The sequence below is a fragment of the Gadus macrocephalus genome, chromosome 22, assembly GCF_031168955.1.
Source record: "Gadus macrocephalus chromosome 22, ASM3116895v1".
NCBI classification, from domain to species: domain Eukaryota; kingdom Metazoa; phylum Chordata; class Actinopteri; order Gadiformes; family Gadidae; genus Gadus; species Gadus macrocephalus.
Window position 1 is genome coordinate 5,331,863 of NC_082403.1, and position 124,716 is coordinate 5,456,578.

Below are 124,716 nucleotides of genomic sequence, written 5' to 3' on the forward strand. Positions count from 1 at the left end.
TTTTTATTTGTGATTGACCATTATGTTAACATACATGTCCGGCAACTTTATGGGCACTTTGTCGTCCACAAAGCCAAGTCGTCTTGACATTTGTATGGATGAGCATCTTCTGGTGTTATTTAGCCGATTTTGTATCTCTCTTTTAATAATTACATAAAATGTCATGCTGGGAATAAACCATGCGGTTCGTTTGGTAAATAATTCTCCTCTCGGTACACCACTTAGTGAGGCAGTGAGTGACGGCAGGGATATGATGAGTACACAGTGTTCTCTGACATGCTTTGTTTAGTATTAGTTCTAATATTAAGTGCTTTTCATTGGTCTCGCGTGGGGAATTTCTCACATGGTTGGTTCCAGATGGGCTTGCAATACAAACAAGGACATTAACAAAAACGCTTAAGAATAAAAGCTTTTTTTTTTACAAAATTGGACTATTTAGTTTTTTCAACATGTATTTTATGAGATCATTGATAATTTTGACACTGAATTTAAACTTAAAATTTTTGACCTGAGGCAGACTTTGCTTTCGTCTTTGAAATGATACAACAAACCATGCATTTTAGATAGTAATATTACAGACCAATAAGACCTGGTTAATGATTGTAGCTGTATGCATGGTTTGAATCACGAGTGAATTGTCAACATCTGTTTTGACATGACATGCAATTGCAGTTATTAATAGTTGCTCTGTTAATGTATGCTTGGCTGCACAAGTGAGCCATCTTTATTTACCACAGGCGATGAAGGTCATCAATCTCCTCAATGTAGGCCTATAAATAAGCACGTTCATGTTGTGAATGCATAATAAAAAAAAGATAAACACCAGTCACGCAGATATGTAGACCTTTAATCAAAGATTTTGTATAAATTATAGGAAAAATCTACTTTAAATCATTACTTTACTTTAAAGATAATTCAAAATAAAAAAAGACAAACAATCCAATTATCAACAGAGATAATTGCTCTCTTTCTCCTTCACCTTTGTGGCTGCGTGTGTAATTACCGCGATAAAATGATTGCGGCGTACCCTGCCGCTGATCAGGCACGGTGCGCGACGCAGAGGCGCGGAGCTTATTGCTTGGCACGAGACCGCCGGTGCCGCCAGCCTGCTGGCCTCATCACGGTAATGATCAGAGGGGCATCAGGGGGGGACTACGTTGCGTGAGGCGGTAATGATGGATGAGTTAAGCGATATTGAGACATATGGTAGCGCTCTAGCGCACTGGCAGGAAGGGAATGACTGGCAGTGTGCAAAGAGAGCGGCTGCGTTTGAAGTGCGAGGGAAACAATGCGCGTGTGTTCCATGGAGTTCCTGCACGCAGCGCGCGACCGACTAGACAGAGAGATAAGAAGGGAAGGGTTTCCATAGCGGACAGCAGGGGCCGAATGGAGGTTGGGGTGTGTGTGTGTGTGTGTGTGGGGGGGGGGGGGGGGGGGGGGGGGATCGGCCCCCACAGCAACTCGCCTGGCTGTGGCTAGCTGCCCATCTCTTCGCTAATGATCTGCCCCTTTGAGGTTTTGGATGAAGGTTACTTCAAGACTTTGGAATGTAAATGAACTCACAGCCGGGTTTTGTTAAGACAGTATATTGTCGATTATATAGCAAATAAAAAATATGTTCATTTGTGGAGATTATTCTTTCAACCACAAAACAGCTTCAGAAAGTAGCAAAAATTGAAATGCACATTGAGGGCACCTCCCTTAACATGTGTAAACAGTTTGGTGTCAATATCTCAATCGATGACGTCACAGTATCAATTAAAGTTAATTGCTCTTACGCGTAATGCACCACTTCGCCAGCAGGCGGCAGAGAATCACACACGAACGGCATCTACTATTAAACCGGTATGTATGTGTCTCTGTCTCTGTCTGTGTTTGTGTGTGTTTGCGTGTCTGTCTGTGTGTCTGTCGGTAAGTCTGAGTGTGCGTGCAACATTGTTGAACAACAAAGACAGAAGCCTAGTTGCGTCTAGGAGTAATTACTACACCCGTGAGTCGCTTGCAAAGGGCGGCTGCTGGGATGGGCTGTGTCTGTGGGCTTTGAAGACCTTGTGCCATTTATTCCTCCTTACTTTGACATGACATTCTAATGCACTGCTACTTTATAAATACTTGGGCTCTGTGTGGCGATCCCTTCCCAGGAAGCCATGGCTCCTACCAGACAGTGAAAGTATTTCCTTTGGCTTGTTCGTCCAGACTGTGTACAGAGAGGAGGCCAACTATTTGGCCTGTTTCCCCCCAAAAACTTTTGTACTTATTTTGTTATTCTCTCATTATTCCAGAGACTAGTGACTTCCGTGGGATGTGATTCCAGATGAATCGCATGAATTTGGTATTTTGGGATTTGATATAACTGTATTTTTGGTAAATATATAGTGTGGCGGTGAAAACCACAATCACAGATGATATGAATGTGTGACTGTCCACTTCCATGTTTCTTGGCTCAGAAAGGCTAGACTACTATTTTAATCCATATATTAATCTATATTTTATCTCATCTCATCTCGTCTTCATATCGCTTTGAAATGCCAGGAGAACACACGCACACAACTCGACACAACCAGAAAATACCCTCATATAACCCTCACAGCATGTGACAATATCAACACTGTTATATTTCCCAGCATTTTGACACACACAGACCCATCAAGAAAGAGCGGGAAATTGTGAGGGAGACAAAAAGCAGAGGAGGACCCACTTTGAGAAAAGGGGTCGAATTTCACATTGTCACATTTGTGACAAGAGAGGTTATTTTTCTTCTGTGGCGCCTACCAGCGTGTTTGTATAATGGCTGCGGCAAGTGGGCACGTCTGAAGACAGTTGCATAACAAGGAGCCTGGCTGTGATGGGAAATCCTGGCAAAGGACAAACATCCCAGTCACTATAGCCAGATGGGACGTGACCTCATGGAAATGTACTGAATAACGCCAGATGGACAGTGACAGTGACAGAGTTCTCTTTGGCCTCAGATCCAACCTTCAATGACATTGAGGACAAACGCCGTCATGCATAGAGAACTCATCATGGGATCTTCTTGTTGGCCACACTCGAGTCATCTCGGGGTGAGTCGAGAGTTGTAGTAAGGTCGAATCCTAAATAAACTTCAATATTACATTATCCTAGGCTAATTAAACCGCTATTTTCCAAAGTCTCGCATGAAAAAACGCTGTGGCAGTTTAAAACCCTACAATGCCATCCCATAATGACCATAATTCCATGATTAATTACCAATGACCAAAACACCGTTACTACCTTTAACATTTCTACGCTCATATATCTCAGAAATGGAGGCCGTTGTTACGGTGACGTCACGATGGACAAGCCCTATACCCTTACTTTATAACTTACGAAAGCATCATTAACATTTGAACAAACATACCCTCTTTTAAATCAGTCCATTTTTGTGTCTTCTAAATGGCAGAAAACATAGTTTGTTGAATACAATGAACGGACAATCATGTCATGTAATGGCTATAGTGAAACAGTTCACTTATCAACGCATGCGCAACCCCAATACCCAAATGACACACACCGGCTCATACGCACACGCACACACACCGGCTCATACGCACACGCACACACACCGGCTCATACGCACATGCGCACACACACCGGCTCATACGCACACGCACACACACCGGCTCATACGCACACGCACACACACCGGCTCATACGCACACGCACACGCACACACACACACACACACACACACAGACACAGACACAGACACAGACACAGACACAGACACAGACACAGACACAGACACAGACACAGACACACAGACACAGACACAGACACAGACACACACACAGACACACACACACACACACACACACACACACACACACACACACACACACACAGGTACACGTGCAACATCCTCAGGTTGTATATTTGTGTTCTTTGCTTATTATCTGTCTGTGTGTGTTTGTGCTTGTGTGTACGTGTGTGTCTCAGGTAAAAAGAACTAATATTTGAGGAAATCGAGCCATACTCATTGCCGTACAGTCATACTGTACACCTATAGTTGATGCTGCAACATTGTTCGGACAATACACCAATGCTACCTATTTTGGTAAATTACAGTACAGTAATTGCACTGATAAGTCAAATGAAAAACACTTCAGTAAGAAAAAGTTTAGACTGTCTTTCGGGAGATTTAATGATGAAATCAATGCAAGTACAAGTACAAAAAGGTAACAAAGCAAATATATATTTTTTACTGTAATAGACTAAAATGTTCAGCTGAATTGACTGCATAAAAAGCTTTTCGTAGGCCAACAAAAATAAAAATATAAATGAGGTGATACAGATCTACATGTAAATCAGTATGTATCCCACCTCCAATCCTGATCAGGTCAAAGGACCATATCTACAACACAGTAGAGCTCACGAGTCCTCTTTTATGCTCTGACACATGATTGAAGTGTTTTGCCAGTTGAGTTTGAACAGGTGAGAAGTGAGTTAGACTTATTGGTAATTAGTTGTTTTGTTTAGAAGGCCGGTGTGATCCAGGTGAACCAAGTGTGCTAAATGATGAGATTTGTGCTCAGAGTTTAGCAAAAATGTGAAAACAGTGGAATTGTGCTTAGAGTTTAGCAGTCTGGAGTCTTGTATTTGATAAATGAGCTTCAAGTTTTCAGAATTGTGTGCATAGTTCAATTTTTTATGTGTATAGAAACAAGAAAAACTGTAAAACGCCATGGTTCAAAATCAAGGTGTCTGATTGAGTGGTTATTTCCCCCGTGGTCTGTAAGGCCCCATGTTAGAGTCTACCATCGAAACACAAGATCTGTATGAAAGCGGCCTGCCCTAATGCAACATCGCCCATCCCAAAGCAATTTCCTTTTCCACTCATTCCTCTCTTCATTGGAGAGGATAAGGGTTTGAAAGCCACTTAGAGGGAGCAAGAAAAGCCACCGGTCATCGCCTTCAAAACCCACAAGATTTGGGCTCCGCTGTGATATTCCGGTCGGGGTGTTTAAAAACAGACAAACCCGAACAGAAATCTTTATCTCTAATGGAGCAAGTGGTGGGTGTTCAGAAGAGGTCAATTGGTTATTTTGTGATGGAGGCGAACCCGGGTGAACCCAGATGGCCATTAGTGGAATATTCAGGAGCGGCTCAGGTCAAAGCCAGAGTGGGGGAGGGATGTGGAGAAACTGGACTTGGGCGACTTCATTGGTGAGATATATAAAGAGAGAGTGTCTAACACTATGCTGTATGTGTGTGTGAGAGAGAGGGAAAGAGATAAAGAGAGTGTCTAACACTATGCTGTATGTGTGTGTGAGTGAGGGAAAGAGATAAAGAGATAGAGTCTAACACTATGCTGTATGTGTGTGTGTGTGTGTGAGAGAGAGGGAAAGAGATAAAGAGATAGAGTGTCTAACACTATGCTGTATGTGTGTGTGAGAGAGAGGGAAAGAGATAAAGAGATAGAGTGTCTAACACTATGCTGTATGTGTGTGTGTGTGTGAGAGAGAGGGAAAGAGATAAAGAGATAGCGTCTAACACTATGCTGTATGTGTGTGTGTGTGTGTGTGTGAGAGAGAGGGACAGAGATAAAGAGATAGAGTGTCTAACACTATGCTGTATGTGTGTGTGAGGGAGAAACAGAGAGATGAAGAGGGAGGGAGAGATAAAAATATTGAGTCAAACACTATTGTATGTGAGTGAGAGAGAGAGGGAGAGATAAAGAGATAGAGTGCCTAGCGCTATTCTGTGTGTGTGTGTGTGTGTGTGTGTGTGTGTGTGTGTGTGTGTGTGTGTGTGTGTGTGTGTGTGTGTGTGTGTGTGTGTATGTGTGAAAGAGAGAGACAACAACTAATTACCAATAAGTCTAACTCACTTCTCACCTGTTCAAACTCAACTGGCAAAACACTTCAATCATGTGTCAGAGCATAAAAGAGGACTCGTGAGCTCTACTGTGTTGTAGATATGGTCCTTTGGCCTGATTCGGATTGGAGGTGGGATACATACTGATTTACATGTGGATCTGTTTCACCATATTTATCTTCTTATTTTTTGTTGGCCTACGAAAAGCTTTTCATGCAGTCAGTTTAGCTGAACATTTTACTGTACTACAGAAAGAAAAAAAATATTTGCTGCGTTACCTTTTTGTACTTGTACTTACACTGACTTCATCATCACATCCCCCGAAAGACAGTCGAAACATTTTCTTGCTGTAGTGTTTTTCATTTTACTTATCAGTGCAATTACTGAAATGTGGAGTGCGGTAAATGACGAGACAAGAGACGGAGACGAGTCGAGTCGCCCCAACTCTCCACTTCAATTAAACAAGTGTTACTCCAGCATGAGTTCAAAACGTAACTGCCGTAAACCGGAACTGTTATCCCAAAACCCTTTTCCTTAAAAGGTACAGTCCCTTGGTGAATGTCTCATCATTGTAGTTGTGGGTCACCACAGTACTGTAATTTACCAAAATAGGTAACGTTGGTGTAATGTCAGAACAATGTTGCAGCATCAACTATAGGTGTACAGTGTGACTCTGGGAAGCTTGGATTGTGAGTTTAGCCCATTGGAGCTCATTGGATAGACAAATATGAATAGTATCCTGTTCTGATACGATTGTGTCAATCAGTGGCGGACTCAGTGGAGGACTCAGGGGAGGGGGGGCAGGACCGCCCCCCCTCGTGGCTCAATGGTTGAAAAAGCGCGCTAAAGTGCCCTTCAAGAGTGTCGAAAACGAGAGAACATGCCATATTGGCTGCCCTTTACACGTGAACAAAAATGAATGAGTGCCCTGGGTTGCCCCTGATGATGATGATGTGCCCTCTGGAGCAAGAATATGGGAAACCGAAAAAAACATGTTGTGGTTAGCTATTGAGGTGCAGACGTTCCTCTCTTTGGTAGCTGACGAACGGGGAATGCGAGGCGTTGCTTTCATGTGGCGTCGCCATGACAAACAGCTACATCGAGTGGTACTTAAATCTCCACTGGATAACGAAGCAAAAAGCGGATTAAGAGTATGTCAGTACCCATAGTGGAAAAGCGCAATTAGATGCCAAGTTAGAAAAACTTAATATTTTCAGTTTGCATAATCCGATTAAAATGTATCTACATTTTTTGAGCGTTCAAGATCATTCAAGTGTAGGTCATTTCATGCAAGAGAGACGATAATGATCAGCTATCACCTCAACATGAAGGAAAACTTCCTTAAATGTTTCCGTAGCTGGCTGTCAGCGGTCAAAGACTGTATGGTAGCGGCACATTGAATTTTCTCCAGTCTCATTTTTACTTAAATGTTAGTAAAGATGAAAGCAGTAAGGCGTCCTCCTTTCTTTGGCTAAAATGTGAAAGTGCACAATGATGTGAACTCATTTTGGTGTTTATAAAGTCTCTAGAATAAGTGTCTTTGAAGCAGATTTTTTTCTGGGGGAGGACCCCCAGACCCCCAGTTTAAATTATGAGCCCAACTATTCTTTTAAGTGCTACATGGAGATGTAACAAGTGCCCCGAATGGGACCTTCAAGGCAGCGCTTGCTAAGGTTAGGGGATAGGACCTTCCAGGCAGCGCTGCTTTTAAGGCTCCGTTGGGGGAACAAAACACCATCAAGTTAGAAAAGCCACTGTGTCCGCTGGTGGGGCCCCATGTTGTCCAGAATGTGCCCTTTTTATTTTTTCGCCCCTGCCCTTCAAACAGTCTGAGTCCACCACTGGTGTCAATTCAATATTTTGATGATATATTCACAGTATTGTATTACAATATGGCAACAGTATCTATACTATATGTACCTACCACCTAATTGCAACTTTAAAAAAGAAAGCTATTTCTAAACAATTGTATACATTGGAATATTCAACATGGCCTCATAAAGCCAAAGCATGTGTAAATAGTATATTGATGGAAGTGTTTTGAATTGATCACACCAGTGTTTAATTGATGCTCTCTAAGAGATATTAATTTGATAGCTGTGTTCACTGTTTGTTGGAAAAAAACAGTTTTGAGTAGAATTGTTGTAGTTGTGACAAAATGATTAACTCTTGTTGTTTAGAGTTTTGAGAAATTGATCTATAGTTTCAGAAAACGTGTTTAAAGGATTGAGAAAAACAATATTTTTGAATGTGACCAAAAAATATGGCACTTGTACACAGGTGCAGAAGTGGTTACCGAACAATGTAACAATGTGTCTCGAAGGTAGTTAAGCCACGCCCACACCTTAGCCCCTGTCAAGTCATATATGCCCATAGGGTCTTCCCTGCAAGGTGTGTCTCGTCCCCCTATCAGATGCACTCTGCCACTCCGGTGTGATCCCCTATGCCCCAAATCCCAAGACTGTGCATTACGTAGGCCTAATGCTTTTACAGAGCATCAACTTGCTTTTATCTCTACAGCTCAAGATTACAAAAAAGCACCCGCTCCTCTGAATTATGTATACTAACAGAACGCTTTTTTCCCAAGCTGCAAAGCTGCCTGTTTTACCAAAGAATATTTTGATAGATACATTGTTGAAAAAAAGAGCAGCTTACATCGCAAACACAAACAACGGCCAGAATTGCAATGCACACAGCAGCACCTTGACGATGACAACGCACGAGTGGCAGGAGACGGCATTACGGGAACATGTCCTGACAAGCCCCGGGGAAGGCCTGCTACAAACCGCAGGCAGGAGGAGCGGGGCGGCGGGAGTCTTGACAGGACGAGAAGGGGCAGAATCTTGCAGGTTTCAACGAGCGTTAGTTCCTGGCAGGGGTAAACACGGGGCTCTCTCAGCATGTATCATCATGTGTCAGGTGAATCAGAGCCCTCTCACGAGGGTCCCCCTGACAGGCGCTGCACTATGAAGAGGTTCTAGCTCCACCGTGGGTTTTCTCTCGTGTTCGTTGCAGACACAGGCGACACAGTAGCCTGGCACCGCCCACTTCAGTATTAGTGAAATGATGTAGGCCTACGATGGTCTGGTAGGACCAGGCTCGCGACACAGGTGCAGCGAGCACAAAATCAAAATGTTGCCCGCTAGGATTCTTTGTTGACCTGCAGTTTTTTAAAAGATTTATTTTCGCATTTGTATGCTTTATTATAGAGTGAGATGGAGAGAAATGTATGAGAGATAGAGGGAAGGACATAGAGCAAAGCACCACGGGCAGGTTTCGAAACCGGCTCTTATGAGCCTAGATTAGAGCCGGTTCAAAGAGCCGGCTCTTTTAAGTGAGCAATGGGAGTCGGCTTCTTCTTTTTTTTTCTCCTTATATTAAGTTTGCCTACTAGGCAGAATGATGTGAAGATCTCCAAGCTACGGGTGCTCCGTGCATGTTATGCGTGTGTGGAGTGACTGACTGTCACGTGCATGCATTCAACCAATAAAGTGTGGATGGACAAGGATCATACCATAAAGCGAGCAGCAAGGGGCGGGGAAGCGCGTTGGGCTCATATGCAATAAAAACAATCAGCAATTTATTGATAATGTAGTTTTTACTTTTGAATCCTAATAGGAAGTCTTCAATAATTTAAGTGATATATAGGCCTGCAAATACGGATCATAAGTTGAAACGGGCTGCATTCGGCTGAATGATAAAAGGTATAAATGGTCATTTGAAGAGCCGTTTGGAAGCCGAAAGAGCCGACGAGTGAGCTGATCCGAATGATCCGGCTCCCTAAAAAGAGCCAAATTTCCCATCACTAGCCTATATGGTACGCTCCACCCAGTGAGCCACCAGGGCGCCCCGATGTGCAGTTTTTGACATCCTGAATGTCATCACATCACATTGACATCAAGTGTCCCGTGATCACCTAGATGACCTGAACACTGGAGCAGGTGTTCAAGATACAGGGACAGGGGGCAGAATGAGGGACTTAAAGATGACGCGGACACACAGGGAGCCAGCGGAGTGAGACGTGGATGGGAGTGGGACCTGCTCACTGAGCTTTGGTCAAACAACACCAAAACAGGACTTTCATCCAGTGCCTTTTTGTCAGCAGCGACCGCTGACAACACAGCCAGTAGAGCAGTCACCAGCATCCAAGGATGAGAGTTCCCCCCTGACAGAGGTGTGCTGGCCCCCCGGCATACTGGGACAGATTCCGGTGGTGCCGTTCAAGCATCCGCCACGACTTGGCCGGTTCTGCTCTGCCTCTTTACCGGCCCCCTTGGTGTGCCGAGCATTCGGGGTGTGCGCCGGAGATTGTGCTGCATGCGTCCGTGTTCCGGTGTTGTGTCGAGATCGGTTTCCCCGTCGAGATGTGTTTCCCCTAGTCCCCGCCCCCGTCCGAAATTACCCGAAGAGCGAAGGCGTACACAAAAAGCTCGCCCACGAGCTGCTGTGCTCGTACCACAGAGGCACTTTGGAGAGAGCTAAGGTTCAAAACTGACTTTCTTTAGCGAGTTTTATCTGAAGATGTTGTATTGTAGATTTCTATCAATAAAAAATATTATTTTTGTGAGAGACTTTTCATTTTGAATGTTATGGACTTTTGGAAGGAAGTGTGCTCATTCATAATACTGTCAGATACTGTTCCCCCTCTGTTCCATAGGAAAGGAGGCTCACACATCTTTGAAATTCATACTGCTGACTTATTTCCCCACAACAGATAAGTGCTGTGATTTTCAGGCTGATATCACTAAATTTGACCATTTAGAACAGGGGGAACGCATCCTGACAGCTTGGAATATTACTGTCAGATACCGTTCCCCCTCTGTTCCATAGGAAAGGAATCCCGAAGAGCGCGCTTCCTTCGCTCTTCGGGTAATTTCGGACGGGGGCGGGGGGGGCGGTTTCCCCGTCGGCACATCTCGACGGGGAAACCGATCTCGACACAACACCGGCAATGGGCTCACTGGACAGTCACAACCCAATCAGTTAGTGCGCGAACACATTAAAGTATAAGTAGCGCGCAGCAGTGAGAGGACGGAAGCCATGTACCCAAAGGGAAAGTGGGGCAGAAAAACTGGAGGAATCATGCAGTAGAGGCACAGGCCCCAAACCATAACCATTTTTACTGACTGTCGCATATACTGAAGAGCAGTCCGTCCTCGGGTGATTTGATTTGGACACCCCCCCACCCCCCCCCCCTCCCCGATGCCCTTGCCAGCCCTGTTCAACATAAGCCACTTATAATAATAATTTGCACTTTGTGGAACCAAAAGCCGTTTAGCATTAGTATTATGGAGTACCACCGCACGGCACCCTCAACTCTGAATATTAATTTTGATGATACTATTAGTAATATCCCGTCCCTGCTTAGATAATGGGAATATGTTGTGTATTAGAATGTGCCCCTGTCGAGTCTGACTTTTGTGTTTGTGTTTTTTTTTTTTTTTGCCACGTGAATATGAAACATGAGGCTGTTCTGCATCGAATCGTAAAATGTAGAGCATAAATGTGTCGTGCTGCTGTTTTACAAGGACTATAATGTATTGTGGCATCCCGCCCCGTAAGCCTCGGCCCGGACCAGCCCGAGGGTTGGTCCTGGACGGCGTGTACCGCCGTCACCCACCAGACGGCGACCGAGAGCAGCCCTTTCGCCTCCCCAATCAGTGTGATTGGGGGACACCTGGCCGAAAGCCAGGGAGACTCTTTAAAAGGAGCAGGTGGACTGACGGCACGGCACGGGAGAGCAAGGAAGAAGGTAGCGCTCTGGTCCGAGAGAGCCTAGAGGCCCACGGAGGCCCTAGAGACCGCGTCTCCTTCGTTGTATTTAAGTTGATTGTTAAATAAATGCCTTTAATGGCTTATCCCGCACACAAACGTGTCGTTTATCCGTGGAACCCGGCCCAATCGAGTACCGGGTTGCCACAGTATCACTACAAGCAAATCACCTTTCTGTTTCGGTTCCATCCACACACTTCCTGCTCCTTGGACCTCAACTGTTTGGGCTGTGAATCAGTGAGCCTTGAGTTGCAGTAGTTATCTAACCCCAAAGGTAAACACGAGTAAAAACACATTGCATATGCGAAGGAGGCACGTTCCTTGTGATAGCTTGCGTTGACATATCTTGTGTTGACTTTTTTCTAACTGTGAGACTTCATGAAGAGCAGTATTAAGAAGCTTACACCCTTTTGCTATGGCCTGTTCATCCTATGAATTGCCCAAATTACATAACTACTTATCTTCGATATAAGAGGCTTGAACATCTCATCTCATCATCATCTCATTTTCGACCGCTTATCCGGGGTCGGGTCGCGGGGGGAGCAGCTCAAGCAGGGGGCCCCAGACTTCCCTTTCCCGGGCCACATTGACCAGCTCTGACGGGGGGATCCCGAGGCGTTCCCAGGCCAGTGTTGAGATATAATCTCTCCACCTAGTCCTGGGTCTTCCCCGAGGTCTCCTCCCCACTGGACGTGCCTGAAACACCTCCCAAGGAAGGCGCCCAGTGGGCATCCTTACCAGATGCCCGAACCACCTCAGCTGACTCCTTTCTAAGTAAAGGAGCAGCGGCTCTAATCCGAGTTCCTCACGGATGGCTGAGCTTCTCACCCTATCCCTAAGGGAGACGCCAGCCACCCTTCTGAGAAAACTCATCTTGGCCGCTTGTACCCGCGATCTCGTCCTTTCGGTCATCACCCAGCCCTCATGACCATAGGTGAGGATAGGAACGAAGATCGACCGGTAGATCGAGAGCTTTGCCTTGCGGCTCAGCTCTCTTTTCGTTACAACGGTGCGGTAAAGCGAACGCAATACCGCCCCCGCTGCTCCGATTCTCCGGCCAATCTCACGCTCCATAGTACCCTCACTCGCGAACAAGACCCCGAGGTACTTGAACTCCTTCACTTGGGCTAAGGACTCATTTCCTACCCGGAGTAAGCAATCCACCGGTTTCCTGCTACGAGTCATGGCCTCAGATTTAGCGGTGCTGATCCTCATCCCAGCCGATTCACACTCGGCCGCCAGCCGATCCAGTGAGTGCTGAAGGTCACAGGCCGATGATCCAATGAGGACCACATCATCTGCAAAAAGCAGTGACGAGATCCTCAGACCACCGAACTGCAACCCCTCCCCACCACGACTACGCCTCGATATCCTGTCCATGTATATCACAAACAGGATTGGTGACAAGGCGCAGCCCTGGCGGAGACCAGCACCCACTGAGAACGAAACTGACTGGCTGCCGAGAACACGAACACAGCTCTCGCTTTGGGAGTACAAAGATTGGATGGCCCTGAGGATAGACCCCCTTACCCCATACTCCCGCAGCACCTCCCACAGTTTCTCCCGGGGGACCCGGTCATACGCCTTCTCCAGATCCACAAAACACACGTAGACCGGATGAGCATACTCCCAGGCCCCCTCCAGGATCCTTGCGAGAGTGAAGAGCTGGTCCGTAGTTCCACGTCCGGGGCGAAAACCGCATTGTTCCTCTTCAATCTGAGGTTCGACGATCGGCCGAACCCTCCTTTCCAGCACCTTGGAGTAGACTTTACCAGGGAGGCTGAGAAGTGTGATACCCCGGTAATTGGCACACACTCTCTGGTCCCCCTTTTTGAACAGGGGAACCACGGTTTTGAACACGGTTTTGAACCACGGTTTTGAACACGGTTTGCCACTCCTTTGGCACTGTACCCGACTCCCACGCGATGTTGAATAGGCGTGTCAACCATGACAGCCCCTCAACACCCAGAGCCTTTAGCATTTCTGGCTGGATCTCATCAATCCCTGGGGCTTTGCCACTGCGGAGATGTTTGACTACCTCAGTGACCTCCACCAGGGAAATTGACGACGAAACACCATCAACCTCGAGCTCTGCCTCCAACATAGAGGGCGTGTTATTCGGATTCAGGAGTTCCTCAAAGTGTTCCTTCCAACGTCCGACGACCTCCTCAGTTGAGGTCAACAGAGTCCCATCCTTACTGTACACAGCTTGGATGGTTCCCCGTTTCCCCCTCCTGAGGTGCCGGATAGTCTTCCAGAAACACTTTGGTGCCGACCGAAAGTCCTTCTCCATGGCCTCTCCGAACTTCTCCCACACCCGCTGCTTAGCCTCCGACACGGCAGCCGCTGCAGCCCTTCGAGCCTGTCGGTACCCTGCAACCGAGTCAGGAGTCCTCCAGGATATCATATCCCGGAAGGCCTCCTTCTTCAGTCGGACGGCTTCCCTGACCACCGTAGTCCACCACGGTGTCCGAGGGTTACCGCCCCTTGAGGAGCCTAAGACCCTGAGGCCACAGCTAGCCACCGCAGCTTCAGCAATGGAGGCTTTGAACACCGCCCACTCCGGCTCAATGCCCCCAACCTCCACAGGAATGCCAGAAAAGCTCCGCCGGAGGTGTGAGTTGAAGATACCTAGGACGGGGGCCTCCTCCAGACGTTCCCAGTTCACCCGCACTACTCGTTTGGGCTTACCAGGTCTATCCGGAAATTTCCCCCATTCCCTGATCCAACTCACAACCAGATGGTGGTCGGTTGACAGTTCCGCCCCTCTCTTTACCCGAGTGTCCAAAACATGCGGCCTCAGATCAGATGACACGATCACGAAATCGATCATCGATCTTCGGCCTAGGGTACTCTGGTACCAGGTACACTTATGAGCACCCTTATGTTCGAACATGGTGTTTGTTATGGATAATCCATGACTAGCACAGAAGTCCAATAACAAACGACCGCTCGGGTTTAGATCAGGGAGGCCGTTCCTCCCCACCACGCCTCTCCAGGTGTCTCCATCGTTGCCCACGTGGGCGTTGAAGTCTCCCAGCAGAACTACGGAGTCCCCTACTGGAGCCCCATACAGGACTCCATTCAGGATCTCCAAGAAGGCCGAGTACTCTGAGCTGCTGTTTGGTGCATACGCACAAACAACAGTCAGAGTTTTCCCCCCTACAACCCTTAGGCGCAGGGAGGCGACCCTCTCGTCTACCGGGGTAAACTCCAACACCGCGGCGCTCAGCCGGGGATTTATGAGTATCCCCACACCCGCCCGGCGCCTCACGCCCTTGGCAACTCCGGAGAAGAATAGAGTCCAACCCTTATCCAGGAGTACGGTACCAGAGCTGAGACTGTGCGTGGAGGTAAGCCCCACCAGATCTAACTGATAGCGCTCCACCTCCCTCACAAGCTCCGGTTCCTTTCCCCACAGCGAGGTGACGTTCCACGTCCCCAGAGCCAGCTTCTGCCGCCCGGGTCTGGTCCGTCGAGACCCCTGACCTTCGCTGCCACCCATGTGGCTGCGCACCCGACCCCAACGGGTCTTCCCACAGGTGGTGGGCCCATGGGATGAAGAGAGGGGGGGTGCCACGTAGTTTGTTCGGGCTGTGCCCGACCGGGCTCCGTGGCAAACCCGGCCACCAGGCGCTCGCCATCGAGCCCTCCGTCTGGGCCTGGCTCCAGACGGGGGCCCCGGGCTTCCTCCGGGCCGGGTCACATCTCCTCTTTTTCCGTTATTCATTGGAGTTTTATGAACCATTCTTAGTCTGGCCCCTCACCTGAGACCACTCTGCCTTGAGAGACCCTACCAGGAGCACAAGGCTCCAGACAACACAGCTCTCAGGTTCACAGGGACACGCAAACCTCTCCACCACGATAAGGTGACGGTTCCAATTACATAACTACTTATCTTCGATATAAGAGGCTTGAACATTATTCAGTTAAATTCATTTATGTGCCTTTATCTATGTTTCTTTAGTACAATAGCTGCCAAATAGCACTCAACTTGTCACCTTGGGTGTACTGTGTTCATTGTTTGTCTATGGCATGGCGGTTGAGAGTTGTTTATCAACGCCTGATCTCGTGCTGTAAGGTCAAACGTAAACAATTCAGGACCGAAGAACAGGTTGAACGGTTGGAATGTGACAACACCAACAGAACATGTTGGTCAATGGCCCGGAGACATGAAAATATCTCGGAGATGTCTCTCTCTCCCTCTCTCTCTCTCTCTCTCTCTCTCTCTGGACTGTAGGTAATTCATACAATACATGTTGCTGAAGCACAACAATAAAATAATGTATGACAGTTTTTCTCAATCGTTTAAACACGTTTTCTGAAACTATAGCTCAATTTCTCAAAACTCTAAACACAAACCTGAGAAGAGTTAATCAGTTTGTCAAAACTAATTCTTCTCAAAACAGATTTTTTCCACCAAACAGTAAACACAGCTCTAAATTAAATGTATTATTATTATTAATGGGCTAAACTCACAATCCCAGCTTCCCAGAGTCATACTATACACCTATAGTTGATGGTGCAACATTGTTCTGACAATACACCAATGTTACCTATTTTGGTAAATTACAGTACAGTAATTGCACTGATAAGTAAAATGAAAAACACTACAGCAAGAAAATGTTTAGACTGTCTTTCGGGGGATGTAATGATGGAATCAATGCAAGTACAAGTACAAAAAGGTAAAGCATTTTTTTTGCTGTAGTACAGTAAAATGTTCAACTCAACTGACTAAAAGCTTTTCGTAGGCCAACTAAAATTAAAATAAGAATATAAATGAAGTGAAACAGATCTACATGTAAATCAGTATGTATCCCACCTCCAATACCGATCAGACCAAAGGACCATATCCATAAGTGTTTTGCCAGTTGAGTTTGAACAGGTTAGAAGTGAGTTAGACTTATTGGTAATTAGTTGTTGCGTTTTGAAGGCCAGTGTGATCCAGGTGAACCAAGTGTACTAAATGATGAGATTTTTGCTTAGAGTTTCGCGAAAATGTGTTTTTGCTAAAAAACACATTTAAAGTTTTCAGAATTGTGGGCATAGTTAAATTTTTCATGTGTATACAATCGAGAAAAACAGTAGAGTAAAGTAGGTAAGTAAGATGTGGGTACAAAGTGTATGATGCCCACAAGACACATTGTGATATCTAACTGGAATGGTGCACACACACACACACACACACACACACACACACACACACACACACACACACACACACACACACACACACACACACACACACACACACAGCTGACCCAGGGGTTAAGGTTACTGTAGCAGGTTCAATGAGCGAATGGAAGGTTTGCTTGGAAGCACACTCAAGTCTTTTATTGGCTTCAGTCGAGAGATTATAAATCTGCTACCGTGGTCACAGGGAACGTTTACAGAGCCTTTCTCGTAACGTAGTTCAGGGCTCCAGTGCTCTGTCTCTGCTCCCGATCCCTTCCCACTACAAGATAAAGCAGGCACGTAAATACACACTCCCTGATTGGTCTGATTGCGAGCACCCAGCCGATCCGGTGTGCTCCCAACCTGCCCATACCCCCCCCTGCAGGCCAGACGCCGTATGTCCCCCCCACAGTTACCTCATCTGTCCAAACGTGTGAAACGTTTCCTCTTGACTAACGTTAAGAAAAAAAAACGGAAGATGGGCCCATACCAGAGCACCATCACAATAACGGGACATCCCTGGGCTGTGGTCGAATATACTGTCAACCAAGCAACAGGGAACGCATTAGGTAGGCAGATCAATACAGCTAATTGGCCTTCCAAATCCACACACACACACACACACACACACACACACACACACACACACACACACACACACACACACACACACACACACACACACACACACACACACACACACACACACACACACACACACACACACGGATCTGGAATCGCCTCAGGTAAGGTAATTGGCAAGTTTGCATTGTTATTTTGCTTTCTACTCCAGCGTTTGGGTCGCGAGTGCTATATAAATAAAGTTGCCTTGCCCTGCGATGGAAGGTCCGGGGTGAAGTCTGACAATATAAAGTCATGAAATGAACATGCAAGCAAAAGTTCATTTTTTTCTGCTGACTTAAAAAAGGCGGTGTGACACTTAAGACGAAACTGAGAGCGAAGTATAAAATGTCGTAGAGTGATAGCGCGCAGTGTGGTTTATCTGTAAAGTCTGCCCTGAAGCCAGTGAGCGACGAAGGCTGTGGTTGGAAATCAATCATCCTTGTGTGTGTGGAAATATGTGTGTGTGTGTGTGTGTGTGTGTGTGTGTGTGTGTGTGTGTGTGTGTGTGTGTGTGTGTGTGTGTGTGTGTGTGTGTGTGTGTGTGTGTGTGTGTGTGTGTGTTTGGCTGCGTTCATGTGCTTGTGTGAGCATGTGAGTTTTTAAGTGAGTGTGTCTAGTGTTCTGTATAGTGTGTTAGGGTCACTTTCTCAGCCTTCTATCTTCTTCCCTCACTCTCTGCTTCCATCATAGTCATTATGTCTCCGGTTAATTGCTAATCTTCCCCCTGGGAGCTGAGTAGGCATGTCGTTTAGAAACCGGAAACGGTTGTTCTTTAAGGCTTGGTGAACTATATCTACATATATATATATATACATATATATATATATATATATATATATATATATATATATATAAAGATTAGATACAACTTTATTAATCTCCTGTAGGAGAAATGTGTCAAATATTGTTATCTATACTGTATATATCTATATATGTATCTTTTTAAAATAATGCTTCATTTCATTAGTTCATTATTAACCCTAGTTCATCATTATTTACTACTATACATATATAAGTTTAGGAAGTCTGATGAAGACTTCATCAGTAGGAGATTAGCCCGAGAGAGGCCTAAAGGGATTCTGGTGAGATTTGGGGGCGAAAGGTCTCTTGGCTGAGATTCAAACGCGTGGGCCAACGCATCTGTCCTGCCCCTCATATTCATGCTCAAGTTCACCGAACCCGATGATAATGCTCTGGCATGAAGAACTTCGTACTACAGTACGACTTGGCGGGCAATACGAGGTCATGAAACACTATGCTGGCCTTTGGAACCACACACACACACACACACACACACACACACACACACACACACACACACACACACACACACACACACACACACACACACACACACACACACACACACACACACACACACACACACACACACACACGCTCCAGCGGCCCAAAATCCATTAAATTATTATTATTATTATTTTTCCTGATGTATATTATATATATATATATTTATATATATATATATATATATATATATATATATATATATATATACACAGTAATATACATCAGGACAAATGGCAAATGCTGATCACGATACCCCAGTGTGATACGGGTTTACATAACTATTTGGACAATCTTTGGAGGAAACAGCTTATCTCTGGCTCACATCCACGTACAGTCAGTTCAAAATAGATTAGCAGGAATTACCACGTTGTCCATTATACCACTGAATTACGCAAGGGAATATGGGATGTGGAACCTTTAGCCCCCGTTTGGGCCGGGGCAGGAAACGAGGTAGGAGGCTAGTTCCGAAGTTAAAAAAAATCTCAGCAGCATTTTGTATGTGTGCCCCTAGTTTTGATGGGATTAGTTTAGCACTTTCTCGCTAATTGTTTGAGAAAAATGGAAATAGTCTCTATTTCGTTGAATATCCAAAGCCCTCTATTAACATGCCGCCCCGTTTTGGTGCTTGTCCATTTCGCGTCAGCATTATCGAGTTCCGGCCGCAGACGAAATTCAAAAAATCTCTTTAAACTCCTTTTCAAAAGAGGTTTATTCATAAACAAAAAGCCTTTGAAGTACATCAGCCAAAGCAGGGCTAAATGACGCCAAGTGTGGATTACTTGAATTGTAGCACTGCTGTTCAGCTGCCAAAAACAGCTTTGTGTTTGTATTGCAAATTTAATTCACAGTGTGAGAGAATCCTCTTGTTCTATTATTATACTGACAGCCCTTAACACCAGCCCAGGCTGCTAGCATCATCCAGTGATGAAAACTAGAAATACATTTTAGAAACTGACCTCTTGGCATTGTGGAAAACAAACACTGCAGAAACCTGAAGTTACTAACAAGGGTTTGGAAAACCACTACCCCCACTCACGTTGTTACAAATGACAATTAATTTAGATGTTAATTAAGTGTCATTCTTAGTGTGGCCTCCAATTAGCAAACCGTTTGAGGGCTTAAGTTGCTAACGTTTAAAATTGAATTGATTGACCAGATAAGCAGGATAACCTCATTGACAGAGGAAGGGGAGAAAAAGATTATTTGACAACGGCAGCCTTTGCACTGCTATGTAGACAGAAGGATCTCACACGGAACCTTTACCCCGCAGTCTCATGATCGATGCATGTTAGCTCACTTTCACTTTATCACCTCTTTCTTGCTCTAATCTCTCCCTCCCTCTATATCGCTCTACCTCCATCTCTTCCTCGAATTCTCTCTCTCTCACTCCAAGTCTTTCTCTCTCTCTCACTCCAAGTTTCTCTCTCCCTCAAAGTCTCTCTCTCTCTCTCCCTACAAGTCTCTCTCTCTAACTCTCTCAAAGACTCTCTATCTCTCACCAAGGCTCTCTCTCTCTCTCTCTCTCTCTCTCTCTCTCTCTGCTAGGTCCCTTTCACTTCAGTCTCTGCCTCCCTCTATCGCTTTACCTCTGTCTCTCTCCCTCCCTCTAGGAAAGGAGAGATCGAGATGAGGTGTTGTCTCTTCTACACTAGAAGGGACAAGGGCTGAACGTTAACTACAACCTTGATCCTCCGAAACCCCAAAATCCCAGAATGAACGGTCAACTGAACGAGCTGCACTTTATATAACTGTTTAATTGTATACATTTAATCTAAATCCATTCATCACAAAGCAACCTTTTCATTTTAAAACAAATATTTTTTTAGATAGCTAGAAATTAATGTATTGTATTGCCTCTGTATTAAATCACTCAAACTCTTACTATTTGAATAAGCAGCCTTATAAAGGGTCAAGCCGCGTCCTGCTACGCGGTCCAATACCTCCATCTAGTGGCTACTTGACGCCAGTGGTTTTCTCCTGACACACCAGTCTACAATCACCAATCACCATTCCCTACTTCAGCCGGGGATCTCCTATCAGCCGGCGCCAGTTCGTCGTTACGTCTACCCAGTTAGTATCGGTCCTACCAGCATTCTTGAACATCTGTTTCGTAGCCTGTCCCCTTGGTAACCATCTCTCCTGTTCTCTAGTGGTGCCGAGATGATGCCTCATGAAACGTCAAAGCCTCGCAGCCAGATGGACCATCAAAGTGGTTCGACCTCGAAGCTTCAAATGAGTACGCTAGGGACACCTAGTGGTGAATGAAATTATGATGAAAGAAAGAGTTTCCTGTGATGATGTGATGTTTGCTTCGTACAACATCAAAACGTTTAAGAATTAAAGTCATTTCAGTGATACGTTTGAGTGTGCCGTTCATAAATATCTCCCGAGCTCATGGGAGAGAACAAATCATTTGACAAAGATTTTAAGTCATCCCGGGCAAAATAGATTTTCTTATAACTACAGTAGCCTACTAATAATTGTAATAATAGAACTGCATGATGACTGAGAATGAGTGTGATTAATTACATAGCCATAAAAGTGATCTTGGAACTGGGTAGGGTCTTCTTTTTGTAAAAATGAACCCATATCACGGAACAGCCCGAGATGAAGCCTCGAACGTCACACGCTACGTCATTTCGCCTATGTGAATCCTACTCGATACGGAGCTTCGCTGGGGGAGGAGCCGAGGTACTCGACACACGCCCCGATGCCTCGACGCAAACCATAACATCACTACTGTTCTCTAGTTCTCCCCCTGCCACCGAACCCCTGCCTGCCTGACTACCCGCCTGTCATCGAGCCCTTGCCTGTCTGACTGCCTGCCTGTTACCGGATCCCTGCCTGCCTGATTACTCGCCTGCCTACCAATAAATCACGTTCCCTTTACCCCGTCTCTGCCTCCCTGTGTTCAGCACTTGGGTCCCCACGTCCTGTTCCGTAACATAAAGAAGGCAGTACGGAACCATGTAATAGTATTGTATCAAAAATCAATTATAAAATATGCGAAAGAATGACTAACGCTTTGCCTTCTATAAAAAGGTATTACAAGGCTTTAGAGAACAGTGCGCTATTGTATGCTTAACATGTAAAGTTATAATTACATTATTTAAAAATGATAGGTTGCGATCTAAAGTGGGCCGGTCTGAGGCATGAAACTCCAGGGCTGAAAATGAGTCCCACTCCGGCCCTGCCTTCCATTGTGAATATGACAGTAAACGATCTTGTACCTTGTATCTGTTTGTGATTTGATGACAGCTGTCAGCTCCTTCCAGAGGAAACTGGAAGTGTTCAAGGAAGATCTTCAAGGAGAAGAACACTTCTCAAACGTCCAGGAACAGATTCAGGGAGAGAGGGATGTTTCTCCTCAGGTTGACTTCATGGACAAGCTGATTAGAAACTTCAAAAAACGCTTTGACAGCTTCAGCCTGGGACCGCAGCTCCTCCTGCTCATTCAGAATCCATTCCTCATCACAGATGTGCGAGGATTTTCAAAGGAGGTGACACAGACCTTCACGTGGGCACATGCTGGATCTCTCCGGATGGAACTGATTGATCTGCAAGCAAATGGTGCATTAAGAGAGCCTTTTGGTGCGACTGACCATGCAACTTTCTGGCTACAGACAGTGCCTGAGACTGTTTTCCCTGGTCTAACGAAAGTAGCACTGTACACCTTGACCATGTTTGACTCCACGTACAGCTGTGAGACAGCTATAGACACTGTCTCACAGCTGTCTATAGCTGTGAGCACCTACATATGTGCATGAGAATGGCACTGACTCCATTCCAGCCAAGGTTCAAGTCACTGGCAGGGCGGGCAAAAGCCCATTTCTCTCACTAACAATATGTGAGATGGAGAAGTGGGAGAGAGTGGGAAAGATGGTCATTAAACCTGTTTTATAATGTTCAAATTTGTTAAAAAATCAAAGAATTTTGTGAAAAAAACAGACTTTTAAGTTGTATTTTGTGTTAAAATTTGTGATACAGGCCTACTGTTATTCATGATTAGGCTGCTTATTTATTTTAGTTTATGTTTAATGTGTCTGGATTGAAAATGTGCAATAAATATTGTTGACATTTTATTGAAATGTACTACTTTGTTTATTACATACATACAATAACTACATATACCCCTGAATCATAGCACAAGTTAGACATTTCAATGGTTCGGACCTTTGCTGGGCGGAAATTTGAGTCACTGGACCTCTTTGAATTCTAATTGGGTACCCCTGCTATACGCAAACTAAGTGGCCGCTTAGGGTCCCCGACCGCCAGTGGGCCCCCACGTGCGCTGTATTTAAAAAAAATATATATAATATATATTTATTTATTTTTATACACATAGCAATTTACAAAATAAGAAAGGAAACATTATAGACATACAGTTCATATTAGTATAAGAAAACAGGTTTGTCTGTCAGCCCCAGGATTGTCACAGGTGAACAAGTTATCGGAGGAATCTATTGAATCCTTCCTGGAAGATTCATTAAGATGTGCACTGTATTGCAAAACACAAAGCTAATTAGAAGGAATATCCCAAAACTTCCCAGTGGTACTGAGCTGTGTGCCGTTGCTGTATTATCAGTATTTTGGTCTGCCTTTAAAATAATTAAATAAATGTTATGGTCATATCATGATATATTTTTTCTTTTCACAATGACTTTCAGTTGGGCCTCGGATGTGTTGGTAATGGAGGTTTGAACATGGGTGCAGCCTTACATCGTCTACAAACTGAAGCAGATCAGACTCACAAACAAAGTGACGCTATTGCTCTCTTCACTCCTTCCATTCCGGTTGCAGGGAGAGTAAATATAGATGATACTCAAAAACCTTACGTGCAGATGTGTGTGAATATGTAAAAGATTGCATACCTTGCCATTGTTTATTCAATTCAGAAGAATGTGGTGTCCCTTTTTCGCTGTGAACTGAAACTCCCCCTAACTTCTCCCCTAGTTCTGACTGCTCCTATCATTTGTTACAAGTTGGAAGAGGCTGTTAACAGGCTCGAGGCCAGACGGATCAGCAGACAGAAACAGTATATTTATCATAAAAAAAAAAGATATAGTATCAGTCGCGATTTTCGTGACGCCGCAAAGTTCTCGTGAACGACACCTCATGACGCTCTTATGATTCTACTTCCGTTCGGAATTGGGGCCAGATTTTGATAATAGAGTTGCCCAGTTGGCGACGTTTGGTTTACTAGTGACGCACATGAACATAGCTGAACATGAAAGATTTACTCAATATAAAAGAATCAACCATCATATCACATACTTTACCATTGATTGACGTTGTTACCGTCTGTTGGCATCGACTTTGCTCAGTTTTAAACGTTTTAAACGTGTACTGGTAAACCAGCTCTAGATAAGCCTTCCATACAGTGGCAATACAATGTTATTCTCATAAACAAAAGCAAAAGGTTAGTAGGTGATAGGCTACAAGGAAATAAAGGCGTTCGAACTTGAAACTGATCCTACTAAGTTCTGTTTAGTTCCGACTTGTTTTTATCGAATAAAGAAATCCTGCTGTGAAAAACTTTTAGATTCCGAACGCAGTGCACATGAACAGTCGCTGTCAGGAAAACGCGTAAGCGTGATCAGTCATCACTGATCACTGATACATTTTACTTCTCATTAACATGGTTGCTTTGGGCAACATACATCTTCAGGATTAGAAATTGAATTTCAAATATAGTCAGACAATTTAACTGAAGGGAAGATCTTACAATTTAAATTGTGAACAAACAACCTGAGGTTACAAAAATATACCAAATCAAGCTCCTTCGGTTTGTCAACTGGGGGGCCAAACCGTAGTGGCTAGGGTGTCGATAGATACTGGGTTCGATCTCCAAAGTCCTGAGACTACCTGTAGGCATCCTTTAGCAAGGTGCTTAACGCCTACCTGCTCCTCAATCACATGAATCTGAATCAACTACTCCCCCCCCCCTTCTTTGTTTTCCATTAGCTCTTCTTCTTGTCAGGGCACACATGAGACAGGATGAGATCCACCATGTTCTTGATGATGGGCGGGGGCGGGTGAATGTTGTGGGGGCTATGATGGGCTAAGGTCATCTCCCAGGCATCCACAAACACAACACCCAGGCCCTTGAACATGGCCCTGAGAACCTTGTCGATCTGCAGCGAGAACCAGTCGCTGCTGTGCTTGCTCGTCGTCTGGTCCATGGCCACAAAGTTAGCGGAGCGGATTATCACGAGGGTTCCGGGGCCCCGGTCCAGGAGCCGTACTAGCGCCTGGCGGATGTGCCGCATGCGGTGTGTGTAGACCTCAATAGGGAAGGATGTGAAGTGGGCCCAGATGCTGAAGACCACCACGGTGTCGGGGCCTCCGGCCAGGCCGTCCAGCTCATTGGCGACGTAGCGTAGCTCGCTCGTGCTGACAGGGAGGATTCTGATGGGTGGACCGTGACAGCGGTAGTTCATCAGGATGTTGTTTTTAAAGTCTACCGCCATCAAGGGGCCAACTTTCTTTGAACGGTGCAGGTTGAAATCTGATTTGAAGGAGAGAACGAAAGAACGCGCCCATTGGAAATTAACAATGAGTCATGAATAAGAGTCAGAGCATCGTGCGAACAGAGATAATGTGTCAGTGCTCACCGGGTATGAATGCGCTGAGGTACTCAAACCACTGCCTCATCGTGGAGTCTCCGTACATATGGATCACCTTGCCAGTAAGGCACTGCGTGATGGACGAAGCGTTGTTAAACTGGCGAACAGAAGTTCCACAGAGGGGCCTCCAAGTGCCTTGGTAGTAATAGCCAGAAGGGGTGTACTTGTCCGGCTCTGCTTTGATGGTGCTGCTTTCTAACTCTGTTTCATCTGGGATAAGAGTATTACAAGACATTTCAAAAGAAGAAATAAATAAAGCTGGGCACCACCACCACATAAGCAACCTCCTCCATTAACTGTAGCAGTTTCTGTGTACCTATCTTCTGAGGAAGCACGTTGATACGATCAGGTCCTGACGCATGGATGACAACTTTGATGTTTAGACGGCTGCGAGCAATAAAATAAACAAGGATAAAACAAATTTTCCAAAGCTATAAATGAAATGAGCGAGAAAAGAATCGTGCAGTGCCAGACCTCTGAAATAGCAGCGCTTCTTGGTTGGTGTAGAGGGGCTTCTCGTAGCCCCCCATGGCGTGGTTGACCCTGGTGTCACAGCTCAGCAGCTTAGGCTTCAAGCAGTACCAGGGCTCCCCTGTGTGGAGGTTGGTGTAGTTGCACAGGGGCTGCTGCGGGTAGTTGAGTGGCAGGCACGGGATGCACGTGGTGGTCTCGGACAGCTCGCCCGAGCGGAACAGACTCTTGAAGAAGACCCGGTTGGGCCGCTCCTCGCGGAGCCGCTGCAGCACGGCCACAGCCTCGCTGGAGTGCACCATGGTGATCTGCACCTGGGCCGAGCCCCCCCACAGCAGGGGGAACAGTGCCGAGTAGGAGCCGTTGAGGTGATCCACTACCTTACCCGCCACCCCAGCCTGCAGCTCCAGGGAGTGGAGCCGGGCCACCAGGAAGTCCCCGCCGTGGCGCTTGGGACTGCCCTGGAAGTCGTGCATCTGGACCAGGGCCTCCAGCTGGTCCCCAACATGCCACTCCTTCTGGCCCTTCGAGGGCAGGATGGTGAGCAGGCTGTGCACAGGGTCGCTGGTCTGGTGGAGAGGCACGGGGGCGGGGCGGGCGGGGAGCTTGGGCCAGGCGATGGCTTTGAGGAGGTAGCGATCCTCCAGGGCTTCATCGGGGGTGGGCTTCAGGCCCAGGTGGCTGTAGAAGGTGTGGGTTTGGTATGAAGGGAGGGGTCGCTTCTGGCAAAAGGCTGTGTTACTGCAGTTCTGGTGCTGCAAAAATATTGACGAGAAGAGATGTTTGGTTTAATGTGAGGCTGACCGCGGCATTGAGTCGTAGTCTTGAAAACTTAGACAGACTTTATATAATCGCCAACTTTCATAGGTGCGGACACGCGACAAATCTGTGTATCTGCCGTGCGTAAGGGCCGGGATTATATCATTGTAGTTGGTGCCTGCTCGCAAAGTTTACACACGCCGGAAAAAATATATATGCTGATCATCCCCGTCATTCCTAATCTCTCCACTGTGGTAGCTTGTGATTGGTGAGATTGATGGCGGGTACTTGTGGCGGTGTGGAGGTGTGATATACCCCCCAAAACTCTATAGAGTTAGTGAGTTCCTTCAATAGTGCAATATAAATGTATAGACGTACTATCATTAAGGTATAATTCAAGTTTCTTCAGGAAAACTGAGCAGAAAGTAGTAACAAACAATATAATTAAGGATAATAAATACTACAATTTCACCTATGCTCACCGTTTCACTAGGGAATTTTACAATGTTTTATTAAACGAAATGTTCCTTTATCACAAACACACAATGACCGATGCAACACTAACCTCCAGAGTGAAAATGTTGCGCAGCAGGAAGATGAGACCAGAGAGTGCGAGGATGAGGAAGATGAGGGTGCATTTGGACCGACACATGATGATCCCCTTCAGCCTGCCATGGTTAGCTACCTCTTCATTTTCCGTTGTAAACATCCTGGCAGGAATAGTATTGGGTTTTTTCAACACTTAAACAATAGAGAGGAGAGACAATTAAAAACATGTACATTTAACAGATTAGAAGAATATGTGTCTGTGTCTTTCTGTCGGTCGGTCGGTCGGTCGGTCGGTCCGTCCGTCGGTCCGTCCGTCCGTCCGTGTGTGTTAGAGCTGCAGGATATATCGGCTATGTACGATATATCGATATAATTTCCAAGGGGATACAAGATTTGACAATATCGTTTATATCGATATGCGTTAAAATGGTCAGTTTCCCCCTCAAGCGTCTACAGCACTTGCCTTGGAGACTGTGAGCGCGACCCCTCCCCCTCCCACTCTGTCTTTCCGAACGTGTAAAAGTGGAAGCACGACAAATCTGTTCCACCATTTACAGCAGCGGCACAAAGTGCAGTATGTGGAATGCGTAAAACTCCGTGGCTGTGCTGCTGCATCACCGGCCGCGAGTTTCTTTTGCCCCGAAACCAGGGCCGGCGCTCGGCAAATGTGTTGGGGGCGCCCTCTGGTGACGCTCTTAATTAATTAAAATATACGAAACAAGCGAAATGAAACCAAACATGTTCCCAAATGGAACGGAGAAGGGAGGGGGCGGGGGATTAAAGTTACGGCGCACTGAAACCCTCACCGTAGTACGCAGGACAATGCGACGAAGCCAATGCTCTTAATGGTAGCTAATGTGTGTAACCTACAGCTTTACATTGTTTTGCATAGGTGATTATTTTGTGAGGAAGGTGAAAAACGTCCCGTGTGAGGAAGGTGAAAAACATGTTCATTCAATTCTGTTGAAAATAACGATACAAAATCACATGTTGCAGTCATACTGACCTATGTTTTAATAAAAGTGCTTGCAACATCTCACATGTGGCTTTTGACTTACAAAAAAAACATCTAACCCACTCTATAGAAAATATCGAGATATATATCGTATATCGCCATTCAGCCAAAAAATATCGGGATATCATATTTTGCCCATATCGTGCAGCCCTAGTGTGTGTGTGTGTGTGTGTGTGTGTTTGTGTGGGGAGGGGGGGGGGGGGGGGTAAGATTCATCACACGTGATAGTCAATCGCGCCAACAACAACACAATTGCTACCAGTTAATTTGATGTCCTTGATTAGTCTGCTATTAGGCAGTTTGGGAATAACAAAAAGTTATAAAGTAAAAGCTATCGATCCAAATACAGTGTAACTATTCTGTATGTCTAATGATGTATTTGTAGACTTCTTATACCCTCCCTCTTCCTGTAAGAAGATTGCTTAGACCTAGGCTACATACATGCTTCATTAACTGACTGAAGATTCCGAAAATAAAATTCACATTTGTCACTAGACAAAAAATATCACTAGTTCATACCTATATGTACCTGCCATTTCTACAGTACAACTTCTACAACCAAACTACAACATGGGGGAAACTGATTGATCACCTTTTAACGAAGGCTTCTTTCATGAAATCTCCGACAGTGAACAGCTTGTCGAGCCTTACTATCTCTGAGCTGCCACAAAACTAGCAGCAAGTAGTTGAATTTTGAGATTTTATCCACTTCTTGAAAGCATATTTGCTCTGATCAGATTTCCGCAGCAACTGCTCTTCTTTGTTCATGTCCTGCTGGGTAGGCCTCTCAGCAAATGCTGTTTGTTTGTTCTGGAAATGTCCTTTGACCGTTGGCAGTAAAAGCAAACAGAATTAAACAACATTCTTTCGGGACTTATCTTTTGTTTGCTTCAGGGGCTTAGACATCTTTTCAGAAGTGAGGGGGACAAATTGGTCTATTGAGTGATTTATCACGCCTCGTGCCCACTGCCTCCGTCCGTTGACTGATCCCCATTGACTTTGAATGGGGACAAAAAGTTGAAAAATGTTCAACTTTTTCGGCAGCGACGGATCCGTCATCCAATCAGATCCGTCAGCCAAGCCTTCCGACGTCCTTTGACTGACGGTGCAGTGAGCATGAGGCGTCAGCCTCTCGCCTTCAGTTGCACCTCCATAGTGGCTACATAACCACAAACAGCACAGCACCAGGGGACCGACTTTAGTTCTTAAAGATGATGTAGGCTTAGGGCTGGGCGATTTGGCCTAAAAAGAAAATCTCAATTTTTTTCTAACTAATGGACAATTTACGATTTAAACCTTGATTTTTTTTTTCTGTTTTTCTCTAAACAAATTAAAAAGACCAAGGCAAAATTTAAATACATATTTTCTTTATTAACACAATAAAAATAAATGAGATTACCAAGTAATCTAGGCCTATGTGAACCAATCAGTTGTTCGAGGATAAAAAATAAAATCAGCACCACTTGGCTGTCATTATTGTGCAAAGATTTTTTTATATCAAACTGAAAAAAAAGGATCTTGTAGGCCATCCCTGAAAAACTTGTAAAATGCGATCGACTTTCTACAAACCTTACACGGAACAGTTTGTTCTATGTCTGACTGCTTGTACCCGAACCATTTCCATACAACTGAAGTAGCACCCTTTTTATGAATGAGTTCTTCATCTGTGTTCGTGGACATTTTTATGGTAGGGGAGATCCGGGTCGATTGAAACACGGGACGATTGAAACACAGCGATTTCCTCGAAAACCACGGAAGGCTTTCACGTCAAATTACGTTCAGCACGCAAGACTGACCAACCCCACGAAATTTCGTGTAATGACGTCCCACCGTTCAAATGTTATCCCCCAAACCTGTTTTCGAGAAAAAATAAAAAAAATAGAAAATCGCGATTTTTCGGTTCAGCCATTTCACAAACCGTAGCAAAGTAAAAATGCAAATTAATCGTTTAAACTGAAAAAATCGCCCAGCCCTATGTAGGCTACTATCAAATCTAAAGTTAAAATCTAAAGCTGCCAAACTCTGGTTGAGTTGACACAGAATGACCCTCGAGCATCTACAGGGTAAGTAACCAGATAATAAGTGCCAAATGACAACACTGAACACGAAAAGTTCTTTAAAACAACTCCTGTTTCAAATTATCAGCACCAAAATGGAATGGAATGGACAGGGTAATAAGCCACATAATTGAATTGAATGGCAAGAAGTGACAAGTGAAAGTGACAACAATAAACATATCGACACGAAGATGTAGCTATTTTACATTTGCCGTCGTCAATTATGACAACACAGATGTGCAAAATTAATCAAGACTAAGACAAATGGTATGACCTATACCTGCTTCCTTTAAAACACAAATAGTGCAGTAGTCAAATAATATCAGCAAATAAATAATAAACAAAAAGTCTCTTTGAATATAAACTAAACTAATCTTAGAGTCACTCTTATCCTATAGACATTTCCTTAGCCAGTTATAATTTCTCCTGCAATGATATAGATAATAAATGTTCAAAGCAAAACTTATAAATAGTATTAAGAATAGTAGTGGTGACGTAGCTGTGGAAATTAATCACAAAGTCACTTTTATCCTATAGATAATTTCTCCTCACCTGCTGTGAATACCCTCCCTGTTCATTCCTGCTGCTGCTGGACTCTGGTCCACTGTCTCCTCCCTGACCCTGCTCTTTCTATTGTATGAAGATTAAAAAATATGTGCAAAACAACCGTGAGCACAAGTTCTGTGCAGAAATGCAAGAGTGAATTAAACAACATTCTTTCGGGACTTATCTTTTGTTTGCTTCAGGGGCTTTGCCATCTTTTCAGAAGTGAGGGGGACAAATTGGTCTATTGAGTGATTTATCACGCCTCGTGCCCACTGCCTCCGTCCGTTGACTGATCCCCATTGACTTTGAATGGAGACAAAAAGTTGAAAAATGTTCAACTTTTTCGGCAGCGACGGATCCGTCATCCAATCAGATCGCGTATGCAAATGTGTGCAATGTCTCGGGCTCTGACGACCCCGGAAAGCTCCCCCATCCGTCAGCCAAGCCTTCCGACGTCCTTTGACTGACGGTGCAGTGGGCATGAGGCGTCAGCCTCTCGCCTTCAGTTGCACCTCCTTAGTGGCTACATAACCACAAACAGCACAGCACCAGGGGACCGACTTTAGTTCTTTAAAATGATGTAGGCTACTATCAAATCTAAAGTTAAAATCTAAAGCTGCCAAACTCTGGTTGAGTTGACACAGAATGACCCTCGAGCATCTACAGGGTAAGTAACCAGATAATAAGTGCCAAATGACAACACTGAACACGAAAAGTTCTTTAAAACACCATTCCTGTTTCAAATTATCAGCACCAAAATGGAATGGAAGGGACAGGGTAATAAGCCACATAATTTAATTTAATGGCAAGAAGTGACAAGTGAAAGTGACAACAATAAACATATCGACATGAAGATGTAGCTATTTTACATTTGCCGTCATCAATTATGACAACACAGATGTGCAAAATTAATCAAGACTAAGACAAATGGTATGACCTATACCTGCTTCCTTTAAAACACAAATAGTGCAGTAGTCAAATAATATCAGCAAATAAATAATAAACAAAAAGTCTCTTTGAATATAAACTAAACTAATCTTAGGCCCTTTCCCATTCCTTTGCTCTGTCTCAACCCTACATCTCAACCCTAACCCTCATTGCTCAATCTCATTGCTACCCCTCATTGCTACCCCTTAACGGTCCCCTACCAAATGGGACAACCCTACCCTGTGACGTCATCATGGCCTCCCCATGCCCCCTAGCAGATAACCAGACCCCTGGTAATGTTACAAGAGACAGACTGGCTGCCATTGTCTCGGGCAACGAGCAAGACCCATTGTAAAGATGTTTAACCTGAAATGGTATTTATATTTTGTAATTGGCCCGGCCTGCCAGACTGGCCACACTCACACTGGCAGATTTGAGCACGGATAGGTGCTAAAACAGCCACGGCCACGGCCAGAAGGCCTAGTGTGAGTGCCCCCTTAGATAATAATCGGTTAAGAACAAGAACACTTTAGAAGAAACCCTTTATTTAAATAAGAAACACTGAACCACACATCTAAAAATACACACAAACACACACCTAAAAATACACACACACACACACACACACACACACACACACACACACACACACACACACACACACACACACACACACACACACACACACACACACACACACACACACACACACACACACTCTCTCTCTCTCTCAGCTTTTGAGAGAATGGTGGAGAATCACATCTTCTCCACCATTTCGCCAACTTTGCCTCGCTCTCCTCATGCCTCGCCTGCCCCCTGGCACTCTCCTCTTGGAAGGGGTGTCTGGGGTGGTGGAAGAGGTGCCTGGGGTGGAGGAGCATGAGGGAGAGGTGGGGGGGGCTGGTGGCAGTGGACTCAACGAAGTCCTGAAAGAAAACGAATAAGAAGGAATTAGGAATTATATGCCAGAACTGGTTGATATGGCCATATGTTATGTACAATATATAATAGCTATGTACACAATATAGTACTGCCAAAAAATACATTGATTAACCATGTAATATTACTAATATAATATAATATCTTAGTATAATAATACTTATAGAATATTACTAATATAATATATATATGAGTAGGTATATATTACTTATAGATTATTAATAATTAATAACTAATAATATTACTAATATTACTTTCTATATTAGCTAAGAGTTTATTGTTTACTGTTTACTGTTTTTTGTTTACTTTTTATAGTTAGTTAGTTAAGAGTTTATTGTTTATCTTATCTTATATTATAATTATTGTTTACTGTTAACTTTTTATTTTACTTTTTATAGTTATCTTAGAGTGTATTGTTTATCTTATATTGTATATAATTTAATATTGTGTTGCGTTTCTTTCTGTAAACTACTGGACAATCAATTTCCTTGAGGGAGTCATCCCAAAAGGATCAATAAAGCCTAATCTAATCTAATCTAATCTAATTTAATCTAATATAATATAATATAATATATTAGTATAGTAAAGCTTATTTTTAACCTGGAGTCACTAGAACATGGAAGATCTGGATATCATACGACATGATATCCAGCCCGGTCCCGGTCTGCAGCCCCGGCGAAGGCCGGGCTGCAGAGCTCTTGATCGGGCATGCATCCCGGCCGAGAACCGGGGTCGGGCGGCCTGCGCAAGTCGGCCGGGGACTTTCGCGATCTTCCGCGAAAATCGGCCACAGACTTCCGAGAGTCCGCGGCCGGGCTTCGAAGCTCGCGGCCGGGCTGCAGAGTATAATTAATAAAATAATTACTAGTTAATTACAGAGAAAGTACTTACATTTGTGTTTTTCCAATCCTGTCGCATCTTTTTGTCCTCCATCTTGTCTAGGATATTTCTTGATTTTCCGTTTTCTCGCAAGGTATTGTGGGAGCAAGTCACAACTGAAGCGCTTTGAGGGTGCCCATCGAAAATCTCAATTTTGAGGGGATGTTAGCCCTCCCTCCTACCCCTTAAACTACAGTTAAACAGTAATGGGACATTGCTCCACGGTGCGTGCACGCGCAACAGCGAGGGCTAGGGCTGAGATTTTCTTTGGAGCAAAGGAATGAGATTCAACCTTAGAGTCACTCTTATCCTATAGACATTTCCTTAGCCAGTTATAATTTCTCCTGCAATGATATAGATAATAAATGTTCAAAGCAAAACGTATAAATAGTATTAAGAATAGTAGTGGTGACGTAGCTGTGGAAATTAATCGCAAAGTCACTTTTATCCTATAGATAATTTCTCCTCACCTGCTGTGCAGTGGCGGACTCAGACTGTTTGAAGGGCAGGGGCGGAAAAAAATAAAAAGGGCACATTCTGGACAACATGGGGCCCGACCAGCGGTAACAGTGGCTTTTCTAACTTGATGGTGTTTTGTTCCCCCAACGGAGCCTTAAAGGCAGCGCTGCCTGGAAGGTCCTATCCCCTAACCTTAGCAAGCGCTGCCTGGAAGGTCCTATCCCCTAACCTTAGCAAGCGCTGCCTTGAAGGTCCCATTCGGGGCACTTGTTACATCTCCATGTAGCACTTAAAAGAATTGTTGGGCTCATAATTTAAATAGGGGGTCTGGGGGTCCTCCCCCAGAAAAAAATGTGCTTCAAAGACACTGTTTCCCCTTATTCTAGTGACTTAATAAACACCAAAATGAGTTGTTCACATCATTGTGCACTTTCACATTTTAGCCAAAGAAAGGAGGATGCCTTACTGCTTTCATCTTTACTAACATTTAAGTAAAAATTTGACTGGAGAAAATTCAATGTGCCGCTACCATACAGTCTTTGACCGCTGACATCCAGCTATGGAAACATTTAAGGAAGTTTTCCTTCATGTTGAGGGGATAGCTGACCATTATCGTCTCTCTTGCTTGAAATGACCTACACGTGAATGATCTTGAACGCTCAAAAAATGTATATACATTTTAAACGGATTATGCAAACTGAAAATATTAAGTTTTTCTAACTTGGCATCTAATTGTGCTTTTCCACTATGGGTACTGACATACTCTTAATCCGCTTTTTGCTTCGTTATCCATTGGGGATTTAAGTACCACTCGATGTAGCTGTTTGTCATGGCGACGCCACATGAAAGCAACGCCTCTGATTCCCCGTTCGTCAGCTACCAAAGAGAGGAACGTCTGCACCTTAATAGCTAACCACAACATGTTTTTTTCGGTTTGCCATATTCTTGCTCCAGAAGGCACATCATCATCATCAGGGGCAACCTATAGGGCACTCATTAATTTTTGTTCACGTGTAAAGGGCAGCCAATAAGGCACTTTCTCTCATCACCATAGAGGGCACTTAAGCACACTTTTTCAACCATGGGGGCACCAGATGGGCAGAAGGGCACTAGAAGGGCACCAGACGGGCGGAAGAGCACTAGAAGGGCACTATATGGACCAGACGAGTAGAAGGGCACTATCAGGGCACTAGAAGGGCACTGGAAGGGCACTGGAAGGGCACTAGAAGGACCAGACGGGCAGAAGGCCACTATCAGGGTACTAGAAGGGCACCAGAAGGGCACTAGAAGGACCAGACGGGCAGAAGGGCACTATCAGGGTACCAGAAGGGCACCAGACGGGCAGAAGGGGACTATCAGGGCACTAGAAGGACCAGACGGGCAGAAGGGGACTATCAGGGCACTAGACGGGCAGAAGGGCACTATCAGGGTACTAAAGGGGGCACTAAAAGGGCACCACAAAGGCACGTCATTGAATTTTCCTCTCGTTTTCGACACTCTTGAAGGGCACTTTAGCGCGCTTTTTCAACCATTGAGCCACGAGGGGGGGCGGTCGCCTGCTGCTGCTGGACTCTGGTCCACTGTCTCCTCCCTGACCCTGCTCTTTCTATTGTATGAAGATTAAAAAATATGTGCAAAACAACCGTGAGCACAAGTTCTGTGCAGAAATGCGAGGAGTGGGTTTATTCTTAGGTGGTAGAGTAGCCAAGTAGGAGAATTGTTACTTTAAAATAATATAAGTAAAAAAGTATTTTGCAGTAAAACAACAATTTATCCAAAAAGTTACTCAAGTAAATGTAACAGAGTAATTGTCACTAGTTACTATCACCTCTGCACCTAGCAAGCGATTTAACATAGGTAACCGTTAACAATTGTTAACTACCTTAACTTGATGCATTGACATCTATCAGTTGGTCATGATTTAGTTTAGGGCTGCAACAACGAATCGATAAAATCGATTTGTGTTATCCCAGTTAGGTTTTTTTAATTTTTTTATTATTTATTATTACTTTTAATAGTTCCGGGACGTTGGAGCAATAACATGGTGTTTTTACACTTCAGTCGGAACTGTGAATTTGAAGCAATGTTCAGTTTTTGAATAAAGATGCAGCAATTTCAAATGTTTCTTTTTTTCACAGATTCATCGATTATTCGAAAAAATAATCGACAGATTAATCGATTATTAAAATAATCGTTAGTTGCAGCTAGTGTTGCTTTCGTCAACGAAAATTATGACTAAATATCGTCGTCAACGACCCTTTATCACGTGAGGAAAACGAGACGAGACGCAACGTAAATGCCGGTCATGTGACAATAACTATAATTAAATACATAATGCAATATTGTTGACGAATAAAAACGAGACTAAATCTCATCATCTCATTTTCGTCCGCTTATCCGGGGTCGGGTCGCGGGGGGAGCAGCTCAAGCAGGGGGCCCCAGACTTCCCTTTCCCGGGCCACATTGACCAGCTCTGACGGGGGGATCCCGAGGCGTTCCCAGGCCAGTGTTGAGATATAATCTCTCCACCTAGTCCTGGGTCTTCCCCGAGGTCTCCAACCCACTGGACGTGCCTGAAACACCTCCCAAGGAAGGCCTCCTTACCAGATGCCCGAACCACCTCAGCTGACTCCTTTCTAAGTAAAGGAGCAGCGGCTCTAATCCGAGTTCCTCACGGATGGCTGAGCTTCTCACCCTATCCCTAAGGGAGACGCCAGCCACCCTTCTGAGAAAACTCATCTCGGCCGCTTGTACCCACGATCTCGTCCTTTCGGTCATCACCCAGCCCTCATGACCATAGGTGAGGATAGGAACGAAGATCGACCGGTATATCGAGAGCTTTGCCTTGCGGCTCAGCTCTCTTTTCGTTAAAACGGTGTGGTAAAGCGAACGCAATACCGCCCCCGCTGCTCCGATTCTCACGCTCCATAGTATTAGTAAATTAAATGTAAATTAATTTTAAATGTACTTATTAAGAAACATGCATGTAAACTAAAGTCCTTGACCAACTGCAGTTGTTACAAATGAACTAAAAGAGCCATCTTTGACTGTCTTAACTTAGAAAAGTACTCCTACTTTTTAGCTGTTTTTTTAAGACAGTCAAAGATGGCTCTTGTAGTTAATTCGTGCATTAGAGTATAACAACAAAGGGAGAGACGTCGGAGAACCCAACGCAGTCTATTCATAATATTGTAATGACCACGGAAGAGGCAGTGAATGAAGTATTGAATAGACAGAGATTTATTAGATAGGCCTACCTAATAAACCGTTGGAACACACAAGACCGGAAACATAGCAACGCCGGTAAACAAACCCCGAGAAGCCCAATCCCTATGAGAGCTCCCCGCGCTACGGCCATCCGGAGACGCACAAAGTTTTTGTCCGTGATATTATATATACAAATATTATATTACATACTATTATATTATATATAGAGCTCCGGGAGTCGCAAACGGCAACATTCACTTTCTCCTCCATGCTGCAGTTCACCCCGGACTGAACTGCACTGAGTTTGACGGTTGAACGCTGATTGGCTGTTACGTTACACATGTGACTCAGTGGCCACGCTGTTGAACGCATGTTAACGCTGTTAACCATTGCAACGCCGGTAAACAAACGCCGGTAAACAAACCCCTCGAAGAGAGCTCCCAGCCCTACGGCCATCCGGAGGCTCACACAGCTTTTGGCCATGATATTATATATACAATTATATTATATTAATTCGCCCGATTCGCGTCTCTACCTGACGCGTGAACGCACAGTAAAACCGAAAAAAACGTGTCTTTGGCGATCCCGAGATCGCGTTGTCTGAAATCGTGATTTCGATCAGAAAACGATAAATCATTCAGCCCTACCCCGAGGTACTTGAACTCCTTCACTTGGGCTAAGGACTCATTTCCTACCCGGAGTAAGCAATCCATCGGTTTCCTGCTAAGAGTCATGGCCTCAGGTTTAGCGGTGCTGATCCTCATCCCAGCCGCTTCACACTCGGCCGCCAGCCGATCCAGTGAGTGCTGAAGGTCACAGGCCGATGATCCAATGAGGACCACATCATCTGCAAAAAGCAGTGACGAGATCCTCAGACCACCGAACTGCAACCCCTCCCCACCACGACTACGCCTCGATATCCTGTCCATGTATATCACAAACAGGATTGGTGACAAGGCGCAGCCCTGGCGGAGACCAGCACCCACTGAGAACGAAACTGACTGGCTGCCGAGGACGCGAACACAGCTCTCGCTTTGGGAGTACAGAGATTGGATGGCCCTGAGGATAGACCCCCTTACCCCATACTCCCGCAGCACCTCCCACAGTTTCTCCCGGGGGACCCGGTCATACGCCTTCTCCAGATCCACAAAACACATGTAGACCGGATGGGCATACTCCCAGGCCCCCTCCAGGATCCTTGCGAGAGTGAAGAGCTGGTCCGTAGTTCCACGTCCGGGGCGAAAACCGCATTGTTCCTCTTCAATCTGAGGTTCGACGATCGGCCGAACCCTCCTTTCCACTACCTTGGAGTAGACTTTACCAGGGAGGCTGAGAAGTGTGATACCCCGGTAATTGGCACACACTTTCTGGTCCCCCTTTTTGAACAGGGGAACCACCACCCCGGTTTGCCACTCCTTTGGCACTGTACCCGACTCCCACGCGATGTTGAATAGGCGTGTCAACCATGACAGCCCCTCAACACCCAGAGCCTTTAGCATTTCTGGCTGGATCTCATCAATCCCTGGGGCTTTGCCACTGCGGAGATGTTTGACTACCTCAGTAACCTCCACCAGGGAAATTGACGACGAAACACCATCAACCTCGAGCTCTGCCTCCAACATAGAGGGCGTGTTATTCGGATTCAGGAGTTCCTCAAAGTGTTCCTTCCAACGTCCGACGACCTCCTCAGTTGAGGTCAACAGAGTCCCATCCTTACTGTACACAGCTTGGATGGTTCCCCGTTTCCCCCTCCTGAGGTGCCGGATAGTCTTCCAGAAACACTTTGGTGCCGACCGAAAGTCCTTCTCCATGGCCTCTCCGAACTTCTCCCACACCCGCTGCTTAGCCTCCGACACGGCAGCAGCTGCAGCCCTTCGGGCCTGTCGGTACCCTGCAACCGAGTCAGGAGTCCTCCAGGATATCATATCCCGGAAGGCCTCCTTCTTCAATCGGACGGCTTCCCTGACCACCGGTGTCCACCACGGTGTCCGAGGGTTACCGCCCCTTGAGGAGCCTAAGACCCTGAGGCCACAGCTAGCCACCGCAGCTTCAGCAATGGAGGCTTTGAACACCGCCCACTCCGGCTCAATGCCCCCAACCTCCACAGGAATGCCAGAAAAACTCAGCCGGAGGTGTGAGTTGAAGATACCTAGGACGGGGGCCTCCTCCAGACGTTCCCAGTTCACCCGCACTACTCGTTTGGGCTTACCAGGTCTATCCGGAAATTTCCCCCATTCCCTGATCCAACTCACAACCAGATGGTGGTCGGTTGACAGTAGGGATGGGCATTTGAAGAAATTTTCTTGATCGAGCATCGCTAGAGTTATCGATCAATTATCGATTAATCATTAACTTTTTTCTATGTTTTTTTTCTAATGTTTTTATCAATGAAATCTTTATTCCAACAATAATGTATGGGCCAAAATTAATACAATACAGTTAACTTGAAGACCTACAACTGTTTAACAGTTTTAAAATAATAAATACAGGCATTATAGGTTATAGGCCTATGTATGCGGCGCTCGTAAAGTCCGAACAATGCGCCTACAGGCGCTCTTAAAGGTTTGGAAACGATTCAACAAGACTAAATCTGTAGCCTATTCCAATTACAATAAGTAGCGAACTTATCGGACAACAATAATCAAACAAAGGCAGTGGGCATTAAACTGTATAACTGTTATGAAAAAAAAGGGGGGGGAAAGGCCGACATATAATGCCTGCAGCCGGCGCGCGGAAAAGGCTCGCAACAAAAAGATGAGCCACCCATTTACAAACAATTGCATGAACTAGTCTATCTAAAAGCAATACCTTATTGAACATATATAAGGCTGGACTTGTTGCTAAAATATCACAGTTTTGGCAAAATGTAACGACTCCAAGAGGCACCAAGCGGAGCGAGAGTCAACACATTAAGAAAGAAAAGAGCGACTCACATACGGTGGTGACTGTCGTCCATAGCATACAGTAACTCCAGCCTACATATTTTTGTTTAGGAATATAAGCATGTTAACATGCTCGGGGGTCAGACGCGAACGCAGCCTTGTAACTGTCAGTCCAGCAGCAGAAAACACCCGCTCTGACGGGACCGAAGTTGCGGGGATGCAGAGGTATTGTCGTGCTAACTTTGACAGCCTGGGGAACCTTCTTCCATTCACTTTCCACCAGTCGGCAGGGTTATATTCAATTAAATGCTTCAAGACTCACAGTATGCAACACAACGTCCTTTTAATCGATAACAATATAAATTGATCGACGCATTTCTTAACGATCAATTATCGAGCATCGATTAATTATGCCCATCCCTAGTTGACAGTTCCGCCCCTCTCTTTACCCGAGTGTCCAAAACATGCGGCCTCAGATCAGATGACACGATCACAAAATCGATCATTGATCTTCGGCCTAGGGTACTCTGGTACCAGGTACACTTATGAGTAGGGCTGGGTATCACGGCCAAGTTCCTGAATCGATTCGATTTCGATTCTGAAGGCTTTAAATCGATTAATCACGATTCGATTCGATTCAATCCGAATCGGTTCCATCTGCTCCTAGATTGAATGATAATTTTCTTAAGTTGTAAGGAAATATTCTTTATAAGCTATCATCGTTAATTCATCACTAAAATCATTAATTGTGACTAAAATCTTGTAGTTGTGACTGTTAATTAACATCCTTAGCAAGATTTTACATTCTATTCAACGTGATGGCCTGCCTAATTCAATATATTAATGAAATGATCTCCATGCAACACACTGCAAAAGACATGTTTTTATTTTGTAGGCTACATTAATGACAATCCAGGCAACTATAAACAAAACTACCTCCATCTTCCTAAAAGATATAAATATAACCATTGTAAAGATTATACCATTTAAGATAAAATATTGAAGTATTATAAAACTCCTTAAATTCACATTTTTTCAACACATTTAAAAAAATAAAAAAAAATAAAAAAAATCGATCTCATGCCCTGTGAATCGATTGCGTGAAATTTAAACGAAATCGATCCAAAATCGATTAAATCGATTTTTTTACCCAGGCCTACTTATGAGCACCCTTATGTTCGAACATGGTGTTTGTTATGGATAATCCATGACTAGCACAGAAGTCCAATAACAAACGACCGCTCGGGTTTAGATCAGGGAGGCCGTTCCTCCCCACCACGCCTCTCCAGGTGTCTCCATCGTTGCCCACGTGGGCGTTGAAGTCACCCAGCAGAACTACGGAGTCCCCTACTGGAGCCCCATACAGGACTCCATTCAGGGTCCCCAAGAAGGCTGAGTACTCTGAGCTGCTGTTTGGTGCATACGCACAAACAGTCAGAGTTTTCCCCCCTAAAACCCTTAGGCGCAGGGAGGCGACCCTCTCGTCTACCGGGGTAAACTCCGTCACCGCGGCGCTCAGCCGGGGATTTATGAGTATCCCCACACCCGCCCGGCGCCTCACGCCCTCGGCAACTGGGTGATGACCGAAGAATAGAGTCCAACCCTTATCCAGGAGTACGGTACCAGAGCTGAGACTGTGTGTGGAGGTAAGCCCCACCAGATCTAACTGATAGCGCTCCACCTCCCTCACAAGCTCCGGTTCCTTTCCCCACAGCGAGGTGACGTTCCACGTCCCCAGAGCCACATTCTGCCGCCCGGGTCTGGTCCGTCGAGACCCCTGACCTTCGCTGCCACCCATGTGGCTGCGCACCCGACCCCAACGGGTCTTCCCACAGGTGGTGGGCCCATGGGATGAAGACAGGGGGGGTGCCACGTAATTTGTTCGGGCTGTGCCCGACTGGGCTCCGTGGCAAACTCGGCCACCAGGCGCTCGCCATCGAGCCCTCCGTCTGGGCCTGGCTCCAGACGGGGGCCCCGGGCTTCCTCCGGGCCGGGTCACATCTCCTCTTCTTCCGTTATTCATTGAGGATTTTTGAACCATTCTTAGTCTGGCCCCTCACCTGAGACCACTCTGCCATGAGAGACCCTACCAGGAGCACAAGGCTCCAGACAACACAGCCCTCAGGTTCACAGGGACACGCAAACCTCTCCACCACGATAAGGTGACGGTTCCAGGAGAACGAGACTAAATGTGTTTTACAAAATAATACTCTGCGAAAATGTCTCTTCATTTTCGTTGACCAAAACTAGTCGAGAATTTTTTTTTATTTTATTTATTTCTGGGGCTGTATCAGGTTACGTTACTTCCTGAATCCCCGCTCGTCGCGGCAGTATTTAGATTCACAAGACGCAGCTGTGGTGGTAGCGTTAATGAAAACGTAAGGCCCTGTCCACACTAATCCGGGTAAAAATAAAAACGTACAACTTGTAACTGAAGATACATAGTACATTGCACAGAGAAATCATCATTTCCATTTCCCCTGCCATTTTCTTTTAGATGAGCGCAAGCTTGTGGCAGCGTCATGGCAGTGTCATGGCAACCGAACGCCATCGTATCTGAAAGCCTCCGTCTACCCTGACCACACTACAACGCGAACCCAGCGTTTTCATATTTATCCACCTCAGCGATCGTTTTTGAAAAGTATCGTTCTCAGTGTCGGAATTCGCCGTTCTAATGTGGACGGAACATGTTTGGTTGGTAAAATAAATACGTTGTAAATTCATATCAGAGTGTCTTCCATGTCTGGAATGGATGTATTCTTGAGTCTATAAGGTAACACTAATATAATAATAAGATTATCTTGTTTAAATTGTGAAATGGGTTTGGCAAAAATAAAATGTTGGTTTTGTCAATACTACTAGGTAGCCTACTTATACTATATTGACTGTGTTAAATAGAATTGCATTACAAAAAAGTGACTAATACAATCTGCTTTGACTAAAACTAGACTAAAATAGTCAAGGATATTTCTGACTAAAATAAGACAAAAATGCTCCGACTTTTAGTCGACTGTAACTTGACTAGACTGAAAAGAGTATGAACGTATACTCTTTTCTTGAGACAAAGACTAGACTAAAACTAAAATTAAAACAGGCCGCCAAAAACAACATTAGTTGCAGCCCTAATTTAGTTAAACAACATGCAACAGCATTACTCAACTTTGAAAAACCAACCGTGTTCGGCATGTTCGGCTGCTGGTTTGCTGAACATGCTTGAAACAGATCTGAATCAACGTCTCTGTGATTGAAATCGCAACACGACAGCGGTGTTTGCCGCCTGGCTCCACCTGCTCATGGTGCGTTCAAAGGCGGCTCGGAAAAACGTGTTTCCACGTGTTAAAAATGAATTGAATGGTTGTAATGGCTGTAAAAAGTGTGGGGGACGGAGGGCACAGATACGGGAAGTGCGGGGGACATGTCCCCCGTGTACCCCGCGTCCGCCACGCCCATGGTTTGCTTTATCTATAGTTAGCTTACTGGGGGTCATAATCTCAAGCTTAGCCACCTGCAGGTATTTTGGTGGACAAAAATATTAAACCAACTTTTTTATTTTAGTGTAACGTTTAGTGTAACCAAAATAATATATTTTTAAAATAAAAAATAGCCATTATTTATTTATATATTTTTTCAAAGCAACTGCAGACTTTTACAAATTAGCTTTTGTCGTTTAGGTTGGAGGGCAGGCTGGGTTGGTCTTGGGGTTGCAATAGGCCAGGGTTGATTCACAATGTAGAGTCAGTGTTTGCCGTCTAGTAGGGGTGTAACGGTACATGTATTTGTATTGAACCGTTTCGGTACGGGTTGCTCGGTTCGGTACGGAGGCGTACCGAACGAGTTTCCAATACGGACATATTAAGTAGAGGACCGCATGTGTGGAACATGCTGCAGCCGCAAATGCAGTTGCGCACACCGTAGCTGTGTTCGAAATCGTTCCCTATCCACTCACTCACTATTCCCTATATAGTGTGCACTATTTAGGGAACGAACAAACGAGAATTCGGACACTACGCTTAACATTTCTAAACGTCATTTGCGTCAGTAAATGCGCCGGGTATTTGTGTGACGCAGACAGATGCGCCCACATCATGTAAACAAACCGGGCACTCACGACGAAAGCTGGAGGTTGTATTGAAGTTGAATGTTACATTTCCTTGTTTAATTAATTTTGAATGTTAAATATTCAATGTTAAATCCCAAATAAATCCGGAAAAACACGACTGCATTGCGTTGTGGTATACGGGAGTAACATGTAGGGTACATCGTGTGTACACTCAAATTTTGGGTTAGGGTTAGTTTCAAGCAACAACTTGAAACTGTTTAATGTTGCAATTGTTCAATTTTTCACTTGGAGAAAATATATTTTTTAAAGAAACAGTCTGAGCCAATGTTATTTATTTTTATTTCTACATTTCAGAATCTTGTATTTATATTTATGAGCAGAATTCTAGCTTTGTATTGTCTAATGTTCCTATTGAAAATGAACCGAACCGTGACCTCAAAACTGAGGTACGTACCGAACCGAGATTTTTGTGTACCGTTACACCCCTACTGTCTAGTGATACTGGTCAGTGGCGCAAAAAGTGGGTATGCACTATATGCGGCGCATAGGGGCGCCGCGCCAGAGGGGGCGCCAAAGCGATGGAATATCGCGATGATCAATAACAGAGGGACGTCACTGATAAGGCGCCCCCCCCGCTCCTTCGCCACCATCCCCCCCTCCTCCAGTGGGCGCCGTGTGGGGAGGAAAGATAAAGGAACTTGTTTGTGGTTATTTTGTTTTACTTCAATCTCTATGCAAGTCTTTGTTGTATGTCAATAGAACCAGTAAAAACGGAGTTATAAAGTTGATACTTTATAACTCCGTTAATAATCCAAAAATTAATAAATTAATAATCCAAAAAAATAAATAAAGATTATTATCGTATCTGAATCGAGACTGAATCGTTCTACACAGTATTGCGATGCATCAAAGAATCGATTATTTTTCCCACCCTTATTGGTTACTGTACTCCAACAGTTCTAACAGAGTCTATTGTTTTGCATGTAAGCTTTTTGGTGAAGCTAGGTGAGTTGCTGACACGCGCCTTGTGGTTGGGTATAATAACTGGCAGTGTCTTTCAAAGATACTGAAGCACCATGAAACAAGTGGTTACCACATAAATGCTTATCTGATGTGGAAAGAATTGGCATCCCGCTTATGCCTAGGTAAAACTATTGATAGCGAATTGCAGAGAGCCTGTTGACTAGAGTGATCGACTGCATACTCTTCCTTGCAGAAAGAAACCTGCCACTGAGGGGGACAAAATGCACAGTTAGGACATCCTAGAAATGGAAATTTTCTGGGTATCCTTGATCTCTTATAGCACGGTATGATGTTACACTGGCACAGAATCTTAGAAAGGCTGCCTCTAAAAAAAACACCGGATATCTGTCCTGGTGCACTCAAAATGAATTTTTTAATTCGATATCAGAGTGTGTTTTAGGTCAAATTTGTGATCAAAGGGGGGGGGGGGGGGGGGGCGCCTGCTATGTAGGAAATGCAAAAAAATGCAAAAAGGGCACAAGGCTGCTGTTGACAAACAGAGAGGAAAAAAACGAACAGAGAAGAGCCAGTTCAACGTCAGAAGATTAGTCCAGGGGCAGGCAAACCAGTCCAAACAGCAGGTCAATCCAAAAACAGACAGGCAGGCAGGCTGTAAACAGGGGGGAGAGAACTGACAGGGCGAGATAAGAACAAACGTAAGACATAAGATGAGTAGTTACCACACAACGAGGAACCGGTGAGCAGGAAGAAAGGCGGGAAACTGACAAAGGCAGGTGAGAGGCTGGTCAGATGCATAACAAAAAAATAAACATATGTTGGACCATAACATAAAATAACCAGCAGGGGGCCAGAGAGTCAATGATCCCAAAACAGAGGTGCTGGCAGCTACTGTGTCTGTTGTAGCGGCTCGTAGTGGCTGTAATTCTGTGTACTTTGCACTTTAATAAATAAGACATGCTGCGTTTTCAGTTTTATAACTGATTGTCTTATTTTGTTTCCAAGTTACGGATGGAGTCTGGAGATGATGTCGGGTACCTATTGTTTACTGTTTACATCTTCGATTATCCAGTTCAGGCTGTTGCAGCTAGCTCAGGGGAGAGACTTTATGACACTAGGGGGTCAAATCTGAGACATGCACAATAAAAAAAAATTGCCTTTTGTTTTTTCTTTTCCCTTTATCGTACCGAACTTGTACAGAACCGTGATGTCCGAACCGAGGTATGAGCTGAACCGTGACTTCAGTGTACCGTTAGACCCCTAGTCGATACCATCACCCACATCATCACACTATACAACTCAAGGGACTCGAGGGCTGTATCTCGAGTGTGTGTATCTTTGTGCGTGGTGTGTTGCACAATAAATGCATATTTTGCAACAAAAAAAAAGTATAAGAGCACATATGTCATACTTTTCTTTCTCAAATGTTTTTTCTTGCATTTAATCCTCCCAGTGACAGGAGAAACGCGTAGGTAGGTAGATACCAAAGCTAATGCATGAACTATAGGTTATTTTATACTTTGCTTGGATTCCGTTTGGGCCTCATGATGGCTGAGTGAGGTCAGGTTCATGTTTCATTGAGTAGGCGAGTGAGTGAGTTCAGATTGTTGAATGAATTTGTTAACATTAATTTAGACTGCAATACGTTATCTCAATAGTTATGCTGTCATCGCCTTTCCAATAGAAGAAGAGGCGAGGAGAATAGACATGTTTCTGCCATAATCAGGGCAAAGTTGACCAAGAATCTTCTACTTGATGCTGGGGAATGTAGGCCTACGCCGTTTTTAAAATAGTTCAGGTTAAATAATTTGAATTCGACCATGAATTTAGTCATCCCTGTAACGTTTGCTTCTCTTTTATTTGTACTATACATTTTTCCTTCATGTACAATATTTAGCGAGACCAACATCATATTATAGCATCTGGCCACAAGATTGCGCCATCGGCTCATATTAACCATACTCCCTATCGGAGCGCAACCACTTTTTAGATCCTGAAATAAGATCAGCTAGAAAGTTTAACTCCTGAAATACCCAAATAGCACACGCCCATTGATCTTAGATTATAGATTATTCACAAATCTGCTTAAAACCTTCCACAAGTGGATCTCTGTGACGAAGAGGTCTTTGCAAACTGTTGGAGCTACCCATGTATGAAAGACATGAGACCAGAACCAGAAACAAATGATAAGCGCCGCTGTCACGTTAAAATTGTACCGGGGGCGAAAATTGTACCGGCCTACGTCATCGTTTGTTTACATCCTGACAACCTGCCCGGCAACAGACGACGCGATGCAGAAAACATGTTTCCAAACGACGAAATAACATAATACAGATAGCGGATCGCTATCTGTATTATGATAGATAGCGATAACACTTCTTTTTACTTTATATTTGTATTGTATTTAATTGTTTAATCGAAACAATAAAAAAATTTGCCCGCAAAACAGGCGATCGCGTCAAATGACGCGTCAAATCACGTAGGAAGGTTCTTGAACATTCTGACTATGAAACCTGCTTAAAACACTCAGTTTACTAGCTAAATTCGATTAAACAATTCAATACAATACAAATATAAAGTGTTATCTAGCGATCCGTTATCTGTATTATGTTTCAAGAACCCTCCTACGTCATTTGACGCGATCGCCCGTTTTGCGGGCAAAACATTTGTCATTTGACGCGATCGCCCGTTTCGCGGGCACATTTTTTTATTGTTTCGATTAAACAATTAAATACAATACAAATATAAAGTAAAAACAAGTGTTATCGCTATCTATCATAATACAGATAGCGATCCGCTATCTGTATTATGTTATTTCGTCGTTTGGAAACATGTTTTCTGCATCGCGTCGTCTGTTGCCGGGCAGGTTTTTAATTTAATACAAATAAAGTAATGCTCGAAGAAGTGACAACGGTGTGTGTGTGTGTGTGTGTGTGTGTGTGTGTGTGTGTGTGTGTGTGTGTGTGTGTGTGTGTGTCTTTTCAGATTGCTTTTGAAAGAAAGGACGAGACGCAATCGGAAGGCCTTTTCACCCTTAGCTGAACCTATTGGTCGTGTGTAACAACAGAAACCTTCCACTAGAGGGAGCTCCAAATAAACCCTGATTAAACAAACAACCAAAGGGATAACGGAAGCGATTTTTTCCCAAATCGAATCCACTTTTGTTTAATCCCGGTCTGGGGGTTTATATACAATATGCAACTCTGCAAAGACATACCTGGCAAAAAAATCAAAGCAGAATATTATATTCTGGTCATAAATATATATGATAACAATGATTTATTGCTCCGGCTGAGCTGATTTTATTTAGGCTAGTGCTTTGCTACACCCACTAATTCCAAGTATTGTAGTATTTAAATAGGCTAATTATAATACCACAAATAGGCCCACAACTCAGTGAGTTGTTAGTTCCTCGCGCGATGTTGGGGAAAAATGTAGGCCTACCTCAAAGTTAACAGGACAAGCGAAAGTCAGAACCACATTTCAGTTGGTTAAGCTAGCTAGAAATGCGCGCCTTAAAACACTAGGGATTACTAGATTTATGGATAGGCCTACAGCTACGAAACAAATGGTGTTTTGTGAACCACATCATAACCCTTTTCCAAACAGATATCTTCTCAAGAGGAGTCTATTGCTAGCATAACGGAGGGGACCAGTCAATAGCGACATAAGGCTTGAAAGGCTTATTGAAAGGCTTATTTAAAGGCTTGAAAGAAGATGTGCATTAGAAGCTTTGGAAGTTACAATTAAGAAAGAAAAACAAATGCAATATCCCAAACTATGATTAACCAGCCATGAAGCAATTTTAAGGGGGCACGTTTACAATGCTGCCTCGTGTAGTTTTCATTTTCTAGGGGTGCCAAAAATAAAAAGGAGCTCATGGAATCGGAACTTCAGAAACGTATTGCCTATCACACAGTTAACTTTGACAGGTGAGACAAACTAACTGTGATGGAGAAACTGTGAGATTACCCTTGACCCAACCCACTTGCAGCAGAGAGAGAGAGAGAGAGACCTGGGAACAGACAATTTAACATTGTCTGTCGTGCACACACATGATTCCATTGCTCCACCTGTTAACACACCTGGATTCACATGAAGAATGCAGTGTTTTGATACAAGGCATGCATCTGGTAGTCATCGGTAGGGATGACGATTCAGCTGGAGTGCTCCTCAGATGGCAGTTATGTTATCCATGAGTCTCTCTTGGCACTCCTTCCTCAGAGACACTCTCGGGAAACAGAACCATAGCAGCAGTATTAGTTTTTAGAGTGGTTGCCGTGGTGACGTACTGGGCTTAGATCCCAGCAAGTGGGTGGTTTGGTTCTACATAAAAACACAACATGCTACTACTACTACTACACTGCCCTCCATTGGATTTAGCTACCTCAACACGGAGTCCCCTTGATTTCCCTCAAGGATGTCTTAACTATGAGGCCAGATGATTATTCCCATTTGAACTCACGGACATTACTGTGAGGCGGGACAAAGGCGGGCGCCTTGATCCTGTGATGCAGGTAGTAAACTGTTTAATGTGATAAAGAGAAGCGCCCCAAGGCTTGAGTTGCCTGGCAACCACTTCCCACATTCAGTGTGAGGTTAGCCTTCATGTCATTTCAGTTTGAAATGATAAAGTCTAAGTTCTCTATCTAGACATGGAAAGGCACTGGACAGAGAGGGAGGAACAGAAAGAGAGAACATTAAAACCAAGTGGAGAAGAGGTGTGTGACGTTTGAGGTAATAGTTAAGGAATAAGCAAAGGGTAAATACAACTTGTTCATCCATCTCTTGAATTTTCTTGTGAATTACAGTTGTATAGTCCTTAATCAGAGTTACACTCTCAACAGGCTTCACAGGCCACATTGTCTGGCACTAAACCAAACAATATAGCCTCCCAAAGGGCAAGGATAAAACCCCTTAAGTATTGAGGAAGAAACCCAGAGAAGGAAGGAAGAAGGATGGCTCTTCTAGGAGTGGGTGCCATAAAGTACATAGGCCTACATAGTGATACTAGCATCAACAACTATTGTACTCGCTTTTCAACAACTACTCTGTTTTACAAGGTGATAGACTGAACTGGTACCATTCCAACTATTAGACAGTTTGGTTTGGTTTGCATTGACGACCAACTATAATATATAGCGAATATAATAGCCACTATTATGACACAACCTGCCAACCACTGCCTGTGATTAAATTTCAAAAAGAGGACGCCGCCATCTGAATAGCCAAACAGCTGTGCTACGTCTGTGTTGCTCTTTTACTATGTCCCAAAGTTAGCCATTTTGTTTCGCACAGAGAACACTTGGGTTCCCTCAAATTGCGGGTATGGAATGTCTGAGGCGTAGTAATTATGTTTATCGTGTTCATCGCTTCCGACACCACACACACACACACACACACACACACACACACACACACACACACACACACACACACACACACACACACACACACACACACACACACACACACACACACACACACACACACAGTGGAGCTGCTGCGCAATTATCCAGCACGGGCATGAAGGACTGAAGGGAACACACACCCGACCATTTAGTACAGGAGCCAGTAGCTTGAAGATGTCAAGGTTTGCCATCTGGGGAGGAGTAGGCGGACATGGCACCTGGCTGGGGCTGATTCAGGGAGGCGATGATTGTGGTGATGAAGATTAGGATGATTATGGAGATTAGGATAGTGATGCCGCTGATGATGAAGATGATGATGGTGATGGGGATGGTGATGATGGTGATGATGTCATTGCTAATGTTTGTTTGTTTTGTTACTGTTTTATTATTGTTGATATCAAAAATATCAGTGGCAGCTACAAGGAATATGACTCACATCATTTCCTTTTGTTAACTAGGCCGCTCCTGATAGAATCCATCTTGCCAGGCTTTAAGTTATGCGTTTGAGCCCAAACCACCAGTGTTTCGGACCAATCAGTGTCCTGTGAGGAACAACATGATTTGAATGATACCTGAAAGACAGAGGGTTCATCAAATCACCTGCCAAGTATTTTTTGAAAGTGCCTTCCCCTATCCAAACAGTTCCTGAGGATACTGACCAGATGGTTCTGTCATAAGCATCCGGTTCGTTTCTTAGCAAAACCTCATTTCAAATGAATTCAGAGTAAATATGGGAAGAGTTTAAATCAATACCTGCCACAGGGGGTCAATTCAACCCAACAAAGCAGTAATATAAAAGAGGAATATAGTGGTAATGCATTGAGATGACTTGAACCTGAACCTGAAATATGCAGCTAAAGAAAAGACAGTCAGTGTCATGATTCTGTTTGATTCAGTGAGTAAAATCGGTGGGATACAATCACACCTACTCTGCATGGGTCCTCACTGATTGTTAGTTTCCACGGCAACCGCGTCACTGTTAGTTTTAATAACGTTGCACCTGTTTCTACTATTGGAGCAGTCTATAGGATTTAGTTATTGAGCACTCATCTTCAAATAAGACGTATTATGTTGAAAGTGGTTCCCAACCTTTTTTGTCCGTGACCCCATTTCTAGTTTGTGAAATGTTTGTGATTCCAACATTAACCTTTTGTGAAACTGCTTCAACAAAAATAGTCTTTACCCAATCAACATCACCCCACTCTTCTACACACTTGGTGATTGGTAGTAGTTTGTTCGTTGCTATTTATCTTTATGCAGTGACTTTGTATATATAGGACGTCTTCGTCGATGCGTATTTTTAAAAGATAAATGGTTGCTATTGGATCATCAAATATCCATAGGGCCTAAAAAAAAATTTTGTTTGGTTCCGGTTTCCGACCGACCCTGTCAATTTATGTGCGACCCAAATTATTTTATGAGCTTTAAAAAAATAATAATAATAATATATATTTTTTTTTTATGCAAACTATAATCACGTTTTGGTACAGCACCTCTTCATTCTGTACAAGGATGAGCGAATTTTCTCGTTTTTAAATGAAAACAACCTACCTATCATTCGCTGCCGCTGGAAAAAATAAAATAAAAAAATAAAATAAATTCCCTACCTACCCATGACCTCAACTGACAACCAACAGGAACCAAACTTTTTTTTTTTTTAGGCCTAGCTTATGTCAGCCATCTCCTAGGACCCAATATGCATATCAGGGGACCCCAAGTTTGAACCCGACCCAAAGGTTGGGAACCAATGGTGTACCACTAATGGGACGTCCACTCCCAGCCGGAAGGTACTTGGTTTGAGCGCTTATGTCAGGAAGATGTTCATCGAGCAAGTTGTAATGACCTGTATCTTGATTCCATCTAAGTTTCCTCAAGGCTAAACAGTGAACAGTAATAGAAATGTAGGCTGTCCCTGCTCTCAACAACCTCGTTCAGATGATGAGCTACGACTGTGCTCTATAAAAACATGTCACTCTCCGGACTAATCAGGGATTTTATTATCAGAAAATGTCAACGCGGAATAATAATGATTGAAGAGTCAAAATTTGTTTTTAAGGGAGGGGGAGAAAAACAGAAAGGAGGGAAAAGAGATGGAGGGGCAGAATGGTTTAGTGCAGTTTCACTTTAGCTAAGTGCAAACCCCGCTCTCTGACTTTCACTCTCGCAGACGTCAATAATCCATATTCAATCCAGTAGTATTCTAAGGGGGCAATTGGATTCCTTCACTTATTTCTCCTTTAATTTTGTTTCACATTTGGCATTAAGCTTTGGCCCCCATTAGTCTCCTGAAGGCCGCTGAACAGAGAGTGTGGTTTGCTTTATATTTGTTGTCCAAATGGACCCCAACTAAGTAAATAGAATCATATTGTGCATATTTTGCATCTGTCCCGACACATTAATTGTAGTAAGTGTTGCATCCGGCAAGTAAGAGTTGGTATGTTGGTATATATATATATACAGTGTATATACAAATAAATATACTGTATATATATGTAATCCTAAACCCGAGTCTGTCAACAACTGAATCTGTTAGTGTGATCATACAAAGACCTAATTTCTCACAATCAAGCCCTTTTTCTGCGCCACTATAGTTACACTAAATGTATGACCTCATCAATACTTATTTTCCTTGGCCTCAATGGACCAATTACACACTCAGAGTGCAGGCACCCAGGGTCACAAACCTATGCCCTCACGTGGCACAATTAATGTTCCCAAATGTTCTTGAACTCTTTCCTCTGTCTCCTGCTAGCAAATTAGCAATTATGAATTGGCGGGAGGGGGTGTCTCTAGGGAAATTAACTCTGCTCCTCCCTGATAACTGTCAGACGCAGCAGAGGTGATTCATATCCCTGTGTGCACATTGGAGTAGTAGTAGTACACCTCTGCTGTATCAACCACAATGATCCGCTATCCATTTACACATTGTAGGCGGTGGTGGTTAGTGAGGTCCCCCCCTTTCTTTTGAGTGTTATTCTGTTTTGATATGCTCTGTAAGGTGACCTTGGGTGTCTTGAAAGGCGCCTCTAAATAAAATGTATTATTATTATTATTATTATTCCCATCAGGGCGAATGCGATCACCGCCAGTGTGATTGCACACCAAAAGCGCCACTCAACACGATGCGCTGAAACGAAAGCAATGCGGTGAATCGCACAATACATCCAAATGTGTGTTGCATGTGAAGCTAGCCGGACTAGCGGTAGCATGCGTCATGGTTCAAGGAACCTGCCGGGGGTCCCATGGCTAATTAGCCATTCATGTCCTGTCTGGCTATGGGAGGATGCTGGTGATGAGGAGCAACGGCTGGCTAGCATTAGCATGAGAGGCTGCTCCCAGGAGCTATCGATAGCCAATGGCCAACGTTGGACAGGTCCGAAAGTAGATAAAGAGAGGGAGGGGGGCTGGATTTGGAAGCGAGACACTGTGTCACCTTCTCTACTGTGTTTGAGGAGATTACGGTACAAAGCAGTGAACACCTATACGCAACGCTAGCATGGTCCTTTTGTCCAGTCACATGAAAGTCACACGAAAAGTTGTACCATAATCACGATAATCCTATTTTATTAGCTTTTCCTATTTTGCAACCATGGTTGTTCTATTTCATTCCTACTGACCGGTCATTCGGAATTCATAGAACCGTAGTTACATATGTAACCATCGTTTTTTATGACGGAAAGACCATACTCAAAAACGTTAAAAAAACAACTTGAATTTGCCTCGATTTTTGCCGTGAAGAATTCCCCAAACATGGATGTCTTCTGTCTATCCACAGTTTGGAGGGTCACACCAACGGGAAAGTGCAACAGTTGGAAATGGGTTTTCAGCACAATTAATACTCATTTTCTTTCTGGCTTGAGGATCCCACCTGTGGGTTCACCCTTAAACCCAGCGGTTGTCCTGTAGAGCCCTACAGCACCTCTCAGAGTGGTCTTCAGCCTTAGCTCATCCAGGTACAAGTCCCCACTGTGTGGTCGTACCGGCTACAGCTGATTGCTAATGCTATTGATGCTCTGTTATTATGTTCCTTAGCCATGCATCACGCTAAGTGCTGTATGTCATCAGAGACAAGGGTGGACACTGAGTGTTTGTGTGTGTGTGTGTGTGTGTGTGTGTGTGTGTGTGTGTGTGTGTGTGTGTGTGTGTGTGTGTGTGTGTGTGTGTGTGTGTGTGTGTGTGTGTGTGGGGGGGGGGGGGGGGGGGGGATAGGTGCCCGATAGGTGTTTGAGAGTGTGTGCGCGTTTCATCATCATAAGAGAAGGAGTGCTGGTTTGGTGAAGGGTGTGTGTGTGTGTATTTTTGAGAGTGTGTGTCCGTGTGTGTGTGTTCGTTTGCACATGCATCTGCGCACAAAGACGTGGAACCTACACTGAAGTAGCTGATAAATGTGGTACGGAATAAATAAACCAATAATAAATAAAATAAATAGACCAACACAATTTGCAGACTCGAATGCCGCAGATGTCAGCCCGTGATAACTGTGAGAACACATTCGATCACAGACTTTCATCACATTACAGGATGACAGGAACATTTTATCCTCCTCTTCCTCTGCCTCCTCTTTCTTTTATCCTCCGCCTTTTGGTCCCCCGGACACGTGCTCCCTCAATCACCATCATTCATCTCACACCAGTCCTTTTCACCCCCCCCCCCCCCTTCTCTCTCTCTCTCTCTCTCTCTCCCTCCCGCTCATCCTGTCATAACCCCGCCACCACACACGCAGACGCACACACCCCGGCTCGATCAGCTGCTGCCAGTCGCTCGAGCTCCTCTCCCCCCCCCAGTCCCCCGCTTCCCTCGCGCTCTCATCCTGCACCCCGTCTCTCTCTCTCTCTCTCGCTCGCTCGCTCGCTCGCTCTCGCTCGCGCGCGCGCGCGGCAACAACAGGCGGGAAAACCACTTCATTCCTCGCAGCATCAAAGGCTAACCCCGCATCGCTAAAGCTAACGCTCCTACGTGTTTGAATCGGCGACGGCGTGCGTGCGTGCGTGCGTGCGTGCGTGCGTGCGTGGCTCCTCCCCCCCACCCCCCCCCCCCCCGTGTTGCGGTTGTTGTCGTCGTTGGGTGCCTGCATGAGTGAAAGAGGTGTGAGCATGTGTGCCGACTTGAAAGGAAGAGTGAGGATGCGTGGTGGGCAGATGTAGTGAGTGTGTTGTTGTCGTGAGAGTCGTGTTGTACTTGCAGCGTTTCTCTGTGGACGACGGCCGGACCGGCTCGATCAGCCTGCTGCCGGGATGTCTTCTTCTGGGGGTTCAACGGACGGGAGCCAGAGAAACTCTCGTGAGTCCACATTTTTGTTTCTAGCATTTTTATTTTTTAGATGTTATTGTTCATTTTTTTGTTGCTGGATCGATGAAACTAATCCATATAAACCCTGGCCATATAGGATCGATACGGTTCATTATTTTGATTTGGGCATGCGTCGGGGGTTGATGTGTCACGGTTTATTTGAGATTCTATGATGATGTTGATAGCTTCGTCATGTGACACAATGCTGTAAAAACAATAGGCCTGCATCATGTATCAGGTATTAGACATGGGGCCTGACGAGGTGGAAATATCGTGCATGAGTTTGTTTAAACTTATGGTTATCTAGTTTGTGTCTAACCGTAAAATACATCCTGTTTGAAACTCGGTCGTGTTTGTGTGGGTATGTGTGTGTGTGTATGGGGCTGATGGTGGCGGTGGGAGAGGGGGGGGGGGGGGGGGGTGGAGGCACACAGTGGGAGTTGGAGTTCACAACAACAAGGTTATGTGGTGAGTTATTGTGTGTGGGTGCAAGCGAGGAAGGATGTTTTTGCAAGTTTTACACTGTGTACTGTTGTGCAACACACACACACACACACACACACACAGACCATGCACATGTGTGCGCACACAAGCACACCATGCACGTGTGTACGCATGCACACCCACACACCACCCACACACACACACACACACACACACACACACACACTCGAGATACAACTGTCCAGCCCCTGGAGATGTATAGTGTGACGACGTGGGTGATGGACTGTCATGACTCACTATGACGCTGGCAGCTCAGTGGAGAATACAGAGTTCCCACACGCAGGGCCGTGCACGTACACACACGCAGGGCCGTGCACGTACACACGCAGGGCCGTGCACGTACACACGCAAGCATAACACACCAACAAATACCCGTTTCATTTTTCTTTCAACTTCATATTGCTCTCTCTCTCTGTGTGTGTGTGTGTGTGTGTGTGTGTGTGTGTGTGTGTGTGTGTGTGTGTGTGTGTGTGTGTGTGTGTGTGTGTGTGTGTGTGTGTGTGTGTGTGTGTGTGTGTGTGTGTGTGTGTGTGTTCTATTTACGAAACATGATCTAGACTAGATTTTATTGCTTTCATTATTACCGCACACCATCCTCTCTCCTACCTCCATTCATACTCTCTTCTCTCCCTCCCTCCCTCCCTCCCTCCCTCCCTCCCCTATTTCCCTATTTATTTATTTTTAGCCAATCCCTCCATTTTTTATCATATGAGGAAAGTAATGGTACTTTCCCTACTTTCACACCACACACGCACGCACAAACGCACACACAAACGCACACACACACAAACACAGGGGGTGCTAGGTGCAGCATTATTTGTTAGTGTTACAACACATTAGCGTCTTGGTAAACGCAGTGCCACAACGAGGCCCCGGCGGCTACAATCGCTGATCCTCCAACCGTGACGTTACGTAACCCGTGCCACGACCAGAACAGCCCACAAAGGCCCGGCAAGGGGCCAATGTTTGTCTGGCAACAGCAACAGCTGTAAACAAACAGTGAGTGGATTAAAGCACATGAATGCAGAATGAATGGCGGAAGGAATACAAATGGGCTGTCGCAGAAGCGTATTCACCATCCCATTATTATGTGTTTTCAAATAACCGTTGTCTTTTTGAAAGACATTTCCTAAATAAATGGAAGCTATTATCGAATGCAAAGGGTCCAAAATCTCTCTCTCTCTCTCTCTCTCTCTCGCTCAAGCTCTGGATGTGTCCTCTATGAACTGAGGGGAAACAGCAGGCCCCTGACAGAGAGACGGGTGCACTTTCATGTCTTTACTCCACAACCTCTACTCTACAAACCTACACCTCTCTCTTTCACCCTCTCTCCTTTCTCCCACTCCTCCCCTAATCACTGCTCTCCTTTCCTCCCTCGTCTTCACCTCCCTCCTCTGGACCCTCTATCTTTATTCTCTTCTCTACCCAAATCTCTCTCCTCTCCGTTGAAGCCTCTTCTCTCATCTCCTCCACATCTCTCTCATCTCCTCCACATCTCTCTCCCCTACGTCGTCTCTCTTCTCCTCTCCTCCCTCTCCACTACTCTCCTCCCCTCTCCGTCCCTCCCCTTCTCTGACTTGCCATGAAACTTTAATTGCATGTAAATCAACCCACAGCATATGCGATCAGCCCTTTGTGCCGCTTTAATGACTTTCCTCTGGCCTGCACGAGTACGCTCCGCTCAGCGGGCGCCGGTACCGTCAGCGTCAGACAAACGTTAATCATCCCACATTGAAGCTCATGAATATCGCGTGGCTGCATGGCGGAGAAATTAAATACCAACTTTGACTCTGTCTCCAGCTTCCGTCCGATTTGTGTGACTTGAAAAACGGCGTCTTTGCGACGGTTTAGCGCCTTGCTGTATTCGTACTTTGGTTTTCGTTTTAAATTTCCAGAGAAAATGACTTTTTGTAAGATCCTGTACATTGTGGTTAAATGTGTATGTGTACATTTTTTTAGCCTTGTTGTAGCTGTATGTCTATTCTGTTTGAGTTCATTGAGAGTGAATTAACAAACAGTCAAAATCTCTGTCAGTTTAGAAACACTTAAATCTGACGACCAAAGAAAGCAACTTCCCGCATCCCAAGGTAATAACATCGGGATTGTTATCGGAATGAACTGATCGCGATGTTCCACAACAAAGCCAAAGCGTCTCTCTATTTGCCAAGCGCTGTGTTTAGTCCAGAAACCCTCTGTCATTGCTCCCCGGGAGCCTCCTGTACGCTGCGTGTCTTGTGGAAGCCGCACTCGTCTCTGTGGGCCTCTGTGCCCAACCTCACCGTCTCCACCACCGAGAAACAAGTGCGTTAATTAGTCAAATCAAAGGCTTGTAAACGCTATCTCCCCTGCATGTAAACAGTAGGGTGCTTACAGAGGAGGGCCCACAAAGCAAGACAGGGTTGCCTCCCCTTTGAAGCCATTCTTGGGATTAATTGCCTCCAATGGGGGCTTTTAATCAACAGATAAAAGGCCGGGGTCAAGACAAGGTCACGGCTTGATCTCTATAGGAACCAGCAGGGTTTTTTATTACTATTAAAGGCTGTATGGCAGATGTGGTCTTCCTTACGGGCTTGGACATAAAAAAAAGCAATCGGATGTGGACCTCCAGGGAATAGATGTGGGTTTTGTTCTGCTGAAGATATGTAGCATCCGGGGTTATAGGCGTATCATTTCTATGGGAGCGCACAAGAGAAGTCATTTTTGCGCACAAAAAAATGCATATGGCCATGCACACCGCTTAGTAACACACGGCATTGTAACAATAAGTATCGACGATAGCAGAAGAGCGGTTGATTTCGAACTCTGTGTTTCTCTTAATCGCTCTCGGGGTCTCGACACATGTGTTTGGCCGGGCTCCGTCCGTCTTAAGACAGGCTCATTATCGGCCCGGTTTTAAGGTGTGCGATACCTGGTTCCCCTCTGCATCGTCCCTGTTTTCATTACATCCCATAATGCACCAGGTGTCAGGTCACAGATGGCTGCAAGCTACATGGGCCCAGCCACACACTATGAATCATGGTCACGACCAGGGAAGAGGAGGAGGCGAAGAGGAGGAGGCGAAGAAGAGGAGGAGGAAGGAGGGGCAGGTGTTGAGTAAGGAAGGATCTAGAAAGAAAGGAAAGAGTTATTCTGTGCAAGGCATAGCGAGATCCACAGCGATGCTTGCTGAGTAGTGATGGAGGCAGAGAGGGGAGGGAGTCTGCGCCATGATCAAGAGAGAGAGAGGGACAGAGATGGAGAGACACGGATCGTGAGGAGGAAAGAAAAATATTTGGAAATGGATGATGAAGGGAAAGAAATAACGACTGGGGGGCAGGCATGCGCGAGGGAGCAAGGGGGGGAGGGGGGAGACTAGACATTGAATCAGAGTTGGAGAGAGAGACAGAGGGAGAGACGGTGTGAGCGAGGGAGAGAGCCAATAAGCCGATAGCCCTCAAGTGAGAGAGAGAGCCATAGAGATAGACTCAGAAACCAGATGCTGTAATCTAGATCTCAGGGGGTTATGGTGACAGCAGTATTAGAGTCTGGGGATGGTAGCGGGCCTGAATGACATCTAATAAAATCTTAAGTTATCTGTTGCTATTCCTCTTAACCATTTAAAAAAAATACTCAAACACCTCAGAATTGACAGTTGTGCTTTCACTAACAAACCTTTCAGTGTTTTTATGCGTCATCTGTCTTGCTTGGTCTTACCTGTAGTTTGATATTTCATTTTTTGTCTTTCGTCAAATTTTGTGCAATGTCTACGTGCTTGGTTTCTAAGTTTCGTCATGTTTTTTTGTGCAATATCTATAAGTCTGTATGTCAGGGCTCCCCTGAAAAAGAGGCTTACGGTCTCAATGGGACTCACCTGGTTGAATAAAGGTTCAATATTATTTTTTTGAATAATCTATGGGAACAGAGTAACCGAGCAGGGGCAGAGATTCACCTGATTCCAGCCAAATTAACCTCACTGCGAGTATGGATGGTTCTATTAACTTGAGCACGTGACAAACTTTTGTGAAACTGAAACAGTGAAACAGTCGTTTCCCTGTTTGCTAAGCAACAAGAATATGTCTGTGCCATATTTTAAGTAAAACTTCCCTGGATCTGTCAACAAACTGATTATTCATCAATGAGAAAAAGGGACAATTAAGAGGCACGTCCTACTGGGTTGAGGCCTTTTCATATACAACCAGTATGGCTGTCATGATGTGTCAGACGTTTCGCTGCTATGATTTGCTCTAGCTCTGTCCAATGGCGTCCAGAGGCATTTTGGTCGGCCCTCGGACATTGTAAATGGACAGAGGTTCTAGACTAATACGCATTTGTGAGATGGTTTGTTGATGTCAGGCTTTGAATACACAGGTTTCTGAGGGCATTTCTTTGCATTTCTTAGCATTTTAAATGGTGAGTTTATAACAGCACAAAATGTTAAAGTTACATATGTAGTCAAGTTGGCTAACCCACTTTTAACAGTTCCCTCGCACAATAAGCCTACTCCTGTCTCTCAATGAACCAATGTATTGCATCATTGTGCAGTCTAATCACTTTCCTCTCTAATCTGAGGTAGGCACTTAAGAGGCTCTGTCTTCCTGTAATCCAGAATAAATTCAAAGAAACATCATTCAGGAGCGTACTTTAAATCAATACAGTATTGTGGTTCAGTGGCTTCAACCTTGGCAGTATTTCGTGGCATGCTGTCATTGATTTCCCCACACGAAGATAAACCCCAGCTTCACTGAACTACATTCTACCATCTCCACTGCGGAGAGATGGTAGTTGTTGCTGAATGCAGCGCCAGCCGATTAAACAATTAACGCTACGAGTTCTGCTAGCTAGTGTTCTGGGATCACTTGTGCAGAATGCTGTTTTGATTCTCTTCCAGAGCGGGCTGCATGCGACCCTCTGTACTGCAACATGGTTCCAATCATTCGCTGTAGCTCCAACGATAGTAGAGGCTGGTTGTGTGTAAATCAGTCTGACGTGTGCATATACGCAGAGGGGCGAAAGGAGGCAGATGAGGATAACCAACAGTGAGTGTTGTCTGGATAGTACACACGGCCCCATGGCAGTTGGTTTGTTTCAGGGGGGTTTGCTTCGGGTCGAGTAGAGACGTAGGAGTGGGATTTATGTTGACGGATGACGCACTCAAATGCACCTACTCACGTAAACAAAATGGCACGTGTGCACACGTACGCACACTCGCGCATACGAACGAATGCTCCAGACTCAGATGGGACTCGCTCGCACACGAGGAAAACAACACAACGTAGAAATGTAGAACACAGACACGGATGCATAATGCAAGGCAGACACGAGCTGCATGTCTGGACCGGTTACATAAGTGCGTGATCACTGTTAGTCAGCAGCATTATCAAAGGGGAATGAAAACTACCGATTTTTTGGGGAAAAACATAATGAAGAATTTATCAGGCTGGTCTGGGCTCATAGGTTTTAAGATTGTCTTCTGCTCCTTGTATCCTCTCTTCCTCTCTCTCCAACCCTTTCAGTACCCCTCCCTCAGTGGATGGGGAAGATAGGAAGGAATAGAGACAAGCAATGGCAGAGCGAAAACTGTGCCAGGGAGTTGTTCTAATTAGGTTTGCGGCCCTTCACACAGTGTTTACACAATCTGTGTGCGTGTGCGTGTGTGTGTGTGTGTGTGTGTGTGTTTGTGTGATGGAGGCGAATACAAGATAAGCTATGACGGATAACTTGTTTGTGCGTGTATACATATGCATGATTGTATGCATGCAGGCAAATGTTACAATGTGTGTTTAAGTGACAGGTTTATTTGTTTGGAATGTGTGTGTGTGTAAGCCAGGGGGTTATTCTGTGTAATCTTTGGAGTGTGTGCGTGTGCTTGTGTTTAATTAAGGGAGTATTACGTGTAATCTTTGGAATGTGTGTGTGTGTGGGTGTGTGTTTAATTAAGGGATGCGTTGTGTGCAACGTCGGAATGTGCGTGTGACGTGTGTGCATAAGCAATTGGTTATTTCTGTGTAATGTCTTCAGTGTGTGTGTGTGTTAGTGATGGGTCATATTCTAATACACTACTACATCACTGTCCACACTTTTCCTGTCTCCGTTCCAAATCACTGTCCACTCCCTCCCCAACACACTGGTGGCTGCCTCCTATAAACATTGACACTGCTGTAGCCCAGTACACCGCCCAGCCCCCTTATAGCTCGCTCTAAGTGCGTATAGGCTAACCATTGCTCTCTGTGTTGTAGAGCTGTAGCGATGCGTCAAAAATTCGTCGACGCCAAATTTCTCCGTCGACGATTTTCGACGGAGAAATGGACGAAAGTCACAATAAAAGAAAATGTCCGCGCACGAAATCATCAAAGGTATGGAAATACTTCAAGTTAAGTCCTAAACGGAAAGGTGTTGTGATTTGCACTCTTTGCCAAATGGAGTTGGCATATCACAAGAGCACGACAGCAATGTTGGAGCATCTCAAACGAGAAAGTATCTCGTGCGCATGAGAAAGTATCTCGTGCGCACGAGAAAGTGTGTGTGTGTGTGTGTGTGTGTGTGTGTGTGTGTGTGTGTGTGTGTGTGTGTGTGTGTGTGTGTGTGTGTGTGTGTGTGTGTGTGTGTGTGTGTGTGTGTGTGTGTGTGTGTGTGTGTGTGTGTGTGTCGTCAGCGAGTAGGTGGACGAGCGAGGAGAGCGAGCGATAGCGTGCGTGTCAGTCTAGTGAAGTCATGAACGAGTCCGGTTGTGTGAAAGAATAAAATACCCAGCCTGTCAAGAATCGGTGGCCGCTTCATTCCATCATATTCCGACCTATAAGCAGACTCACTGTCGGTCAAAGTGAAGGGTCATGCCCCCGAGAGCGCATCGGACCTGGAGGGAACGTATCACCTGTGCTCCTCGGTCTGGGAGCCGACAGCAGGAAAGATGTAACTCGTAGTTGGAGGCGGATCGCGCAAGAGAGTATGCGCACAAACATTTTTTTCATGTCCCTTTACGGGTTCCGTATTAAATAAAGTATATTATTAAGATTTTTTTGGTATTTATTTGAGATAGGCCTACATTATGGTTTTTATTAATCGAGCAACAGAAAAAAAAAAAAAAAAACGTCCAATTGGTCATTAGATTAGTCGACTAATCGATAAAATAATCGCCCGATTAATCGTTTGATAAATAATCGTTTACCCCCAGCCTTACTGTGTTGTTTATCTTTCCTCTCTCTTTGTTCCGTCAACCATATTTGTGTCAGGATACGGTAAATAATTACATTACATTTCATCCTCCCTAATTGAAAGGCTTCTTGAAGGGTTCAGATATAATTGGCCAAGGGCAATGGAAGGAGTATTAAGTTGATACAGCATTAGGTTTTATTATAATAATATTTATTTATAACGCAGTTTACACCAACTCAATGACCTCAAAGTGCTATAATGCACATTAAAAGATAAAAACATAATACTAACTAGATTAAAAAGAAAAATAATAGAGAAAAAGTAATCATTTAAAATAGCAGTCAAGCCAAAGGCTTTTCTAAAAAGATGGGTTTTAGTACCTTTTTAAAATAATCCACATGGTCAGGGAGAGCATTCCACAGACTGGGTGCAGCTGAGCAGAAGGCGCCATCGCCCATAATTCAGAGCCTTGTTCTCGGAAGCTGGAGGAGGCTGTGGCCTGTCCAGAGCGGAGATGGCGTGAGGAGGAATGGGGGGTGGTGAGTTCTTTGAGGTATAGGGGGGCAGTGCAATGGAGGCACTAGTGGGACAGGAGGGAGATCTTGAATTAGATCCTGTCATTGTGGCCATGTGGGGCAGTGCTCAGCGGCTGGGCCACCACAATAGTTCAATCTATGAAAACAATCTCGGAAACGGTGGCCCCTTCAGGAAGCCTGCTTGAAAACAGGACATGTGCTCAATGTTTCTATTCACAGTGTTTCCCCCGGAAACAAAACGAAACGATTTTTTTTATTTTTTTTTATGCAGCATCAATGCTAAGCAACCACCGCTGGTATGAAGTGTCCCAGCTAACGCTTACCATTGCTATATATCAAGCATTAATGCTAACCATTGCTATAATGACGCAATGCCAACCAGTGTGCGACGGTGGCAACAGCGCTGATAGTGTTTGCAGAATGTGTTTTTTGTCTCGTTTTTGTCTATGTGCCATATTCAACCGCCCGTTTTAAAGTCAGTTCCGGGGGAGAAGGAACCGAGGAGAAAGAAGCTCCCTGGGGAGAAAGAGGAGCACCAAGACAAAGAGACCCCCCCCCACCCAGCCCCCGACCCCCCACGGACCACACAGCTCCCGTGTGATTCACCCATTTTTGAAAATGGAGATGGTGCTCTTAACGAACCAGAGATGCATATTTCCTGGAACCGTTTTCCTGTCTGTGCCTTTGTCTCCACCAAGTACTGTTAACACCCACAGGGATGGGGGCGGGGGGGCGGGGGGGGTTGATAAAGAACCAGAGATACCTGCCTGTGTCCCCTCCACGTTCTGTTACACTCTCAGGGCGGTGGGGGGGGGGGGGGGGGTCAGGTCAGGGCCGGTCTGTGGGCTGGCGCCTGATCGTGAATCATGGGGAGAGGCATGAGATGGGGAGAATAGAGGAAAGCCTGAGAGAGGGGGGAAATTACAGCTGAGTGGTGCGTGGAGGTAAGGTGTGGTGTCATGCAGAGTTTAGGCCTGCGAAGACAGGCATGTCTCGCTGAGCGCTCCGGGTGTGGCAGTCAGTGTCCTTTGGGGAGGGAACGCACGACAATGGAAGTCCCCGTTGAGTTTCCAGTCGGAAGCAACCCGATTCGAATGTCTTAGTGTTAGTTTGTGCGACTGTCCGTGCCTCTGTGGTGGTTTGTGTTTCTCTCGCTCTAACCATTTCCTCTCCTCTCACGATCAAACCGGTTTCCATCTCTCCCTCCCTCCCTCCCTCCCTCCCTCCCTCCCTCCCTCCCTCCCTATGATCAGGTAACTGATTCTGTATAAAACAGGGGTCTCAAACTCGCGGCCCGGGGGCCAATTGAGGCCCGCAGGATGATATTTTGTGGCCCCCTACTTGACATTAAAGTTTACGCACACTATTTTATCACTTGTGATAGGGTAACCAGATGTCCCGGTTTTGCCGGGACAGTCCCAATTTTGAGTTGCGTGTCCCGACAAAAGCCAAAGGATGCTAATATGTCCCGGTTTCCACCAACCACTATGAAATGTCCCCTGTTGTCAGCGATTACATAGCCAACGTGATCTTATTATAGACCGATCATTAACTTAGATTGGGTCAGTTGTGCTCTTTTTTTCCATGCAATATTTGATGCAGCCCAGCCTGACCCAGGCTCTACCTTCGGCGGCACCCAGGTAAGGTACGTTTGAGACCCCTGGTATAGAATCAGCTAACTGATCATTGTTGAAATGCGGTTGGGCTTAAATCGTCCGTCCGAGTGTGAACATGAGGACCGGCGAGGACGTGGACGACCTTGTCATGGGCATGGCCTCGCAGATCTCAGAGAGGACCGACAATGTGGTCGTGGAAGACCTGAGAGGTTCATGATCATACACTTTACGTGTTTACCCAGCCAACCTCTAACATGGGACAGCACCAGCACTAACACCTGTGTCTCATCTCTATCTCACAACTCTAATTGCCTTAAAAGGAATGGACACAAAAGATGAATCAGCAGCAGACTGCAGATTTGAACCAGATTTCCAGGTATCTGTTCAGTCTATTTGTGTGTGTGTGACATCATCCAGACCATGAATGAAGCCTCACAGAAGGGGGCAGGTCTCGGGGTGTCCATCCTACATCCACTTCAATATGGTAAACGGCAGAGTAAGCTTGAATGATTGACCCATGGGAGCATGTCAGACTGGTCATCCGTCATGCACTGGCTGAGAGGATTCAAACAGGCACCAATACACGTATGCAACCATATGCTGCCATAGAATATTTATGCCCAGGAAGAAGCAGCACAGTCGTGGTTGTGGAAGAGAGGAATCCAGATAGTCTACTTTGCAGTATTGCAAGGGTACTTATAATAATTAGAATAAAAATTCAAAAACGAGCTAGCTATCATTTTCTTTTCACCCTGAGCAAGTTTCAATTCTGAAAGCTTCTAGACTTCTGTTTTGTGAACAGCCCCACTCGCGCTGCTGACAACTGTGTTGGGACGGCGGGAAAAACTTGTTGCTGAGCGCATTTTCATACTTTCTGTGTAGTCGCTGGGATGGTATGTTTTCAGATGTTGAAATAAATTAGTTGTGTTTCCCAATCGTGCTGGCAACGACCGTTTACAGACGGTCTTATCCTGTGCTTCATCAGTTTTGAGATAGCCAAACCACTTCCAAATAATGGACGTCTTGTAACCTTTTTTATCGATTACTTCACCCTCCATTCCACTCATTTTTATTCTGTCGCAAAACGCTCCTCTCCTCTCGTCTTTCCTTACCGCGGTGCTGGAACGGAAGCTCAAACACGCACCAGGAAATGGGTGTGTACTTAGACATTAACCGCAAAACTGCGATCTGACTATTGTGTTTATTTCTGCTGTGTGATTGGCTGTTAGGTAAATCCATATCAGAACTGTTTTTATTTATTTATTTGTAAAAAAAATTAATATATATCGAGCATTTATGTGTAATGCTTATCGTCGTAATCGAGTTTCATCGCGATTAATAATAGTGATCGAGTTATCGCCCGGCCCTAACTTGACCCAACCAGTGCAATATGTACACATTGTGTATATCAGCATGTATTTTGTATATGTCCATATTCATATACATAGAAGGTGGAAGTTGTGAATCGATTCAGAACCATAGAAGATAAGATTTGTGATTCTTATGTGAATCGATTTTCTTCTCTTCCGGCCCCTAGCACACACACATGTACACACACAAACACACAAAACAAATATTCCGGCACCACCGGAAAAAGGAAAGGAATAAAACCGTCACCCGCCTTTAATTACTGGATAAATACCACTTCCTTCAAGGCAGGCAATTAACCTGCTGCCCAACCCTGGTTATCTCCCTTCAACCCCCTCACAATTCCTCCCACCCTCATTCGTCCATCTCTATTAGCGCTTTACGTGGCTCAGGGTGAGGTAGGCATCTATAATAGTCTCCTCAGGCAAGGTGGAGGTGTTTGAGGGGTAGTGGATCATCTTACATCTCTCTCCGTGGTGGGGTTTTATGTGTGTGTGCCGCAGACTCTTGTCAAGGTAATGAAGTCATGAGTTGAATTACTTAGCGGTTCCGGCGGAGCTGATTTACTCTGCTGTGCCTGGCGTAGGTTCTCAGTCAGGCGTATTTTATCTCCCTGAAAATTAAAAATGTTGTTATTCTTCCCGACATATTCAATGACTCCATTCCCGATTGGCAAATGAGGCCGGGTGGGAAACGTACATTTTCATTTGCTAAAGAATCTGTTTTGTTATTTGGGAATGTAGTTGATTACCAAATCATTCGCCAATTCGTTAATCTTATTTGTATTACGATTGGTCTTTACCGAGAGCAGTGTTGTGTAGTTAAGAAGTTTATATATTCTGGCCTCAGCTATGCATCCAGTCTACATTTTGTAGTCGTCTACCTACAGTAGGTGTGTTCTGTAGGCTCTGTTTCAATTACCTTTCTTAGCTGTGTGTGTGTGTGTGTGTGTGTGTGTGTGCTAGTCAATGTGTATGTGTGTTCACTTCAGCAACGTGTGTGTGTGTGTGTGTGTGTGTGTGTGTGTGTGTGTGTGTGTGTGTGTGTGTGTGTGTGTGTGTGTGTGTGTGTGTGTTAAATCTGTTGTATGTCAGCATGATTACATGTCTGCACCACGACCCGGTATTAAAGGCCAGAGGGAAATATGCAGCATCAGCGAACATCAAGCAGCAAGCAGGAAAACATACACTTAAAGAGCCATTGCCTCTAACGCTAGTAGGATCACCTCTGGCATACGCTGCCCTCCATATATTTAAAGTCAAAGCTCTTTCACTTGACATGTTTTGATATTTAAGATAACATTAAGTCATGATGAAAATATACCAGCACCTTCTTCTGTGTGTTTGTCTGGCTTGCTGTCTGTGTGAACGAGTGTGCATTAAGGAAATAATAATAACTGATCTCAGAGATCTTGTCCAGTAAAAACTAAAAGAATAGTACTGGCTCATGTAATTCGACTGTGGGTGTGTGCGTGCGTGCAGCCGTGTGTGTGCTTGAACGAGTGTGCATTTATGTAAATGACAAATTCTGGGTCAAGGACCCAATGAAAACGAAACAAATAGTCCTGTCTCAAGTAAAGTGCGTGTGTGTGTGCGTGTGTGCGCGCGCGTGTTTTGTGATCCCATTGAGACTAATGGAGCCTTTGCTGACCCGGTACCAAGCAGGGGGTCGATCCGGTTCCGAGTGTTACAACAATCCACCTAACTGAGGGGTTTCATTAAGAGCTGATGTTCCTTCAAGGTCTCACACTTGACCTCCCCGACCCCCCTGTGGTCTTATATCAACCGTGTTGTCCTTTTCAAAATAAAGGTAGGCGCTACTATCACATACGGCGAGATCTTGAAAACCATTACCCACAGGTGGTATCATAGTAGCTTAATCTGTAACCCATTGGTCGGTTTGGAAAGGGTAATGCATTGTAAAATATACAACTGGCTTTTATCAGCTCGGCAAAGGCTAATTATTTTTAACATTGTCCATGGTCCATGTCAGGCCAAACAAAGGTATATTTTAATATCCGACCAATGGTCATTTCTAGGGCTGCCCCCCAATAGTCGACCAAACGTTAGTCGATGAGAAGAGTCTCTTTTTGAGTACATACCACATTTCTCAGTGGCTGGAACTCAAACCATAATATAAGGGAAATGGGGCTTCCTGTTGTGCAGGCTTTTGTATACGCCCAGTGTTTCCGTTAGGATGGAGTTGAAGCAGAGGAGGTGTAATTTTTTTTCTCTGCTCGCAAATCTTTTTGTGTGCTCGCAAAGCGCACCCTGCCGGGAGGTTTCTATGTGTCTGCCGGCAACAGAAGGGTGTACATATAGTACATTTGTGCACAGTAATGAGCAGGGAAAATATGGAGAGATTGAACATATTACAAGTATAATCTTTAAAACCATTATTTACATTTATTTAACAAAAAATATATTATAGCAACAACCACCCTATACAGTAAAATCACATAACACAAATGCTACAACAATCGAAAAGGTCTGTGCCTCAAACCAATGCATCTTCCCACTTCCTCCCCTCTCCCCATCACAAAGGTTGTAGTAGGACTATAAAGAAGCCATGCATATTGAACAAGTTTTGGGGCTCTAGAGTCAATAAGGGCGATGCTATTGAAATTGTTGCTAAATAAAAAATCCTCAAAAATAAGAAGAGATATATTTTTCAAACCTAGAGGTTGTAGTAGGACCATAAAGAGGCCATGCTTCTATGGAACGAGTTTTGGGGCTCTAGAAATAATAATGGCGACGCTATTGAAATTGTACCATCATGGTCGTTTTCAGTTTTGCACTTTGCAGACGGTCCCTAAGCTCGGGCTGAAAGCCGACAGCTCATAGAAGCCAATGCAATTCACCGTTCGCTAAAGACGGCTTGTTTGGATGAAAAAAAAATTGTAGCTACTATCCAATACACATTCCGTGTATTGGATGCGTTTTATTAAAACACATCCAATACCACGTAATGCCCAGCTGGCGCAATTTTGCAACCAGAAACAGTGGTTACCGCCGATAAATTACTTTATTATTTTTATTTTTATTTATTAGACCCTGTCTAGACATAACGAACATCCCTGACCATTAGGGCTGGGGGTAAACGATTATTTATTAAACGATTAATCGGGCGATTATTTCATTGATTAGTCGACTAATCTAATGACTAATTGGATGGTTATCTATTTCTGTTGCTCGATTAATAAAAACCATAATGTATCTCAAATAAATACCAAAAAATTCTTAATAATATACTTTACTTAACAACAGTTTTGCACAGCAAAAAACCTTCTGCTTTACACAAAATAAAATAAATAAAATAGTTTCACTGTTATACAAAATGAAAGGCCAGCCGTGCTCAAATCTGCCAGTGTGAGTGTGGCCAGTCTGGCCAGGCCAGGCCAATTTGGCCACTTGGGAGAGGTGTGCTGCTACGGTACGGGCCGCTACGGTACAGATGCTAATGAGCCGACACGCGCAGTCGCGCACACGCACGGCTACGCAACCTGAGCTGGATGACGTATAGTCCATGCGACGACCACGGACATAATAAAGGCGACGAGCCTTCTTTCCCATTAAACGGTAAACATATATCCAAATTAGAGCCCGACCGATATAGGATTTTTAAGGCCGATACCGATACGAATATTTTGTGATTAAAAAATCCGATATGCCGATATATCGGCCGATATATATAAAAAAAAAAAATCCAGAAACGCGCAACAAAACAAACAGATTTCCCTAACATTGGTTATTTGTAGTTATCCTTTAAATCCTTTTCACTCTCAACTAACACGTAACAACAGCAAAACTGGACATGGTAGTCATGAATTAAGTCATGCTTATCGACTTTAGAGAATTGATGGGGATGTTCTTTTAATTGTTATTCAAGCAATGTATGTCTTGTGACAGTTGCCAACTTACCATGAACACACTTGCACACATGAGCTGTGTTGGAAATCATTCCCTATTCATTCCCTCACTATTCCCTATATAGTGTTTATGATATAGTGCACTATATAGGGAACGAACAAACGAGAATTCGGACACTACGCTGAACATTTCTAAGCGTCATTTGCGTCAGTAAATGCGCCGGGTATTTGTGCGACGCAGACAGATGCTCCCACATCATGTAAACAAACCGGTCAATCCCGAGGAAAGCTGGAGCTTGTATTGATGTTGAATGCAACATTTCCTTGATCAAGTTTTTTTTATTAATTTTGAATATTACATTTTCTATGTTAACTCCAAATTAAATTGTTGACATCTCTAAACGAAAGCCGGAGACTCCATTAAATGTATTAGTTTTCGCAGTTATTCAGCTTCTTCTTCTTCTCCTCCGGAAGAACACTACCGCATTGCATTGTGGTATACGGAGTAACAAGTAAGGAACATCGTATGTACACTCAAATTTTAGTGCATGAAATTAACCACTGAGAATTCGAACACCACTGCAAAATGGCGAGCCCCCTATATAGTGCACTATATCCGTGATAGGGAATGATTTCGAACACAGCTATGAACACCGATGATCTCCGTCGATCTCCGTCATTCACTCTGCCTGAATCAGCGGGTTTGGGGCGTTAGAGCGCCCTCTGGTGGACTTTTTTTTTTTTTTTTTAATATTCATTTATCGGCCATTATAATGCCGATACCGAATAGTTTGAAAAATGCCTAATATCGGCCGATAATATCGGCCTGCCGATATATCGGTCGGGCTCTAATCCAAATAAGCAACAGACTCAGCAAAGTGCGAACTGTGTTCTCTGTGTTGTTGTCCATTGTCCACGAAAATCGTCGACAGAGAAATTTGACGTCGACGCGTCGCTACAGCTCGACTGACCATAGTTAATTGCGTTTGTAGTCTACAATTAGACGTGAACTCATTATTGAATGCGGGTGTCTTCATTCATAAAAAAATGTCTGCAATAATACAAATTAATACTAAAGAGGTCAGAGACTCCGTGCCAGGGGTGGACTGGGACAAAAATTCAGCCCTGGCATTTTCTGTCCAGACCAGCCCACTACATTATAAGCACTAGGGGTGGGACGAGACAAACAGGAAGAACCCTGTATGTACTTGATTAAAACAATTTAATCAAATACATACATCCAAATAATAGTACAGCACTGTAAATAGCAGTTGTTGCTTTTTTTTTCTCAAGTTTGTGTCTCTTGTGCTGCTGACAACCCGAACAGGAAATTAACAGATCTCCTGTGGTCGCTGCATCTCCACCCCCAATATCTACAAAACCCCTAGATAAATATCTCACTTGATCCAACCCTAAATTCTCTCTTGCAGTTTTTAGCCTGTGACTGTGAAAATATTTTGGTGTAAGCCCAGCATTAGTTAAAACCAGACTTATAATATAACAATAATCACAAAATATCCTGACAAATAATCGAAATAGAAACATATTACAGACAGTAGCAGCATTAGAGCTGAAACCCTTTTTTTTTTAACGGTGACTCAGTCATTATGAAACCACAAATTTCGCATTTCGCCGGGACAACGCGAAGCATGTGTTCAAAACGCTACCGTGAACCTGTGGATATAAAGGTTTTGACTGTGGGAGGTTCGGTGTGGGAGAAATATCCCCAAACGCGTTTTCAGAACATTCCTTTGGCCAATTAGGAGATATACAATTTCCTCGTTTACTGCGCCCCCGAATGGCGTAATTTTCCAAAGAGAATTTTCCTAGGTGCGAAATATTCCGAATTTTTTAGTGAACGCCATTTAGGGTAACGCCGACATGTGTGTAAAATGAACTCGATCCAATGTCTAATTTTGGATATAAATTTAATTAAATAATTCTAATTTTTTCAAGCGCAATATTATCTGCGAAACCAAATCAAAGTTCTACTCCATCAATACAGAGTGCAAATAGTGCAAACAGAGTCTGACCAAGTATGTCACTGACATCTTGGTATTGTCCGTGTCTTATCAGTCACTCTACTGCCATTCATCATTTCCGCTGGGTACCCAAAATGTTGCCAAACAAATGATTTAAAAAGTATTTTCCGACGTCATTCTGGCTGCCTATGGCTGCTTCCCCTGCTTCCCCTCCTTCTCCTCCTCTTCTTCTTTTCCTTCTCCTTCGTTAGGTTCTGGCAGTCTAGACGTAGCAAAGGCGCATTACTGCCCCTACAGGCCACAAATAGAAGTTTGGATAGCTCACAAATCTCGCGAGACAGATCTTTAACGCGACGGGTAATATCGTCAAGTTTAATCTCACGAGATCTCGTCACACCCCTAGTGCACAGGTATGTATACATGTGCACATACAATATGAGAATGCATATCTATTCAAGACAAAACAAGTTGCATAATAAACTCACAAAATCAAGACGACTCTCTCTCTCTCTCGCTTCCCCCTCTCTCTCTCATAAGTAACACAGCTAAAACTGATACTGATGGTAACCAGATAACTAGGGCGGGTGCTCATTCACCAACAGTATTACATTATCAGAGTTGACATCTGCTTGCTCTCTCTCTCTCTCTCTCTCTCTCTCTCTCTCTCTCTCTCTCTCTCTCTCTCTCTCTCTCTCTCTCTCTCTCTCTCTCTCTCTCTCTCTCTCTCTCTCTCTCTCTCTCTCTCTCTCTCTCTCTCTCTCTCTCTCTCTCTCTCTCTCTCTCTCTCTCTCTCTCTCTCTCTCTCTGTCCCTCCAGAAAAATGCGGCTTTTTTTGTGATTGTTGCAGCCAAAAATCATTGATTATGCGGCACGTTTTCTTAAAAAATGCTCCATATTTATGCAATTATATGCAATTAAATTACGGGAACTTGCAAAAATTGCGTGGACCTTCCTGCGTCTCCCCAACCTGCATAGTCCATTTCAGCACCATGTCAGTGGACAGTTACAATCCTACAAAAGTCGTGAGTGCAGTGAGCGCGCGTTCATGTTAAGAGGAGTTTCGGGAAACTAATGATTGTGCGAGCGAAGATCCATCGTTATCGGGAAACGAGGCCCTGGACTACAAACCTACCGGTTGCCAGTGTTTCCTGCGGACATGGGAAAGCTCCCCATGTGGAAGCCCATTTCCTGATCATAGGAAAGTCGGGATTAGAGGAATGCTGAGTCGGGTTAAATGTTGGATTTCATGCAGGCTGACACGAAGGCTAATTTCAACATTTAATGACAGGATTTTGGTCATTTGGACCAAGTCATTAAAGCCCAAAAACAGCTTGTCGCTCTAATGAATTTGACTTCTAGCTGAAAGCCCCTTCCCCAACTAATCCACCCCCTCCCACACTCCCCCCAGTTCTCTTCATCATCCTCATCCTCCTTCTCTAGACAACCATGTCCCTCTAAGCATATTAGCGTCAAAGGCTATTTTTAGAGCTAGCTTTTTCTTTAGCCAGAGTGGAATAATCCCTTGGTGATGATGTCTTCAAGAGCATGAGTCAACTCTCTTTCAAGGTTTCCACCAAGTGTGCACACACACACAAACACACACACGCGCGCGCGCGCACACACACACACACGCGCACACACACACTTATACAAACACATGCTGCACACACACAAACACGCAGGCACACACATGCACTGTGCATGCATCATTTAAATTAAGAACCATAAAGGTCCATTTATCAAAGCCAATCTGTCACATTCACAAGAAGCAATACATTACTGTGTGCATTTCACAGGTAGGAACATCGCGATGATTTATATCTAAATCGACCTATAATCAGCACATACTTCTAAAGAAGATGAATCACATCTATAGGTCATGTACTGCCGAGTGTTTAACACTCTTTATTATTCTGACATGTTTATCATGTTTATTCGAGGATGTGGAGTGGTGTTTCAGTAGTCCATTGTGACCAGTCCATTAGCAATACAAATAAATGCTACACTGGATTACGACACAAATAATCGATAGCCGCAGACTTTAACGTGGCGATGGTAAAGTCACCTGTAACAACTTACTCAACTAGATATTCGCTCTTTACCAACATAGATTGTAATGTTGAACTTTGCAGGGCGGAGAATATCTGGTATTGCATCTTGCTATGCACCATATTTTCTTACAGTCACTCAGCGACTCCGCTCTGTGCTGCCCCTTTCCAGTGCGTTGAAAGGGCCGGAGAACGGTGGTCGGGGCTGTATGTGCGGAGGGGGAGGAGGCCAAGAAAAGAACTGAAACCAAGAGAGCCAGCTGTCATCACAGCTACACCATACGAACTGTAGTCCTGCCGGGCTTCATCTATGCAGAACCATTTATAATTTAGACGCCCTCACGAAGACTAATATATATACTGCATATATATACATATTAGAGGCTAAATATCGATACAGATATATCGTCACCCATCTTCGTGCTACACGATAATCGATGCACTGGCGCAAAATATCGATATATTTTTGTATTTTAAAAAAATACGACTTTTTTTCATCAGAATTGCTTTTGCATTTTTATGCTTTGTTCCTGTGGAGTGGAATGAAATGTTCATAAGAGTCCACAGAAATCGAATACTTCCTTGTAAACGAGCATTACAAGCCAATGAGGCGCTAACTATCAAAACGGGGCATGTATACTTTGATTGACAGCTACACCAGCAGACAGCAAGTGTCGGGGACGGGCCTTCGATATCCTAATAGCCGATGAAGAGACCTTTCTGACGATATCCAGCATGTCAAACAACTGAGATCACAAATGCGCGAGGGGTGTGCGTAACGTAGCAGGCTCGTCGCTAGAGTGCGAGCGCGGAGCAGGTGGTTGACTTGCATGTGTGTGGTTTTATGAACAATTTGAATGATGGCTAAACGCCCGGAGAAGAAAGGAGGGGGAGGGAGGGAGGGAATCATGTAAATAGTTTTTTTTTGTTTGTTTGTACATAGTTATTTATAGTATTTTTACTATTTCAGTTTTGGTGTTTTATACCATTGCAGTTTACACTCTTTAAGTGAAACTAATTTCCAAAACACTTTGTTTGAGCTTTTTTTGTCTCATTACATATCAGAATATCTGGTATGCTATCTAAATGGTTTACAAGAAAGCCCAAAGGGTAGCCTTTCATTTGAGACCAAGATTATGCTTCTAAATGTTTGGGTTCATGTGTAGTAAACCTTTCGTTTAGTATGCATTTTGGGTTGCCAAGGGTCTTTTTTGGAGACTCCAAAAGGACCCTGACCAAAACGAATGGACATATCATTACATAAAAGGAGCTTAAGACTTCATCTTTTATGCTTTGTTGATCTGCTTTTACACACAGCATCACAAGACCTAGGGCTAGGGCTCAGTGTTTCCAAGGGGTATGGAGTTACCCAGGGTACTACAATCAGCTTGGTTTTAGAGGTGTGTGTAACCGTCTGGAAGGAAAAACAATATTGTAGCCTTCCCAGCACTGTGTCAGTACATGATTCAGTTATTTTTATACTGTCATACAATTCTACAGGTTCTCAGCTTTCCAAAGAGACCAAGCATGTGATAGGTCATACTATGAAGGAGCAGTGCTCTCTAGAGTAGGCGCAGTGCAAAACCTAAAAAATGCAGAATGCCGAAGACTAAGCACTTGACCTTTTCAGTCACTTTCTATTCATTGTTGGGCAATGGGCAATGGGCATATATCATGATGTATCTTTATAGGATTGTCTAATCATGGATGGATTATTGCAGAATCACTGTATCGCAATATTATCCGTAACGCGGGCCATTTATCACGTATCATATCGTGAGGTACCCCGTGATTCCCACCCCTGATATAAATATTTATATAAATATATATTCCAAGCGAAATGTTTTAATAAGCGTCCACAGGTATTAACAGCAGCTCTCAAGCAAATCTGTTTAAATCCTGGACCAATGCATTAACCGAACCCGGAGAGGACATCAAAATATAGCCTTTGTGATTCTAATCACGAACCACTTAAGAGTCCCCGTCCTCCGTGGCTGGAGCCTCAGAGTGGTCTGTACACCGGGAGCCGACCCACACTCAGGAGGGTGGTGTAGAGGGCGGCGGATGCTAACTGACGGATGGAGAGGTGGGCGCGGCCAGCACAGAGAGTCAGCTTTCAAGGTGGTCTGGAGCCAAGAGCACACACGCAGTCGTCCACGTATGCACGCACATGCACACGCAAATACAGTTTCACATACACAGACTAGGGATCGACCGATATATCGGTCGGCCGATATTATCGGCCGGTATTCGCGGTTTTTACGTGTATCGGTATCGGCCGATACGCGGCAGATTTTCGCCGATTTCTTTTTATTTTTATTTTTTTTTTACTTGTTCTACCTCACCTGTTTTTAATATTTGTTAAATATTGTTCATCTACTTGTTCTTACTTGTTCTACTTCACCTGTTTTTACTATTTGTTAAATATAGTTTTTTATATTGAAGTTCAATAAATGTTCCTTTAAAAAAATAAATAAAAAAATAAATCGGCTATCGGCGAAAAATCGGTATCGGCGTATCGGCGTATCGGCTAAGGCTGATGAAAAAATATCTGTATTGTATCGGCCCTAAAAAAATCGGTATCGGTCGATCCCTAACACAGACACACACACACACACACATGAATACAATATGCACACACAAACACACTTTTCAGCAGTTCTGCAGACCATGGAAGGAGAAACCAGGGTAAAAAAGATCAAGGCAGACGGACAAAGGGATACGTTTCTCACTACTGTCTTTGTTTCACTGAGCTAATTGGCTGACTTTGACAGTTTGACCTAACTCCAAGGAAGCACTCGGTTATATGACTGACTATATACACGTATATATATATATATATATATATATATATATATATATATATATATATATATATATATATATATATATTAGGGCTGTCAAGCGATTTAATCAAGATTATTCGCATTAATGTCATAGTTAACTCACGATTAATTTATTCTTTTTTCTATGCTAAATATCGCTTGATTTCTTTGTCCCATTAATTGTTCTTATTTTAATGCTCTTATCAACATGGAGAAGTGCATCGGCTTGCCTTGTGCAAATGTTTTTTTATTGATAACATTGGCATATACTGATCAAAGCAGGAAGATACAAAAAAAAGCCTATAGTGCAATTAAACGATGAACATACAAACATACTGCCTTGAACATAGCAGTCAGGCTACTGCTTCTTTGTTTTGAGCCCAAAAAAAAAGAAAAAAATCTTTTTTAAATATGAATTTGCGTTAATCGCGCGATAAAAAAATTAACGCCGTTAAAATTGGTTTGCGTTAGCGGCGTTAATAACGCGTTTGACTGACAGCCCTAATATATATATCTATATATACACACTCACACACGGCTGCTTCCATGTTTGTACATACATAAATACATACACACTCATTCATCATAGCTTATCGCAAAGTATACCCACCAAAATTAAAATCATCTTCAATATCATGCCCCTGCTTCCTCTTCGCCGTCTCCGACTACCACAGACACACACACTAAAACACACACACACACACACCAACGCAAGCACCTCGATGTACACTCATACACACACACGGGCAAAGAGAAGGACACATACGCAAACAATCTGTTTGCTATTGATCCGAGAAAAGGTCAGTGTGAAAGTGATTGGAAACGTGTCAGACATGTGAATGTCATGCTTTAGGAGTCTACTCTAGGGCCCGACCGATTTATCGGCCTGCCGATTTAATCGGCCGATTATAGCCTTTTTGAAAATAATCGGCATCGGCCAAAAAGACGCCGATTACAACCGATTTTTTTTTTTTTTTTTTTTTTTTTTTTTTTTTTTTTTTTTTTTTTTTTTTATAAATGGTATTGCGATTAGTATCCTGCAGATTGCGCTCCTACTCGCCTTGCTAACTAACAACTTTAGCTGGAGTAAAAAAGAGGAGATTGAATTTTACCGTACAAGATGAAAGCACGCTCGCTCAGGCAGCTGCGCGCTCACCTCACCAATGTACACAAGACGCGTTGTTTGAGCATGTTGTGCCTGTTTTTCTTTAGGTCCCAGGCCATGTTAATTTTTTATACTGTAGACTCTAACGGTGAGACCATACTGCTCAGCACGCACGTGTTAGTCACTGCTCACGAGCGCAGCACATTGGGAGTTAGTTATTTATTTTACGTTTTACATTGCACTCATTTTTTACTGTAAATGTATTCTAAAACACTCAAAGATTCTGCATTCAATTCACATATTCGTCAAAAGTGTTTAAAGTATATTTAAGGTATCAAAAACTACGTTTTATATGTTTTTTTTTTGTTTTTTTGTTTTTTTGTTTTGTTTTTTATCGGCCGATTAAATCGTAATTTTTCTCTGAAAATAATCGGCATCGGCACTCAAAAATCAATATCGGTCGGGCCCTAGTCTACTCCATAAATCAAGTAGGACGGCTATAGGTCGTTGCCATGGAACTTCAAACCATTTCCCTAAAAGAACTTCCCCAGAAAATGAAGTTACATTGGTGCCGAAAGGTGGCATGCGTCAAAGGCAATGGCTTCACTTGATTATTCACAATCATGTATTTTCATACATGGATCAACAATAGAGAAAATGCAATCCTGTGTTTACAAGTATTTACAGTAATGTCTTTGCAAGTATTTGCAGTCATTTAAAAGTACGTAGAGTCATGCCAGGATGCTGGACCCCTGCAATGAATAAATGTTCAAAACGTACGTCAATAAATGTATAACTCAGGTTATCAAGAGGTAAAATACACTCCGGATGCCATTCCAAATTCAGTTTCTACCTTTCCTTCAGTCCCAGTGGGTAAAGAGCCCGGCAGCACCTCGGAGTGGGCAAACGTCTAGGTCTCCTGTAGTTATCAGGCGAGTTCCATCTCCTCTCCTTTCTTTAGGGGGCAGCATTAGCACAATGCTCAACAGGCAGATGTCTTTGTAAGCGCGATACATTGACCACTATAAATAATTAAGGCGCAGCTCCCAGGCAGCCCCTCAAACAGGAGGCAGACCCTAGCCTGGGCAGTTATTGTGGTTGTTGTGATTGTTGTTATGAAACGCGAGACACATCGGTAATGATGTTTCCCTCTCAACACATGAGTACTTTTTGAATTATTAATGTAACGTTGATTAGCAAACCATGTCATGTTTTCTGAAGGCTGTGGATTCAGAAGACGGTCAAAAGAGAAATAAAAGGCGCAGCCTGCGCGGTCTTTATTAAATCATCACGATCGCAACTTCTCTCTCTCTTAGTTCCTGTTCTCATGATTATCGTCACCAACCGTTATTTTACAGAGAAAGTGAAATAATAACAAACTTTTACTTACCACCACGCCCTGAGGCAACAGCCTCCTGTGGGAGAGGCCCGGGATGATAACCGAATTGGAATAAAAACTGACGGGTCGGACAAAGAAAACCCCCCAAAAAGTCAGCGGAACCATATGAGGCCACACATCACTTGAGCTAGCCAGTCGTAGACGGCACACAGACAATGTGGCATCAAACGGTGAGACAACAAACCCTATTACAGAATCAGGGATGACATGACAGCATCTCCTCCCTCCTTCTGTTCTGATCTGCCTCGCCCTCTCTCCCTCTCTAGCCCTTTCTTCCTTAAAAGCATAAGTAACACAGCTAAAACTGATACTGCTGGTAACCAGATAACTAGGGCGGGTGCTCATTCACCAACAGTATTACATTCTCAGAGAGTTGACATCTGCTCTCTGTCGCCGTCTCTCTCTCTCTCCCATTCTGCCCTCATGTCACGCTTCCTCGCTCGCTCACTCTCTCTCTCTCTCGCTTCCCTTTTCTTTCCCGTCAATCGATCCCCTATTTTATCTTTAGGTCTCTCTCTCTCACTCTCTCTCTCACTCTCTCTCTCTCTCTCTCTCTCTCTACATATCTAGGACATAGGACACTACCCACAACACGTAGCTGATCAACACGCACACGCATTCACACATCTGCTTATGTTGAGCATGACGCACGGTGCCGGCAACCGCGTCTCGTCATGAGACATAGCGATCGCAAACGACAAAACCTTTCAGTTACTTGCATGTAAACATCCTTGCAATCGGATGTTTGGTACCAGCCGATATGCTCCATAACCCATTCGCTGCCGTTAACCCATACATTGTGCATGACACAAACAGACACTGACAGTCACACCCACTTCCTGGGTCCCCAAACATTTTGAACCCCGGGCAACACAAGCACCTGGAAATGCAACACTTCATTGCCTGATTGGGATGCAGGAATATGACTGTTTGTAATGGGGGGGGGGGGGGGGAGACGTTATTTGAACTATGTTTAATTATTACAGTATTTTGCATTTTGCAACAGTGAAGTTCATAATCAACATTTCAACTGTTAAGATGTGTAATGAAGTGTATGGTCGAATATCATTTCATTGTTAAATATAAATGTATTATGGTACATGAGTCTGTGAACCCCTATGGTAGTTGGTAGCTACCAATTTAGTTAATTGGTTGGCTTTATTTAAGCCCGGTATTTTCTGCTTTCGAGGAGGGTTGGGGGAGGCAGATGCCGCTTTCACACCAAAAAGAACCGAGAGCCAGTTCCGGGCTGGTGCTAGGGCCAGTTCCAAACTGGTTCCAGCCTTACCCCAGTTAAGAACCGGTTGGTTTCACACCGGCGAGAGCCAGCCACGGAGCCGGCGAGAGCAACGTCATGACGTCACTGCAAACGTTTGCTTACGTCTCCGCTTTACCAGCAACCCTCGCAGTTTCAAACAACAAGAACAATGGTGGAACTTTTTCTGGACCTCGGCAGAAGACCAAAATCCAAGGAGACAGGTTGTCTCCTCCACGGTCCACTGTGATTTTGTCTTAGCGTCCATCGTTCACTTCGGTGATTTAAAAATGCCGCCCTTCGTTGGTCTTCCTGGGATAACCCCGCCCCCTGCCCCCTGCGTAAAAGCGGTTCTCGTTCTAGCCCAGCTCTAAAGTGGGGCCAGAGTTGAACCGGTTTTTAGGGGCCGGAGCCGGTTCTTTGGCGGCGTGAAACCAAAGCCCTGGCCCTAGCTCCGAACTGGCCCGGAACCGGCCCCGATTTTGCGGCGGTGTGAAAGGGGCAAGAGTGAGACGGCTTGCTGTGAGGCTAGTACATGTACTTTGATTCTCTTGTAATTTGAACTTTGCTAGTGAGCATCCCTCTGGTTAATTTTTGGTTTGTTTTAGGGATGCAAACAATTAATCGATTATCGATTAATTGTCGATAAGAGATTACTCGATTAAAATAAATTACTTGCAATTAATCGCGTTTTTAACCCGTAATTCCCCACCCGTCCACGTGAGGGCGCGCTTGACGCCAGACGTACTTGACGCACACGCGGGAACACAAGCGGGAACACAAGCGAAGCAGCACAAGACAAACGAAAAGCGGGACAGTGACACGATGAAGATGGCAAAACGGAGTGCAGTATGGAGCCACTTTAAGTTGGTTAATGACGACAAAGACGCCAAATGCACAATATGTGGAAGTATTTTAAAGTACAACAACTAAACAACATCGTTGAATTACCACCTAAATGTGTCGCTGCTCCTTTACTTTGAAAGGAGTCAGCTGAGGTGGTTCGGGCATCTGGCAAGGATGCCCACTGGGCGCCTCCCTTGGGAGGTGTTTCAGGCACGTCCAGTGGGGAGGAGACCTCGGGGAAGACCCAGGACAAGTTGGAGAGATTATATCTCAACACTGGCCTGGGAACGCCTCGGATCCCCCCGTCAGAGCTGGTCAATGTGGCCCGGGAAAGGGAAGTCTGGGGCCCCCTGCTTGAGCTGCTCCCCCCGCGACCCGACCCCGGATAAGCGGATGACGATGAGATGAGATGTGTCACATTCAGAAGGAAATTCAGCTTCTCAGAAGAATTGCCGCTTATCAATTAATCGATCATCGATCGATAAGATGAAACAACTATCGATTAATGAATTACTCGATAATTTGCATCCCTAGTTTGTTTATGATACTATTTTGTTTGGCTTTGCCATTTCACTTTTTCAAGCACGGTAAATAAATCAGTTTTTCCACGTAAACCTATGCTGCTGGCTGAATTCTTGTGGCCTACTCAAGGACTTCATTGCGTCCTAACCGCTACATCCCGAAGTGGAGGTGAGTCGGGAGGCTCATTTTCACAGGGCTCCTTAACCATCAATACCTTATTAAGCACTTGCTTGTGTAAAATATTAGCTGGTTCTGTGTACCTTCTCTGGCCATGACCCCTAGTGTGGTCATAGGTCAATAAGAGCCAGCAACACTTAGGGTGCTATCTTAACGGTCTGAAACGCAAGTGAGAAGCGCAAACGGGAGTAGCTTTGTGGGCGGGTCTCTGCCGCTGTTGCTATTATACCGGCAGATAAATGACTCTTGCGCCCGGCGCAAATCTAAAAAGGGTTGCCCCAAAGTAGCCTAACCATATCGTGCAATAAACCACTCAGAGTGCCATCTCCCATCCCCTTTAAGAACCATGAGCGCATTTTGAACCTGACGAGTTGATAGTTTGACAGCGCGTTTGCAGTCTCCGATGAGACAGATGCATGTCAACTTATATAGTCCATTTATTTAAGTTGTCAACGGCATTACCATACAGCTTCGCCACATCAACAGGAAAACGCGGCACACGCAAAGTACTTCCATGGAATCAGCCGTTCAAAGCCAGTCAGTCTGCATGAATCGTATGACAACTGGATGGCAGTGGATGCGGACAAGGAATACACCCCAGGGGGGAACATGAGAGACCCAGTTCGCCGCATAATAGTAGCCTGGGTGCTTTAAGCGTGGAACAAGCTGGATACGGAGCGGGTGAAAAAACCCTTAAAAGTGTGTGCGTGTTTGTGTGTCATCCTGTTCGAGCCTGCGTGAGAGACATTAGCTGTTACGTCTTTCTGACCAATCGCAGTTCAAGGCCGACCTGGGCTGTATCACTTCTGAAGGGGGCGCTCAGTTACTCCCCCTCTAGACAAAATCGAATTGGTTGCGACGTTGACAGATTGTATGTGTTGCGTTGAGTGAGTGAGAGGTTGCGGTTGCACAGTTCAGGCTGCCGGATGGCGAAGCAAGGAACTTTTATAAACGCAATATTGTTATCCCGCAGTATTCAGCCCGGTGGCCCCGAAACGTTAACGGCCCACATTTTCTCCCGACTCTCCCGATTAGCACTAGCCAGGCTCGGCCCGCCTAAGTACTTCCGCTCAATTTGAATTTCCCTTCATAAATGAAATGAAGTACGAGAGTCTGGTAGGAGCAGGCTAGATTAGCACTGTGTGTGTGTGTGTGTGTGTGTGTGTGTGTGTGTGTGTGTGTGTGTGTGTGTGTGTGTGTGTGTGTGTGTGTGTGTGTGTGTGTGTGTGTGTGTTGGCATGCGTGCAGGCGTTATTCAATTTCCTGGTAAACATGTACGGTAATTCATTCGTACTGGTTTCAGTGATAGATTTGATATTATTTCCCATCTTTGCTGAGCAGTTTTGTTCGAATGTTCAATGATTGAAACAAATAAAAACCTGGGCTATTGAAGTTTTACAGTACCACTGTCATGCACCTACCCGATGTCAAGTGGACCGGGTTGAATTCACTGCGGGTCTCTCTTCTTATATCCATCTTATCAGATTTTTTCAAACCTCCGGCTCCATGGTTAAACATGAGGTACGATAGGTTGTTCTCAAGATGGAATAGATGGCACTTTTATTTTGAAAATAAATATGGTTGTGTGTTTGAATACGTGATGTGAACATTGAGGGGCCAAGGGCCCAACATGGAGGCTAAAAGTCAGCTTTTACTCCAAAAATAAGATTGAAGAAAGACGGCTCACCATGTGTCTGAGAAGCGATTAAAGCAGTATTAGGACAGACCCGAGCTGGGCTTCTGACCCGAGCCTGCTCAGTGAAGCCATGGAATCGAGCCAGTCTTAATTTCTCAGTTTCTAATCTGACCTCGAGCATTAAGGGCGAATAATTAATCAGCAGCACCCTTGCTAGGTTCTACTGCAGATGTGGACCCACAAGTGGTGAGCATCTACCTCGACGTAGATACACCGATGGGAAATAAGACATTATAAAAAGAGAATTGGAGAGAGAAAATTAAGAATGAGGTGATAAAGTCATCTCTTCATTGAATCCTCCTAGGACATCTTCTTCTCAACACCCAATTGGAGGAACAAACCACGCCACAAAACAGTGAACTAACACGCAGTTGTATTTATTAGAAAAGTATAATATGAAAATACGCCAAGGCTTATGAATAGCTTATGTTGTGTGAGCACACACAATATAAGATAATACATACAAAGGGACATACAAATGAGCCAATGACGTTCCAGCCTCAACTATACTCGTACATCAGCCGGGACGACTCTGTTGAAAACAACAGGGAGGAGGTGTAATATAACAATTAAATGGTGGATTTATGTTTGTGTAAAAAAAAACAATGTGCTTGGGTAACACGGACAGTCGGTATCCCGAGAGCTGCAGAATGTGGTAGGCCTATATTTCATCCCTTTTCCCAAGCCACAACGGGACAAGAAACAGTTTGTAATGTGGATCAGACTGTGGCAGGCCAGAATACCAACTGAATCTAAGCTTGTTACCTTCTGTATGTATTTTAAAGTTTTGAATACCCCTCCGTAACGTAATGTCGTCCCTTACGATTGATCCTGGAAGAAATTAAATCCTTTTTTTCGCCCATAATTTCTCCAAAACCTGCTTTGATAGTCACCTGGGGCCTCATTACAGAAAAAATCCTAACTTCTCATCCTAACTTAAATTAGGGACTCAAAGATAGGAAAAATCCTAATTTCCTATTACAGAAGCAGTCCCTAACCTGTTGGCCGTTTCCTATCATATTTTTGGCATCCTATTTTATCTTAATTTAGGTAATCCCAACTGTTCTTTCAATACGATTTTTCGATCGGCAATCGTCAGGTTATGTCTGTTTCTGCACTCAGAGTGTGCGTGAGATTGATAGAATGAGTTACTTTCAACGTTAACAGAGACTGTTGAGGATCTTTGTTAATGACGGCAGTAGCACTAGTGCTACGGTCATGGCGGGTATTGGTACAGAGAACAAGAAGAGGTAGTAATAAAGTAGTACAATTAAATGTCTTTGCAGGCGATAAAATGAAATTAAAATACAAATGTAACAAATCATTATGCGCAGTGTTTCCCACACATTGACGAGACTATGGCGCCCCGCCATAGTCTAATTTCGGCCGCCATAGTCTCTGCGTGCACATGAATTATTATTATTATTATTTTTTTTTTTTGCTCAGACGAAGTTCGTGTCGCTCTCATTGGGATTGCATGAGAGCACGAAGTTCGGCTGTCTGCCTGCGACTGACAGCCGACTGACAACCCCCCCCCCCCCCCCCCCCCCGGACATGCACGCCCCCCCCCCAATAGTCTCCAAAATTTCTGTGGGAAACACTGATTATGCGGTCTCGTAGCCTTTTAGCCATCACATTTCTGTTGTGATGTTCCTCGTCTTCATTGTCATACAGACATACTAGCAGTGCTGCTACCATTTTCTTCTGTTATTGACAATTATTTTGAACTTAGGACAGGGTGTATGGCCACCCAACTTAGGGATCCTAACTTAAGATATTCCTAACTTAGGATAGTTCTGTAATGGCTAAATTCCTATCTTAAGGTAGGATAGGATTTCTTCCTAAGTTAAATTAGGAAACCTCCTTCTGTAATATCAAAAACCCTAAATGCCTTCCTATCTCAAGATAGGATAGGGTTTCAGAGTTAGACATTTCTATAATGAGGCCCCTGGGGCCGTAGGTCGACCGGGCTGCTCTGATTGGCCAGCCAGGGGTGGCGTGTGTAGTGTGTATTATGGAAGGCAAAAATGGAAAGGTGTACATTGACAGTTCCCACGCCGACTTCTTTCTTTTCACACCGAGATGCACAGAAAGGCTCATATTACCGTAGCGCGGGGACGTTGGAAGTAGGGGTGAAGATAGGGAAAAGAACACAAAAGCTCTTTGCTTTTGTGTTTTTTTCCTATAGGAAAATGGGAAAATAGAAGAATGAAGGCACATCTTGCGATTGTATCGTTTTTCTGTTTCAGTGAATAGATTTGCCTGGAGGGGTGGCGTGTGTAGTGTGTATTATGGAAGGCAGAAATGGAAAGGTGTACATTGACTGTTCCCACGCTGACTTCTTTCTTGTGGGGGTGCGGGGGGTGCGGTGTGGGGGTGCGGCCGCACCCCCACACCCCCGCACCCCCACTTCCAACGTCTCCGCACCCCCACACTTTGCCCTGTGCTCCCGCGATTGCTCTCTAAACGGTCTCAAAGCCTATGTCCTCTCTTTCCCATCTCCTGCTGCCTCATATCAACTTGACATAACACCAATTTATTATATAGGCAGACCCGCCGCATTTCTTCACCGTGCCCAGGACAAGATTACGTTTATATTGCCCCGTCTTCCCATGCGCACTTCGGTAGAGTCAGAGTGCTGGGGGTCGGGGCGCACTAATGAGCATTAACTAGAGGTTATCATTAGAAATCCAATCAAAACTTAACTGTATGATTTACAAAAATAAAATAAATGTTGTATTGGAAAACAGAGTTTTTGTGTGACGTTGTTTTAACTAAAGCCAAGGGACATAATAACTGGTTAATGCGCACACATTGTTTTTGTTTGTGCCGCTCTCTCTCTCCTTCCCTGGGCTCAAGCTCTTTTTTCAATTGATCCCAATGAACTTTTATTTGTGTCGTTTGATTTCTTACTACGGTCTACGGATCGGATAGTTACACGCAAGCACGCGCGCACGCACGCACGCACACGCACACACACACACACACACACACACATCCAGACAAAGCATCATGGAAAGCATGTCTCCGTCCGTTTGGTAAGACTAGTAGCCTATATTATTATCAAAAAGCCTACAAGAAAACGGTCAAGTGAAATTGTGCTTTTTTCCCTCTACACTCTGACATAAATTGATTGATAGGTTGAACAGAACAGGACACATAAGCCACGCATAAAAAACACGATCGACAAAACAGGACGGGTCACTGTGAGCTGCTTTGTGTGAGCGATCAATTGGGGGGCGTGGCTTTATCATAAGGAAACCTAGGCTTCCTGGCAAATCAGGGGAACGCGCAGCACATGGCTAATTTGAATAATGTTATGAATGACAGTAGAGAATCACATGGCTAATTTGAGTAAAAGTTTCTTTATTGTCAAATTCATTTTTATGTTAATATAAATTAAGTAAAATAAGTAAGCAATAACTCAATAAGTAGGCTAATATTTACAATGCTTTTAAGAACAAGGTTTAAGAACATTTTAAGGGCATTTTGACATTACAATAAGAACAAAAGGAGTGGGGTTTAAGAGCGGGGACTCTCCGGATTTGGAGGTGGAAAGATTGTTAAAGCTGCGCTGACTGAAGACCTGGCTGCACTGCACACAATTACACATTTTGGATGCCATTGATGTTCCCAAGCTGTTGAGTGTCTTTATTAGAAGGACAACTGAGAGAAGGTCCACATTTGGCAATGTGTGGCCCCTTGACTTAAGGGTGCACTCACACTAGGCCATCTGGCCGTGGCCGTTTTCACACCTAACCGTGCTCAAATCTGCCAGTGTGAGTGTGGCCAGTCTGGCCAGGCCAGGCCAACTTGGCCACTTGGGAGAGGTGTGCTGCTACGGTACGGGCCGCCACGGTACAGATGCTAATGAGCCGACACACGCACGGCTACGCAACCTGAGCTGGATGACGTATTGTCCATGCGACGACCATGGACATTATAAAGGCGACGAGCCTTCTTTCCCATTAAACGGTAAACATGGCGTCAAGCGGTTCAACTGTTGGTCACGTTGGTCCCATAGAGAAGTCGAGTGTCTGTTAGCCATTTGGGCAGACGATGCTATTCAGGCACAGTTGGAGAAGACCCACAAGAATTCCAATGTATTTGGGAGAATCCGCGACCATATGCAAAGTCGAGGACACCACCGAACAATGGCCAAGTGTCTGGACAAATATTATATTATTATGGTCCATGCAGCGTACGCCTCGTGATGACGTGTTACGACGTGATGTACACGGTTGCGACCATATCATAAAGTGCGTTCACATCGCTGGGAATTATGGCAAAAACCTTTTCGCGACGTCGGAAAGTTCGCCTGAACGCCACCTCATGACGCTGTTATGATTCTACTTCCGTTCGGCAACTGGGGCCAAATTTAGTTAACAGAGTTGCCCAGTTGGTGACGTATGGTGACTCATTGTTTACTAGTGATGCGCATGACCATGTCGGACCTCAACGCAAAAGTTTTGAACGGTGAGAAAGTTTGACTCAATATAAAAGAATCAACCATCATATCACATATTTTTTGCCATGTCTACACTTTACTATTGATTGACGTTGTAACCGTCTGTTGCCATCGACTTTGCTCAGTTTTAAAGATTGTGTACTGGTAAACCAGCTGTAGATAAGGGCAAGTGTTGCCCTCCATACAGTGGCAATACTGTATGTGCTTCTCAACAAACAATATATTTCTTGCAGCTTCCATGATCCCCGACAATCAGTCAGAACCTATGTTCCACGCCAAACAGATGGTGGCGGTAATCCTCTTGGTGTGATGTATACCGCTGACGAAGAAGAACTTCTAGATTCCGAGCGGAGCACACATGAACGGTAATACGCGTAAACGTGCGCGTCATCACTGATGAGCCGTCTCGTTATCACCAGGAGAGTGAACGCACCATAGACGGAGCATCGAACGCTACCGCCTACTGGCGCTGACGAGACGCGGGCCGCCATCTTGGAGTGGTCATCCGCTCCACTCAGTGTAATCCGTTTGGCTGGAGCAATGAACTGTCAGTGCATTTAATTAATCTTACCTAACTGAATACCACAGATTTGCATGCAGGTTTTTGCAATACGTGTAGCTCAGTGGCGGCTGGTGGAATTTATTTGAGGGGGGGCTGAACGTTTGAAAATAGTAAAGGCAAAAAAATAACATTTACTTACAAAGACGAATGGGGCATCCTCCCCCACAAGATTTTTTGTGATTTTCACAAACAAACTAAGCATTCTGATGCATTCTGACAAAATAGTAAAGGCAAAAAAATAACATTTACTTACAAAGACGAATGGGGCCAGGGAACTAAGTTTTAAGTTAATTTTTTGCCTTGTAGAAATCAGCAACATTAAGAGATATATGCACAATACACACAATACACGATACATCAACAATAACTTTGAATTACACACAAGGTAACGTTCTCTCTCTCTCTGTGTGTGAGTGAGAGAGAGAGAGATAGAGATAATGGGTGAGTGTGTTACGGCCAAGTAACTGTGTAATTGTGTTGGTAAACGTCACTCATAAATATATCTACAGTCTGCATTAGTATGCATTTAGACAAATACAATGAAATATGAATTCCACAAAATTCATGTAAATGTGCAAACTTTTGTGTGTGGTTGTTGAAGACACACTTAAGGCATGATACCAACATAGGTTTGCAGAGGACTACATACAGTACAATATGCACACTGAAGGCCTGATGCCACCATAGGTTTGCAGAGGACTATATACAGTGTGTACACTGAATAGGTTTGCAAAGGACTATATACAATATGAACACTGAAGGCCTGAAGCAACCATAGGTTTGTAGATAACTATTTACAGTATGTACACTGAATAGGTTTACAGAGGACTATATACAATATGCACACTGAAGGCCTGATGCCACCATGTTTGCAGAGAGCTATATACAGTATGTACTGAATAGCTTTGCAGAGGACTATATACAATATGCAGAATGAAGGCCTGGTCCCACCATAGGTTAACTTTGCAGAGAACTATATACAGTACACTTGAAAGGGGTGGGGGGAGGTTGTGAGGGTCTGCAACCAGTGTCCATCTCAAGGGAAATACATATAGGCTAGTAGAATAAATAGAAGTTTCTTACCTCGAGCATGGCTAGCTTCACAGTTGTTCATATGCACTCTTGCTCGCTTGTGTTTTTTTTAATCCGTTCTGACAGATGTTTCAGGTCTGTCAACCCTGTCTGTGTCCACGAACTATCACTCGCACTTGTTTTAAAAAGTATACAAGGAAAGCAAAAAAATTGCATTGGCATACCCACAGCTAGTTAGCCAAGCCTGAACCAAACTGGAAAAACTTCTCTTGTAGGCTCTATCCTTTTCTCTTGCTTGTTGGGTCATGTTCACTTCTGGCTTTTCTGCTCCGATTTCTTTTACTTGCAATTTTTCTGCAAATGTTCTTCTTTCGAAGGGATTCATAAGCAAAGACTTAACTGAATTTGGGGCTAGCTGAACTCACAGGGAAACAGTGGTAGCAGTACTCAAAGTCGCCATCTTGCTGATCTCTGAGGTAATAGCAAATCCGCGGTTACGCGCAGTGGACGGTGCACTGCGCTTGGGGCTATATCTTGAGCGCCCCAAAGCCATACAATTCGACGACGCTGATTGGCGAAATGATGTACTTTTCTGCCTAGCAACGGGGGAACCATTGGCTAATAATTCAGGCATGTGGGGCTGAGCGAAAAGCGCCCCACGGAAGACATCTACTTCACCAAGATGAACGTTGAACATGTCAGTGAATGAAGATTTAATCATGGGGGATTCTAAAGATATTCTAAAGTAAATGCATTATTCGAATACAATTAAAATAGATTAATTCTCAAAATGAGAAGATTATTAAAAAAAATATATATAAATATATTTAAAAAAGAAAAGATGGCCGGTCGGCGGGAGGGCGGCGCCCCAGCGCCCTCTATAGGCGAGCCGCCACTAGCTATGATAAAGGACACATTAATGTTTGGTATCTTGCATCTCTGACTGTGGCTGCAGCAGCAGTTCATTCTGTCTGGACACTTTGTATTGATATTTTGTATTTGCTATTAACATTCTTTCCTTAAATGATTATGTTACAGTGATTGTTTGTCGCTTTAGAAAAAAGCGTCTGCCAAATATTTAAACAAAAAACGTTTAAACACCTGAAAGTTTTTATATCAGCTAAAACCACCAATCTTTTTCACTGGATTCAGAATAAAACCAAATTCTGTTTTACCCAACAATGTTAGTATTTAAATATTGTTACTTGAATGACTTATTCATGGTTACAATTATACGGTTTTGTCTTATACTTTGCCTAAAATGAGAATGCATCATAATACAAATCTGCTGATGGAATATTTATTTACAGGAAATAATATAGATAAATATAAATACACAAGAAAATGATCAGACCAGAACTAGTGAAATTCAAAAGACAATAAAAAGCAGCCAGGGTTAGGGTTAAAACCCCTGAAAGAGGACTGTTTTGCACAGCTTCTTTCTTGTGCTTCCTTTCTATAGTTGAAGAGAGGCGAGTTTGGCAATGTGGTGTAGCCTTAGCTTATGAAACACCGACACAACCAATGAGAGCAAGTCCGAATGGTGGTTGTCGATGCCAAACTGTGTCTCCTCAACGTGTTCCACAAGCAGAAATATATCCTCTATTCCAATCTCCCCTCGGACGATGTGTAGGACTGTTGACACCTTAGGAGCTTGAGCTTGCATTGTTGAAGCTTGGCGGATCACCCTCTCAGCACCTTATAATAATAATAACAATAATAATACATTATATTTATATAGTGCTTTACACAGTGCTCAAAGACACGACAGAACAGAGAAAATAAGAAAAAAGCAACTTTAATATTAAAAAAACAAGATAATAAAATCAAATAATACATAATACATAATATTATACATAATACACAATGCAATATATAAAAGGATAAGTTTGTTTGACAATATAATATTAACATTTATGAATGCTAGACTTATGATGATACACATACTCTTTGGAGGTGAACCGGGAAGCTGAAGAGGGATGGAATAACACCATCAAGTAGTCTGACAATCTGATCCGTCCTGTCAAAATCAGCCTGCTTAAAATGTTGACTGCAGACAACTGAATAATCACTTGCAGTGAATCCTTCTCTCCTCAAAGCCCCTTCCCACTTCTTCCTCACATCTTTATCTTTGGGAAACCTTCAAAAGTGTCAGATGTAATCTAGGTCAGTGCTTATGGAATATGATTTATCAAGTATCAGTTCATAGCCGGGTGAACACATAGCCTAGTTCAACAGTAATCCCAAGATTACCCCATTCCAGGTGTCAGGTGTGGCAGGGCCTTTTCCTGTTTATCACACATTTTGTCCCACACAGTTCACGAAGGTGGGCTACACAAAAATGGGTTGGAAAGCTAGACTAGCTATACTGTGTATAGCCACTGTCCATCTGATTGCCCCCTACACAATCTGGACTGTGGTCCTAACTTTTATCCCTATTGGCTTTTACAATCTTTATCATCATCATTTATTTATTTAAGTATTTTTTCATTGAATTGACAAGAAATTATATTATGGTCATAATCTTGTTTAGCCTATAGGGCCTTAAAAAAATGGTTTGGTTCCTGTTGGTTGTCAGTTGAGGTCATGGGTAGGTATATTTTTTTTCCTATAGGAAAATAGAAGAAAGAAGGCACATCTTGTGATTGTATAGTTTTTCTGTTTCAGTGAATAGATTTAGCCAGTAGTTTATTGTTGTGCTTCCTTTCCAGTTTGGTGAAATAGTTTGGTTGGCTACAGTGAATTCTATGAGAATTAAAGTTAGGAGATGTTCTGGTAAAGTAACCTCTCTCTGATGTGTTCCCTGTTAATGATTTTCTACTGAATTAATTTTGTTATGTTTGTTAACACAGACACTATTCAAAAATGTATGTTCTGCTTATTTTGTGTCAGAAAAGGCGGAGTTGAAAACCGAAACTAAACTATCGCCTGGCTGGGCTGACTTGAGTTGGAGCAGCCAACTAGCCTAAATTAATAAATATTGTTACTAAATAGAAGTAATGTGTATGTGGTGTGTGATTTTCGTCAGTAGCCTACAGTAGACCTAGATTCTGCGCTCTGAACGCCACTAACTGTTCTGTAATAGGCCTACACTATCGCCGACATGAACCCCCCAGCCGGCTTCTTTTTTGAATTTTTGAATTTTTTTGATTGATAATATTTTCGGCAAACCACACAACAGTTGGGTGGTCACGTGGTTTTAAAAACCAAAACCCACCTCATGTGTATTTGAACCAATGACCGTGCATGCTATGCTGAACGCGCCATGAAAATTAGATAAAACAACAATCGCAATGCAGCGGCAGTTGCAAAAGAAGCAGATGTGATGCTACCTAGTTAGCATCAAGAGATGGAAGGGCTCTCTAAAGAATGAGCGATTTTAAGATCGGGCTTTGAATTTAACCCTGAATTGTTTGCACATCACTAAAACATCTAAATGGTTACTATATAACGTCAGCAAAAATTTCCCTTGGGATGACTAAAGTCATGTCTTCTCTTACCTTCGAACCAAACCCATTACGTGCTGTACATTTGAATGAGGGGATGTCCTGCTACATTCCACGTGACGTAGAGACGATACACCAAAGAAGGCACATCTTGTAGAAAGGCCAAGTTCAGCGGTTCGACTCAAAGGCCTCTGGGCTATAACAGGCCTCCGCTCAGTCCGTTCTGAGAGGGAACAAGCAGCCTGAGACTAGGAAAGGTTTCATAACTGGGGCGTATGTAGTGGGGGCTGATCCTCGTGTGTGTATTCTTGTGTGAATTCAAGAGGTTTCTGTGTGTGTGTTTGTGTGAGTGTGTATTTGAAAGGCTTGTATGTTATCTACCGTTGACTGGTTATTGTATCCCTGACATAATGGGGGCTTGTGTGTATATGTGTGTGTTCATTTGAGAGGCTGTGTGCATGCGTGTGTGTGTGTGTGTGTTCATTTGAGAGGCTTTGTGCATGTGAGTGTGTTGGGGGTTATACAATGAACCATGCATCATTCCAGTTCAGTAAGGATTCACGATGGCCTTAGGGTAGGATGTACACATATTCTTACACACACACACACACACACACACACACACACACACACACACACACACACACACACACACACACACACACACACACACACACACACACACACACACACACACACACACACACACACACACACACACACACACACACACACACACACACCGGACAGGATCTCAACTGAATCGCCCTCTGCCACGATCTACTTTCGTAACCACGACGGCGACGACAAGAACATTAGACGGCAGCAGATCTAATGTCTGTCTCTTGTTCCCCCGTGTGTTCCTGTGCCCCAGTGGAGCTGGACGGGGGGGCGCAGGGCCAGCGGGGGCCCCCTGCGGAGCCGCCCGGCGTGGGGGGCCAGGTGAAGCTGAAGAGGTACAACCTGGAGGACAACTTCCACCACGACATGGAGCAGTACCTCTCCACGGGGTACCTGCAGATCGCCGAGAGGAGAGGTGAGGGGGGCGTGGGGGGGAGGGGTGGAGGTATGGGGGAGGGGGTGGGTGTGGTGGAGGGAGGGGGAAGGGGAGGGGGTATGGGGGAGGGAGAGGGCAGCCTATGGGATGGTGGGGGAGGTGTGTTGGGGGGGAGGGAGAGGGCAGCCTATGGGATGGTGGGGGAGGTGTGTTGGGGGGAGGGAGAGGGCAGCCTATGGGATGGTGGGGGAGGTGTGTTGGGGGGGAGGGAGAGGGCAGCCTACGGGCGGGTGGGGGAGGTGTGTTGGGGGGGAGGGAGAGGGCAGCCTACGGGCGGGTGGGGGAGGTGTGTTGGGGGGGAGGGAGAGGGCAGCCTACGGGCGGGTGGGGGAGGTGTGTTGGGGGGGAGGGAGAGGGCAGCCTACGGGCGGGTGGGGGAGGTGTGTTGGGGGGGAGGGAGAGGGCAGCCTACGGGCGGGTGGGGGAGGTGTGTTGGGGGGGAGGGAGAGGGCAGCCTACGGGCGGGTGGGGGAGGTGTGTTGGGGGGGAGGGAGAGGGCAGCCTACGGGCGGGTGGGGGAGGTGTGTTGGGGGGGAGGGAGAGGTGAGGCGGCAGGTGTGTGGTTATGTAAGGCTTGGGGGGCAGGGGGGGGAGGGGCTTGGAAAGGGCGAGCGAACCCTAACAGCACCTCAATCGGACGACCCCCATGAACCCTCTTCCTCCTCCTCCTCCTCCTCCTCCTCCTCCTCCTCCTCCTAGACCAGAACCTTCCAGAGCGTTCCCTCTCGCCGTCGATGGGTTCCTGTCACGCTTTTAAAAAACGTGCACGCAGCGACCATTACTTTGAAAAGCCCTAATCTCCCAGCTGGGGTAATGGGATGAGCGTGCACAGAGCAGTGTGGTGGTGTGCACGGCGCATTAGCGGCGCTGCCAACGGAACGCCCCCGGTGGGGCAGGGCGGGGCCGGGGGAGTAGGGGGGGGGGGGGGGGGGGGAGGAGAGGGTTCTCCAGCATCTCTTCATCCCTCCTGGAGAGAGAGAGAGAGAGAGAGAGAGAGAGAGAGAGAGAGAGAGAGAGAGAGGAGAGAGAGAGAGAGAGAGAGAGAGAGAGAGGGGGAGGGAGGGAGGGAGGAGAGAGAGAGAGAGAGAGAGAGAGAGAGAGAGAGAGAGAGAGAGAGAGAGAGAGAGAGAGAGAGAGACCTAAAGATAAAATAGGGGATCGATTGACGGGACAGAAAAGGGAAGCGAGAGAGAGAGGGAGTGAGGAAGCGTGACATGAAGGCAGAATAATAATAATAATAATAATACATTTAATTTAGAGGCGCCTTTCAAGACACCCACGGTCACCTTACAGAGCATATAGTCATCATTCAAAACTATGTAAAACAGACTAGGAATAAAAGGAAAACAGAGGTTAAACATGAAGAAGAAGAAGAATTAATAACACTCAAAGACGCCTAAAGTGAAGGGGGGACCTCACTAACCACCACCAATATGTAGCACCCACTTGGGTGGGATGGGAGAATGGGAGAGAGGAAGAGAGATATGGGTGCGGTTTTAATGAATCTTCTTAGAGGACAAATAAAATAAGATAAACCGTAGGACTGAACGTGTAAAAAAAGACTTCCATAATTTTTATCTGCAACATTTGTCTCCCGGCTTGTTTATGCATTCAAAGTCAGACTAATAACCTAAGTCTTCTAAGCCATGCTAATAATGTGTGATGTCATGATATATTGTGTCGATAAAGCTTCGGAGTAGCTTCTGGTTGCTATTCAGGGGAGGAAGGGACTGAGTACAAGGCTGCTGTGTTGAATGAGAAAAAGGAACAAAAACCCGATGATGACCGTGAGAGAGTCCCAGAGAGATGAACTCTGTTGATACCAAGCAAACAATAAGAGACAACTTTTGAAGAGCAATAATACTGTCATAAAACTGTACAGCCTTCTGCCGACCCTCACACACACACACACACACACACACACACACACACACACACACACACACACACACACACACACACACACACACAGTCAATCAAGATAGCAAATAATGGTCCTTCCTTCTTTCCTCTCCATCTCTCTCTCTCACTCTCTTACTCTCTCTCTCTCTCTCTCTCTCCGTATCTCTCTCTCTCTCCTTATGGTTCTTCTCTCTCTCTCCTTATGGTTCTTCTCTCTCTCTCCCTCTCCTCTCTCTCTCTCTCTCCTTATGGTTCTTCTCTCTCTCTCTCTCTCTCTCTCTCTCTCTCTCTCTCTCTCTCTCTCTCTCTCTCTCTCTCTCTCTCTCTCTCTCTCTCTTGTGGTTCTTCTCTCTCTCTCTATCTCCTTATGGTTCTTCTCTCTCTCTCTCTCTCTCTCTCTCTCTCCTTATGGTTCTCTCTCTCTCTCCCGTGCTGCCCTACTCTACTATGTCCTCCTCGTTTCCCTGAGGTAAAGTAGCCAATGGCATCGCCTGTCCCTGCCACCTGCCCACCAATCACCTCGCTCCTTGCTGCCCACAATCCCTCTCACCCCAGCACACCACTTGACCGGCTGCATGTGATGCATGCGCCACGTTGTCATAGTAACCTTGGGTGTGTGAGCCTGGCCCGTCCACAGTGCTCAGTCCAGCACTGTGTGTCTCTAGTCTGACCATGGCACCATAACACCACACTCTGAACAGATATGGGTATAGTCTTAACATTAAACCTTATGCCTGTGTTTCCAATGCCACCCCAATAGACCTCTGAAGAATAAGTCCCGCCTCTGAGGCTCCAGGTTCCATCGGTCAAATGTCTACGGGAAACAACATGGGGTTTATGAATGATCGTACATAACAAACTCTCGAAGAAGTAAAAGCTGCTCACGTTTTGAAGCACACACTCTTTCAATCTAGATTCCACTTGGGTTTTGGATCGTCGGTGCCGTTAAAGTTGCATTTATAATCGTCGACTACTTTAATGGCACCGACAATCCAAAACCCAAGTGGAAGCTTAGCTAGATGGAAAAAGTGTGTAGCTCAAAACGTGAGCAGCTTTTACTTCTTCGCCAACTTCCGAGTTTGTTATGTACGATCATTCTAAAAAAATGTTTTTGCCACTTTTCATTTGACCAATGGAACCAGGAACCTCGGAGGCGGGACATATTCTTCAGAGGCCTTTACTCAAACGCTGGGTTGAACACGCATCTGGAGAGGTCCTCCTCAGACTCTGGTATCCCGTGTCGTGCTGCAGGCCGGGTGTCCGGTGTTTGGGATCGGACCTCTTCAATCCTGCAGCACCCACACATCTCAGACCACGCTATAAAAGGGGGTGATGTGATGCCACCAGCTGGGAGTAGGATAGGCCATTACAAGCCGTTGGAAAATCTGCCTTTTGTCCTGGGTTTTGGTGACATCACAAGTGGGAGTGTCCACCTAGATTTATGACGGATAGATGAGCAACGTTTGCTTCACTCCACTGGGGTAGGCTGGTAGACTGATCTATCCAGCGTACATCTAGGTGGACACGCCCACGTGTGATGTCACTACACACAGGGAAAAGGCAGATTTTCAAACGGCTTGTAATGGCTCATAACACTCTTTAACACCCTTAACACCCTTTAACCGTGTGCTCTGGGTGGGTTGCCGATGAGCCCCACCTGCAGTGTAAAACAGGCATGACCCCACCCGCTGCATCCCCCATGTGACGTAGATGTTGAGCCACTTCATAACCACCCCGGTCATGTGATTCAGCCTCATAGTGTGCTGCGCCGTCTTGGTCTCCACAAGCACTGCCGAAAAAAGAGGAATAAAGCGCTTAAGCCATCTAAAAAAACACCATCAAACCTCCATTAAGCTTTCACATCCCACCTGACGAATGATTGCCGAGTCTTGCATCCCTGTTGCACCCTGGGAGTGGTAGTCCCGAGGAGGTCAAACCAACATGTCTCCTGTCCGTGTGCAGCGCCGATAGGCAGCATGTCGTCCATGGAGGTGAACGTGGACATGCTGGAGCAGATGGACCTCATGGACATGTCTGACCACGAGGCCATGGACGTGTTCCTGCACACCGGCGGGGACGACAACAGCGCCGCCTCCCCTGTCACAGGTAAGGATACAGAGGTTATAACTCCTCCCCCGTCACAGGTAGGGAGACGGAGGTTAGAACTCCTCCCCTAGGACTGGTTAACACTGGTTGGGAAGACTGTATAGCTTTCTGCCGACACACACACACAGACACACACACACACACACACACACACACACACACACACACACACACACACACACACACACACACACACACACACACACACACACACACACACACACACACACACAATCAAAGGTTATAACTCATCCCCTAGGACTAGTTTACACTGGGTGGGAAGACACAGCTGTTTGGTAGACTTATTTTTCCATTGATTTTTCCAAAGGTTTCCATTGATTATTCACAACTCATGTTCCTTACCAGCTGATCCTAGATCAGGCGGGGGTTTCCATGGCACTGTGGGCATCAGATTAGGGAAGACAGGATCACACTCAAATAACACCTCCCCCTCATGTACTATTCAGTGTCATGGTGCGGATATAGGATGACACGTAACACATGTGAGACACTAACACCTCCACCAACACCTGGTCCTTTGAACTGAAATGATGATCATTTAACTGCCACTTGAAAATAGTACTTAGCATTGTGTAGCATCTCATCCTAGCTATCTTTGTTGTATTCACTTTACTTACTTAGGCCTTTAAGTTCCCAAAGGAACATAGGCCATCGACAAAACCCCTCCATCCTCTCCTGTCTTGGGCCCTCCGCTCCAGTTGAGGCCAGGACAGCCCTTCTTTCTTCATTTCCTGTTCTGTGGTTCTTCTCCAGGTGGTTCTCGGTCTGCCTCTCTTCCTCTTGCCCTTTGTTGTATTCAGGGGATGGGTTAATATAGCAATTGTAAGTGCTTGGCACCTGTTTCTATGAATATCCTTACTGTACCGACAGTGATATATTGTTTTTTCCCTTTCTTCTGACACATAATATAATGCAAACATTATATTATGAATATAATGAATATAATGCAAACATAATGCTTTGGATAAAAGCGTCTAACTCAAACCTAACCTGTACCTGTCTGGCCGTCTCTCGCCTGTCTGTCTGTCCGTCCGTCCGTCCCCAGGCCCTGACATGGAGCCCTACACCACAGAGATCAGCCTGAAGGTGCCAACACAGGCGGAGCTACGTCACAAGCTCTCCTCCCTCTCCCCCACCTGCACCGACAGCCAGGACACCGATGGAGGAGAGGAGGAGGACGACGGAGAGGCGGAGGAGCAGGGGGGAGGTGGAGGACACAGCGGGAGGAGCAGTGGCAGTAGTAGTAGGAGGAGGAGGCCCAAGGAGGCGGGGGGGCAGGGGAGAGCCAGTAAGGAGCCGGTGGGGGCTCCTCTTGGGAAGAACTGAAGAGGAAGGTGGAGCTCAAGACTCTTTTGGGTGGAGTAGAGAGAGTGAGACACACACACACACACACACACACATTGAAGGACGTGACTTTTCTTTGCATATTGGACTGTTTTTTAAGCTATTTCTCCACTTGGGGTTGTTCTCATGATTTCATGTTAATTCAGGGGCCAATATCCCAACTTGATTTTAATTATATTGATTATTTAGCGGTTTAATCCAAAGAGACTGAATATTTAGGAGCTGGCAGGATGTTGAGCGTCTTGCTCTTGAGGGTGCTTACAGGTTAGACTACGGACATTGGAAATCGAAGCCGGTACCTTCTGACAGGGAGTCAATGACGTCTCTGTATCGTAACATAGAAATGACACACTCGCATTGAACCGACACATCAAAATAGTTTTGCGAGAAGCAGAAAAAGATGGATCCGTTTACAATATCCAATGGTGTTTTATCCTGATGTTTACAACCAAATAAAGGAACAGGAAAATACATCAATATTTGAGAATATCGTGGTATGAACTTGTTTGAGACATGTTTATTTATTTGGGGTTGAAGTCTTTAGATGATACATGCTCTTTCAAGCTTCAACTGAAGAAAGCACCTGTTATTCAACTAGCCATCATAATAAACAGTCTAATAAAAGCTGAATAGATAAATAAAAAGCATACAAATTATAAACGTATTCTTGTATTGATAATACATTATATGATTACAATTAAGAAATAAACTACAATTGCTTCGGCGACCTACATTTATAACAATCCCATACAAACACCATCTCCCAGGATTCTTTGCTTCCCAGATCAGAACAGTGGGGAGGACCTCTGCCGATAACCCCCAGGACTTGATCCAGTCCACAGCAACGGAACCGCCCGGAACCATAATTAATTTACATGCCTGTGGTGTTGGCCATTACCGTCTCAAACTTCTCTTTTGCGGAGAAATGTTGATTTGTGCGTGTGACTGCAGCATCCTCCATTCTCCGCCATATCTCTGGACTTCTTTACGCTGAATCGCTTTCTTGATGGTAATAAACTCTTCATCCCACCGGGACGGATTGCGGGAAAATACAGCGCTGGGCAGGGGAATTGAACCGGTGTCCCCGTCTCTGTGCGCTCATCGGTCCGATTTATAGGCCTATTGTGCGACACGGAAGTGATATTTACAGCATAGTAAATTGTCTTTTTTATCCCCTATTGGAGAACCGTAATGCTTTAACGGTGTGTGTTTGGGTTGAGCATTTATATTGAATGACCTTTGTGATTGCACAAACTAATGCAATTTCAGAGTCGACGGAGCGGCTAAATGCCACATTGAGCTCAGATGCCCGGTGGAGAACGAGGCATGGTGGATTAAATAAAGTAATTATGAAAATAATTAGGATGGCGACTTTGGTTCCAACGTTAACATTCCAGACGTTTCAATAAATCAATCTTTGCAGTCATATGAATACACTGTTGGCGATATGTTGATGAGCTGTTTTAAAAACCTTCAGTCCAAGTCAGGAGGCTACTAATTCTACTATTTTTGATATGGTTGGTGAGCTTTTCTTTTTGCCCCGTTTGTGATATCGTGTGATTGTCCAATTGAAATGTGGTTAAACCCATAACTGGTTATTGATTCATGTTCATGTAACAATAATTCACCCGCCCATACAGACTCTCCCTTTAAATGGCGTTTGTCTTAATAAACTCCTGTGAGCCCCCTCCTCTCTTTAAATCATTAAAAAGACACGCAGGTTGGAAATGACAGTGAATTGTCAGCAAGTTTTTATTAAACCTTTAGGTATAAACTGCAAAAAGTAAAAAACTGTCAATACAACCAACATGGGACTCTCTTTCCGTGTGGGAAAGGCGGAGACACGGTACTAATAAATTAAGTGGCCCATGGACCCCAGAGTAAAGTACTTTATACTGTAGAAAATGCAGAACAACTCAAAAAAACATAACTGCACCAGAGTGTCCGGGGCAAAGAAGACCGGTTTGAATAAAATATATCGTAAGGCCATAAAAACTCGACAACCACTTATTTTATTTAGTTTAAATGTTGAAAACGCCCGACTTGGCGTTTCATTAAATAGTCCTAAAACAGTTCATTCTTCTGGGAGGAAGGACGACCAACAAACTGGATAGTAGGATTTATTCTTGACAGTCACCACTGGCAAGCTCAGTGCAACATGAGTAGCTACTAGATTCTCCTTGAATTTTCAGTAATGAAAATGTAAAAACCCATTTTTTTGTGATGATATCATTTTTTTTTCCCTTTTCTTTAAAAAAGTAAAGCTAAACAAACAGAACTAGGTTGGGGGGGGGGGGGGGGGGGGGGGGGGGGGGCGAGTGTGTGTGTGGGGGAGGGGTGGGGGGGTGGGGTTGCTACTCCTCGTCTCCTTTCTTACTGATATAAGCAGCACTTAATTTTGTTTTTATACACGCTTTAAAATGGAGCAACCCAGTCACAACTCACATGGATGAAGAAAGGATAATGTAAGGCTTTTTCTTCATCGGCACCTCCTCCTCCTCTTCCTTAACCAGAAAGTATTCTCTCTCTCCCCCTCTCCCCCTGCCTTCCTTCCTTCTTCCTTCACCCAAGAAAAAAGGCTCAAGTATTTTTTTAAAGAAATATACAGGATTATGTACACAAAAAGGGAGATTTTCGTTGTCGTTGCCGTTTTAAGTCTCAATACATTTGCAAATTGGGGCGGGCAAGCCGGGAGGTGGGGGAATCCAATGAAAAGTCTCAGCGGCAAAGAGGAGAGAAACAAAAACAATGTGGGACTCTGTATTTCACATTTTACACTCTTTGACTAGTGGCTCTACTCAAAATAGCACATTAGATAAAAAAAAAAACAAGAGGAAACAAAAAGATCTCAAAAAAAAGAAAAGAAAAAACACCCAAAAATAATTATAATATAATATAATAATTCATATGTTTACCGGTACAGCTGAAACGAGACGACTGGAAGAATGGAATGTTAACACGATTGCACATCATTTAGGAGCGGGAAAAGCCCTCCCTCCCTCTCTCTCGCTTTCCCGCCCTTTGGGACGGGACAGGGGGGACGGGGGAGGTAGGGGGGAAGGGACTCGACCAACTGCTGACTCCCAACCCCCCCGCCTCCCCCCCTCCTGTCCGGATCTTTCATCTTTTTGTATTGTTATACAGTAATTCTAACCAAAAGCACCAAATAACATGGACCTCCTCGCAGTGTATCAGGCACAGTTCCCCCTCGCGAGTGCAGGAGGTATGGCTCCCTGCTGAGAGGAAGGGGAAGGGCAAAGCCTCCGTCCTCAAGTACACCCAAGAGGAAGCAATGTCGGCGACAAAGTAGAAAATACACAGAAGACTTCTCGCGAGGGGGAAAAAAAATGAGCTAGTAAAAAGCTAAAACCCACAACAGAACATAATCAAAAGAACAATAAACAAAGTCAATGAAAATAAAACGTTATCCGCCTTTTTCAAGTTTTCACCTCGTCTCGCCGGACCCCTCCCGTCGGCAACAACCACAAGGGGGCCGTTTCGAGGCAGAGAAACAAACAACAAAATAAAATGGACTCCACTCGTCCTGAGAAGCGAGGACAGAGCCAAACTTTGGGTCACTACTTGGTGTCACTTAAACGTTACATTAAAAACTGGGTCGGGGGGGATTTTAGTTAAAACCAACGTCCCTATCGTCTGTTCTTGCGTTCACAGTTAAGTGATTCGTGATGAGGAGCCTGTGTTGTGAGGGAAAAGGAAGTGAAAGTGGGGAGGGGAGGCAGCTGGGTAACCACGGTTACCCTCTTCATGTTTGGGTGTGTCGGTTGGTGTTTAGGGTAGGGGGGGGGGTAGGAGTTTATTTTCCGGCTCATCATGTCCACCTGTGAACTTCACACTTAATGCTAGGGAGCGAAAACAAAAGAATGGACGACTCGAAGAAAGTTAGAAGAGAAACAAGTCAAACAAAAATAAATTCTTCTTTCACGCTAGTGCAAAAAACACTGACATCTCGCTGTTTCCGTTTTTTTTCCTTTTCTTAGAAGCAAGCTTGTCATACTAAGGGGGGAGGGTGAATATCACGGGGTCATCTTTGCGTCTAAAGCTCACAATCATATTTTGAATATGGGTGGGCAGTCTGGGGGGGGGGGGGCATGGGAAGAGAGTAGGTAAAAGAAAAAAAACATGACGGAAGGCAAGAGGGGGGGCTTATGCAGGGCATGGGCGAGGGGCGATGAATGGGGGGGGGGGTTCAGGGGTCACTCAGGACACAGCCGCCGCCGCCTTGGGCATGTGGGCGGAGCTGAGGCGAGAGAGGGACACCTCCACCGTGGCACGCTTGCGAGGCCCCCGCTTGGCCGGAGAGGCTTTGACCCCCTGGCTGGGGCTGTGGCGGAGGTCTCCCCCCACCACCACCAGCCCGCCTCCTCCTCCTCCTCCACCCCCGCCTGCTCCACCGACCCCCACGCCGCCTCCGCCGCTCTTCCCCAGGGCCTTGCCGCACACCTGGTTCACCAAGCTGTTGATTTGCTCCTGTGGTGGGCGAGAGAGAGAGAGAGAGACAGAGACAGACAGAGAGACAGAGAGAGAGACAGAGAGAGAGACAGAGAGAGAAAGAGAGAGGGGAGACAGATACAGAGGAAGCGAAAGAGAGGGAGAGAAAGAGGAAAAAGAGGAAGTGAAAAAGAAAAAGGAAGTGAAAGGATGAAGAAAGTCAGAGAGCCGCAAACGAATCTAAGGTATCGTTTCAATCAAATTTAAAAAAAAAGAGGAAGTCGTGGTTCTCCAGGAATTTGTTGAGCAAACTATGGGGTCAGAACAGTCTCATTAATAATGAATGCACAGAGTAGGATTCACAAATGTATTTTGTGATTAATATAGAAATTACTCTCTTCTCACAAATACATTTCAATGCACACACAAATGGATATCAGTATGTATAAATGTAAAATTTGTCCAAAAACAAAAATAAGTTTCACAAACACATTTTTGATCCAACACAAATGCATCTTGTTTTAAATAAATGTAATATAAATCCATAAACATATGAATCAAAAAAAAATATTTATAGTTGTCCAGCGGTTTATTTTACATTTATACATACCGATATCCATTTGTGTGTGCATTGAAATGTATTTATGAGAAGAGAGTAATTTATATGTAAATCACAAAATACATTTGTGAATCCTTCTCTGTGCATTCATTATTAACGAGACCCCATTACAAACTCCTTAAATTGCACATGATTAAACAAACCCATGGCTCCCTCTGCAGGATCGAGGGGGTATTGTTTCATTGTACACACACACACACACACCTCGTCGTATCGGTACATCATCTTGAGGCCCCTGCAGGACTTGTGCTTGTCCACGTAGCGCAGCGCACACTCCAGACAGAAGACCACGTTGTCCGTCTCCTGGACCACCTGACGGACACAGAGCTCACATCCGTCAGTCATCCAGCACACCTTCTGATCTCAGGGGACCTTCTGATCCCAGGGGAGGTCATGTTATCACAGCCGGGAGGCTGAGGGCTTCTCGCCCAGGAGGGCCTGGAGGTCGGGCAATGTAGAGCTTAGGGATCGTAACCCAGACCATAACTCCACCCGGTCCCGTGTACGCGTGCGGACATCACCAACACTGGAGCTGAAACGACCGGGGCGATGAGGCCCTCCTGTCGGGGAAACACCCCCACCTTCAGTCCTTAATGGAAAGCTCCAGGCACTCGAATCAGAGGATCAACCTTACACCCATTGAGGTGAATCAGTCTGGGATGTGCGGCTAACAGATTCACTGTTGGTCCTCCAAACCAAATATTATTAAAGGGCCCGTAATTTACATTTACATAACAGGCGTGAGAGTGATTATGTTACGTGCCGTTGTTAAATCTCCCTCGCACTCCCCATGTCCCAATTAGGTTGGCCGTTCCGGCACATATCTGGGTTGGACCATTCCACTTGTGATGTCCCGAGAGGGGGATTTTGAAACGGCCCGTAATTAATAGGGGTGGGAATTTCTTGGCACCTCACGATTCAATTCCGATTATGAGGTCAACGATTCGATTCTGAAGCGATTATCGATGCAAAAAAAAAATGATGTACATTTCCATGCGTGATTTTCAAAAATATATATATACATCTGGTTTTGCTACTCAGAGTTTGCTAATCACTTCCTAATTTGTAAGGCTGGGGGTAAACGATTATTTATCAAACGATTAATCGGGCGATTATTTTATCGATTAGTCGACTAATCTAATGACCAATTGGACGTTTTTTTTTTTTTTTTTCTGTTGCTCGATTAATAAAAACCATAATGTATCTCAAATAAATACCAAAAAATTCTTAATAATATACTTTATTTAATACGGAACCCGTAAAGGGACATGAAAAAAAATTGTGCGCATACTCTCTTGCGCTCCGCCTCCAACTACGAGATGGTTAGTTACATCTTTCCTGCTGTCGGCTCCCAGACCGAGGAGCACAGGTGATACGTTCCCTCCAGGTCCGATGCGCTCTCGGGGGCAGCATGACCCTTCACTTTGACCGACAGTGAGTCTGCTTATAGGTCGGAATATGATGGAATGAAGCGGCCACCGATTCTTGACAGGCTGGGTATTTTATTCTTACACACAACCGGACTCGTTCATGACTTCACTAGACTGACACGCACGCTATCGCTCGCTCTCCTCGCTCGTCCACCTACTCGCTGACGACACACACACACACACACACACACACACACACACACACACACACACACACACACACACACACACACACACACACACACACACACACACACACACACACACACACACACACACACACACACACACTGCCAGTGATATGCGCACGATGTTTCCCCATGCTCATGAGATACTTTCTCGTGCGCACGAGATACTTTCTCATGCGCACGAGATACTTTCTCGTTTGAGATGCTCCAACATTGCCAAGAGTGCAAATCACAACACCTTTCCGTTTAGGACTTAACTTGAAGTATTTCCATACCTTTGATGATTTCGTGCGCGGACATTTTCCTTTATTGTGACTTTCGTCCATTTCTCCGTCGAAAATCGTCGACGGAGAAATTTGACGTCGACGAATTTTTGACGTCGACGCGTCGACGTCATCGACGCATCGCTACAGCTCTACTAATTTGTGATGATCATTAAAGACATCAACAGATGAATTAACTTATCTAATATTTCATAAGAGAGAAAGCTTTTGTCACAAATATGACTTTCTTTGAACAATGCAATAATCAATGCAGCTTGCATTATAACACAATATGGAAAGCATGCAAAAAAATTGGTTTCAGTTTTATTTTATTTTCCATGTCATTAAAGGAAAAGCTGCTCTTGAATTAGGAGTTCTTGTGTCTGGCTGTGAGTTTGCGCGCATGCTATGCGTAGGCTGAATCGCAAATTGCAATCGTGTCAAGACAAATCAGATTGGCCAAAACATACTGAAGATAAATTCAATATTACAAAAATTATCCCTCTCTGGCGAACAGAATGTTGCAGCAAAAATTATTAAATTATCTGCATCGAGACAGAATCGTTCTAGCAAGAATCGCGATGCATCGAAGAATCGATTATTTTTCCCACCCCTAGTAATTAAGGGGCCCTTTAAATCCTCTCAGCTGTCAGACCCCATCCTTGCGGGAGATAGGACCGGGCTGGCCTTCGACCAAACGGCCCCCAGCTCTCTTGCCCCCCAGCCACCGGTCGCCCCAACCCCTCTGGCCCCTCAGCCACCGGCCCCCCAAGCCCTCTGGCCCCTCAGCCATCGGCCCCCAGCCCTCTGGCCCCTCAGCCATCGGCCCCCAGCCCTCTGGCCCCTCAGCCACCGGCCCCCCAAGCCCTCTGGCCCCCCAGCCATCGGCCCCCAGCCCTCTGGCCCCCCAGCCACCGGTCGCCCCAACCCCTCTGGCCCCCAGCCATCGGCCCCCAGCCCTCTGGCCCCTCAGCCACCGGCCCCCAGCCCTCTGGCCCCTCAGCCACCGGCCCCCCAAGCCCTCTGGCCCCCCAGCCATCGGCCCCCAGCCCTCTGGCCCCCCAGCCACCGGTCGCCCCAACCCCTCTGGCCCCTCAGCCACCGGCCCCCCAAGCCCTCTGGCCCCTCAGCCACCGGCCCCCCAAGCCCTCTGGCCCCCCAGCCATCGGCCCCCAGCCCTCTGGCCCCTCAGCCACCGGTCGCCCCAACCCCTCTGGCCCCCAGCCATCGGGCCCCCAGCCCCCCAAGCCCTCTGTAGCCCCAGCCGTTGGCCCCCTAGCCCCGGGCGGGGGTCTCACCATGGACAGGTAGCAGAGGTGCAGGCAGGTCTGGCAGCGTCTCTCGGAGGACTCCAGCGGTAGCCACTTCCCGCGCGGCTTCTTGCGGCTCTCGGTGGGCCCCAGGCTGCCGTCGTGGGTGCCGTAGCGCGCCGACGACAGCAGGCCCGCCTGGAACAGCTCCTCCCGCTGGCGCATCTCCATGTTCCTATTGGACGAGGGGAGGGTGCGGCCGTTAGCGAGCTGGACGCCCATTGGTCGAGGCTACTGATTTAGCTTTAGAAAGAAAAATGTGTGTTTGTGTGTTCTTGGGTGTGATGTAGAGGGTCTGTGGGCGAGTGTAGTTCTAGAGTACAACGTAATGTGTTTGTTTGAGTGAGTTCTTGACTAAAACAGTGTGTGGGCGAGTGCATTCTTAACTATAACATAAAGTGTGTGGGTGAGTTTGTTCTTGACTAAAACATAACCTGTGTGTTAAGAACACATGAGCCCGTGTTCTTAACAAAATCACGTTTTTTCTTAACTACGATAAATAATGTGTGTTCTTTACTACGATAAATAATGTGTGTTCTTTACTACAATTTGTACGTTAATGGTGTGAGTGTGTAGCTGAGTGTGTGTGTGTGTGTGTGTAGCTGAGTGTGTGTGTGTGTGTGTGTGTGTGTGTGTGTAGCTGAGTGCGTGCGTTTGTGTGCGTGCCTGAGGTCTTTGAGTAGGGCAGCGATGGTGTTGAGCAGGAGGCCGTTGTCCCTCTTGGACTCGGCTGAGGCGATCTGGTACAGCAGCTTCTCCATGGAGAAGGGCTTCGCGATGCGCCGGCATTTCAGGTCCTGCCCGGGGAGAGAAGACATGAGGAACCACGACAGAGCGGTGTACAGGACGGGTTGACCGCTGGCGACCAGCAGGAGACAACGCCACTTGGGCTCCTGTCTCAAGCCGTACAACGAGAAAGTCTGCCTTCATATATTTGGGATTGATTGCAAAAAAGTATTTTCTGACTCTCCAGAGGTTTAGCTTCTGGTTGATAATGAGGTATCACAGTTATAAGTTATTGTATAATGGAAGTGGGCTACAGTAGTAGTAGTATTTAATGGTCAGGAGCGATTAAATGCTTATTAATCCAAATTATTAATGTTTTTTTAAATAATCCATTCACACAAGTCTTCAACCTCGCGGCCCACTAGGGGGCAGCAAAACCCAAAACAAACCTGGGATAAAACAACTTTACACAGAATCAGAAAGCAAAGCGCACAATATAAACGATGACTAGCAACAATCTGTTGGCAGTTGGAGGACTACAAATCAAACACTCCCCGAGCCGGGCATCACATCACCCCCCCCCCCCCCCCTGTTGTGTGGCATTCTGGGTGGCGTAGTTCTGGCGGCGTTACCTTGGCGGCCTGGTAGCCCAGGTCCATCCAGTGCGGCGTGGCGAAGTGCACCGTCTCCGACACGTTGTAGCCGCAGCACACCTTGGACACAAAGGCCCCGGGGAAGCAGACCACGAACTCCCCGCAGCGCTGCACCGTGCGGTACACCTTGATGCCCTCACGACACAGAACCTCCGGGGAGATCTGAGGGGAGACACGGAGGAGGGAGTGGACACGTGTGAGCACACAGGAGGGCCTGATGATGCACATGACTCTCAAACATGGCGGTCATCGGCCACCCTTCCTAAAGGCTGGTTGTTTTATTTCAATATTTGTAGTTTCTCCGATTAGCAATATCATGAATAGCGTTCGTTATTTTCCCTGCTAATAAAATATCTTCCTATTGGTGACGCCCCACTGAGATGGTACGGTTTGTCTGGGCCCCCTCTGTTGAGCCTGGACCACCCACCATGATGTTCTTCTCGAGCATGTCCAGCCCGGGCGTGCCGTTGGCCTGGAGCAGAGTGTGGACCACCTTGTCCAGGTTGGCCTTGTCCTCCGCAGGGACGGAATACCTGAGGGGCGAGAGGGACAGTGTCAGCGGCCCGTGGCCCCGGGAAGGCGTCACTCCAGGGGGATCGTCTACCTCCAGGTCGATTGGTTGTTAACCGTTAAGGCTTGGTTATGGTTCCACGTCGACCCAACGCAAGGGGATTTATGGACCCCTTACGTCCTTGCAGACCCTCCTTGCGAACCACCGCAAGGGCCTGACGTGCGCCTCCAAAAAAATGGTAATCTTGCGCCGAGGCGACTCGACAGCAGGGGCTGTGATTGGTCGGCTCACTAAACCCCGAAGCAGAACCAAAACAGTTTCACGACTGGGCCGAAGCGTCTGCGTAGTCATTTGGGTCGGCGTGGAAACATAACTGACAAAGTTGACCAAATATAAATAAGATTCATACAAGAGGAGGAAAGTGGCCGGGCCGGTTTGGGGCAGTTCTCTCTGGTCGGTACTCACCAAATGCAGTCAGCACCAGTGTGTAGGTAATCTATGTATGGAAGGCGGTTTTGGTCTCGAGACCAGCATGAGGTAGTAAAGACCATGCCAATGTTCAGCCAGGGAATGGTCACCCCTAGAGGAGTCAAGAGGGGAGGAGAGGAGGAGGGAGAGGAGAGGACAGGAGAGGGGAGAGGGGAGGAGGTGGGAGAGGAGAGGAGGGAGAGGGGAGGAGGAGGGAGAGGAGGAGGGAGAGGAGAGGACAGGAGAGGGGAGAAGGGAGGAGGTGGGAGAGGAGAGGAGGGAGAGGGGAGGAGGTGGGAGAGGGGAGGAGGGAGAGGAGGTGGGAGAGGAGAGGAAAGGAGGTGGGAGAGGGGAGGAGAGGAGGAGCGAGAGGAGAGGTGAGGTGGAAGAGGAGAGGACAGGAAGGGAGAGGAGAGGAGGTGGGAGAGGGGAGGAGAGGAGATACAATGAGGAGATGATAGAGGAGAGGAGAGGAGGAGGTAGAGGAGAGGAGAGGAGGAGGTAGAGGAGAGGAGGGGAGGGGAGAGGTGAGGAGGAGGGAGAGGGGAGGAGGGGGTAAAGGAGAGGAGAGGAGAGGAGGGGAGAGGAGAGGAGAGGAGAGGAGAGGGAGAGGAGAGGTGAGGAGGAGGTAGAGGGGAGGAGGGGGTAAAGGAGAGGAGAGGAGAGGAGAGGAGAGGGAGAGGAGAGGAGAGGAGAGGGAGAGGAGAGGTGAGGAGGAGGTAGAGGGGAGGAGGGGGTAAAGGAGAGGAGAGGAGGGGAGAGGAGAGGAGAGGAGAGGAGAGGAGAGGGAGAGGAGAGGTGAGGAGGAGGTAGAGGGGAGGAGGGGGTAAAGGAGAGGAGAGGAGAAGAAAGGGTGGGGGAACAGATGGCAGGGAAGAGGTGACGGGAGAGCAGAATGAGAGGAGTGGGGGGAGGAGCCAGGGGGAGACAGAAGAGGTGAGGGGGGAGGAGCCAGGGGGAGACAGAAGAGGTAAGGGGGGAGGAGAGAGGGGGACATTATTTATTGCGTTTAGAAACGAAGGAACAAGTGTGTGCACATCCTAACATATCTCCCTCTCAGGTGCGGGACAATAAAAAAGACGGATGGAGCTGTGGGCTCCACAGCCCCCCCCCCCTGTATGGGGGAGGCTGTGGGGGAGACAGGCAGCGTGGGTCAGCGTTCTTACCGGGTACAGCACCCAGATGCCTCAGAATGGATCCAGAGTTGTTAGGCAGGACGGTGAGGTTCCATCCGTGTCTGAGGAAAACACAAAATGCGCATTAATTCAACACATTCTCCCCGTACTTTTACTTGATGGCTTTTCGTGAGGGATGTTTTTAATCCTGTTATTTTAGGATTTTGTACCGGTAGACAGTCTCGGTATGTACCGTCTTATTTATTTCGGCCTTGATTTATTCTATTGTAAAGCACTTTGTAAGCAGTTTTCGAAAGGTGCCTCTTATAAGTCATATTTATATCCTCAAAGTTTAGCAGTGCAGAGAATGTCCTCACTTATAATCTTTTTGGAGGAATATTTAGAACTTGTAGTATTTATATACTATACATCGACAGAAGCGTTGGGCGTCTTTACTTTGAAAATGGCTCTGATTTCCCCGTTGGGAATCCACTCCCGTGAGTACTGGTGTCCACCTTCCCATGATGCACTGCGACGTGGCAGTCTCTCTGCTCCACGATCCTCCAGTACTCTTGCTGCGCGGGGCCAGAGAAGAACCGAGTCAATATATATACACAGCAAACCCAATACAATACACGATACTCTGTTCACACCACTATGATACTGCGAGAACACCTTGTCAAATGTGTACGAGCTGTGGCCATACTTATTGGTTAATGATTACTATGCTGTTAGTTCTCACTAAGTCTACAGGTTCCTGGTAACAAGTTGGATCTTAGACACTGGTGCTACCAGGCGCTTAAGACTAATGAAGTGGTATTATGAGACAGATGCTACCAGAAGCATAAGACAGACGAAGTGGTATTATGAGACTGATGCTTCCAATAGCGTAAGACGGATGAAGTGGTATTATGAGACTGGTGCTTCCAATAGCGTAAGACGGATGAAGTGGCATTGAATATAAATGGTTTAAAGGGCTGGGTAAGCAGGGCTGCCTCGTCCCCGGACTCACCTCCACCTCGGCCTCCCCGGGGTCCTTGTTAAAGCACATGGTCATGGTGTTCCGAGCTATCCTGAAGAAGTTGGTCAGAGACATAGATTTCCCCTGCAAGGTACAAAAAAAAACAGAAAAAAAACAGATGGAACCATTAGACCTGAGGAAAAAGAACAGAGTGTGCTCTGGTTCCCCCAGATGAAGGGAGGGATGGGGGGTACGCAAATCAATACGGACGGGGTCTTCAAGGTAAAAGCCCTGCACTGTTATTATTTTAAATCCATCTTTTTTTTCCAGTTTTGACAGTTGTCTCGGTAACGATCTGAATCGGCCGTGGCGTGGGGGCGGCGGGGACACGGGGAGACGCACGACGGCGCTTTGACTCGCTAAACCTGGGATTCTCCTCGCTTTGATCGGATTACAGCCGCCGCTTTACAGTACGCTGGCGTTCCCGTTGCCCCAGCCCGGACCCGGGACTCTGGGTCTCCCCCCGGCACGGAGGAAGGGAAGAAGAATGACTCGGGGACGAGGGGCGAGGGAGAGAGGACCTCAACGATAAAACACAGGAACAACCACGCTGGCCTTTGGGTGAACCGCTCACACACATGGCGGGCGTGCACGTGGTGTGGGCGTGCACGTGTTGCATGTGTCTAACAGGGTTGGGGGGGTGGTTTGAGCAGATATGTCTCCATCTCCCTTCACCTCTCTGCACGCTCCGTACGTCTCTGACAAAGTCTCCCCCCCCCCCCCCTTCCCTAAATCCCCTCTCACCAGAGGGCCGCCTTTGAAGGGAGGCCCATAAATCTACCGGCCCCCGAGGTCCGGGACCTTTAGGGCGGCCCTGAAAGATGGCCGTCGTCGTCGTGACGACGGGGGCTGCGTCGGGAGCAGGGAGACTAGTGTTGTGCGCTAATGTAGAACTCTTTCCCCCGTCTCAATGGTTTCAGCGCGTCGTTATCTTCAGGTGTTGATCTGCTTTTTATGGAGATATCGGGTTCCCCTCAAAGCGTTTCCGGGTTCCTCTCAAAGCGTTCCCGGGTTCCTCTCAAAGCGTTCCCGGGTTCCTCTCAAAGCGTTCCCGGGTTCCTCTCAAAGCGTTCCCGGGTTCCTCTCAAAGCGTTCCCGGGTTCCTCTCAAAGCGTTCCCGGGTTCCCCTCAAAGCGTTCCCGGGTTCCTCTCAAAGCGTTCCCGGGTTCCCAGTTGAGATAGGGATCCCTTCATAAAATCCCCCCCAAAAAAATATCACAACGGAAATAGAATACAAGTATATATATATACAATTTTGGAAGATATTTGATAAGAATACGCAATGGTTGTTTATGCCGGAGCATTGCCCGCGGCTAGCGCTGAGAAGCTAATCCGTCGCGGGGGCCGGCCGTCACCGGAGCCGGGCTTATCTCTTCCCAGGCACGCTGTTCTCTGGGGGGGGGGGGACGACGACAAAGACACACATCCCTCCCTCGGGGGGGAGGCGTCTGGGTGAAACAAACACACGGCAATCTGAGCCGGCGATACGGCGAGAGGGGGGGGAGGGGGGGACCGGGGCCGGGCAGGGCCGGGGTCGAACGGACTCGCCCGTGTCCGTCAGCGCGTTGTGACGGGCGCGTCACCGTGGTAACCTGCGGCGCTCCGTCTCAAGAGTCTGAACTCCCTGAACCGCCGGCCGAGAGACACACGTCCATAGGTCAGGAGTGGGACTCACCGGGGGGGGGGGGGGGGGGGGGCGGAGTGCGTAGGGTGTGTGTGTCTGTGTGTGTGCGTAATGTGCCAGTGAGTGTGTTTATGTGTATGTGCATGTGTGCATGTGTGCATGTATGTATGCGTGCGCGTGTGTGTGTGTGTGTGTGTGTGCCTGTTGTAAATCCCTGAAGGTTCGGGTGCAGGTGTGTTCCTGCGTGCAGCCCGTTCTCTGCTGGACGTGAACACGAGGGTTTGACCTCTCAGGGAGTTCACCCCGTCTATTACTGGGGTGGGGGGCGGGAGAAGGTGTGTGGGGGGACGGTGGGAGAAGGTGTGTGGGGGGGGGGGATTACTGGTGAAACAGCAGAATAGGAAATGGGCAGATGTTGGAGCAGGGAGGGGGTTCAAGAGGAGGAAAGGGGGCGTGGGTCGACCGGGGGTAAAAAACAAGGACATCTGACATGCAGGGAGATGGCAGCCAGCCAGGACCCTGAGCGGGATGAAGGGGGGGGGGGGGGGGGCAGCACCGGGGCCCGGGGCCGGCCATGGGCTCCGTTCCTCCCGTTCCTCGCTGACCTATATTACGGCGCCGCTAGATTCAACACAGCTGGCAGGCAGCGCGGATCACGCCCCGCCCGCGTACGGAACACTGCACACTGCACACTGCACACGCCCATGGAACCCCTCCGCACACTGCCCCCCCCCCCCCCCCGTCACGTGCACGGAACGCTGCTCACGTGCACACGCTCACGTGCACATCCTCGCGGAACCTCGTTCCCCAAAACGCTGCCCACATGCACGCACTTGGCGGGACCCCTTCCCCACCCCAACGCCCCTCAACGTTCGGCAATCTCTACACAAGGACCAGCAAAACGGACGCATTATGCTTTATATTAAAAACCACAAACTAAACACAGAGGCCGCCTTTAAAGTCACCGACGGTTCGCTGTAGGGGGATTCGATCCTAATCCGGGGACTAAAAAAAACGTTGAGTAATGAATTTGTTTTATCCGCCGGAGACACACAGTGGCCCTGTGGGGGGGGGGGGGGGGACGGGGGGACGCAGGAAGCAAGGAAGCAGTGCTCTCGGTTGGGTGAGGATCCTGATCTTATCTCCTGAGGTAGAAAACTCTTCAACACCAAACGCCCACGCCCCGCGATAGTAGAGACACTCTGCGAGGTGACGATTTGTACGTCTGTGTTTGCACACCTCTGTTAGCGATAACAAACCAGAGAGAGTCTCCCCCCCTCTCTGCAGCCCGGGGAGTTCACGAACCCGAGATAAGATTGAGCCAGCGGGCTCTGGAGGAGAAAGTGGGTTTTATAGTTGTGGAGGTGTTGATAAATGTATTGTTGAACCGATGATTTGAGGCCAGAGGATCCGCAAGCGGACTACTAAATGCTCGAATACCTTTGCTCGAGTTCTTGTACCCTCTAGAGAGAAATGTGAATCCCATTGTCCTAAAAATAATAGTGCTCACGTAGGAAACCGACGGCTGCAAAGAAAAGATCCACGACTATAAATACACAACGGACTACACGCCCCTCCACCCGAACACCTTCAGAGCACAGACCCACACACCACCCAACTGACCTTGTAAATACACTTGTGCTGGTCACTGAGAACACCTGCATCCTCTTCCTCCTCCTCCTCCTCCTCCTCTTCTTCGTCCTCCTCCTCCTCCTCCCCACACAGGGCCTCCTCCTCTTCCTCCTCCTCCTCCTCCTCCTGCCGCCCGCTCTGCTGTTCCTGAGTGAAGAGCCGACGCCGTCCCGCCTTCACCTGCGCCTCCAGCTCCTGCAGTCGACGACAGGCCGCCGCCGCCGCCGCCCCGCCGCCGCCGCCGCCGCGCCGGTGCCCCGCCCCGGCCGCGCCCGCCACCAGCCCGCACGCCAGCCCGTTCTTGGGCTCGTAGCGCGGCAGCAGCACCAGGCCCCCGCCGGGCCCCGCCAGCAGGGGGTCGGCGTGGGCCTCCAGGGGGCCCCGGCGCGCCTCCAGCTTGCGCTTCTCGCGCAGCACCTGCGCGTGCAGCCGCAGGCGCTCGGGCGCGCCCAGCGAGTCGTAGGAGAGCAGGTACTGCAGGTAGGCCTCCTGCAGCTTGGCCAGCCGGTCCTGGGCCGAGCGCGGGATGCGCAGCAGGTCGGCCAGCTTGTTCCACTTCTTCAGGTCCATCACCTGCTGCATGCCGCCCATGTCGTTGATCAGCTGGAAGAAGCGGGCCAGGTCCACCTCGCAGCCGCCTGCAGAGAGGGGGGGGGGGGGGGAGATTAGTCTGTGAGTTCACCAACTGCTTGTTTAACTATCTGATGTTTTTTGTTTGTTATTCTCTTCACTTTTAATCCTTTTTATTCTGGCATGATACATTACGTCTCTGTCCTCTTAAGTTTGTATCCTTGTCCATGTGTGTCAATGTCAATCATCTGTCTAACTATATGTTGTGTTGCTCTGATGCTTTTGTTTGTTCTATCCAACATCAACCTGCCAGGGACTACAGATGAAAAATATTTTTTTAACTAAATCTGATGCATTTGTGTGTCCAATGTGATGGCCATGTTCATTAATGCACAGTTTGCACACGGTCCCTTTTAAACAAATAAATAAATAAAAATAAAAGGGGAGGAGGAAGAAGGGGACGAGGAGGAAGTGGAAAATAAAAGGAGAAAAAAGTATCATGAAAAGAAGAGGAGGAAGAGGAGGTGGAAGGGGGGTGAGGAGGAAGAGAAGAAAAAGTGAGAATAGAAAAAGGGGAGGAGGAAGAAGAGGAAGAGGAGTGGGAAAAGAGGAGGAGAGTAGGAGGCAGGGGTCAGGTGGAGATACAGAGCAGGAGGAGAGAGGCCGCGGTCCATGGAACACACCTCGATAATTGGGCCCTCTTTCCGGCGCTGTGATTATGAGGCAACCTGTGACGCGCCGCTGGCTTAATTACATGACGAGCTGCCTCTGGGTGGGGGGTCCGCCGGCAGGGTGGCCTGTCAGCGCCACGTCACAGGCAGCAGTGTAACCACAGCCGCAAACTAGGGCGGAGTTATTAGGGTGTTTATTAAAAAAAAAACGATCAAGCAATGTGTGGTTACTGGCCCTCCTTTATGAATAAGCCGGTGTTTCCCTTCCGGACGCACGTTGAGGATTTTGGAATCAAACTAGTCTGAATCTGGCAAACACCAATTTACAGATGCATCTTCTCCATATCTCTGCCCTCTGTCTGGGAAAAGTCATTTCCCCCCGCTGTGAGGGACGGGGAGGTGACGGGGGCCACACTGGGGGAGATATTGTCTGCTCGGCCCCTGGGGGGCCCTTATCTCACACATATTGGAATCTACCGTCAGCAGGCGCGGGCGCAGCAGGTGAAACGCCAATGGCACCGCGCCGCGGACACACACCTGTGCTGATTCACATCTCCGGCTGCCCGGTGCGGTCTTTAGAGGAATAAATAAATAGCCCCTACACTGCGGCGGCTCCCCCTGTGAGGGGCCTCGGGGGACGAGAGGTTATTGGGAGCCGCGCGCGGAGAGGAAATGGAGGAAATAAGAACAGGATGCGGACGCTGGAAGCCAACTCGTCTGTGCTGCCGTTTCACCTCCCCGGGCCCCGCGAGAGTGGCCTGATATAGATCAATAATATCATACCCCAACAGATAGAGCAACAACTGATATCAGTCATTGATATCATACCCCATCATTTATTAGATTAGACTATACTGATATAGATCAATAATATCAGACCCCATTGTATGTTCGATTAGATCATGTCCCCAATGTTCCCATCCGAGATTAACAAAGCACTTCGTATCCATTATGATAAAAATAGTATAACAATGTTTGGATGAAAATTTGTTCTTTGTTCCCCGTCTCTATTCTGAAGCATTGTGCTACCGTAGTGGCAGACCAGACCGAACCGCGACGGTAAGGCGATACTCCTCCACCACAGCCAGACTGGAGAACCAAACACCCCATTCTGTACACCAATAAAGCGCAAAGCCTGTCTGGGATCCCAGACTCCGGTTTTTACAATGCGATCCCCAGATATCAGACTTCACGTCGTTTGTCAAACCTGTCAGCCCCTGCCTCCCCGTCTGGCTGCCTTTACCCTTGAAGAGGGGCGGGGGGCGGGGGGGGGGGCTCCGAAGACAAATGACCACCGCTGTTGGCCCGTGCTGCACTGGGCCTCCGCCTGGCACGGCTGCAACTGTTTTTTAAGTCTCTCTGCGAGTTTTGGCTCGGAGCAGCGAGCTTTGACCGCCACATCTTTATCAGCGCTTATGATGTGAACGGCGCTGGTTTAGTGGAGGGAAATCTGGCGCGCATCCTGGGTTAATGAACCTGATCAGAGGGGGGGGGGGCTCTACTAAATGCAAAGCCTGATTGCCGTTCCAGACGGTTCAGCTGAGGGGTGTTCTGCCGAAGCCTAATGTGGGATACATCTCGTGCTAGGTCTAGGTGCGTACTAGGTCTTGTAGCTACGATGTGAGCTACAAGACACTCTGCGAGCTACGATGTGAGTTTCCTGATCGCCCTCAACGTGCATCGTACAAATCGATATGCGCCACATGTTGACCTCATCAGGTGGGCAAGGTTGCGTGTGCGTATGTATCTGTGCGTGTGTCTCAGTGTGTGTGTCTGTATGTGTGTGCGTGTGTCTGTGCCTGCATGTCTATGTGTGTGTCTATGTGTGTGTGCGAGCGCGCGTGCGTGTGCGTGCGTGCATTTGGATAGGTCTGTGTGTGTACCTGTCAGTGTGCGCGTGCGTGTGTCTTAGTGTATACCCTTGTGTCTGTGTGTGTGCGTGCGTGTCTCTCTCTGTGTGTGTACCTGTGTGTCAGTGTGCGTGCGTGCGTGTCTCTCTCTGTGTGTGTACCTGTGTGTGTGTGTGCGTGTCTCTCTCTGTGTGTGTACCTATGTGTCAGTGTGTGTGTGTGTGCGTCTCTCTGTGTGTGTGTGTGTGTACCTATGTGTCAGTATGTGCGTGCGTGTCTCTCTCTGTGTGTGTACCTGTGTGTGTGTGTGTGTGTGCATGTCTCTCTCTGTGTGTGTACCTGTGTGTAAGTGTGTCTCTGTGTGTGTGTACCTGTGTGTCACTCTGTGTGTGTACCCATGTGTCAGTGTGTGTGCGTGTCTCTCTCTGTGTGTGCGCTCTTCCTCACCGATGACGGGGGTCTCGTCCATGCGGATGCCCTGGGCCTTGAGGTGCTTGCGGATGCAGGCCAGGCGCTGCACGTTGGGCCCCCAGCGCCGGCCCAGCTTGTGGACGCGCTGCACCTGCGTCACGAAGCGCATCTCCTCGCTCAGCTTGCACTCGGGCCGCCAGTCGGGGGGGGGCACCACGCGGCACAGCCCCGCGCCCTCCGCCCGCTCCCGCACCGCCGCCAGGTACACCAGGGGATCCTGGAACTCCTGCGAGCCCGGCCGGAGGACGGGCGCCGCGCTCAGCGACGGCCAGCCCTCGGGGCGGCTCCGCCGGCGCTCGCGGTCCGGCTCGCCCTCCTGCTGCCGGGAGAGCTCCTTCTCCCGCTCCCACTCCCGCTCGCGGTCCCCCGGGCCGGGGGGGCCGGCGTGCAGGCCCGTCCGGGAGGAGGAGGGGGAGGAGGTGGAGAGGGAGGGGGAGGCCGCCGCCGCCGGGTGCTGGGGGTCTGAGGTAGTGCCGGCGCGCCCCGGGTTGTGGCCCGGGGCGGGGGAGGAGGAAGAGGAGGAGGACGACGACGACGAGGAAGAGGAGGAGGACGAGGAGGAGGAGGAGGAGGAGGCGCTGCGAGCGTGAGACCTGCTCTGCTGCTGCTGCTGTGCTTGTCGGATCAACATCAGCTTGCCCGCCGACGCCCGCTTGGGCCGCGTGTTGATTGGCTCCGTGCTGGCTGCTGGTGAGGAGGGGGGCGGGCTCTGTCGGGGAGGGGGCGTGGAGGGCAGGGCGACCGGGGCGGAGGGCGCCGTGGCGGCGGTGGGCTCGGGGGCGTGTCCGTTGGTCACCGGCGCCAACGGGGCGGCGGCCTTCTCCTGCAGGCCCGCCTTCCGGCCCGTGCTGCTGTTGCTACGCGTCTCCAGGGGAGGGGCCTGGAGCTTGGCCTTCTTGGCCTCGGCGACGGCGGCGGTGGTGGCGGTCGTCGCGGCGACCGCGCCGGACCTCTTGGCCTCGCTGCCGCCGCCGCTGCCGCCCGACGACTCCAGCCGCCTCTTGGAGTGGCGCAGGCCCTCCCGGCCCTCCCGGCCCTCCCGGCCCTGGCTGTCGGCCTGCGCCTGAGCCTGGGCCTGGTAGTTGTGGCGCTGCCCGTTGAGGCGGCCGTTAAGGCGGGTGCCCGCGGCCACCTTGTGCAGCAGCCCCCCGTTGGACATTAGCACCTGTTTGCGGGTTTTTGCATTGCTGTGGTGGGCCGGCGCTGTGGACGCCGCCGCCGCCGCCACCGCCACCGGCGCGGCTCTCCCTGAGTGGGCCGGCGGGGGGCCGGCTGCTGGCTGGCTGTGCTGATTGTGGCTGTGATTGTGGGCAGCGGCCCCGCTGCCGTTGCTGTGTTTGCTGCTGCTGAGCCGTTTGGTTTTCTCGCCCAGGTCCCTCTGCTTGGCTTTGGTGTAGGTGACGCGGCCCTTGGACACGGTGGCCGTGTACTTCTTCACAGTTCGGGCTGGCAGCCGGAAGTCCCGCCCCTTCTTGGCGCCCGCCGTGGAGCCCCGCGTCAGCCCGTTCACTCTGGAGGCCTGGAGGAAGAGGAGGAGGGGGGGGGGGGGAATGACATCAGAGAGGGGGCGGTCAGGGTGGGGCGCGAGGGCGGCGAGATATTTATATATATTTTTTTTAATTGATTATATTTATTTCAGGCATATCAGTAAAAAATGAACATATTGTAAACATATCGAACAAAATGAAAAGCACAAAAAATCCATAATCTATCAGAAAAATCTGAAACAATTCAAATTATTTCACAACTAAGAAAAATAAAAAAAGCATATAACATCTACTCCATTGATGAGCCTGAAGTAGGAGTAGGAGAAAGGGAGTGGAAGTCACTCAGCGGGACGGAACCGCGTGCGCTGATGGAAGCCAGACGCTCTGACGGAGAAGCGATCTGACGGGAGGTCAGATCGCGGTTCCGCTACGCGGAGGTCAGGGGTGAAACCACCACATGTCGGATGAAAAGAACCCAATGTAAAGGAACATCGTGATGGAACGGCGGACTACAGAGATGTGTCGTCTCCCACTGCACTCCATCAGCCGGACCAGAGATCACTCAGCGCTGACTGTAGTAAACTATTAAACCATCGATATGGATATGCAACGTGACTCACGTATGGATTCAGAATACCAGTCCAAAGAGTTAAGATGGAAGCGTGCGTATAGCGTGAATACACATAGTGTAAATGTTTCTAACATTTAAGCAGCACATCTCTAATAACCTTCCACTCAGACAAATCTGGGCGACACATTAGCTCAATGTGTATTTAACGACAATAAAACGAGCACAACACCATTCAAAGACGATAAACTATGGCTAATTAATGTTCAGCACCATAAAGGACGCCTCACTTACAACAAAATCACGGATCAACAATCTAGATTACGTCTCTGTGCGATGAAAGTCTTTGCAAGGCTGAGATACAGTCCACCACTATTAAACCCGTAAAGGTTTAGATGTACTTCGGGATGTCTCGCGGACATAAACCACAGATAGACGATACTGTTGGAGGATAAACCTTCCATGTTGACATGAGTTACGGTGACAAGCCGCGGCCAGAGAGACGGACAGACGTAGAGATATAGGGGGGAATCATCGGCTGCCTCTCTGAGCAGATGGCTAGACGGTATGTGGCGGCTCAAGATGACCGGTGAAATCCCATCCACACATGACAATAATATTTCAGGGCATTAAAAGTATAACTCTATAGTCCAGTGTTTGCTATGGTTGTCCCTGGCCCTCCAATAAATCCGTGCCTGTGCATTAAGGTGTTCGTAACTGTGCATGCATGACGAGAACAGCATTCGATAAGAAACCCGAGCACGCCATGGTGTCGGTGTGTGTGTGTGTGTGTGTGTGTGTGTGTGTGTGTGTGTGTGTGGTGTGTGTGTGTTGTGTGTGTGTGTGTGTGTGTGTGTGTGTGTGTGTGTGTGTGTGTGTGTGTGTGTGTGAGACAGAACTTGGGTGCCTATGCGTGAGGATGAGGGCATGCATGCTGGGGACGCCTCAGACTCTGCAGCCCACAACTGAAATGGTGTCTTGTTCCAGGGCCACTCAGAGGCTCTCTATCTTTCTATACCACCCTCTCCTCTCTCTCTCTCTCTCTCCGTCTCTGTCTCTCTCTCCGTCTCTGTCTCTGTCTCTGTCTCTCTCTCTCTCTCTCTCTCTCTCCGTCTCTCTCTCTCTCTCTCTCTCTCCGTCTCTCTCTCTCTCTCTCCCTCTCCGTCTCTCTCTCTCTCTCTCTCTCCTCTCTCTCTCTCTCTCTCCGTCTTTCTCTCTCTCCGTCTCTCTCTCTCCCGTCTCTCTCTCTCTCTCTCTCTCTCTCTCTCTCTCTCTCCGTCTTTTCTCTCTCTCCGTCTCTCTCTCTCTCTCCGTCTCTCTCTCTCTCTCTCTCCGTCTCTCTCTCTCTCCGTCTCTCTCTCTCTCTCTCTCTCCGTCTCTCTCTCTCTCTGTCTCTCTCTCTCTCTCTCTCCGTCTCTCTCTCTCTCTCTCTCTCCGTCTCTCTCTCTCTCTGTCTCTCTCTCTCTCTCTCTCCGTCTCTCTCTCTCCATCTCTCTCCGTCTCTCTCTCTCTCTCTCCGTCTCTCTCTCTCTCTCCGTCTCTCTCTCTCTCTCTCTCTCCGTCTCTCTCTCTCTCTGTCTCTCTCTCTCTCCGTCTCTCTCTCTCCATCTCTCTCCGTCTCTCTCTCTCTCCGTCTCTCTCTCTCTCCCCATCTCTCTCTCTCCCCGTCTCTCTCTCTCTCCCCGTCTCTCCATCTACGTCTCTCTCTCCATCTACGTCTCTCTCTCCATCTACGTCTCTCTCTCCACGTCTCTCTCTCTCCGTCTGTCTCTCTCTCTCCGTCTGTCTCTCTCTCTCCGTCTGTCTCTCTCTCTCCGTCTGTCTCTCTCTCTCCGTCTGTCTCTCTCTCTCCGTCTCTCTCTCTCCGTCTCTCTCTCTCTCTCCGTCTCTCTCTCTCTCTCCGTCTCTCTCTCTCTCTCCGTCTGTCTCTCTCTCTCCGTCTCTCTCTCTCTCCGTCTCTCTCTCTCCCCGTCTCTCTCCGTCTCTCTCTCCCCGTCTCTCTCTCTCTCTCCGTCTCTCTCTCTCTCTCCATCTACGTCTCTCTCTCCACGTCTCCCCCTCTCTCACTCTGTCTCTCTCTCTCTCTTTCCATCTACGTCCCTCTCCCTCTCTCTCTCTCGTTTGATATCCACACGTGTTGCTTCACATCTAGATCCTCCTCTTCTTGATTCCTCTCTACCTTTCCAATGAATCAAAACTCACTCCCATGTGTATTCTGATTTACATTGAGGGCATTTCACAGACGCTTATATCCAAAGCGACTTGCAATAAGTACATTTGTCAGAAGAAAGAGAAACATATCACTGTCGGTACAGTATTAAGTATGTACATAGAACCGAGCACTAAAAATGGTGAGGTTCACCCATTCCCTGTACACAACAGAGATAGCTGGGATAAGATGCCACACAATGCTGAGTACACAAGTTATATATTTAAGTGCCAGGACATATAACACACAATAAGTGCGTACAATAAGTGCCAGGACGTATAACTTACAATATTA

At 46.1% G+C, this 124,716-nt stretch overlaps 3 protein-coding genes and 1 long non-coding RNA gene across 7 annotated transcripts; 1 reads left to right on the forward strand and 3 right to left on the reverse strand.

The window, feature by feature from the left end:
* Positions 1-23,023: 23,023 nt before the first annotated feature.
* On the reverse strand, positions 23,024-30,836 carry LOC132450963 (NXPE family member 3-like). Of its 2 annotated transcripts, XM_060043176.1 has the most exons (6): positions 30,744-30,836; positions 27,136-27,317; positions 25,815-26,566; positions 25,657-25,727; positions 25,329-25,550; positions 23,024-25,222 (listed from the first exon to the last, which is right to left on the reverse strand). In XM_060043176.1, the coding sequence occupies exons 2-6, from the start codon at positions 27,277-27,279 to the stop codon at positions 24,675-24,677; spliced, it is 1,737 nt and encodes a 578-aa protein (XP_059899159.1). In that variant the 5' UTR covers positions 27,280-27,317; positions 30,744-30,836; the 3' UTR covers positions 23,024-24,674. The 2 variants fall into 2 exon arrangements, with proteins under 2 accessions (XP_059899159.1, XP_059899158.1); XM_060043175.1 differs by lacking the exon at positions 30,744-30,836 and having other exon boundaries at positions 27,136-27,421.
* A 1,356-nt stretch (positions 30,837-32,192) lies between these two features.
* On the reverse strand, positions 32,193-34,032 carry LOC132451028 (uncharacterized). The gene is made up of 2 exons (XR_009523952.1): positions 33,495-34,032; positions 32,193-32,590 (listed from the first exon to the last, which is right to left on the reverse strand). It is a non-coding gene; the product is annotated as an uncharacterized LOC132451028 (long non-coding RNA).
* A 21,460-nt stretch (positions 34,033-55,492) lies between these two features.
* Positions 55,493-102,268, forward strand: dtnbp1b (dystrobrevin binding protein 1b). Of its 3 annotated transcripts, XM_060043228.1 has the most exons (5): positions 55,494-55,762; positions 95,032-95,193; positions 99,079-99,222; positions 100,289-100,613; positions 101,355-102,268. In XM_060043228.1, the coding sequence occupies exons 1-4, from the start codon at positions 55,717-55,719 to the stop codon at positions 100,567-100,569; spliced, it is 633 nt and encodes a 210-aa protein (XP_059899211.1). In that variant the 5' UTR covers positions 55,494-55,716; the 3' UTR covers positions 100,570-100,613; positions 101,355-102,268. The 3 variants fall into 3 exon arrangements, with proteins under 3 accessions (XP_059899212.1, XP_059899211.1, XP_059899210.1); XM_060043229.1 differs by lacking the exon at positions 101,355-102,268 and having other exon boundaries at positions 55,493-55,762; positions 99,088-99,222; positions 100,289-101,058; XM_060043227.1 differs by lacking the exon at positions 101,355-102,268 and having other exon boundaries at positions 100,289-101,058.
* A 40-nt stretch (positions 102,269-102,308) lies between these two features.
* On the reverse strand, positions 102,309-121,692 carry jarid2b (jumonji and AT-rich interaction domain containing 2b; the record flags this gene model as incomplete). Its single annotated transcript, XM_060044078.1, has 12 exons — positions 102,309-105,075; positions 105,860-105,967; positions 108,835-109,021; positions 109,513-109,643; positions 110,205-110,387; positions 110,653-110,758; positions 111,202-111,316; positions 112,371-112,441; positions 112,776-112,894; positions 113,332-113,424; positions 116,588-117,234; positions 120,135-121,692. Coding segments are annotated over 12 exons (3,588 nt in total), but the record flags the coding sequence as incomplete, so codon positions are not given.
* Between the last annotated feature and the right edge of the window lie 3,024 nt (positions 121,693-124,716).

Coding starts and splice junctions, on each gene's coding strand:
- dtnbp1b (XM_060043228.1), top strand. CDS start 55,717: ATGTCTTCTTCTGGGGGTTCAACGGACGGGAGCCAGAGAAACTCTC. Junction 95,194..99,078: donor GCAGATCGCCGAGAGGAGAG/GTGAGGGGGGCG, acceptor GTCCGTGTGCAG/CGCCGATAGGCAGCATGTCG. Junction 99,223..100,288: donor CGCCGCCTCCCCTGTCACAG/GTAAGGATACAG, acceptor GTCCGTCCCCAG/GCCCTGACATGGAGCCCTAC.
- LOC132450963 (XM_060043176.1), bottom strand. CDS start 27,279: ATGTTTACAACGGAAAATGAAGAGGTAGCTAACCATGGCAGGCTGAAG. Junction 25,551..25,656: donor CGTGCTTCCTCAGAAGATAG/GTACACAGAAAC, acceptor CTCTTATCCCAG/ATGAAACAGAGTTAGAAAGC. Junction 25,223..25,328: donor CCTCAGCGCATTCATACCCG/GTGAGCACTGAC, acceptor CCTTCAAATCAG/ATTTCAACCTGCACCGTTCA.